Source organism: Ammodytes marinus (assembly GCF_949987685.1).
Source record: "Ammodytes marinus genome assembly, chromosome: 10".
NCBI lineage: Eukaryota > Metazoa > Chordata > Actinopteri > Uranoscopiformes > Ammodytidae > Ammodytes > Ammodytes marinus.
In genome coordinates, this window is record NC_137214.1 from 22,663,174 (window position 1) to 22,807,352 (window position 144,179).

General features: G+C 39.6%; 4 protein-coding genes across 4 annotated transcripts in view; 1 reads left to right on the forward strand and 3 right to left on the reverse strand.

Annotated features, from left to right (window-relative positions):
- Nucleotides 1-1,815: 1,815 nt before the first annotated feature.
- ppid (peptidylprolyl isomerase D) lies at nt 1,816-9,691 on the forward strand. The gene is made up of 10 exons (XM_080036171.1): nt 1,816-1,956; nt 2,634-2,774; nt 3,083-3,189; nt 3,440-3,628; nt 3,807-3,929; nt 6,891-6,997; nt 7,556-7,697; nt 8,395-8,481; nt 8,615-8,657; nt 9,132-9,691. Exons 1-10 carry the CDS (start codon nt 1,872-1,874, stop codon nt 9,218-9,220), a joined length of 1,113 nt encoding a protein of 370 aa, XP_079892297.1. The 5' UTR covers nt 1,816-1,871; the 3' UTR covers nt 9,221-9,691.
- Nucleotides 9,689-25,766, reverse strand: etfdh (electron transfer flavoprotein dehydrogenase). Its single transcript, XM_080036170.1, has 13 exons — nt 25,608-25,766; nt 24,757-24,915; nt 22,579-22,808; nt 21,847-21,928; nt 19,122-19,240; nt 18,784-18,861; nt 17,185-17,331; nt 16,844-16,984; nt 16,412-16,555; nt 15,223-15,391; nt 13,885-14,067; nt 13,313-13,534; nt 9,689-10,274 (listed from the first exon to the last, which is right to left on the reverse strand). The coding sequence occupies exons 1-13, from the start codon at nt 25,636-25,638 to the stop codon at nt 10,111-10,113; spliced, it is 1,869 nt and encodes a 622-aa protein (XP_079892296.1). The 5' UTR covers nt 25,639-25,766; the 3' UTR covers nt 9,689-10,110.
- A 3,018-nt stretch (nt 25,767-28,784) lies between these two features.
- rxfp1 (relaxin family peptide receptor 1) lies at nt 28,785-72,124 on the reverse strand (the record flags this gene model as incomplete). The annotated part of the gene is made up of 18 exons (XM_080036086.1): nt 28,785-29,080; nt 29,814-30,032; nt 30,583-30,993; nt 32,548-32,777; nt 34,052-34,123; nt 34,220-34,291; nt 34,683-34,754; nt 38,426-38,497; nt 38,685-38,756; nt 38,957-39,025; nt 39,205-39,276; nt 40,090-40,161; nt 41,198-41,269; nt 42,390-42,461; nt 44,727-44,832; nt 46,576-46,659; nt 60,542-60,679; nt 72,082-72,124. The coding sequence occupies 18 exons, from the start codon at nt 72,122-72,124 to the stop codon at nt 28,785-28,787; spliced, it is 2,244 nt and encodes a 747-aa protein (XP_079892212.1).
- Nucleotides 72,125-139,781: 67,657 nt separating this feature from the next.
- Nucleotides 139,782-144,179, reverse strand: part of tmem144b (transmembrane protein 144b) — a gene marked incomplete at both ends in the record, with an annotated part of 6,357 nt that continues 1,959 nt past the window's right edge. The window contains 7 exons of the mRNA XM_080036087.1: nt 139,782-139,865; nt 140,164-140,217; nt 140,804-140,901; nt 141,897-142,016; nt 143,095-143,213; nt 143,818-143,897; nt 144,116-144,179. The exon at nt 144,116-144,179 is cut by the window's right edge and continues 15 nt beyond it. Of these exons, the coding sequence (XP_079892213.1) occupies nt 139,782-139,865; nt 140,164-140,217; nt 140,804-140,901; nt 141,897-142,016; nt 143,095-143,213; nt 143,818-143,897; nt 144,116-144,179 (619 nt within the window). The remainder of the gene's footprint in view (nt 139,866-140,163; nt 140,218-140,803; nt 140,902-141,896; nt 142,017-143,094; nt 143,214-143,817; nt 143,898-144,115) is intronic.

Below are 144,179 nucleotides of genomic sequence, written 5' to 3' on the forward strand. Positions count from 1 at the left end.
ATGTTTTTTTCACCAAAATAGGTATTTTGCATGTAAAAGTACATTTTCTTGCTGTCAACATAATCAACTGTTGTGCCAAAGCAAATGTATTCATGTAGAAAAACTTCTATCATACATGTTGATGAACTACCAAAATATAAAAACCATGTGATGATATTAGCTAAAGATTAGCCTGAAATGCTAAGAGAGGTAGTTTTTTCTCAAATTGTGGTGGTGGGGGAAAGTGAGCCAAATGCTGTGGGGGAAAGTGAGCCACTGTCTCACTTTCCCCCACCATGAGGCACAAGTTAAGTTTAGTCTTAAACATATTTTAATGTAATATTACATGACATATGTTTTATTTTAATGTCATACACATTGTAGAAAAGCCATCATGCCAAGGAAATACACCATGAAGACGACCTGGGACAACCACACGGAAAGAGCACCTTCTCATCTTTCCCTGTAACCTTCAGGGCTGGAATGTAGAGTAGGCCTAGTTGTAGAGTATGACAGGCTGATGTTATAATCCAGTTGGGTCTTCTCCTGTGTTCTGAGTCCCAGGCTGTTCTCGCTGGTTCTGATTTTCCTATGCTTTGACCCCCAGACACAAGCTGGCTCTAAGGGTCCTGTGTTCTGACCCCCAGACTGTGTTCTAATCTAACTGGTTCTATCTTTCATTTGAATCTTATTAAAACCTTTTGAATTATAATATGTTGTATTTGATTTTGTTCAGAGTTACTTTCAAGTGTTTAGAAAATTTGCTTTGTTTAATTGACCAAACCCCATCATTCTTTTACTAGTCCGACATTAGTTCTGGAATGTGTGGCTAGCTTTCAGGATTCTTACTGTTACAATATGTGTTGTTATGGTAGTTTCAGAGTGGAAAAAGTAAGTGGATCAGTTTACCCCACAGCTGGGGTAAAGTGAGCCACATGACAACTTTTTTTAAAACAATCATATTTTCACTGCCCTTTGTCTTGAAAAAATTATGCTAATGCCCATTTCTAGGAAACATCCTGAATTAATGGGAAATGTGTAAATTTGAGTGATAAATAATTTTAGCTCGCTTAGAGGGGAGCAAATGTAAAAAGTGGCTCAGATTACCCCGTTCTCCCCTATGTTCTATACGCCCAGTCTGAGCTTGGTAAACCATTTTTAGCTTCAGTGCTCCTGACTCCTGGAACAATTTACAACTTAAAATTTAAATAAAATCATTAATATATTTTAACAAATTTAGACATATTATTTTGAATCTGCCCCACATAAACTGTAACTGTTTTGGCTAAGCAATGTTCTTCTCCACCCATTTTTTTCCGGAATGTTTTAATTGTTTAGTCTCTTTGTAAACTGCTGTGTATTTGTATTGTATATTATGTATTTGTAATAACTCTACGTCATTGTAAAAGAGGGTCACCCCTCAATTGATCAAGGTTAAATAAAGGATATATATTTTTTTGTGTGTGTAGCCAAGTTCCTTTTGGCCAAAACATTTTGCCACCTGGTCAGATATCCTTTTACATTTGAATCTCAAACAAGTGTATTTCCTATTCTTATAGCCCTAGTGGAGTGGCTAAGTGCTGCACTCTTTCAATTTGTGATACACGCTTGAAAATTGTCTTTAAAAGAATATGCTATTGTCAAGTGACCAATGGAGCCAATTTTCACGCTTGTATCATCAACTGAAAGATTCTGACGAAAATAAGCATTTAGCCGCTATAGTAGCATACACAAAATGCTATAAATTCTCAAAAGAATATTTTTATTTTGAAACGTATGACCGGAAGCGATTGAGTTGATTCTTCTTCGTTCAACCTACTCCAGTGCAACATCCGCCGGCCGGGTTTAGCTAGGTTAGCAGACGCTTGTGTCTTACACGCCTTGTCCTCAATATGTCTCACCCAACACCGTCTGCCAAGCCTTCAAATCCCGAGAACCCCCGTGTCTTCTTCGATGTAGATATTGGAGGAGAAAGAGGTTAGGATATTTTGTTATTACTGTCAGCAAACGGCTTTTTAGGAGCCAATTGAACCGCTAGTCTTTTTAGCTTAGCACAACCCTAGCTAGTTTGAGTGACTTGCAGAAGCGGACTCATTTAGTAGCTGCCAGAAAACGTGCACCCAACAAATCCGCCGGCTAGTACGTATTGGTGATTGGCATTTGGCTTTTGTTTTTAGTGAGTCATATTTTTGTAAATTTAACATAGAGAGACTATGTCTCTTGTCTGAGCCACGTGTGGCTGTGTTGTCTAATGACACTTGTAAATGTGCCGGTGTAACGTAGCGTTCATAGTAATAATATAGCAGGTGGTAATGGTTAATCATAGGTCACTTAATATTTGCTCAACAGTTTATTTAATATTCAAGAGGCAGCTAAGCTAAACTAACACATTAGAAAAAAAACAACAGAATACACGAAATATATTACTGCAGCATCGACCGACCCAGCCTGTCCACTTGATTGATTTGTACCTGGTTATTTATAATGCTTCCTGAATACCTCAATGTCCAGCTCCACTTTATCCTTTCTTTAATTTTGTTCTATAATTGCATATGCTTAGTATGTGAAAACATCCTCCCTGCTATTTTCATGAACACTGAATTTATATTGTATCTGTGACCAAACATAAACCAGAAAGTGTTTTCTGCCCATAGCTGGAAGAATAGTCTTGGAGCTGTTTGCTGACATCACCCCAAAGACTGCTGAAAACTTCCGGGCGCTGTGCACTGGAGAGAAAGGCACTGGAAAATCCACTGGGAAGCCGCTGCACTTCAAAGGATGCCCTTTCCACAGAGGTAAACAGCCTTCACATATACATTATAATGTGATTGACGTTTTGGGAGGATCAGAAAAAGATGATCAGTATTATGTTTCAGTTGAACAAACACAAGTTTCCTTGAAACAATCAATTGGATGCTTGTGGAAATGTGTGAACATTCATAATATACCTTGCATTTCATTAGGGCAGAAATGCAAGGTAACTAAACGTACTAAAGCTCGGCTAATATGGCCTTTGCATATTTACCTTTTACATTGGGGAGCTGTCATTCAGTCAGGTTGCTCTGCAGAAGTCATTTGGCTGTAAAAATGTTTTTTTTGGCAGTTATCAAGAACTTCATGATCCAAGGCGGTGACTTCTCCAACCAAAATGGCACTGGGGGTGAGAGCATCTACGGGGAGAAGTTTGAGGATGAGAACTTCCACTACAAGGTATAACTGCTCAACACCGGGATCTCCATTGTCTGGGGTCCACCACAATAATAGTTTAAAGGGGTATCTTCATCAATCACGTTTCCAACACTGTTTTTTTTCTCCAACTTTCCTCTCAAAGTCTCAATTGTGTTTTTATTGTAAAAGCCATAATTCCTCAAACTTCTGTTTTGGAATAACACAATAATTCACATGCGAGAAGTGCCATCGTTTGTCTGCTGTAATCGTTTTATTTCCTTCTCCGTTTTAGCATGACAAGGTAGGTCTGCTGAGCATGGCCAACGCCGGGCCCAACACCAACGGCTCACAATTCTTCCTCACTACTGTTGAAACGCCACACTTGGATGGCAAGCACGTGGTTTTTGGACAGTTGATAAAGGGGCTGGGAATCATGAAAACGCTTGAGGCCATTGAGACCAAGGAGGACACCCCTGTAAAGGTAAATGTCAATATAATGTACCGTTGTCCTCTTCAATTTAAAATTAATTTCACGTTTTAAAAACTGAAGCTTTTCTGTGATGGTTTTTACCAAGAATGCAACATGTATGACACATACCTCAACTTGCTACAAATGAAATCTTTCCATCTAAAACGTCTGCTAATGTCTACCTTTGCAGCCATGTGTCATAGCAGACTGTGGTGAACATAAGGAAGGGGACGACATGGGTGTCGGACCAAACGATGGAACAGGTGATGCACACCCAGATTTCCCCGAGGACGCCGACCTGGACTTCAAAGATGTAAGTTATCACTGAGGTCTTTGATCTTTAAGGACAGGAGATAGCATCACACTGCTCTGCGGGCCCCAGTTAAAGGACCGCTGCTGGTGTTTTTTGAAATGGGAGGGTGCCTGTTTGGCGTCTTATCCAAAGTCAGATATCAAGATTCAGGACGTGTGTAGCATAGCAAACACTTAGGCTGTGTCTTGATTCAGAGACCACGCACTTGGTAGGACGCAGTCTCGCGGTCTATGAAGGCTATAGCCTATGAAGGCCGATTTTAAGGCCGGTTTTAAGGCCAACGAGCCTTGTTAAACGAGACGGTCTCCGCAGGTCTCCGTTTACGAGCATTTCCGGTTTACGTAACAAGCCGTTACCTTGCGTGACGACTCGCCGCTCCTGTGCTGCCTAGCAACCCTGATTGCTGCCAACGGAGACAGCCCTGTCAGCGGAGGAAAAAAGAAAAATAAGTTGTCTACCAGACGAAAAGAAAAAAAAGTACAAGAAAAAAAGAAAGGAAGATAAAAGTTAAGAAGATGGAGCAACACGTTGCTGTTTTGTTATTTTTTATTTTATTTTATGCAATCTCTGAAAAAAACGCAATGAATCTTGGGATATGTTGGGCCACGAAGGATACATCTGATGCAGCCTTCAAAACTGCTTCAAAACCGTGAAACGAAGGCTGCATTTCACGACCGCATATGAGGAGCCTTGCAAGGAGCCTTGCAAATGGGACAGCCTTTGCGCGCCGCTATGACGCAATCGGTCTTCAAATGCAGCCTACGAGGCCGGTTCCAAGACCGCAACCCCTGAATCAAGACACAGCCTTACTGTAATGGCTTTTCCTGTAGCATTACCAAGGGGTAAGGGTTAGACGGAAGTCTGACGCGTGTGTGAATTAATGCAATGTCCAGAAGATGCCGTATTGTCGGATATGTCAATCCTTTTATTGACTACAAAAAAACAAACTGTTCCAAGGGTTATTGTTCTTTCAGATAAACACAAAATAGGCTTTTTCACTATACAAACATTTGCACGAGCACAAGCACGGTCAAAAACTGTGTGGCCTTCCCCATTACACACCTGAATCTAATCCCAGGTTGCCAGGTATTTATGCTATCCACCCTATGCAGACACCAAGGCCCCACCTCTTTATAATTAATTAAATAAACAAAACAAAACAAACGTAAACAGCAATTTGGCTCCAACACACCGGCCCCTAATTGAGAGTGACAGGAGGGCATGAACAATTCAAAGTAAAACTCAAAAAATGGAGCCAATAATTTCACAAATGTAAACCAAATTCTATACAAAAAACAGAGATTCTCTGAATAATATATTATTTTAATTTGCGGCTTCTTGAAGCAAGCAAAGTTGTTACTGGTCTATCCAGTGGGCTGGTTTTAGTTTTTACTCGTGCGGAACGCACCAGTCCTTTCCTGTCAGGATAGGTCACCAGGGGCCTCATTTATAAAGCTTTGCGTGGGATTCACGTGGAAGCTAGCGTACGGAAGAAATGTAGGATGTACGTGCGAACAATAATATTCTGATTTATAAAACAGTGCGCACTCACGTCCTACGCCTGTTTCCCTTTATAAATCACAATCGACTCTAAATGTGGCGCAGCCTTTGCGGGCTTCACGTAACGCCCATATTTACCCATACATAGTCATTGACACGCCCAAATTAATATAATTTACTGAGTGCATGAAGGCGGTAGTGGCAATCGCCGACTGAAAGGAAAATGGAAAAATAGACTCCACACAGTGTGGATCACTGCGGTCACGCCGAAGTACCCGTTGGAGAAATGGCGACCAGGGAAAATTTAGTTTGGTGGCACAGTGTGAGGGTAAAGGCGTCAGAGTGCAGCCTGTAGCGATCTCTGTGAACGCTGTGGTCGAAATAAAAAGAAGCGATCCGACATAAAAGTGGACGCAAAAAAGTGCATATCCTCACACAGCAGTGTTTGTACCACGAGCGGGGGACACTGAGACCCCCCATGAGATATAGATTCGGAGAATTCATCCCGGTGCAGTGACGGGCGGCGGAAGGTTAATAATAAACTTCACAGTCCCTTTCAAAACACAGTTACGACGTGCTTAAACACAAAGAAAAACACATAGATAAAACGGACTAAAAACCGCGAAAAATTAGCACAGTATGTGATGTACAGTAGGCTTATGATTAGTGTATGAAACTGTGCACTCCTGTCTGCCTGAGGCATCGAGAACAGCGTCAGTGTAAAAGTAATAGGTTGTATTCCACCTCAATATTATCAGAATGAATCCAATAACATGCAGAGCTTATTCAAACGTTTTTTTTTTTTAATTTGCACTCATATCTCCGTTTGTAGGCTATTTAAGATCCTAATTAGTTTTGTTTTTTGTTGGTATCATTCCATGGAAAAATCCGTGGAGGCATTTTTTTATTAGTTGTAAGAATGGCTTCATCCGTTTTGCAAAGGAACTCCCTATATGATAGACCTACATGGCTTATAATAGGCCTATATCTGGATTCATTTTACACAAACACATTCGTTCTCGCACTTCATACATGTGCCGACGGAGTCGCCGTTTCTCCTTTCTCCACTTTCTGTGCGTACACATGGGTCAGAGTTTGCGTGGAGGACCGCACATCTTCCCGTCAAATTTGCTTTTTATAAATCCCAATGTTTGCGTAGAAATTGGCGTGCGCCCTCTTCTGGGCGTACGCCACGTTTATAAATGAGGCCCCAGGACTCTTCCAAGCAACCAGGAACCAAGTGGATCTGCTGTGTCTGTCTTACCTTACATTTTATGTTGAAATAAAGTAGTTTAGAAGATAGCAGTAGTTTGTCTTAACTATAAGGTTTCTTGCTTCTGGCAATGTCTCCTGTGTACTCTGAGCACAGTGTTATTATAAGTAATTGAAATTATGGTCAAATTGATGGAATAATATCAAAAAGAGGTATCGAGTGTAATTTTCTGCTGTACTTGCTTTCAGGTCGACAAAATTCTGTCTGTTGCTGAAGATGTAAAGAATATTGGAAACAGTCTTTTTAAGAATCAAGAATGGAAAGCTGCAGCCAACAAATATAGCAAAGCCCTCAGGTAATGTACAGCATCCCTATGTAAGTTAGTCTGTTCATTACTGTTAGTCACAATCTGCCTTTAGTTAAGAAAAAGTGATAGATATGAGAAGAACACTTAAAAAAAAACATCCAAATGAAACTTAATCCAATGGCAATGGCCATGTGATGCCTGCTGTGGTGTATACTTAGAGGAATACGACCTTTTAGGAAGAATAATTTATTGTTGCTTTTTTCTGGAATTTGTTCTAAAAATTAAAAATATAGTATATATTCTCTACACAGAAATAGGTGTACCACACACTTGTTTTCTTTGGCAGTGCCTCTCATTAGGGACATACATGTACAGTATGGTCACACTTATACATTTATATAGGAAGAAGAAACTGGAGGAGAAGTGAGCAAAAACACTTAATGACTGATTATAAGCAACAATGTCTTTTAGCAGGCAGATGCTTATTGGATAACCAATATACCATGTAACCAATGTTGCAGGTTACCTTCATTATGCACCACAGAGACATGATTCTGTTAACCACCCTTTAGGAATACTTGTAAAGCCTGATGTTTCTTTGTGCAGGTATTTGGAGGTGAGTGGGGATCATCTGGAGGAGGCAGCACAGCAGAAGCTTGAGCCCACAGCTCTCAGCTGCTTCCTCAACACAGCAGCATGTAAGCTGAAGATGCAGGAGTGGCAGGAGGCTGTGGACAGCTGTAACGAGGTACGTTTGGCAACACCTCCCTCTGTAGAGCTCATCTGTCAAAGTGTACAGCTTGTTTGCCACACAGGCTACCAATGCTAGGAATTCACTTAACAATTATACAACTAATTGAAAATTTTGAGATATATACCTATCGTCTTATTGCTGAGAGTTACATAAGATAAATAGGCCTCTATGTATGCCAGTTTCCCCAAATTGGATTATACTATATATCTTTTACTTACATCCACATTTGCATGTGCCCAATTTTTCCGGTGAACTCGAGACAAAACGATTTATGGCAGGCAGAGCCGAACATCCTGTGTTTCTGAGCGGTACTAAATCAAAGTTAAATCTGCTTCACCACCGTCATATTGCCATTATAAATCTTACATAGTCACATTTAAATATATTACCTTTACGAAATGCATCTGCGGTCTCTCTTCATGGATGCAGTCACTCACTTCCTAGACAGATGCAAGCGCCGCCGGCACGTGCTTGGTCGCTGGTGTTGTTAAACACCTACGCTTTTATACAAAGGTGGAGATGCATTTGAATACATTCTTGTTTGGACCCACCCTACCTGATCAGTGGTAGAGGGAATATATTGGGTACATACAAAATAAACCTTTTCACAATATAATATCTAAAACTTTAATAAATCATTCGAAGAGGATAGAATGTCCTCACATACGTGTATTTGTGTTGTGTCTTTCAGGCTCTAGAGCTGAACGAGGCGAACACTAAGGCCCTTTTCCGCAGGGCCCAGGCCTGGCAGGGGTTAAAGGAATACAGCAAAGCCATGGTAAGGTCGACACTAGCCTCTCTAAAATATGAAGGATTGACAGCCTTGTGTATGATATTCTGTACACATTAATTATTTGTTTTCACTCTTATCTGTCCATTTATCAAGTTGTTTTCTGCTCATCTTTACTCAGGTTGATCTGAAGAAAGCTCAGGAAAAAGCTCCGGAGGACAAAGGTGGGTAATTTGTCTTGAATATAGTATCTGTTTGTTCTGCCTTCTCCCATGCTAGGATAGGCAGCTGATATTAACCTCTTTATCCCACATTAGCATATTTAGTTTGACTGTGACATTGCATGCTTATACATGTGCATGAAGAAAAATAGCCAATGACCGAAAAAAGTCCTCCCGTATCAATTGCTAATGAAACAAAGGTTGGTATTAACAGATTGTTGGAATTTGCGCAATCATGAATATAACAGCTGCTCATTTGCAGTATAGTTGAAATAATTGTTAATTCAGTCTGTAGTCATTTTATTCACTCAAAATGAGTTCTGTTTGAGCTGTGTGCATCTTAAGTGTTCCTTTGTGAGCAGGGAGAAATCCAGTGGACAAACATGGGCTTAAAACAATGTCGGAAAGCTCTGCTTTCAAGGTAGCAGTTGCATTTATTTACTGGTGGAGCTAATTCAAAGTGTTTTCTTTTGCCAGCTGTCAGCAATGAGATGAAGAGAGTGCAGCTAAAAATCCACGAGGAGAAGGAGAAAGAAAAGAAAATCTATGCCAAAATGTTTGTGTGAAAATCTCACTTTATGATGCAATTCATTGTTGTGAATAACATGATCAATATTTAAGGTCATCTCTACTGTTCACCTGCTCAGATAATGTTCCTGTAACCTGGTGAAAATGTTCGGTAATTTCATTTGGCAGGTTTTTTCAGCGGGCACATTTTCTCAATGTATGTATTCTTACAAGGGAATAACTGTTGTAAGCTTTGATCTGTCATTATTCTGACAAGTGTCTTCATCTTCACTGTAACAAATAGTTTGAGCGTAAGTCTAAAGCATGGCTGACTCCACTGCTCTGAAGAACTGGGTTTTCTTAACACTGCTCTTTGTTCTGGGGTTTTTGAAGTAATTCAGCAATGCATTGTTGTGTATGTTGTATCGTTTCACAGTAGGTATTTTGATACAGTGCCCTTGGCCACAAACAGTACCATCAATTTGTTTTTATTTGTTTTTTTAGAGATCAATAAAAGCAAAATGAGATCAGTCAAGTGTTCTTTATTAATTACTTTACTACCAATATCTAATGATGATACACATTACTGTGCAGATCAAATATAAGTAAATCTGCAATAAACCTTAATGAGAAACTTGTTCAATTACAGAAGATTTTGAGGAAATATATTAACTATTACAGTCGTTGAAGTAATTTTAAATGCCCATAATGTCGATTGTAAAGCAGTGATGCAAAAACAAATGCAAATTGTGACTTGTTTTAATATGGTCCCGCATTATGCACGGGTTGCCCAGGTTATACTCCACTGTATTGTCATTACCGTTTCCCTTAAGAACAGCTCTAGTTCTTTTCCGACCCATACTGAGGCACAGGTACTGTAACCCTGAATGTATGATTCTCCATGGCTATCTTTAGAGACAGTGAAAAACCTAAAAAAAAAAACATACATTCACATGCCATTATAGGCTGGTCCACCGCCACCTTCAGGCACAACCCAGTTGATGTTTTGGCTCGGGTCCTTGATATCACAGGTCTTACAGTGGACACAGTTCTGAGCGTTAATCTGCAATCTCATCCCATCTCCAGTTTCCAAGGGAACATACTCGTACACACCTGGGAGAGAAAAAAAGTTTCAAGTTAGAATCTCTAGATTTAAGATTTTATTTTTCTTACCCCGAAAAACGAGCATAATGTAATGTATGGCACAAATAAGTCTGCAGCGTATAATCAAAGGCTCCTCTATCATACCTTATTGATAAACTCGTTTGGCACCAATAGCTCAGGGAAATCAGTAAGTTCTAGCTTCAATCACAACATGCTGCTTTGAAGATTCCAGCTGGATCCCAATCCAGAGACCACGTCCTTGGTAGGACGCGGTCTACGCGGTCTATGAAGGCTATAGCCTGTGAAGGCCGAACGAGCGTTGTTAAACGAGACGGTCTCCGCAGGTCTCCGTTTACGGGCATTTCCGGTTTGCGTGACGACTCGCCGCTCCTGTGCTGCCTAGCAACCCTGATTGCTGCCAACGGAGACAGCCTTGTCAACGGAGGAAAAAAGAAAAAGTAGTTGCCTACTAGATGAAAAGAAAAAAAAGTACAAGAAAAAAAGAAAGGAAGATAAAAGTTAAGAAGATGGAGCAACACGTTGCTGTTGTTATTTTTTATTTTATTTTATGCCATCTCTGAAAAAAACGCAATGAATCTTGGGATATGTTGGGCCGCGAAGGATCCATCTGTTGCAGCCTTCAAAACCGTGAAACGAAGGCTGCATTTCTCGGCCGCATATGAAGGAGCCTTGCAAATCGTTGCAAATGGAACAAGCCTTTGCGCGCCGCTATGACGCAATCGGTCTTCAAATGCAGCCTGCGTAGGCTGCAACCCCTGAATCGAGATCCAGCTATTGAGGGTTTGAACTTTGATACACATGATTTCCTCTCAAAGTATACATTTCAGTGAATCCTTCATAAAGCCATGAATAGGTAGTAAGTACTTTGTTTACCGCTTGAAAAACCACTCAACCAGTGAAGGGTTATGTTTTCTGCTTAGGATGCCCACATTACAGGTAAATATGTGTTTGCTTAAGGATAATAAACCATGCATTCTGTGAGCTTTGACAGATTTTATTTTGGAGTAGTTGCATACATATATACATATTACTGAGAAGAAATCAATGCTTTTGTAAATTATTTTCAGCAGCAACGCAAGTGGAAAAGTAGAGCTGAGTTCTGTGGAATACTCAGTTATCTTTTCAACAGAAATCTATAGACGTCCAGTGAAAGCAAAGCTTTAGTAGCTTTTCTACAACAGGTAACAGGTTCTGCAGGATCGTGTTTATGGCATAAGTTGTAAAGTGACGATAAATAAAAGCCTTTATACAGTGTCAAGGATTTTCAATTAAAATGCCACAGAAATCTGTAGGTGACATACTATGGGTTACTGTCATTAACAGTTTGAAAAACATTTAATCTATCCTTTAGACGCTAAAGGTTGCATCTTTTAGTGCTAGAAGTATACAGCACTCAGCATTTTGTTTTTGCAAATTACATTATCTGTTTCGTACCAGCCAACAATGCTGCGCCCAGGTAACTACTTGTGAAATTGATTAAGCTTGATAATCCAAAGATGCAGTGTGCACAGAGTTTCTTTAGTAATGCAGTCTTGCTTTATCCAATCTCCCCCATTCTTTGTTGCAGCTTATCTCTGTGGGCCACAAAGCACTCGGCTATTTTGGGCACCTTCATGGTCCCTGAGCGCAGCTAATGACGTAAACAAGTTCCAAGATGATTCATAGGGAGCTGGTTTCTGAGTTATGGAATATGGTATGTAGTTTTTCAATCACAACTGCTGCACAAGATATGAAATATACAAGATCGATAACCCGTGACTGCACAGTCTGCCTGGCTCAATACAGACACTTCACGCTCGTAATAGCCTCACAGTTTTGTATATTGTATTAAATATTTCCAACACTTTTTTTTTGGTTTATCTGAAGGCCGTTTGTAAACCAAAAAGCACTCATACAAGGTTTAACAGTTTTGCAACGCTTTTCTACAGCAAAACCTTTTTTCATTTGCACAGACTATTTTATTTAGTTACAAAGAATTCCCTGTTAGAGTTCAGTTATTTGAGAATACTACTGAAATTTTTTCTTTTCCAAATAATTAAAGTCATAAATTGGATGCTATACATTCCCTTCAAGCGACATGACTCTAGACAACAATTTAATTAAGTCTCTGATCAAGCGGTAATACCAAACAGTTGCTGGTTCCAGCTTCTCAAATGTGTGGATTTGCTGCTGTTGTCCGTATAAGAGTAAATAAAATATTGGTTGGTTTTGGAATGTTAGATAGACAAAAGAAACAATGTGAAGAATTGACTGGCACGTTGCGATAAACATTTTGTTTTTACAAATTGTAAAATCAATTGTGAATAGAAAGTCTTTGACGTTAATTGCTACCCTTCGTAGCTGGTATGGACACCATTATCTGAATTAACAACTAGCATAAACAACCATTTTAAGTGCACAGGGATTAGATTAGATACAGGTCTGCAAATTGTTATATCGCCTTGTGGTTCCTAAAAAAAAAAGATAGGCAATCAATTTTAAGATGCTGGAAACAAAGAATGATTAGCATTTTAGCTTAAAATATGACTTTTGAGAGGAAGTAAATTTAATATTTAGTTACTAATTAGATCTGATGAAACCCTTCCAAAATCTTAACTAGTACACAATATTAAGTTAAAAGGTGGAGTCAAATATTCTGGAGAATGCTTGTCAAAATAACTATTTGTTAGAATAATTTCATATCTCCTCATGATCCGCCACCTGTCAGTACTGTGTGTGTGCTGAAATTCTACAGATCTTATGCTGTGTATTAACACCAGATTTGTTTTAAGTGCACACACAGTATGGAAAGGTAGCCGATTGTGAGGAGATATTCACTGATTTTGACTAAAAGTGATTTTGACAACAAGAGTGCTCCAGAATAACCAACTCCACCATGCGATGTATGTTAACAAGTCTGGAATTCACATGCAACTTGCAGAGAACTGACTGTCTGAATCTAGTATGTGGAAAAGGTTAATTGCTGTCTGCACCCTGATGGATTGTAATGGAATGTGTGCTCTTTCGAGGCCATGCCGGTATGTTACCTGCGGGGCAGAAGCGTTGCTCAGGCCCATCATATATGCCCAGGTTCCTTTCCACAGGGATACTGTCATTCTTTAGGGTCAGATGGGCAGGCTGGTCCCCCTCGTGGTTGGTGCCGCTCAGGGCCACAGACGAGAGCAGGTCAAAGCTCAACTTCCCGTCCGGCTTGGGATAATCAATGGGTGTACAATCTTTAGCCGGTTTCAGCTGGTCGGCATCAAGGCCTAAAGCAGATAAGGGCACGGCAGGTCAGGAAATGTTGATTTTCTCTGCTGAGAAAAACCTCCCCTAGAAAGTAATGACTGGCATTGTGTGCGGCTGACCACTGCACATGTAATATTCTTTATACATTCAACTGGGGTCATGGACACTACAACATATCTCTCTAACTAACATTAACTTCACAGTAGCTTGTTGGTGCCACATGATTATTATTTTTTAAATCTAAAATTCATCCACTTACAGTTGGACTCAGCACTTTTGTTGCTTTAAAAATATCAGCTCAAAGTCAACAAACAAACAACTGTTCAAGGTATCAGCAAACTGTACAGTGAATATTCTCCCCGATACTTACCACAGTGTTTGAGGGTCCACGGCTCTTTTCCTCTGAAGATCCAGTAGAAGACCCCAGTGTAGGCCATGCCGCCGTACAGGCCAAAGTAATTGTGGAAGGACGGCCTGATGTTTCTCACTTTATACAGCTCTTCCCAAATCCACGAATTCTTCAAGCTCTCAGCGTACTCAGGTACGTGCAGTCCTGGAAGAGATTTAAAAAAACAAATCAAGATTTCTTCTTTAAAGATTGTTATTTCAGTTCTGCCCAGCTGTTGCCACATTTTTTTACATGAATATAAAATGTATCATTCTCCCATGGAAGAAATAGTTCCTTTAAAAACATTTCATAGGTTATGTCAGGGGACATTTCTTATAAACTACAAACTGGTTTCAGGTCAAACTCTGCTGATATGTAGTTTGAGTGGTACAAATTAACATGTGGCAGACATGACCGGAGTGGGTACTTTATTATTCGTTTAAAACGCGCATTCTTCCTGTCAGTTACTGCAGTTAGCAGTCCCCTCGCTCGTCCCTACGTCACCACATTAACGCACTGCGGTCTTCAAGCAGCGAGTTATCTAGCATCATCTCAGATCCATAAGTGTGATAAAACATGATAAAAACCATCAACACAGACATTGGGAAGGATTTTTACCTGCTCCGCCATTGTAGGCGCATGAACATTCATCCATGTGTCGCTAAGGTAGTGAGACCATGAGTGAGACGGGTTTCGGTTTGTAGCGTTCTCTCTTGTGATTGGATATTAATTTCGGGATCCCCCGAAAAGTTTATTTGCTTATTACATGCAGAGCAGCTGACTGAGAGATCGGCTTTATGAAATGCGCACATTATGTAAGTGATCACTGTATGAATAAAGAGCGATTTAACACTTATATTAACATAAATAAACCGCCTACTTCACCTTTTATGAAAAAAAATTGCAGGTTTGTCGTGGTTCTTGAGATGGTTCCCAGTGACATTTTCATTGAGATTGCAGTTTTTTGATGGATACACCTGCAAGAATGGGTCTCCTTTGGGCCTTCTTTTAATATGATTTTCAAAGCCAGCTGAGAAAACTTTATTGTCTGAACTTCTATATCTGACAAATGTTGCTGCCTGACATTTATCCTGATTCAGCCTAGCCTTGCTGCAGTGCTTTGAGATTGTTTGACTTACTAATAGCTTTTGCAATGAGTTACACTTTCACTTTATTTGGTGAACACCCTGTATAGCACGTGTTCTGATTTTAGCTTGGCAAACTTTATTGACACATGCCCTGTCATGGATTAACCCGAATGAAATGCAAACAGCTCCTGGTGCTTCTATCGTGATTATAAATGGGTCTTAAATTCTGTACCTGCGGTGGCGGACTCCAGGCTCTCTGCAGTGACTTTGGGGAAAATGGCCTCCGCAGCCAGCATGCCACTCTTCATGGCTGTGTGTGTGCCTTTGATCTTTGGGACGTTCATGAAGCCAGGACTGCAGCCTATCAGCATCCCTCCAGGGAAAGTCAGCTCTGGCAGAGACTGGTAGAGGCGAGATGTCAAGCCAATTTTAAAAACTGTTCCGTTGTTCTACTTTCTGAGACCTAAACTTCAAACTTGCAATCACTTGGTTGCTGTCCAATGGGATGTAGTATCCTGAGCAAATATGCCTTCATCACTATATCCATATTTCTACGGGATATTATAGGCCACAAAGAAAATAAGTCTGTCATGATATCACATATTACAACTATCTCAACTGACCTTTCAATAATAAAAATTAACAGTGGTTGTTTTTACTTGTAAATATAAAAAAACATGTTTCCACAACCAACTCTGACACTGGTGGATGCAATTGTTAGTAAAAAAACATAAAAACAATGCACTACACTGAAGCAAATTATTGCACTAAGATGTAATCATAACATACGACACCTTGCTTTTATTTAAAGTTTCACATGTGGCTACATTCAATTTCTCGTCAAATAATAAAATGCAATAATAACCTTTAAAACAACGGAACTTCCTTATTTTAATGTAAAATCTCTTCTATGTTTGAAAGACATTGTGATGCCTGGCTATTAATACAATCTTTCTAATCTATGATATTTGCCCACGAAGAGTGAAATTGCATATCAGACTGATTCAATTATGTTATCTATCCTTTTATCAGAAGTGTCAGTATTATTTGATAAGTAACATTGATAATGTTATAACATTGCTAATAAAATTACACTGAAAGCTGGTGTAATTACATTAACTTGTTTGATGAGCATATTTAGACATCTGTGGATGGCTTTGATTAAACATGAAATAAAAGGAATACATTTAAACAATCCCTGTAGGGAAACTGGCTAGTTAAGGGAATCCTAATCCCTGTATTAAACAGTTCAAACTCTAAGTACATCTTTGAGATTTCTCCAGGGACAATCAATCTTTTGACATTTAGAATAGAGTCAGGGTTCCACTTGTTGCCTGTCTTATTTCAAGATCTATAAAAAAGTGCTTCGCCAAGCAAGAATCACTTATTGATTATAGAAAATAAGTAATGTAGACGTATACCTGTATTCCTCCCTCATTCAGCGCCCTGGCTCCATATCCGATCCTTTGGCCTCCCTCCAGTGTGGGAGCTACAAAGGGATGATGCTTCCAGCGCTGGAACTCCCTGAAGGGGCTCAGGTAAGGGTTGCTGTAGTCTAGACCAACCTGAAGAGGCGGGGGAAAAATAGCTGTTTTCAACTGAGTCTTTTCAACAAAAAACAAAAAAATATATATATCTACTCAAACCTGGTACTAATACAAAGTGGAAGAGGGTAAGGTGTTGTTTTAGTTTATGCAAATCCATATATTCTTGTGTAGGTGTTGCATTTGCACTTCAGTCTAGTGAGCTTACAACACATGCAACAATACAGAAATACTTCATTCAAATATGTATTCAGAGTGTAATGCTGCTGCCTGCATGACATCCATCCTAATGTAAACAGAGCCACTCACCACAAAGCCCAAGGCCACAAGTGGCTCTCCTTCATTCAGGTGATAAAGGAAGGAACCTCCATATGTATTCCTGTTTAGGGGCCAGCCCACAGAATGCTCCACTCTGCCTGGCCTCCATTTCTTCTCATCAATTGCCCACACCTAAAAAAATAATAATAACAGTGATTTGTATACTACAGTTGCTGAGTGGTGGAAATGTTGAACATCATGTCCTTTATATTGCACAGCTTTCATATTTTTCAACTTTACTCATTACAGACGATCAATCAAACCAGATTAAACCAAACTATTTTATGACACAAAAAGCATTGGTTTGATGTGGACTGCATGTGTTCATTTACCTCCTTCAGGCCAATGGCGTAGGTCTGGGGCTGGCAGTTCTCACGCAGGTTGAATTGCTTGTAGAGCTGCTTGGCCAAATGTCCGTGACAACCTTCTCCAAACAACGTGACTTTAGCATGGAGCTCCATTCCTCTTTCAAAAACATCCTGAAGCAAAAGAAGAACAGGTCCCATAAATAATATTCATGAATGAGAAGCAACTGAATACAATATTAAGAATAGTGACGTTGGCTATGTAACAAATCATTACATTGCTTTGACAAATGTGCAGGATAGCAACCATAATACGGCCTAGATATTGTCCTGATATACAATAAATGTATGTAAGATACTCTATGTTGTTTGATGGTTCTGTCTTAGTCAACAGTTTTCTTTTTGAAACAGACACTTTTATCCATTAATCTTTCAATTATGGAAAAAAGGAGACTTGTTAATGGTAGTTTTCGTGATTAATGCCAAAAGACAAGTGTTCAAAACTTAAAAACACAAGGGGCTATATGTTCATGCACTTTTATCTGTTTCTGTATGCTTCATATTTTTCGCGCATCACCAACCTCTTATGTGCTGGAAAAGTGATTGTGTCATTGTACTTGTCTCTGCTTGTGTCATTTAGTTTTTGTGCTTATGTGTTGTATTTTTGTATCTTTCGGTTTTTTTTTTACGTTTATTTTTTTCTTTTCTACCTGCCAGGGACTACAGGTGAAAATTAGCCTGCATGGCTAAATCTGGCACATTTACATGTTGAACTTTGGTGCTCATGTTTATTAATGTGCGCTGTCCCTTTTAAATAAAGAAAACAAAACTCTCTTCCACTGGGAGCCAGATCAGCAATCTCTTTAGGGTGTTATAAAACACAAGTCAAGATCTATCTTTTTACCAAATTGTGGGGGGTTACTTCTACAGTATTGCCTGTAATGTATTTTTTGTTTCCTTTTTTATTGTACTCATGTGTCCTTGTTAGGCACATTGTAACCTAGGCTTTGAAAGGTGCTATATAAATAAAACTGACTTACTCGTGCACCTGTTTTGTGTTGCTTTTATGTCTGTGGTAATCGATCAACAAAAAAGCCAGATTAAGGAAAACAATTTAAAACGTGTGGTGGAGAATGCGTTCATCATTTTATTTAGAATCTACAAGAAAAGACAGGTGCAATGTATCACTGAGATTTAAAGATGAGCTTGTTAACGAGAAACAAAAGAAAAACTGTTGACTAAGACAGAACCATCAAACAGATGCTCCACACACGCACGATTGAAGAACTGTGTGCCTTCCCCTGGTCTAAAAACCCTGCTGTTCACCTGCCCGTGAGTCATGACCCCTATATGCAGGCTAAGTCACCAGCGTGATTGCCTACGTAAGCCCACACTCCCACAGGCACTCAAATGATTACCAAAACACATCACACACATGCAGCACACATAGAAATTGGTTTAAACAACTATATCCAAGCTATTCATGTGTTAAGTGTTACTACATACAGTATACCAAGAGCCTGTATTTTTATTGTATTGTTTTGCATTCATTAAACCATGAAATGGGCTGCAGAGCTCAAAAGGGACTGCAATATGATACTACATTTTTCTTTCAATGCACAATACCTTCGGTGAGCCATCCTTGGCGATGCCTACATCATTGGTTGCAATTCCTTTTACACTTCCATCTTCATGAAACAAAACCTTGACAAGAGTAGTAGAGAAATTACGTTAACACTTTGAGCTGAGATTGTCATTTTAAATGACTGAACAAAGATAGAAAAATAATACACCCGCCCCCCAAATCCACAGACAGACATCAGAACTCAATAAAAAAAACTGAATACAACAGGAGTTAATAAAGCATGGACCCATAGAACAGTATAACAGGAAGTGAGGAAACACTATCCCAGACACTTTGAGGACATATAAAGCACATCAAAGAAATGAAAAGGTGAGCTCACCTCTGCAGCAGCATAACCAGGATACAGCTCCACTCCAAGCTCCTCTGCCTGCTCCCCCAGCCAGCGTACAAAGTTACCCAGCCTCACAATATAGTTTCCATGGTTCCCCATGGGCAGACCTACAGGCATTCAGAAAATGAAATGCTATATTAAATGCCAGTAATTATACCATAATCTCTGAAAGAATTGCTGTATACAGCAGTTCCCCTTTATAAAGAAAACATGATACATCATACAGAAGTAAATTGCTAGTGTAACCTAGGGTTGGGAATCTCTTGGCACCTCACGATTCGATTCCGATTCAGTGGTCAACGATTCGATTCTAAACCGATTATCGATGCAACAATTTTTTTATGTACATTTCCATGCGTGATTTTCAAAAATATATATATACATCTGAGTTTGCTGCACAGAGTTTGCTAATGAATTCCTACTTTGGTGATGATCATTAAAGACAATCAACAGATGAATAACCTTCTCTAATATTTTATTAGAGAAAAAGCCTATGTCACGTGTTGACATGCGAGTCACGTGACACGCGGCCGTGAAAAGATGAAGAGGCATACGCGACCGTAACTGCACCTTAAAACAACACAACTCATATTTTAAACATCACTTCAAGTCCACTCACAGCGGTCTGTGACAGAGGAATAAAAAACTCAGGAAGTTAAAGCTCCTGGACTCCTGTATCCACAGCGGTCAATGCAACTTGCCTATCCAACCAACTCCATGAGATATAAAGAAATAACAGATGCCCTCATATCCCTGTTAACAAAAGAAGTGTCCTACCAACACCATTAACAACGTTTTATTTTTTATTTGGACATATTTATTTTATAATAATAATAATATTTTTTTAATTCACTCGGGCCTATTTCTTTGTATTTGCCTTGTTTTCAGTTTAATTAGGCCTATATGTAAAGTCCAAAGTCATGGTGTTAAAAGAAACAACCTTGTTAAAGTTAAATAAATTCATGATGTTCTTAAATCAATAAATAATTGTCCTTAATAATCGTTATTACAATATCAATCAATATAATCTAGACGATGATGATTTTTGCCATAATCGAACAGCCCTACCTTGCAAATTTGTTTGGATCAATTATAACCAATCATATTATTAAACAGGTAATCAGTATTAATTTTGACTTTATATACCGTACTTTCCGTACTATATGCCGCACTGGACAATAAGCCTCAGGTGTTATAATGTTTAATTACCATATGTAAGAGTTCGTGCACAGAGGGGATTGTCGGGAAAGAGATGGCAGCTTGAGGAAGCTCCCACATTTCAACAAACAAGTTGCATATTTGCATAACGTACGTAAGTGTTACCATTTTGTGCAATAGTAGCTATTAGGGATGGGCACGAGTGTTTTCGCTACTCGTGTGATCGCTTGCATTCCTCGAGGATCAATCGATTCCTCGTTAAACTTTTTTCTATTTTTAGGACGCAACGCATCTGTCTACAGAACAACGGTTGACCGCAATAAAGCGCTCAATGCTTATGTCAAACAGTCACAGTTGCCATATAATATTAAGGATTTATTTTCCACAAGTTTAAAACACATTTTCCTAACTGGAAGTAATTAAATAAGCGGGCCACAATTTAAACCGATCGAGTAGGTTTGCGGTGGAGAGAGAAAAAAGAGAGAGAGAAAAAGCATGGGCTGTAGTTGGCTAACATTCAAAATAGACATTTAAAATAAGAAGGGCAGCAAATACAATAAAATTATTGTCCTACAATTTAAACACATAGATAGGCTAAATAACTCACCAAAGCAGTAGAAGTAGTAGGCTACCGCGTAATGCTCACTCCTGTCCGTGACTAATTACCGCGACTAATTCCTCGTTAACGGAACGTTACACCGTCGGCTTTTGAATCTCAATCCTATATTCCATAATAAAGGCTTCTTAAATGTCGTTTGCTCGAATGTGCCCGAAGTCAGCCTGGCTTCTTTAGGCCGACGTGACTTTCCAAGTTTTCCAGCACCGCATTCAGCTCCGCGGTGCTGTGGAGACCACACACTGGCTGCGCTGCACGGAGGTGGCAGTTATTTGCGGTTTCTGTTTGACACAACGCTTAGTTTATTTAACTTGGATCAAAATATTTAATTTTGTTAAACTGTATATCCGTTTTGTACACGTATATAACATTTTAAAATAGGGGCGGCCCGCCGGCCGGCCTAAAGGCTACAAACACTAAAAAAAACAAAAAACGATTTTCCTCATCCACCAATCGAGATCATTTGAAACGAGGAGTACTCGATTACTAACGCCCATCCCCAGTAGCTACAGAATATATACTGTGCTGTGTAATAACAGGGTCGAAAAACGGGGAAAAAGTCGCGGCTTGTAGGCCGAAAAGTACGGTATATACAGGGTTCTTTATTGTGATTTTGTCTGAGTCAGTGAGCTGCTAATAAATTAATAATTTCAGCTAGAATCACCATTCAAACATATTCATATGTTGTATTTTTCAACTAATCAATCCTATTCATGTAGTTTAGCGTCAGCTTTTCAGTATCAGCATTCATACCGCCAATTTCTTCAGAAACTGATTTTCTAGTTTCAAATGTATTTCTGATCTGTGACTGAAACCATCGGAACCTCAATAAAACAACCTCTCTGAAGGGCTGAACCGGTAATTGCCAGACCAATAGTGTGTCAGCTTGTGAGAGAGCAGTACAATAGTTTGTTCAAATAGCAGTAAAAAGGCATTTACCTGGCAAAATGGGAACAGGGATTCTGCGTTTCTCTGTTAAAATGCTGAAAATATCTTCAGTCACTGGGGTGTTCAGGGGTGCCTGGAGGTCAGAACAAAATGTTGTTGGTGAGAGTTTGACCTCAGAGGGATTTGCGTGTATAGATACATTCATTTTCAAGCACATTTCCAAATTTGAAAACACAAAGATTTTAAATCAAGCTTTTCTAAACTTTCCAGACTCTGTACAAATCCGGTAGATAATATTCAATCAAAAACATTTATTTCACATTGAATGGGCCAAAAGCTAAGGATTTCAACATACCTTATAAACTAAATATTTAAATTGTCGAAATTACACCATTGGCAGTTTTCTGACTGCATCCCTCTCTCGCCTTACTTGCAGCTGCAATTATTATTATCCCTCATAGCTTTAAATTATGAAAACCCGTTCCTCTTTACTAAAGTAGGTGGCACAAGATCGGCCCATTTTGTGCAGGAGCAGGCTCAAATGACGTGCCAAATGGGGATGTGCACAGAGCCAGATGAAAAAAAACCTAGGTTAGTACGTCAGTCGATAACCACTTTTGTGATACCCATTATCTCTGGGCGTTAAGGTTTTTCTCAAGCAAGCTCACGCAATGAAAGCTGTGGTTTTGGCTTTATAATACACCACTCTAATGTAACCACTCTTATAAAGGAAGGGCATCTTTGTAGGTACAGAAAAAAATAAATGTTGACTAAGACACTCACCCCTCGTTCCTTCCAGTCAGGGAAGAGCTCGTTGAGGGCAGTGGGTTCCAGACAGGCTCCTGACAGCGTGTGCGCTCCAATCTGAGAAGCCTTCTCCACAAGGCACACCCGCAGCTCCTTCTCTTGTTCGTTGGCTAACTGCTTCAAACGAATAGCTGCTGAGAGACCAGCAGGGCCCCCACCTACTATCACCACATCTGCTTCATCGGCAAACCTCTCCATTTCCATCCCTGGAAAAAGGACAATGAAAAATAACTATTGAGGGGGAACAGAAGCACTGCATTGTGGTTAGGCTAATCGCAGCAATTCAAAGTTGGCTAAGCTTTGCACCAACACTGATATGGTAAGCAGGGTTCTATTAGCCAAACCTAAACAAACTACCGTACTTTTCGGCCTACAAGCCGCGACTTTTTCCCCGTTTTTCGACCCTGTTATTACACAGCACAGTATATATTCTGTAGCTACTGGGGATGGGCGTTAGTAATCGAGTACTCCTCGTTTCAAATGATCTCGATTGGTGGATGAGGAAAATCGTTTTTTGTTTTTTTTAGTGTTTGTAGCCTTTAGGCCGGCCGGCGGGCCGCCCCTATTTTAAAATGTTATATACGTGTACAAAACGGATATACAGTTTAACAAAATTAAATATTTTGATCCAAGTTAAATAAACTAAGCGTTGTGTCAAACAGAAACCGCAAATAACTGCCACCTCCGTGCAGCGCAGCCAGTGTGTGGTCTCCACAGCACCGCGGAGCTGAATGCGGTGCTGGAAAACTTGGAAAGTCACGTCGGCCTAAAGAAGCCAGGCTGACTTCGGGCACATTCGAGCAAACGACATTTAAGAAGCCTTTATTATGGAATATAGGATTGAGATTCAAAAGCCGACGGTGTAACGTTCCGTTAACGAGGAATTAGTCGCGGTAATTAGTCACGGACAGGAGTGAGCATTACGCGGTAGCCTACTACTTCTACTGCTTTGGTGAGTTATTTAGCCTATCTATGTGTTTAAATTGTAGGACAATAATTTTATTGTATTTGCTGCCCTTCTTATTTTAAATGTCTATTTTGAATGTTAGCCAACTACAGCCCATGCTTTTTTTCTCTCTCTTTTTTCTCTCTCCACCGCAAACCTACTCGATCGGTTTAAATTGTGGCCCGCTTATTTAATTACTTCCAGTTAGGAAAATGTGTTTTAAACTTGTGGAAAATAAATCCTTAATATTATATGGCAACTGTGACTGTTTGACATAAGCATTGAGCGCTTTATTGCGGTCAACCGTTGTTCTGTAGACAGATGCGTTGCGTCCTAAAAATAGAAAAAAGTTTAACGAGGAATCGATTGATCCTCGAGGAATGCAAGCGATCACACGAGTAGCGAAAACACTCGTGCCCATCCCTAATAGCTACTATTGCACAAAATGGTAACACTTACGTACGTTATGCAAATATGCAACTTGTTTGTTGAAATGTGGGAGCTTCCTCAAGCTGCCATCTCTTTCCCGACAATCCCCTCTGTGCACGAACTCTTACATATGGTAATTAAACATTATAACACCTGAGGCTTATTGTCCAGTGCGGCATATAGTACGGAAAGTACGGTATGTGATTTGTATTTGTGTCTTCTCAAACTTGAATTCAAGATGCAAAGATACTTAGTAGCTGAAACTAAGTTGTCCCCCAAAAATAGGCAAATAAAAAAATAGCTAAATTGCCAACATGAACCTCTGAACTAAATTAGGTAAATGCCAGATCAGCTTTCCTCATGTGTTGGGGAGGCGAGCTTGGATCAATCCTCTTCAATCTTCCTGACGCAGAACACAAAAATGTATTCTTCTATGGTTATTACAAAACACCATTGGTCTTATTACTAAATATAATAGGAAATGTGTAATGGAGTTTGTACTCTCTTGGTTTCAGTTGTCAGACGTGTTAACATAGCTTTGGTAATGTATTGCAGGCATAACACAAGTCGGCACTGCGAGCTTTATCATGTGGGAAAAATTACAAGATACAAAAGAATACCCTGGATAATAAATCATACAGTTGTATGAAAATTAAAACTGGGGTTCTCTTCTTCAAATGTTCAAACATTATATCCCAAATGTGGCCAAAACCAGGATAACACTACTTATAAAACATATTTTTAAAAATGTAAAGTTACTCTAAATAACATTGTCTTACCTTCCCATCTTGAATCTTTCTCTCGAGGATGGATGGTGTAGTGTGTTGTGATGCGCGGGGTTGACACAGAAGAGCATGACCGTCTATGTATTGTTGTGTACAGTTGAGGTGCAGCGCACTCTGTCTGTACCGTCTTCAGCGCCCTGATACACCTGTGGGCTGAAAGAGAAACAGTCGCTCCCAGTCAGTGGGCACTGTTGCTGTGTACACAAATGTGTGCTCACTGGTGTAGTTGAGACGGATCTGGTTCCTAAATGAAAATGCATTGGACTACCGACAAATACATAAAGCATAATGCAGGTTGCAGAATAAACACAAGACAAACACAGAGCAAAACAACTATTGTTGTTGCCAGTGTCGACGCCAAGCAGCTGTCATGCTAAGTTGCAGCAGTAGCCTCATAATAGCTAGCAAAGTTAGCTTTGTGTAGCTACGCTAAATGTAAAGCCCAAGGCTGCGAGTAAACATTCATGTTAGACAGTATAGATGTTTGATAACTTTCAAAACAATAATAATGTCCTAACAACACCAGCACATTTCCGAAAAGGCAAAATTAGGTATATAACCCAGGACAAGGACATTGTTCAAGTGACCGATATATTGGTTCAACTTTCACCTACATTTTTAGCTTGACGCTAACATTGATTAGCATGAACTGTTTTGACTCGCTTGTATTTGTGAATTCAAAGTCAGGCGCAAGGAAAATGTTTCACCAGCCTATGTGGCTGTAGTTACGCATGTAGACAGCCGACACAGCTGTCGAGAAAGTAAGTTAGTACCTCATACAGTCAGTGTTTAGTACCTGAGACAAATTCACAACGGGTTAGTTAACCAGTCATTAACCGACATACCTTTACTTGAGTACCTGCTAGCTGGAAACATTATGAGTCAGCTAATGTATTATTGCTCACTAGCAAGACTGCGGTTTTTTCTGTCTTTAATCTGCCACGAAGAGTCGGTAGTGGCTCCACTGCCAGTGCAGAGCTCGTGTAGATACCTTACAAAACCACGTCTCATAACACACACATTGGAGAGCCTCAAAGCTGCGCTGCTGCTGCGGCGTTTGTGGACCTGAACAGCTAGTTAACTGCGTAAACGCAGATCTCTACACTTCACTCTCTGGCCGCTTAATGGTAAATCTGAGGGTGAAGTGAAGAGACCATGCATTGTAGTGTTGTTCCAGGCCTCCACATCGCTGTGTAGTCCTAAAACATCCTATTTTTGTTTTCCTAAAAATTAAACCCTTTTAGCTAGGCTAATTGAAAACCAAATTGAGTGTTTTATGGTTTGTGAACGTAGCCTAATGGGAAATGTAGCCTATGCCACCAGCTGTTTACAGCTATTGAGTAAATATCGTTTAGTAGGATAATGTGAAAGTAACCTAATGCATTTAATACAATTATGATTTTGAATGTAAAATGCATTTTTGTGTCCATTTAAACATCCAAATAATGTCATTAATAATATAAATAACATCACATTTTCATAAGCAGATGAGGCATGGTACTAGGCTACATATTTATTGACCACATTTCACCCAAGACAAACAAGAATACAAAAAACACATTTGTAAGTAAATTATTGTGGGAAACAAGCCAATACAACAAATTATATGACAACACTTGTTAAACGACTTTTTCAATCAATATTGAATGTAAGCCTGCGGAATTTGCCTTATTTTATCTCAGACAAACTGCTGGTTTCTCTGTCCTCTTATGTAATGGAAAAACAAACAATATACAACGTATTTACAAGTCATTGACTTAATAAATAATAAATTCTCCTCTTTTTTTAAGCATGTTTACTATACATTCATTGTTACGTTACACGTTTTCAGTTTGTATTAGGTATTTTATCCATCTCTTTTGTCATCTCACGTCATCCATCCGTGTAAGCCTTGGAGAAGCTTTGTTTGTGAGTAACTTAATTCATACATGTCTTACATAATTATTTATGTTAATATTTAATTGTATTTCATAACTTTTTAAGTACATTTTATAACCAATTTGCATATTGGTTCAGTTTCACACTTCTAAACCTGCTACAAACAACTTGTTCAACAACCTTCAATAAATGGGCATACAAGTGCATGTCGACAACATCCTTAACGGTCCTTCATTATTGATCCTGTCTTCAAGTTTTGTGGGAAAGGTGTTTAGCTGTCTGGTGATGTGTGCATCGCTACGCGCTCAGGTGCCAGAACATTCATATTTTGTACATTTACAATATCTGAAAAAGTCAATTTCCGCAGGAATTAGTAGTATAATGAACATGTATGCACAGGAGGTACCAATGTCTTCACTGTACAGAACACAGTGTAAAGAATTGTCAGCGAGGTGTATCGTTGGTGAGATGAAGCTGAGTCCATGCTCAATTCCTCAGACCAGCTGGGGAATTTCTAGACAGGATGTGTATAGCATGATCTATAATACAGCTGTCTATGTAGCTGCAACCCACTCGCCAAATGGTCTGTTTATACCTGCCGAAATTAGGTACATAATTAATTAGTTGAACATAATGGACTTATCTCTCATACATAACATCCAATATTTCCCCCAGTTAATAGAGAAAAATATACATATTTGACAAAATTCTGACAAAAAAGTGAATACAATCCCTACATAGTTGACTTAAAAATATTATTTGTTGCCCTGGTATAAATATATTCTTTGTTGCGAGAAGGTTGCAATTTACCAGTGTTTGTTTTCAATTAGATACAATTAGTAAAGTACAGCATGAAATTATATCTGATGTGCCCATTTACTCTTAAAAAGAGCAAAATGGTATTGAGTCATCCTCCCAAGTGCTTCAGAAGCATTGCCCAGTGACTGACCTTACAAAACAAAAAACCTGAATCTATGCATTATTTTGTTTGTTTATTCTTCAAAAAGGCACATGATTACATGTATCAAAGCCACTAGATGCAATATTTACATTTGTCCCAATAAGACAGCATTACTCAGAGTCTGGATAAAAACTTGAAAAAATAAATGCAGTTATTGTTAATTTTCGGTGCAGTGTAGAAATGTTTGTCTACTGTGTTTGAGGTAATCAAGCCTGGTAATGGTTCCATTTTTTAACCACTACAGGGAAAATGTCCCTCCAATGCAATCCCTTTGCAATACCGGTATCAGTGCACAAGTACCGCAGTGACTCTGGGTTCCTGGGTTTACAAAATCTGCAACACCAAATGCAAATGTAAATGCAAACATTATGATACCATGATATTTTTTTTTGCCCATACCTTATATACATAATTCTGCTACTATATGGTTAGTAGTATTTGAGCAACTCATATTTTTTTTTACAAAAATAACACACATTTTGTTGTACCTTAAGGGTCTGTGAAAAGATGGTAAATGGATCTTGAGGTAAAAAAAAATCGGTAACACCACTCCAAATACTAAGAATAGTACTCCTGCACTCAACAACAACATACTTGAGCCTTTGTCACAGTAGCCCAGAGGGATTGGTAATAAAGGTACTGTACTTACTCAATAGGAGTTATTAGTTATAACAATTACCTACTCTGTTGCTGTGATGGCTGCACTTTGGGAAATAGTTGAATTTCCAGCACTTATACATTTTAATGTTATTTAACCACAAAAGAGAAATCTGGACACAAATCAAGGACTGTCCCCTTAAAACCTGGATTTTTTCTTTCAGGTTTAGATTTCACTGTGCAGGTTAAAACATTTTATATTTCAGGTTAAAATTAATCATATTGATCAAAATGTATTATAGCCCAAATTCACAAAAACACATTCTTCAAAAGGCTGTACAACAACAACAACAACAACAACAACAGTTCTGAGATGAATGAACCTGAACCATTCAATCAGTTGAGGTGACTCTTTGATGGTATTACAAACCTATCCATGTAGATCTTCTGTTTGACACACTAGATGAGTTCATTTGTGTGTATGTAAGTGTTGTGGTGTGTGTGTGTGTGTGTGTTTGTGTGGCGCTTTGTTTGTCTCTGTGAGCATTCTGACAGCACTCTTTGCTGCTTTTCTTGTTGCTGTTTTTCACGTGCTGAGCATGACATCGTATGCTTCATTAGTATTGTCCACAGGGGTGACCTTTGCAGTGGGTCCCCCGTGGCACTGTCCTTGCCTGTTCTCCTGCAGGGGCCACATTTCCTGCCAGGTGAGCGACGGATGATGGGCTGAGTTACCGTTGAGCAGAGACCTCCTCTGCCTGTAGTTAGCCCACACCTGCAGTATGGTCTCTTTGAAAGGCCGCGTGGTCAGCGTGTATAGGATTGGGTTCAGGGCGCTGTTGATGGGAAGAATAAATATGACCACCCAGGAGGTGATGGAGCCTGCATAGAAAAGAAGACATTGAGACATAAGTAAAATAATAATAATGGTATCCTATATAGCCTGTGTTTAAAGATGATTAAATTCAAGATGGTTCGGGAGTTGGGAGAATACTTTTATCCAAGCAATTGCTGGATTTAATTAAAAAATCCTTTTCACAAGGAACCAAATTAGTGGAGCTACAGCTCACCAGATTATGCATCTAATGGATTCTTCACACCACTTAATGGTCATTAGGGTATACAGTGAAAACTAAAAACACTAAGAAGACTGAAGCACTTTACACACTCTTACTACTTGGTACACCTGCCATACTACTTGGTAATCGAATAACATAGAGGAATTGTAATAATTAAACTAGTCTCTAATGAGCCCTTATCTCCCTGTAGCTTTGGAAAGGCTTTGAATCTGCTTATTTCACAGGGTTTGAATCTGCTTATTTCACAGGAGCTGGGCAGCTGTAGTCACAGCAGTTACAATTGATACCAAAAAGAAGAAAAATAAAATATCAGGACTTATCAAAACATCCACAAAAACTGCCCGTATAGTCCACTCCTCTTTTATATTAGCATTTTTCTTCAGCTATACAGTAGTTTCCCATATGATACATTTCTATGGCCATTATGTTCCGACCTTGGTTGCCATTGAATGGCTGTGACTTGAACTACTGCTGCAGATCCTGCACAAAAGAGAGGGCTGTAAACTGTTCAGATGGTTATTGCACTTCTACTGTACCGGGAATCTCCACCTGCAGCAGTGACAGGATCTTGAGGATGAAAATGGGGATCCAGCAAAGGGAGTCGGTGATGACGATAGAGAAGAACCTTTTGGCGATGGTGACCTCTTTCCTGATGTGGTTGCTGTATTTGGTGGTCTGAGTCCCTGTTCTCTGGATGTTATAAAACATGCTTGCATAGGATAGGACAATGATGAGGAATGCCACCAAGTTCAGACCTGCAGAGAGAGAGATGTGATTAGTTTGTGGATTTCCATATGACTACAAAAGCTCATATTTGCACCGTTTATATTTTTAACAGAGAGTAAGGGCGCCCTCACACAAGGCCATCCATACTGTGCCCAAGTACCTCTGCCTCCTTAAGTCTAGTTCGTTTGACCAGTGTGAGTGATCCGTTCCATACTCAAGCACGGTACACTTCCTTTGCCCTGGCACGGTTGGAAGAGGTGTGCTTTGGTATGGTACGGCACGGATGCTAATGTACAAGCCCAAGCCGGCATATGAGACTGTTACTATCGACCAGGTACGTCCATGCACTCATTTGACATTTTAAAAACATGTTGGCAAGAAGCAATCTGGCCCGGATCTTTTGAAGCAGTGTGAGTGCAGGCCGGGTCTGGCCTGTACTCACACTGCACTCTGGCTTAAGCACAGCACGGATCAACTGGGCCAAGTGTGAGTGCGCCCTAAGTGAATAGAGAAAGAAACAAGTGAACACAACAACAACAACAAAAAACTCAAAGGACTATCATAATAACAAATCTTCACCCAGGAAAATGACGATGGAGTAAACGTGAGCCCAAAGTGTCTCCGGCTGCTCGGAGTGCAGTGGGAAGCAAACTCCATTGGTCCCGTAGAAGTTGCGAAAAAGCCCCTTACAGGCCAGGGGCAGGAAGGCAACGGTAAATCCAAACACCCAAATTCCGAGGAGGATGGTGACAGTTCGTCGCCAGCCCGGCGTCAGGTACTGGAAGGGGTAGACGATGCAGATGTATTTCTCCAGAGTGAGGTAAGTGAGGAGGAGGACGGACACCTCGGTGGACAGCATGGCCAAAGAGCCTATGACCTGACACTGGCTGCTGTCCATCCAGGCCTGAGCGTGCCGGTTGTACTCGCCGCGGAACTTTAGATCATACGCGCCGATCATGAAAAGGTACACGCCCATCAGCCCATCTGCACCTGCAATGAAGGAGAGCTGTGAGTCACAACACATTTGAAAAAAATGTAAGGTGTTAAAGGAGAAGTAAGTGATATGGTCCTTTTAGCTAACTCCCTGTCAGTGACTGAAGTTAGCAGTCCCCTTCCTTGTCCCTACGTCACCACCACATGAACGTGCAGCCGTCTTCGTCGGATAGTGCTGCGATGAAGAGCAGCGAGGCATCGTTCACGGGCACAGAGACCCTCCCCTTTATAGCGCTACGTCACCTGACTGGATAAAAACGAGCGGGATACTCCAAATTGTACCTAGCAATTACTGCAAAGCTTAATGACTGGGGGACCTGAGTGATTTAACACTTAGATTAACAAAAACATATCACTTACTTTTCCTTTAAACTACTTTATAAGTCAATAGCTAGATTGAAATGTGTCTTTTTTCGAATATCCCCTCTCAAGACACCACACTTCAGAGGGGGTCCTCCGAACCAGCGACATGGTTACTGGTAAGTGCACATGATTACTGCCTGGTCCTAAATTATCCGTTCATTCTCTACTATCCTTTGATGGCCTGACCTTTAATGTACGGCCAATTATGTGTCTTTGAAAGAGTACTGGACCAGGCAGTAATCATGTGCACTTACATATGCAAAATGTGGATTTACGTACATACTGTATGCACAAGCACAAGGAACAGTACAGTATAGTGGTTTATATTGTACATGATGAACATGAAGTAGCCCTAACCCAAACTGTACAGTAACGTTTCTGCTTCCATGCAGACTGTGGGCTTTTTATCTACAGTTCTGGCCCAAAGCTCTTTGAGTAAAAGTTTTCCCCGCAAAAGGCTTAAAAAACTAAACAAAAAGATAAATACTTCTAAAAAAAGTATTTGTTACTATGGAAGAGGAAGCCCTTGGCCTTCAACAAACTCTCCCTATCTAAATGCGATCACATACCAAAGCAGGAGATACGGTTGCTTATTAAAACACAGAATAAGGCGTTTCCTCTATGATTATCTTTATATGTGTTACATTACATTCATGTTAGCTAGTTTCCCTGTATATAAGCAAAATCTTAATATGGATACTGTACATTTACAAGTTATTATAAGATATTTTATTATCTTGGTAGATGAGTCAGTGAAAGTGCTGTTATACAACCAGCCACTTTGCTACGAGTCATTCCAGTGATGTTATTTATGTGGATGCTGTTACTCAGGTGACAGATATCCCATAGGTTTTATTATTTTTATATTAAGTCTTATTCACAAGGTTTATGAAATCAGTGTTTGGAGCTCAGTGGGAACTAATTTCCTGTTAAGTCCAGAGGCCTGATAGCTTCAAAAGCAGGAAGCTTAAGTATTCTGCAGGATTTGTCATTTCCACTTTTTTAAGTTGTATCTGGTATAATTCCAAAGACTATTACCACGTCCTTAAACATAATGAAACATTATAAATGTATAACTGTAGGCAAACTGTAAACTTGTATAAATTGTAAGTAGTGTACAACAGTGAAAATTATAGTCCAGACATACTAATAAGGTATCATCCATAATTGAAATGCAGTGTGACTTACAGCAAAGGGAGATAATGCACATGGCATGGAGCTTGTTCTCTGATCGGATGTAAGAGCGCATGCAGATGACAAAGATGTTGCCGATGCAGGTGGTGGCAGACACCACCCAGACAAAAACCCTCAGCACGATGTTGGCCAGCAGGTCCTCCAAAGACGAGATGCCGTCAGTGTTGGGTTTGCAGCTGCGCACGTGAGGAGCGTAACCGCAGTACTGGAATTTCTTGAAGTAGCTGTGAGAACAAAACAGGAATTGACTCTATTTATCTTTACTACTGGAAAGTAAAAGCAGTAAAATGATTTGAAAAGAAGTTGACAGAGTTTGATTTTTTCATTTGGGTAGCATCATTTGCGGGCCTTTGGAAGTAGATAACTAAATGTTGCATTGAAGGAGTTGATGCTTTTCTCTTTCAATACTCTTTTACGTATATTATTTTCAGGTGTCTTAAGAACTAGTCTAACAAACCGTTTTAACAGTGATCCTTCACCCAAAGACAAAAAACCCAACTCATTCCCACTTACCTGTAGCGGAAGCCAACCCCCCTTGAACTAGCTGAAGTTTAGAATAGAAGGTTTACACCATTGTAATATAGCATGTTAGCATGCTAACATTAGCTAATTATGAAAAAATAAAATAAACAGCTAAGTCTGAAGGTAATGTCATTTGTTTTACATGTTATCTATTTGGTCATAAACCAGAGTAGTGGAGAAGTTAGAACGTTAACCTGATGATGGTGCTGGATGAAAAGTCGTGATCACTCAATTCCATGCAATTTATCTTGAGGGGATCATATACTGTATGTCTGAGGCTCATGTTATGGCATATTTGCAAGGATGTTTAAACAAAACTACAAATGCCAATCTCATAATGGCGCATGATGAGAAGTCAGGAGATCACCAAGGTCAGTTCTTCTCATTCTCCAGGAACAATGAATGATTATAAAAAAACTCATGTCGATCCAGCCAAAAGCTGAATAGATATTTCTATCTGGCCCAAAGTGGTGGACCAACTCTTCATCAGACTGAAATTTCCATCCCTACAGCTAGCAACGTATTTCCAGAAACATTTCCCCGGTTACTCTGGTAAATCCATGCACCTAACAGTGATCGGTGAAGGACATACGTAGGCTTACAACTAGCAACTATCAAAGAAATTGTACCCATGACCTGTATTTACCCACAGCAACAAACTATTTATGTCTTACAGTTCCGTACATTTTGTACCTTACTGTAATTTGAAAGAAATTCCCCTGAAGAAAAGTGCCTTGAACAGCTTTTGTGATTGAGTGCAAGGCTGAAAGGTTATTCATTTTCTCTCACATTGAATCTTTTCATACCTACATGAGTGCATCTCGAACTGCTGTTCCCACAGAGAAGACGGATTAGACTAATCCCTGACTTCCTCATCTTCCTCACACAGACAGAAGTCTCCCAATTGGAAGAGAAGCCTAAAGGTCTATATGGTCTACATGACAGTCCACATAGAGCATGACAATGGAGTACTTACATGTGAGTCAAGTATTTGAGAGGTTCAAACATCCTCCGTTGTATGTTTTCAATTTCTATCCCTTCTATGCTCCTGGGGGATACAAAGACACATTGACATGTGTGAGTCAGAAGGCATAGGGAAAGTAAACACTACATTGGTTCAGAAGGTCTAGCAGCATATACTTACAGGGACTTCAGTTTATGCAACTTGTCAAAGTGGTCAACTTGAAGCTCCACAATGGGATTGTATGATATATTGCTAGAAGATAAAAATGAGAAACCCAGGAGAGAAGATGAATACTTGGTACTGAATTCCATTTACTAAATAGTTCAATGCTTTAGGATAAACCATTGTTAAGCAACTTCCAATGCTACGGTTCCTTAAAAAATAGATGTGACACTTCTCAGCCATGCTATGTGGATGATACTGTTAAAGGATATTAACGTACACATAAATGACAAATGTTACATATCAAGCTTGATGCATAACTCAATTGATTGTATTTTGTGTTTACTAATTGCATTGAAATTATATCTGCAATACTCTTACTGTTGACTCTATTGTGTAAGATCAACCCTATTATATATTCATGGTATATGTTTGGATACTGAACTGTAAAGCCCAGTGTATTTGAGTAAACATTACTCACAGTTGGAGCAAATCCCCCAGTAAGACAAAGAGATTCGGAGGTATGGCCACAAGTCTGTTGTTGGATAGATCCCTGCGGGTTGAGACAAATCCACATCAGTCCCCAACAATAACACAACAACAAACCAATAATGATGTACGGCTCTTTGCAGCTGACAAAATCATATATACAAAAATCCACCATCTGTAAATCATGCAATGCACAGGGAGCTATATCATCTGTATCTTATGTAGACTTAAAGGTCACATACAGGTCCTTCTCATATAATTAGCATATTTTGATAAAGTTCAATATTTTCTGTAATGAACTGATAAACATTAGACTTTCATATATTTTAGATGCATTACACACAACTGAAGTAGTTCAAGCCTTTTATTGTTTTAATATTGATGATTTTGGCAAAAAAGTAAAGAAAAAACAAAAATCCCTATCTCAAAAAATTTGCATATTTCATCCGACCAATAAAAGAAAAGTGTTTTTAATACAAAAAAGTCAACCTTCAAATAATTATGTTCAGTTATGCACTCAATACTTGGTCGGGAATCCTTTCGCAGAAATGACTGCTTCAATGCGGCGTGGCTTGGAGGCAATCAGCCTGTGGCACTGCTGAGGTGTTATGGAGGCCCAGGATGTTTCGATAGCGGCCTTAAGCTCATCCACAGTGTTGGGTCTGGTGTCTCTCAACTTCCTCTTCACAATATCCCACAGATTCTCTATGGGGTTCAGGTCAGGAGAGTTGGCAGGCCAATTGAGCACAGTAATACCATGGTCAGTAAACCATTTACCAGTGGTTTTGGCACTGTGAGCAGGTGCCAGGGGCCTCATTTATAACGGTGTGCGTAGAAACCTTCCCAAAACATTGTGTTCGCACAAAGCCAAGAATGTGCTGCGCAAAAAAAAAGTTGAGATTTATAAAACTGTGCTGCGCACAGTTGCACGCAATCTTCCCTTTATAATTAATTGTGCGCGGACGATCTCCGCCCGGTGTCATCCCACTACACCTCCCAGTTTCATCCCACAATCTACCATACATGGCGAATGCTAAATAGCTCCTGAATATGATGACGCACTTAATAAGCACAGCATTTTGACTGACATGAGGAAAAAAGGGAGGTAACCGGCCACAAAGAAAGCGACTGGGAAGGAAGAAAGCCCGTGCCATGCGTCGCTGTAACTGCCTCAAAAACACAAACACGCGCGCGCTGATCACATATCATGATTGGCACAGTCGTTATAGTCTTTGTTAAGATGTTTTGCCCAACTTTGTACTGTATGAAATATCACGTATTAGCGAAACTGTAGGACTAGCCTATAAGTAGGACTATATAAAATGTGTTGTGAGAAGTGAAATAATGCATTAGCCTATAGTATATTCCAAAGCATTGTTTCCCTTCCATAGATCAACACATTTCCAACAACGTCAGATTATAGGCTAGTTTAAACTTCGAGGGTTAGTTGTTATGGGAAAGAGATGCATAAAATAATTTGCTAAATTCATAACATGATTTTATCTAACGAAATATATAGTTTTAATTAATATGGTTGGCCTTAACTTTGTACAAAACTACTTTTTACACACAGCCTAAAATATAGACTATTTGCTCTCCCGCTGGCCACTCAGGGACACACCTCCCGACGTATATGATATTATTATAGAGTAGAACTATAAGATTCAATTTCAAAATATAATCAAAATATGTATAGACCTACTTGATAAGTAAATCAACCTACATCATTACTGCATGCCATAGACAACACTAGCCTATATTCGCAACAATAGGTACGCACATAATTGATGAAATATATTGGGTGCCAAGGATATGTGTTTTTCCGATGACAGAGCTTTATTTCGTGGTGTTGCCATTGAGTGTCGCTGATTCCCCGAGTCAGCAAAACCTTGCGTGAGCTCTACGCATGGTCAAAAGTTTGCGTGGGAATACGCACACTTCTACGCAAAGAATTCTTTTATAAATACCACCGTTTTGCCACCGCACATTTGACCGCACATTTCTGCCGTCTACGCAAGGTTTTTGTGCGTAGAAAGCTTTATAAATGAGGCCCCAGGTCTTGTTGAAAAATGAAATCTTCATCTCCATAAAGCTTTTCAGCAGATGGAAGCATGAAGTGCTCCTAAATCTCCTGATAGCTAGCTGCATTGACCCTGCCTTTGATAAAACACAGTGGACCAACACCAGCAGCTGACATGGCACCCCAGACCATCACTGACTGTGGGTACTTGACACTGGACTTCAGGCATTTTGGCATTTCCATCTCCCCAGTCTTCCTCCAGACTCTGGCACCTTGATTTCCGAAAGACATGCAAAATTTGCTTTCATCCGAAAAAAGTACTTTGGACCACTGAGCAACAGTCCAGTGCTGCTTCTCTGTAGCCCAGGTCAGGCGCTTCTGCCGCTGTTTCTGGTTCAAAAGTGGCTTGACCTGGGGAATGCGGCACCTGTAGCCCATTTCCTGCACACGCCTGTGCACGGTGGCTCTGGATGTTTCTACTCCAGACTCAGTCCACTGCTTCCGCAGGTCCCCCAAGGTCTGGAATCGGCCCTTCTCCACAATCCTCCTCAGGGTCCGGTCACCTCTTCTGGTTGTGCAGCGTTTTCTGCCACACTTTTTCCTTCCCACAGACTTCCCACTGAGGTGCCTTGATACAGCACTCTGGGAACAGCCTATTCGCTCAGAAATTTCTTTCTGTGTCTTACCCTCTTGCTTGAGGGTGTCAATGATGGCCTTCTGGACAGCAGTCAGGTCGGCAGTCTTACCCATGATTGCGGTTTTGAGTAATGAACCAGGCTGGGAGTTTTAAAAAGCCTCAGGAATCTTTTGCAGGTGTTTAGAGTTAATTAGTTGATTCAGATGATTAGGTTAAGAGCTTGTTTAGAGTGGTGTCATGTCCAAACTACCCTTAATATTTATCACAGTGTGATTGCTGAATCACCTCTTTTCAGCCTCTGTCTGAAACGCTCAGTTTTAGAGCATGTATCTTTAAGCCCCGCCTTATAAAAAGCACAGTCTGCCCTCATTGGCCCTGAATCTAACTGCGGGTATCTGGGAGTGTGCTTATCACAGGTTGATGAACTGCTAAATTAGGATTGTATAATTTATTTATTTATTGGTTTAGTTCAGGGACATTGCACACTAATCAACATTCAAAATGTAAGTGAGCCAGAGTTAGCCTAAGAGGCTAGTTTTAATGAGGGCCAGTGGCTTCTTCCTTTAAGACATCATAAGGGGAGAAACATCTGAATGGGGTTTTTAAAGACAGGTTTTCAGAAAGGTGGATTATGCAACAGAATCATTCATGACAGTATAATAAAGGTTGCATGACAGTCAATGTCAAAATGTTCTGCATATGACATCAATAAGATGTTTTGTCTTAGCTTATGTCAGGTTGTCATTACAAAGACATGGACAAGTTATTTTGTCTTAGCTTATGTCAGGTTGTCATAACAAAGATATCTCAGACAATGTCAATGTTGCATTAAACGTGACATAATTGACCGAATGACACTTTATGACAACAGTCATAACCATTCATAGTGTTCATGACAGGGGTCATGACAGTGTAATGACAGTCTTATGACAGTCTTATGAATACACCTTCAAATAAAGTGTTACCAAAGTTTTTAACGGCTACAAAAGTATTAGTAGACCCTCTAGACAATCCATTAAAGCAGTGCACAAAAAACAAGAAACACACTGAATAGGGTGGTGTAACAAAATACACTTACAGTTCTCCAAGCTTTTGAAGGACTGAGAATGCCTGTTCATGTATGTGGTGGATCCTGTTGCTCTGTAACACCCTGGTGAAAGGTAATGAATATGAAAGCAGAATCATATCATCACTAGAATGTTGACCTTTGATCATTAAATGAATCACTGCTCAGCCATACTGATGCTGATTTGAAAGTCAAAGGATATTAAGGAAAAAGTCCAATTTAAAAATGCAAACCCTTTGCTCTGGATTAGATTATGTAAATGCATACTTACAGAACTGTCAACATACTGCATGAGTTTAATGATACGTTTCCAATGGTTTCAATAACATTTCCTTCCAAGTCCCTGCAAGAACATGTTTTAAAAATGTACACACACACACACACACACACACACACACACACACACACACACACACACACACACACACACACACACACACACACACACACACACACACACACACACACACAGAATACATTCATTAAAGGACATGTCACTTTTTTTGACAAGGCCAGCTGTTCATTTCCTAACATCCTACTTACAGCCAGTTCAATTTTGGCATTTCCCGACAGATGTCATCCAGCTTTGTCAAAGAGTTGTTCATCAAGACCCTGTCAATCAGTGAGACACAATGGGACAAATTGCAGTGCATTTCTTCCATCAATATTATGTCAAAGGAGGACAAATTCAATTAGAACAACAAAGGCTCCTTATACCACACATTGTGATGATTTGAGAGGACATACAGTATAGCAAATATATATAGCATTAAATACAATCCAAAACTCACAGTAAAACAATGGAGTTCAATCCGGAAAAGGTCATGGAGGATATCTGATGGATGATGTTATTTTCTAAGATCCTACAAAAAAACAATACAGGATATAGCTTCAGCCTCAGTTGCAGAATATTGTTTCAAAGAGAACGTCATCAATAACTATGTGGGATGTATTGTTAAACAAGATAACAAGGCAAGAGAGAAAATCTGCTTAATGATTACAAATGATATAGAAGAAATGGATTTTGTTTGCCAATGGCAAATACATTTTTATAGTTAAATATACACTCACCGGCCACTTTATACACCTGTTCAATTGCTTATAAAAACAAATGGTTAATCTTCCAATCACATGGCCGCAACTCAATGCATTGAGGCATGTAGTGGTCAAAACAACATGCTGAAGTTAAAACTGAGCATCAGAATGGGGAAGAAAGAGGATTAAAGCGACTTTTAACGTGGCAATGTTCAGGGTGCACGGCAGGATGAATCCATGCTTTCACGTTGTTTACGCCAAATTCTGACCCTACCATCTGAACTTCGCAACTAAAATCAATACTCATCAGACCAGGCAAGACTTTTCCAGTCTTTTATTGTCCATTTTTGGTGAGCCTGTGGCCCTGTGCGAATTGGAGCCATCAACATTGCCATGTTCAAAGTCACTTAAACCCCCTTTCTTCCCCATTCAGATGCTTGGTTTTAACTTCAATAAGTTGTCCTGTCCAGGTCTACATATCTAAATGCATTGAGTTGCTGCCATGTGATTGGCTGATAAGTTGTGTTAACAAGAAAATTAACCACTGCACCTAAGAAAGTGGCCAGTGAGTGTGTATCCCAATGTCCTATGCTTGCAGCACTTTATATTTGTTTGCTTCGATCAGAGGAGAACAGACATACAACCACTCCAGCCTGTGCAGATCCTGGAAGACCCCTGGCATCAATATGGATATCTTGTTATAGCTCAGATACCTGGCAGGGAAAAAACAGTTTGAAAGGTTACATTAGGGAGAATGAACCGTGAAACTAATGGGAAAACTCGCTTCCTGTTGCTTTTATTGCATAACAAATAACTATACAGTAGTATTCAAAATATAATTTTTCCAAATATGTACAGCCATATGTTATTTGAAAACAAAGGGCTTGAACCTGCTGCTATAACAGCCGACACTCTTCTGGTTTAAGGCTTCCAAATCAGCCACAGAAGCATTAATAGTCATGCACAGATGTAAGGCATTACAACAAGGCTCTCAGAGAAACAGAATAGCAATAAGGATTGTATTATTTCCATCCATCCATCCATCCTACCACTGCGTAACGTTAGGAAGAGGTTGGTGTTCAGCAGCAAGTTGCATGCCATGTGGCATTTGGAGTCATATAAGTCCATGTGGGCTGAGCACTTGTACGTGCATAACGATACACACACACAATAACGGACAAATTAACTCAATGACAATTAGGGCTGCAACTAACGATTATTTTGATAATCGATTAATCTGTCGATTATTTTCTCGATGAATCGATTATTAATCGATTAGTGTTTTGGTCCGTAAAATGTCAGAAAATGATGAAAAATGTTGATACATTTTCCAAAGCCCATGTTGTCGTCCTCAAATGTATTGTTATGTCAAAAACACACAGATATTTCAGTTTACTGTCATAATAGGATTAAAGAAACCAGAAAATATTCACATTTGAGAAGTTGAAATCAGAGAATTTGGACAATTTTTATTACAAACTTACTCTAAACGATTAATCGATTATCAAAATAGTTGCCGATTATTTTAGTAATCGATTAATAATCGATTCTTCGATTAATCGTTGCAGTTCTAATGACAATAGTGAGAGGGGTCTGTCTAACCCGGTCATGTAGCATGAATACGATTGGATGTAACAATTCAGTTGAGTAATGCTGCTGTGAACAAACCAGTGATAAGGACAACAGAAGTCCAGTCTAGCAGTTTGCTTTATTACTGAATGATATGTTTCACAAAATCAACAAACTTACAGCCTTGTTAGATTGTACAGCCCTCTGAATGCGTCAGGACTCACATCTCGTATGCTGTTGTGCTGGAGATATCTATCCAAAAAAAAATAAAAAAAGCAAACAAGTTTGTGAATTGTTTGAATTCCAATTCCCTTGTGTTTTGTATATAACATTGTTAGAGGGAACAGGAAGGACAGGGCAGGGAGAGGGAAATAAATGCAGCCAAAGTAAACAAAACCCAGGCCGCTGTGGCAACGACTTGGCGTAATCATGCACACTCTGAATGTGCCCATGCAGGTGAGATTCTGGGGTACATTGAAATTAGTATTTGATATCAAACAATCATGGTGAGCCATACCAGGCATCCGTCTCTTACAGCACATATGGTGAGCTTATCGAAACACCCCGCTGGCAGCTGGGTCTTTTTCTCTCTGTGTATTTTTACACGCCTGGCGATTCATTGCGATGGTATGACATTGTTGTTTGTTTATGCATATTTCCTAGGGAGAATTTTTTTGTTAATCCGGTCAAACTTTCAGAGCGACGACTCAAGGCTGTGACGGTCTGACACAGCTGAGTGGCTGCTGGAGGAGGATAAGACCTATCCGTCGGTTTCTCTGTTTGAGGTTGATAAACAACACAAGTTGGCGATGAATGAATCAGAAACAGTCCAATCGCTTCTGTCGGGCACTCCCAGTCATCTCCTGGCAGCCCCAACAAGTACCAACCTTTGTACTTGTGAAACTTGTTTGTTGTATTTGTCATTCAAAAGGCATGGTCTCTCTATCTTGTCTCTGTGGCAACATGAAGGCTCTGATTGATCCTCATTGATTACACACACAAAAGCTAAGATCCCATGGGACTCTTGCAGACTGATAAAATGGTGATGGAAAAACCAACCAGACATGGTGGTGTGGTTGACAAACAGCAGTACAAGGCAGTTGTGACAGAAGAAGGAATCCCAAGCGACAGCAACATCAAAAAGAAGGAAAAACGGGAAGCTTGGAAAATACCTAGGGCTTTTAGATAGGAGCTAAGGAAGATGTGGAAAATTGCAGGCAGCAGTGGTTCAAATGGTAATACCGTAGTTGAAATTGGGGCTGTAAAGGAACAAGGCTGAATAATAGACAGAGCGATAACGTGGTGACATATCTACAAAATCTCATATTTTACATTTACATTTAAATATCATGCCATCCCTAATATAACTCACAGTTTCTGGAGGCTCTGGTACTTTAAGAACGAGTTGGCCTTCAGTGTCTGAAGCCAGTTCCTTTGTAGGGACCTAAGGGAGACAAAGATAGGATTAAACTCAGAATATACATAATGAGGCTCAGCCTTCATAAGTATTGCTGCATTTGTGCAGTTGACCAGCTCACCCCTCTGAATTGGCAGTGTTATACAGTATTTTCAACATGCAGGTTTGAATTATACAAACACAAAAAAATAATAAAAATTAAACTAACCTATATTCCTCAATCTCAATTTCAAAGAGCATTATATTTGGCACAGGGGTTCTCTTTCACTGAAGTGTATCTGTTTAAATAACAAACAATATATAATTTTCTAGATAAAAAAATCAATAAACATGGCAGACTCTAACCGGCTTATCTTTCCATTCTTTTCCATTTGATCATTTTCAAAGAGTTGTATCCGCGGTTGAGTGCAGAGCTTCAACAGATTAAAGAATGATTAAAGGTTTATCTGTTGACACGCCATTATGTCGAGCACTTGGAAGTGGTCAGTTTGGCACAACGAACAATTTTCTTACAGTTAGCATTGTCTCTCTGTAGCTCAATACAGCCTGTGACGCGGATGACTCTGGTCTGTTTCTGTGGTAACACTGCAGGTACACTGAGGAGTATTCCTCTAAACAAAGGTGCTTTTTCCTGTGAGATTGCACTTCATTTGTGGGCAACTTTCATCCACAAAAATGATACCAAAGAGTAGAAGAACTTATGTTCACCCCTCTTTCTGTAAATTGGCTGACAATAACAACAAGTTTAGCAGAGACGGTAAGTGCATTAGAGGACCAGAAACAATTAGAAGACATGTATTGCACTGCAGCCAACAATGTGTCACCAGCAGTGCTGTGAATGACTGCAGTCAAACAGAATATCGTCTGTCGCTTTATACAGCCCCCACATTTTTAAACATAATTTTCAGCAATAGTCACTGTCTCATTTCTGGGCCAATACAATTATTACAGAGGTGACATTTCCTACCAAATGGCAATGGCAAATGGAGAAATACAAGGGGGTGGAGTGTTTTCTTTTGAAATAATACTGTCCAATTTGCATAGAAATGATACCTGAAGTCCTCTGATAGCAAACCGGGTCTGCGGGTCTTTTACTGTTGTGCGTAATTACAAACAGAGCATTATGGAGGAGTAGGATAGCAGTCCATGTGCCATAACTGAATTGAATGGAACAACATTTTTTGTATTGTTTCATTCGTATTTCCATTTAATTTCCTTTTTTCATTTGACTTTTCTTTCCCTTTTTTTTTAAAAAAGCAGGCACTCTCTCCAAATCTATCCAAAAGAAAATAGGCTACTGAAGAAGTTATGTGTTTGCAATTCCATTAGTACCACCATTTTCCTTTGTGCAAAGAAGATAAAAGCACAGCAGTGACAGAACCATGATCAATAGCCATGGCTAAACCGAATAGAGAGAGTCCCACAGAAAAATCCAAGAAAAACTACAGCTTGTTTAGATTCCATCACAAATCCCTTTTTCCACGATAATCAATTTAGGAAACAACACAGACTTCTGTTGCCTTTGACAGTAAAAAAGAACTTGCCCTTGATGGACGTCTGTCCTCTATTGATTGCTCTTCTGCTCTAAATTATAACAAAGATAAACTCAAAAAAGAGAGACAGGCTCGCTGAGAATTTCTAGTCAGTACCTTGATTGTGTCAGATAAACCAGTCTTTGCACAAGACTGGATACACAGTAAATTTTGAAGTGTTAAAATAACACTAAAAGAGTTCAATTTAACACCATTTCCGAGTGTATTTGGTCCCACTCAGAATTTGAGTTAAATTAACTCTCTTCAAAGTGTTACAATCTTAGAGTTAAATTAACTCAAAATAGAGTTAAAAATACACTGTATAGTGTTATTTAAAGCCTTATAGAGTACTTTCTACACCCCGTCTTTTAACTACCGAAATTGACACCAACACTAGGAGGCATTCTACTCCAGCTGTTGTTATATTAACTCAGATAGAGTTAATGGAGTTTGACACTGCATATTTAACACTGGGGAATTTACTGTGTAGATGCACAAAGGCAGATGTGACAAAATGTGTAACGCTGACTTGTTCAAGGACAAACACCTCTTTTGAGCTTAAAGGGTTCTACATAGGTCACTTCCACTCCCAGCGAAAGAGAGATATTCTGGCTGTGAGTTACTAGCACATCTCATTGGATGGCAGGTCATCACAGAGGCAGGGGTCTGCTAAACTACTTATCACATGCTTTGCAGCCACGGCCAGGCCTGAAAGCTTACTGGGGATTGCTTGACTTTTTAAGAGTTATCTTTTACTCACATCATGGTAACATTTATTGCCACCGCAGGGATTTCTTGAAGCAGAGTGCCGTCACAGTCCAGCTCCAGGTCTAGGCACTGGCAGAGCTCAGGAACTACACCCAGCACTGGGAAGATTGAAGGGGAGATGTGTCAATCAAAGTTGTCATTCTGTATATTTATTCACAGAGATTATTAAACATTTGAGACAGAATATATATTTATTTTTGGAAATACAAAGCAGATGGTATGGATTCTCAGTGAACGCAGTGTGGGTGTTAGGGAGAGTGAAGAAGCAGGAGCTGAGAGAGGCAATTACTCACAGGAAAAATATGAATATTTATACCTGACCAGTGAATTCACTTAAAACCTATTGACCAGACCAGAATAAACAAAATAAAACAAAGAACAAAACACGTCATGGCTGAAAATGAAACTTGACAATTAGATTTTTCTCTGACTTGCTTGTGTTTTTATGTTTGGGACTTTTTAAAATGTGAAACAGATGGCAAATTAAACATGTAATTATGTCAACATTTAGGACGTGCATGCATTATCCATCTTTACATAATCTCACAAAGTATATTGGCAATTAAATATACAGCTGTGAATATAACATTTAAATGAAACTGCTTGACAAAAAGCTAAATTAAATTGATAGTACATGTTTTGTTATTACTTATATTTCACTTAGCTTTCAGGATACTAAGAGAAGACCTGACTCAGTTAACGGGAATGCTACCTAAATACGTTTAAAAAAAAATAATGTTTCTGTTTTTTTAACGTTTAAAATCTATAGTTTACTTTACTTACTAATTATAGTAATAAATGGCATAGCTGCAATAGAGGGCTGTTCAATTAATATATTGTTATCCTTCTTCCTCAATGTATTCATTTTTAGCCTGGGTCAAGCCTGCTGAGTTTGTATTTGCTGCCCTATTGAACAACAAAAAAAGGAGGAGAAAATGTAGGAAAATGACATGTCGAATGACCATGAATTATTTCCAAGAGTAGTACAAGTTCAAAAGCTTTGAATTACCTCCCCACAAATGATTGTTTCAGTAGTCAGATGTCTGAGAGGACTATTTGTTTTGTATAGTCGTTCAGGCTTTTAGGCTGTAGGTTTGTACGTTTGTAAAGTCCTATTTACAAATAGAGGATGGTATGTCCAAAGGGTTTTGGAAAAAAAGTCATGTTTTGCACATGGAGAAGAAAATGCTGTACAATGGCTGTGTGATAGGGCAGAAAGAGACAACCCCTGGCAACAAAAAGAATATAAGAAATCACCTGGCATTAGTAAGAGAAAGTGTGAGCTCTGCAACAAACTCAGTGCAGATTTAAACAGCAACAGTTTCCCTTGCACAATAATGTCTGTAACGAGCTGGGATAAACAGGCATGTTGCTTCAGCAGAACTCAATTCAAAACTCCAAAATAGAAATAGACTGTCAGTCTTGGGTCAAGCTATCGGATTAAGATCCCAGAACATATGGACTGACAAATCACAATCAATCTAACCACTGAGTAGGCTGCAGAGGGGCCCAAAGAAAAACAGGTTCCAAAATATATATAGAGCCCATGCACCGTTGTAGTTCAATAATGATTGAGGGTCATTGACGTCTTTCTTGACTAGAAAACAAATTTAAAATAGTTGAGTACTTGCGAGGGAAATGGTTACAACTATATCTGGCTCTTTCATGTTGTGGGAACATCAACAAAATGGAAGTTTTAATTGTTAATACATGTTTGGCTAAAACCTTTAACAAATGTAAATACAATAATTGTTGTCTGAATGACTCTGTTTTTATCAAAATAGCTATTGTTGAAAGAAAGAAGAGAAATATCAATTATTGAAACAGAATGCAGTACTTACAGCATATATTGGACTTGGTCCCAGCGTTATGGCTGGGCATTCCAAAATACTTGTCGAAAAGATGGGGCCATCCATTATTATCTCCTGGAAAAGACAAAGATAGAGATTACAACCCCAACATTTGTCCCACAAAACATTAGATTAGTAGAGAAACAGATTTCTCTACTAATCTAATGTAGTATGGACCCTGCTTAAACACTATTTGAATGGAATGTGTCTTTGATTAAAAACAATTATCAAAGTGGCATAGGGAAGGACTTCTCTCCCCACACCAAAGAGCACATTTAAAACAAGTAAGAGCTTCAACTCCCTTGGAGAAAGAAATTAACCTTGGAGGCACAAAATGACGAAACAGGTGCCAAGGAATTAACTTGCATCTGAATTCACCCCTCTCCCTTTCCCCCCAGTATTTTAGTCAATAACTGGAAACATCACAGTCAAGCAGAGTGTGTGTGCCCTAATTAAAATTAAAAGTTGGCGTGTAACTTAAACAACTTTAGGAAAAAACATTGGCCCATCATTTGTTACAAGTGCTATTTCAACTGGTTCAAACATCAAACCCACAAAAGGTAGCCAAACAATTCCATTGTTGATCAGATCTTAGTGAGAATAGACAGCTGCAAAGTGGATGTTGGATGTTAGGAACAAAGCAAAATGACCTGAATCTTCTACAAAGTAAACAAGCACACAGAGAAACCAGACTTCAGGCAAAACAAAGAGCAATATATAAGCTGTATACACAACCATCTCTGTTGGGCCACGTTCAACTGCAAATTACAAATTCCTCACTGCAGCCGTTCTGCATTTTTATCTGTGACTTCAGCATGAAGCCAGGAAAAATATTAGCACAATTTCCCATTTAAGGTGTGCATTCCCAGGACATTAAAGAAGCGACTCAGCTTCCAGTTCAGTCCTTGCCTCGTTTGAGGTTGTCAGTCCAAAGGAGAAATGTTAAGTCTAGTACGCATCAAAATCCAGCCAAGCCAACATCGTGGTGGCAATAAAGGTCAAAGGATTTCTAAAGGCATTTCATTCATGACTGTCTGGGCAAAATGTCTTAACAGAGCAAAATAGCTGTTGAGATATTTTTTTGGGAAGTTGTGGACCTACTGGCCAGTATTGCGATTCCTAAAAAAATACTTTATTTAATGCTGTTTTTAAATTTGATTATTCTATTAGGAAAATGCAAAACACGTAGCAGAGATACAGAAAGACACAAAGGAAAAATATAAATTGAAGGGGAGGGATTTATTTTCACGATCATGATCCTGTGGGTAGCAGTTGTTCTTACATGCACCAGGAGGTCTTTCACACATTTGCCGCAGTGTGAATGTTAAGATGAAAATCTAACATAGTGCAGTAGTGGCTGTGCTCTGCACTTAAAAAACGGCTTTGAAAACAAGTAAGTGTACCTGTCACTAACAGATAAACTTAACCCTGAAAGTGACAGTGTTTGGATACACATGTTTTCAACACTGAATCAAAAGTCAGGCTAATTAACTGTAGTGTTGGACACATTTCTTGTCAGTTGAGACTGTTGAAGCCAGAAAGTAATATGCTAATTTCAAAAGATCCAATTAAAATGTGGATGAAGTAGCACTCTCATAGGGATATGTATACGTACCTGTTCTAGGTGAGAAGGAGTTTATAAAACTTTCTCTGATTTTCTGTCTCTCCACTCAATAGTCATTATTCTTGAGTATCTTCAAATACATACCCCCCCCCCCCCCACACAGTTTAGCTTACGTTAATTTGTTTTTATGAAAAGCAAAAGATTAAATATGTTGAAAGTTTTCATTTGTTTATGTATTTCTTCTGTCTGTTTATGAATCTTCATTTTGGTGTAAGTCATTCATGATAGCCTTGCATGGTTAAAGACCCCAAACTTCATATAACTCACATCCAGAAGGAAATAGCTTTTTTCAATTAGTCTATGACATCCCATTGCAATATTATTTAGTTGTTCATTTTCAGTCAACAGTCTAATCAGAGGGAAAGAAAATCATGGATGTGATTCCACGGTTCGATAAACCTTGGCAATGAAATGATCCGAATTTCAATTTGGGTCACTTTGAACTTTGGCTTCAAAGGCAGATTCATTTGTGACTCAATACAAACAGACTGATGCTCAAACAGACGAATAACTTAAAAACTTGTGGTGTCATTACGTTTCAGAGTTTAAATACCACAGTCGTATTATATATAGTAAGAGAAGGGAGAGGGACAACTTTTGGGGTCATTTTGATGAAGCCTGCACTCCATTCGTTCAAAGAAATACACGTGACATACATAATCTGCACATACACACACTGGAATAAGAAAAAGTTCATTTATTTCCTGCTGATAATGGCTCCCCCATGATGTCAGGGTCTAGGTCCCTTCCTAGTCATGTGATCAGGTATTGTCTAGGATGCCAAGTAAATGTAATTAAGAAGTAGAGCAGCAGTAGTAAGTCTTCTTGTAGGCTTGAGAATTGCTACAACAGAGTTTGAAGTGTGTATAACCATTTCTTATCATAATTACACTTGTCTTTTCTAGGATCCAAAGAGTTCTGTTTTCTTCACAAGGGGACCAGCTAAAACACAAACAGAATCTTTAAAAGGCAAAATGGAAAGTTAAATTGGGCAGAAGGCTTTTCTATTTACTCAATGTTCTGTAGCAGACATGGGCCATAGAGAATGAATTTTACGGAGCAGGGGATTTGAATAACTCTTGTACGGCTAGAGGTAGAGGTTGACATGCCAATTGCTATTTCATCAGGAGAAAGCCTTTGTGAATGCTACACTGGAACCAAGTGACCTAAAACAATTGAATTGGCTTAATTCTTAGAAATATGTATTTTAGGCTCTTGATTTCCATTCAAAGATGATCACCGTTGCACAATAGGCTTGAAATGATGCAACTGTGCTCAACCATAGATGCTGATATGGTGCATAATGCACTGTGTGGCTTTTCCTCATACTTCAGTAGAGCTTATCTCCTTTAGAAGGATTAACCTGTTGAGACCTGTGTCACACCAGCAAATTGAGCCAACAGCATTACGGTTTGGCAGAAAAAAGGAATTATATTTAGGTTTGGAACAAAAGACCAGTGGCTGTCTGCAAAGACTGATTTAAAGAGCCCAGGTTTGGTATTTAAGCCCTTTTCACACTGAGTTTGGCAAAGTTCGGGAAATTATCCATGTCAGGTTTAGGTTTACACTAGAGCTGATATGCGGTAAAATGCTCCAACAAGACTTGCTTCCTGGGAAAGAGCCCAGAGACTCTTAAGAGCACTGTTAGGGCATGTTCACACCAGCTTTGTTTAGTGCGGTTGAAACAAACCCTGGAGTGTTTAAGCCCTTGGTGCATTTCATTTGGGTTGGTTTAAACAAAGCCGAGACTCTGGTGTACACTAAACAACCGGAATCTGCTCGTCTCGAACCATCTAAAAAACAAAACAATGTATCCGCTCTCAACTGATGCACACCAAAGAAGCGGACTATTGGGTGTGAACACGACCGTAGTGGAGTGAAAAGTTTCATTCTGCATTCTGTTTTCCAAAATGTCTGTTAAGTGGATGGCCTTTAAGACAAGAGAAAAGCTGGCCATCCAAGCGGAGGATGAGATTTTTAGGAGAGCATAAGTGCAAAAGCTGGCCTAAGGCTCAGCTGTCATGTGTGAGCAGATTCAACACAGAAATTTCACTACTCAGTAAACAACACATCAAACTTTGGTCGAATTTGTACATATTCCTCCTGGTATAAATATGCGTGCCCACATGAATTCGCAGCAGGCCAGTCTTGGAAAAAAAGCATTGCCCTCCTCAAATCTGTATCATGACTCCGATACTAATTGATTTTTGATTTTGGAATATATTTTTGTATTATTTATTAATCACAGCACTAGTTGGCACTACAAAAACATCTTAGTTTAAAACAACAATAGACTCATTGAGCCATAGTCATTATTTATTGACTGATTGTAAAAGGGACAAGTGCAATTACAGACTGCACGCACTTGTTGAAATGGAGTAATCAGTGGTTCATGCAAAGCAAGGACCAAATTCAAAGTCTGTTTCTGATTGAGTCATTGGCTTTGCATTGGTTTACCGTGTTAGAACAAAATCACTTGTAAGCAGGATGGACTTCAGTTTAAATATTTTTCTAGCGTCGCCCCTATTCATGAGGAATGCTCTAACATGAAGCAAATACATGTTATTGGGAATAAGCAGGGTCAAATACTTCACAACGGTTTGTTATGTAATTGTCAAGTAACATATTGTTTCAGACAGGAGGTTTAATATCTTTCCAAAGGACACACAACCAGGGAATATGTGTTTTCTGGGATAAAACCTGTTTACTTCGACTATTACATCATCCTCACAGCTCTTTTTCCAACAACGGCCCCCTTTCTCGGAAAATGTATTAAAAAAGACAGCAATTGAAACTTATTGTACCCTCCTTCCTTTGAGCCGAAGTGACGTACTCTTTACTTAGCATATTCTGAGGTAAAGCATTGCATCTTTCAGATACCTCAATCATTGGGCTTTGCTGTCCAGCAAACTCTGACAAACAGCCAGTGTTGTTACTGTGTTGAAAACCCTTGAAGTATTTTTGAACTCTTCTCATGAAATGATTGTGATAATGTCATTTATTCTTGACAGATAAAGTGTATATCATCTCAAAAGTTACACAAGAGTGACATTAAAAAATAATAATATTGGTACTGGACGTTCCTAGCATTAAATACCCTCGGATGTGTGTTTCGTGTTCATTTGAAAAAAGTTCAAAACATTTCAACAAAACCCTTCCAATTGCTCAATACCCCCAATTTTGTTTAAGCCTGAAAACACAGCAAAGGATGCAAAGGTTATTTGTGGTTTTATTTCACTGTGATATGTTTGGGCTGGACATGGCAGCCTCATACGTTTGCTATAATTTAATGCTTGTCTGAGCTTGTATGAATAGTTCATGTTTTAAAAAGCTATTAGTTTAGGGTCAACATGATTATCTACTATGTTTTCATTACATGGTGATTTCAAGTTCGGTTGACGTTTCAGCAGGTGAAAAGGAGTCTTTTTGGAATCGTCAATACCATCTTAAATTTTGGATGTCGAAATCGTGACATCATTTTGATCATTTTCCGACTGACAATTGAGATTGTGACACCCCCTATCATCAGAGAAACACTTTCAGGTAGGAGCAGCGAAAAAGACAGAAGATTGAAAACTCCTGTCATCTTTTGAGTCAGGAACTGTTCGGGACCAAGACACTTACTTTCATTGTGGCTCTCACTTGTGTGATCTAGCCACACTGACAGGAAATAACTATCCTGTTAGAAGTGTCACTGAGTGATAGATGGATGACTATATATATATATATATATATATATATTCAAGAGTGCATAGGGCTGATGAAAATATCAAATAGTTTTTGCAGGTATTTTTTTCATAAACCATTATTGTGTATTGCTTTCTCCAGGGCAGTTCCCAGGCTCTGGAACCGCCCCCCCCAACATATCCGTCGTATCCCCAACATATCCGAGTCCCTCACCATCTTCCAGTCCAAACTCAAGACCCATCTCTTCTCCTCTGCCTACCCCTAGTTCACCCACCAACCCAACTCTACATGTTATTTTTGTTTGTTTATTGTTTTGTTTTTGTAAAGCGCTCTGAGTGAGAGAAGAGCGCTATATAAATAAAATGTATTATTATTATTATTATTATTATTATTATTATTATTATTATTATTATTATTATTATTATTATTATTATTATTATTATTATTATTATTATTATTGGACCATGGAACAGTTGCATGGATAATCCAATGGTTTAATATTTTTCACTAATCTGTTTGCTTGGGTTGGCAATCTTTGCACATAGATGTGCACATGCATTCTTTTCTACTATATAACCAAGGAGGGATTTCAGGATTAGCTCCAAGTCAGCTTTACATGTATTAAAGTCCTCTGTTGCATCCTCATGCATATCATGCACTGTAAACAATTGCTATAAATTTACAGCAGGATTTCAACAGCATTTACCTGTTATTTATAAAAACAGCATTTAACTGTTAAAATAAAAGGCAGTCTGTTAAATTACAGTCCTTTGCTGTTATTTTACGGAACGGTAATGTTTTTCAAAAATACTGAACTTTCCTGTTAATTTACCATCAAACTTGGAAGGGACAACTTGACATGAGCTGCCTGCACATGTGAAGCTTATACAGTTTTCTTCATTAATCCTCATCCATCCACATCTTAACTAATAAGTGTTGTTTACTGTATATCCTCTGGTTAAGTTTACTTAAAGTTGAGTTATATCTACTTGGAAATGGAAATTGCAGTTAACGTAATTAAACCAAGTTAGTCTTACTTAACTGAAGAGTTGTGTTTACTCAGTAGAATTAAGGAAACGGATTGCCTTAGATAAATCAAGTAAGCACAACAAAGTGTATTGTAGAGACGCCCCCTTTCCCACAATGACTTGCACTGGACTAAACGTTTGTTATGTTGCTATTTGCACCCTCAGTAAAGGGGATGTTTCATTCCATTACCTCACTATGCATTTTGTTTAAATAAAACATTTCTGTGTGAACTAACCGTTATTTTTGGTTATAACAAACGGTTTGTGGAAATCTTAAACAAGATCCCTAGTTCAACTCAGGAGACAATTTACAATAGAAATGAATCATTCCATTGAACTTAATATATTGTAAAAAGTGTCTTGAAGTAACAAACAGAAGCTGCTCTCTGTGATTAGCATTTGAACAAATAGGGGACATAGTAAATTTACATATGGAATGAAACAGATCTGCCCAATGAAATATAACATCCCCTTCGCTCACGGTGCAAACAACATAACAAACATTTAGTCCAGGTTCATCCCTTTTTTCATTAACAGTATAATCCTGTCAATTTTAGTGACAGTCAAATAATGTTAATTTAACAGTAAGAAAATGGCAACCCTGCTGCCAGTTGATTAATGTTTTTTTACAGGGAAATTTCTTACAGTGTGGCCATTGAAAGACCATACATACAGATTGGGAATTAGAATTTGCTTCAGTTATCTTTCTCTGATTTTACTTGTGTCTTAACATCCCCGTTCATGGTACTAAAACCTACAAATAATAGAGTTCCACATCACTAAGCTTACTTTTATTTATCAGCAGGAGGTTGGCCAAATAACAGTGGTAAAACAGAAGTCTTTTTTTTTGGGCAAAAAACAGGACATAAATATGGCTTTTCCTTAAATGGCCGACACACCAATATCATCTAATCTATTTAGAAAAAATCAGCCGCTGCTGATCTAGTTTACCTTCTTAATGCAATTGTAACTTGTACAAGCTTAACAAAGATTTTTCCGGGTTACTCCATTGAATTGTATTATTATTGTAAAGTAATTATATTACTGTAACTGCAACTTGTATATGTACATTATGGTTACTCGGGGCGGGGGTAAGTCAATGACTCACTTATTTTCCTTGTTGTGGATAGATATTTCAGTCACAAAAACACCTATTATTTGAGTTAAAGGTTACAATGAAGGTGTTCTGAAAAGAGATGCTATGGAAACAGCATTCACCAAGACCTAATTAGTCAACATTTCTCTCCTGGTGCTTGACACAATGAGGACATTTTTCTGAATATTGATAACCCGGTTCCTGACCTTTGAATCACCACACACATCTCAAAATAAACAGTTGAAGGGAAAAAAAATATTTCCGGGTTCCAGCTTCTGTGTCGCTTTTGTCTTACATTATAATAAAATAATTAAAGTTGGGTTTTGGACAATTACCGTATTTTCTGCACTATAAACCGCAGTGGACTATAAGCCGCAGGTGTTATAATGTTTAATTACCATATGTAAGAATTCGTGCACAGAGGGGATTGTCGGGAAAGAGATGGCTGCTTGAGGAATCTCCCATTTATCAACATTTCAACAAACAAGTTGCATATTTGCATAACGTATTCAAGTGTTACCATTTAGTGCAATAGCTACTAGGGATGGGCATGAGTGTTTCACTACTCGTGTGATCGCTTGCATTCCTCGAGGATCAATCGATTCCTTGTTAAACTTTTTTCTATTTTTAGAACGCAACGCATCTGTCTGCAGAACAACGGTTCACCGCAATAAAGCGCTCAATGCTTATTGTCAAACAGTCACAGTTGCCATATGATATTAAGGATTTAGTACCACAAGTTTAAAACACATTTTTCTCACTGAAAGTAATTAAATAGACGGGCCACAATTTAATCCGATCGAGTAGGTCTGCGTTGGGGAGAAAAAAAGAGAAAAAAGCATGGGCTGTAGTTGTAACAAAAAAATAGCCTAAGTCACCATTTAAAATAAGAAGGGCAGCAAATAATATTAAATGATTGTCCTACAATTTAAATACATATAAATAACTCACCAAAGCAGATAGTTTTATATCCAACCGCGTAATGCTCACTCCATGAATAATTACCGCGACTAATTCCTCATTAACGGAACGTTACACCGGTCGGTTTTTGAATCTTATCCCCATATTCCCTATTGAAAGCTTCTTAACTGTTGTTGGCTCGGAGCAAATGTGCCTGAAGTAAGCCTTGGTTCTGAAGTAAGCCTTGGTTCTTCTTTACTTTTCTTTCCAAGCGGAGAGCACCTTGCATGCTCACCTGGAGTCTAGGCTACTCATTACTAACTGAGAGTAACAGGTGTCATCTCCCCTTTTTATAAACTTATTTTTATCATCTGCTTTGAAATAATTGGACAGTTATATTCCTGACAATGTTCTGGAGAAAGGAGAGACCGTGTTCAGCTCCGCGGTGCTGTGGAGAACACAGGCTGCGCTGCGGTGGCACAGAGGTGGCAGTTATTTGCAGTTGCTTTTTGACACAATGCTCAGTTTATTGCACTTGCATCAAAATATTTAATTTTGTTAAACTTTATTTTATCCGTGTTTTGCCGTTTTGTACACGTATATAACATTTTAAAATAGGGGCGGCCCGCCGGCCGGCCTAAAGGCTACAAACACAAAAAAAAAAAAAAAAAAACTATTTTCCTCATCCACCAATCGAGTTCATTTGAAACGAGGAGTATTTGATTACTAACGCCCATCCCTAGTAGCTACAGAACATATACTGTGCTGTGTAATAACAGGGTCGAAAAATTGGGAAAAAGTCGCGGTTTATAGTCCGAAAAGTACGGTAGACAAAAATGCAGTTTGATCAAGTTATTTTTTTTGGCTTAAGAATATTGTGTCAGGCATTTGTCCCCTAGCTCAGACATTTTGTAGATTTATGGTCATAAGTTGTAGGCCTGAAATAACCTATCAATAATAATTTGCATTATACAATGAGTTACACAAGCCAGTGGAACAGCCGCAGGTCTGGAAGCACTATCGGGACTTCAGCTCTCTCTTGCTGTTTGACTGTTGCATTGCCACAAATCCTCAGTGTGTACTGAACGCTGCGTATTTATATAGCCTACTTAATGTGAGAGTCATGTGAGAGTGAATACTGAAGGGTTACCAAACTGCCAATTAAGTCTGAGGGTTAGGATATTCAATCGCAAATCAATTTCACTCGTTCTTTCAAAACTCTCACCCACATGCAAGTCTCTAAACAACTGAAGAGTCTTTCAGTGGGATGATTGTTTTGTGTTTATATTGCCCTGAAGCAGGCTGCTATTTTCAGCAGGAGTTAAGCAGAGAGAGTGGCAGTTTGAGAAATGTCCACTGTTTAAATCTATGAAATTCCCTAAATTACAGAACAAAAGGAACCACTTACAGTAACTGTTAAAAACTCATCATGACAGAAATAAGAGATAATATTGAGATGATTAGTTTCTGTGAAAATATATCGTCCAACAAAATGTGTGATCGTGACAGTCCCACGAAAGGACATAAAATTAAAGATTTGTGTAGGTTTTATATATGGAAGACGGAGAGAATATTTCCTTCAAAGACACTTGCGTCTAGTTTTTCTACTACTACTACTGCAGCAGCACAGAGGCTGGCCTTGAGAGCATGAAGGGACAAAGGAGTTTCTGTTAACAGTTTTGAGTGGCCAGCTCAGAAATGTTATGATTCTGGTTTGGTTATGGTTTTGAATTAGATAATCATGAATTGTCTACTTTGAAGCCAATGTGAAGCTGATAGATTGGTTGGTTTGGTGAGGTTTCCCAGAAGGTAAATTGTAGCATTGCAGTAGTAGTAATACAAGATAACACATGTGTGCCATGTGTGAGTGTGAATTGTCAATAGCCACTCAGTTGAAAGAGTCTTTGTATGTAGACGGCTATTGCGGTTGTCGATCAATAGCTTGTTGCCAGCTCTGCCTGACATTTGGTGCTGGATAGTTGGTGTACAGTGTGTTTATTATGTGGGGTGATTTTCCTGAAAGCTGCTTGCTAAAAGCCATGCAATTATGAAATTGCAACACCTGAACTCAAAAACAACGAGCTAAAAGATAATGCCGATAATCATCTCTGTGTTCAACACGTAGTACAAACCCTTTCTCTTATTCATTGTCCCCCCCTCCCTTTCTTTTCTACAAGGCAGTTGCTGCAATATGGTGTAATTATGTCACTGGCAGCTTTTTAACAAGACAGTAATGAGTGTTGCATGGAATTTGATGCCTGTGAGAGGATTTATTTTCACGAATTGATGCTGAAAGAACTACTTGAAGTGCTAACTTTCCTTTCTCTGCGTGGGGGCATCACTCCAGTTTAAAAAGTGTGTTTGAGTCAGACTATCATCATGCAGCTGTACACTGAGTTCCCACGAATATGCATTTTTTTGTGTCAATACAAAAGGCAGTGAAAAGGTTCCATACTTTTGTAAGACTTCAAACCACCAGCACTGACTGAACCTAAAGCTGTAACAATCCTTCAGGCATTACAACTAAATTGAGCCTGCAGGGGGAATGGATGGAAGAGGGATACCTGGGATTTATTATTATGTCGTTTGCTAGATTTTTATGAACTGCGCCTGTTTCAGCACCGGAGGCACGATGGTCTCCCTTACAGTTTTTTTCGATTGCTAAACCACAGTGGGCACAACTGGAGCGACATGTGCAAAACTCTAACAACAGTATGCAGAGCAGCGGTTCATTCGGACCAAACTGTAGCTCGTTTTTCATTGCTTAAACACAATTTTCATGGCTTAACCACAGCCTGCACAACACTGTGGATTTCCAGCACTTTTTTCAAATGCTAACACACTGCTGCCACAACTGTAAACCACACTTTCAAAACAGAATGAATGCCTAGTGCATTTCAAACACTGCGTATTGCAATTTCAACTGAAACACTAAGATGTCTTGTTTTAGACTTGTTAGTGAACATATACAGGTCCTTCTCATATAATTAGCATATTGTGATAAAGTTGATTATTTTCCATAATGTAATGATAATAATTGAACTTTCATATATTTTAGATTCATTGCACACCAACTGAAATATTTCAGGTATTTTGTTGTTTTATTACTGATGATTTTGGCATACAGCTCATGAAAACCCCAAATTCCTATCTCAAAAAATTAGCACATCATGAAAAGGTACTCTAAACGAGCTCTTAACCTAATCATCCGAATCAACTATTTAACTCTAAACACCTGCAAAAGATTCCTGAGGCTTTTAAAAACTCCCAGTCTGGTTCATTACTCAAAACCGCAATCATGGGTAAGACTGCCGACCTGACTGCTGTCCAGAAGGCCATCATTGACACCCTCAAGCAAGAGGGTAAGACACAGAAAGAAATTTCTGAGCGAATAGGCTGTTCCCAGAGTGCTGTATCAAGGCACCTCAGTGGGAAGTCTGTGGGAAGGAAAAAGTGTGGCAGAAAACGCTGCACAACCAGAAGAGGTGACCGGACCCTGAGGAGGATTGTGGAGAAGGGCCGATTCCAGACCTTGGGGGACCTGCGGAAGCAGTGGACTGAGTCTGGAGTAGAAACATCCAGAGCCACCGTGCACAGGCGTGTGCAGGAAATGGGCTACAGGTGCCGCATTCCCCAGGTCAAGCCACTTTTGAACCAGAAACAGCGGCAGAAGCGCCTGACCTGGGCTACAGAGAAGCAGCACTGGACTGTTGCTCAGTGGTCCAAAGTACTTTTTTTCGGATGAAAGCAAATTTTGCATGTCATTCGGAAATCAAGGTGCCAGAGTCTGGAGGAAGACTGGGGAGAAGGAAATGCCAAAATGCCTGAAGTCCAGTGTCAAGTACCCACAGTCAGTGATGGTCTGGGGTGCCATGTCAGCTGCTGGTGTTGGTCCACTGTGTTTTATCAAAGGCAGGGTCAATGCAGCTAGCTATCAGGAGAGTTTGGAGCACTTCATGCTTCCATCTGCTGAAAAGCTTTATGGAGATCAAGATTTCATTTTTCAACAAGACCTGGCACCTGCTCACAGTGCCAAAACCACTGGTAAATGGTTTACTGACCATGGTATTACTGTGCTCAATTGGCCTGCCAACTCTCCTGACTTGAACCCCATAGAGAATCTGTGGGATATTGTGAAGAGGAAGTTGAGAGACACCAGACCCAACACTGTGGATGAGCTTAAGGCCGCTATCGAAGCATCCTGGGCATCCATAACACCTCAGCAGTGCCACAGGCTGATTGCCTCCATGCCACGCCGCATTGAAGCAGTCATTTCTGCGAAAAGGATTCCCGACCAAGTATTGAGTGCATAACTGAACATAATTATTTGAAGGTTGACTTTTTTGTATTAAAAACACTTTTCTTTTATTGGTCGGATGATATATGCTAATTTTTTGAGATAGGGATTTTTGGTTTTTCTTTACTTTTTTGCCAAAATCATCAATATTAAAACAATAAAAGGCTTGAACTACTTCAGTTGTGTGTAATGAATCTAAAATATATGAAAGTCTAATGTTTATCAGTACATTACAGAAAATATTGAACTTTATCACAATATGCTAATTATATGAGAAGGACCTGTATACAGTATAAAGGGAAAGCTCAAAAATATATATTTTTTGGAAATGGACCAATGAAGACAGGTTGTTGGAGGGAGAAGAGTGGCAGTGAGAGTGTGGATGTGTGGAGGAAGACCTAAGACATAGAGCTGTAATGTCTGATGAAATACAGTAAGGGCTACACTGATAGACCCTGTTGTGAATCATGGTCTCTCATTGAGAGAGGCAGGGTTGAGAGTGCAACCCAATCTGCAAAAATCTAAAGTTGCATCTGTAATACGAATGTTCCAGCAAACAAACAGTTTAGAGTTGCATCCTTACAGTAAATGATAACATTACAGGATATATTTCTGTATTACAATTATAGAATATTTACACAGATAAATACTACATTTGGAAATGTTTACAATAAAATATACAAAATGTGTATCTATTGAAGCAAACTTCTGATTTTCATTTCTTTTTGTTTTCCTAAAAAAAAACTGGTATGTTATAAAATAAACAATTTCATGTGAAAGAATTTCACACTTTCATCAAAGAAAATATTATGTAATTTGTGAGAAATAACTAAAATTATTCAAACTGTAAAGATTAAAAGTTTGTAATTTGTGTATTGGGGTTTGATGCTAGTGTTTGTACTCTGAGCAGGTTCTGAGTGACAGTGTGTGTTATCTCAAAGAGGCTGGTTCATAGTGTTTGCTGCACTGAACCTGTTTTGCAGGTGAAGTGAACTGTTCAGCTCCAATGACTGTTGGTAGTGCAGACTGTAGTTAGAGTTTTGCACATTGAGCTACAGTTGTGCCCACTGTGGTTTAGCGATCGAAAAAAACTGTAATACTAGCTGTACGCTTCTATCTTGTACTTTAGAGCAAGTTAATAAGCAATCACCACCACTACACAAAGGGACCAGAATCAATAGATAGAACAGTCAAACATTATACAGAGAGCAATTTGCTTGGATTTTGCACAAGGTTACCCTTTTAAATGAGAAAAGGCCATTTGTCGTTATACAGTACATTACATGGTCAGAAAAGACTTGTTAAAGTAGAAAACAATTACTCACCACAGTTTTCCTCATCTGCCTGATTTCCACAGTCATCGATGCCGTTGCAGTGCAGCAGCTGAGGAAGGCACACAGTCAGGTTTCCACAGGGGAAATATCCAAGGGGGCATGGTGCCTTCTCCTCTGTGATATTGAATGCTATAAACAAACAGGATAAAAATTCCAAGAAGATGACTGTAAATGTATTCATGGGATATATTGTCAGATATTTCAGTTAACTTTTAGTACCTATGCGTCTTATTATGGCCAGTATGTATGCTTTGGTCTCTCTCAGCGCTTCAGGGACCAATATCTGCATATTATCCAGCTGTGTTTCCTTAATCTAATATATTGTATTGCCACTTTTGTTCTTTACTTCAGAGTCTAAATTATGCAAATACATACAACAAACAGTACATATTGAGAAATGGTGGAAAATGTAAAAGAATACGCTTTTGGGAAGGTAACTGAGGCGGAGCCACAGGCAAAGACAAAGAGGGAATGACAATGTAATGCTATAGACATGCAGCTTAGTTGACAATTTTACCGGTGTTATGTTGGATGGATAAGTAATGTTGTAATGAATACATTATCTTTTTAATAAGCTTGACCCTAACATATCGTCAAATCTTATCAATTATGGATAAGTCATTACAGTTTTTTACGATTGCTAAACCACAGTGGGCACAACTGGAACGACAAGTGAAAAACTCTAACAGTATGCAGAGCAGCGGTTCATTCGGACCAAACTGTAGCTCGTTTTTCATTGCTTAAACACAATTTTCAAAACTCTACACACCTATCTCATGGCTTAACCACAGCCTGCACAACAATGTGGATTTCCAGAACTTTTTTCAAATGCTAACACACTGCTGCCACAACTGTAAACCACACATTCAAAACGGAATGAATGCCTTTCAAATACTGCGGATTGCAATTTCAACTGAAACACTAAGATGTCTTGTTTTAGACTTGTTAGTGAACATATATACAGTATAAAGGGAAAGCTCAAAAATATATATTTTTTTGGAAATGGACCAATGAAGACAGGTTGTTGGAGGGAGAAGAGTGGCAGTGAGAGTGTGGATGTGTGGAGGAAGACCTAGAAGACATAGAGCTGTAATGTCTGATGAAATACAGTAAGGGCTACACTGATAGACCCTGTTGTGAATCATGGTCTCTCATTGAGAGAGGCAGGGTTGAGAGTGCAACCCAATCTGCAAAAATCTAAAGTTGCATCTGTAATACGAATTTTCCAGCAAACAAACAGCTTAGAGTTGCATCCTTACAGTAAATGATAACATTACAGGATATATTTCTGTATTACAATTATAGAATATTTACACAGATAAATACTACATTTGGAAATGTTTACAATAAAATATACAAAATGTGTATCTATTGAAGCAAACTTCTGATTTTCATTTCTTTTTGTTTTCCTAAAAAAAACTGGTATGTTCTAAAATAAACAATTTCATGCGAAAGAATTTCACACTTTCATCAAAGAAAATATTATGTAATTTGTGAGAAATAACTAAAATTATTCAAACTGTAAAGATTAAAAGTTTGTAATTTGTGTATTGGGGTTTGATGCTAGTGTTTGTACTCTGAGCAGGTTCTGAGTGACAGTGTTTGTTATCTCAATGAGGCTGGTTCATAGTGTTTGTTGCACTGAACCTGTTTTGCAGGTGAAGTGAACTGTTCAGCTCCAATGACTGTTGGTAGTGCAGACTGTAGTTAGAGTTTTGCCCACTGTGGTTTAGCGATCGAAAAAAACTGTAGGACTTCATTATCATCATCATCATCAATTCGTGACCTCTGTGTTCGAAAAACTCTGGATTCAGTTTTGCTAATGGTGTCTTATTCCATCATCTCTATTTTTGTAGTCTGCCCATCTGGAAAGTACTTTGTAACACTAGTTTTGATATGATCAATATGAAAGGAATATTATATTACAGTTTTTTTCGATCGCTAAACCACAGTGGGCACAACTGGAACGACAAGTGCAAACTCTAACTACACTATGCACAGCAGCGGTTCATGTGGACCAAACTCTAGATCGTTTTTCATTGCTTAAACACAATTTTCAAAACTTTACACACTTATCTCATGGCTTAACCACAGCCTGCACAACACTGTGGATTTCTAGCACTTTGTTCAAATGCTAACACACTGCTGTCACAACTGTAGACCACACGTTCAAAACAGAATGGATTTCAGCCTAGTGCATTTCAAACACTGCTGATTGCAATTTCAACTGAAACACTAAGAAGGTGTCTTGTTTCAGACTTGTTAGTGAACAGACTGTATATACAGTATAGGGAAAGCTCAAAAATAGGAAGACATGCTGTTGGAGGGAGAAGAGAAGCATTGAGACTGGATCCTAGAAGACATTGAGCTGTAATTTCTGACGAAATACAGTAAGGGCAACACTGATAGACCCTGTTGTGAATCATGGTCTCTCATTGAGAGAGGCAGGGTTGAGGGTGCAACGCAATCTGCAAAGATCTAAAGTTGCATCTGTATTACGAATTTTCAAGCAATCAAAAATGTAAGAGTTGCACCCCTACAGTAAATGACAATATAACAGGAATTGATTTCTGTATTACAATTATAGAATATTTACACAGTTACATACTACATTTGAAAATGTTATCAATAAAATAAAATAAATAAAAAGATGTATCTATTGAAGCAAACTTCTGATCTTCCTTTATTTTTGTTTACCTAAACATAACTGGTATGTTTTAAAATAAACAATTTCATGTCAACTAATTTCACTCTTTCCTCAAATAAATGTTTACTTTATGAAGTAACTCAAATTATTCAAACTGTAAAGATTAAAAGTTTATCATTTGTGTATTGGGGTTTGATGCTAGTGTTTATACTGCTACCGAGTGTGTTCTGAGACCCCGTTTCCACCTGGCATTAACATGTGGTTTTTGTGATCCGATCACATGAATACAGCTCTAACTACAGATGAGAACACTCTCAAGACGCATTGAGATCGGATCACAAAAACCACATTCGGAGGTGGTTTACGTCGCTTGTGTCGCTTGTGTTCGCATTCATTTGGTAGTGGAAACACGAATGTGGTTTGTATCCACATTAGGGACCTCCTACTCAACTGCTGCCCCCTGCCTGGGAGGAAATACGTTGAAAATGCATCACTGGCGTTCATGCAGCTTTTATAGAAGCCTCATGAACGAGTTGCAAATGACAAGCTTACTCCTCTGTTTTCATTTCACTGCGTAAATCTGAAAACACGGAAATCGCTGCTATTGACTGGAGAGCTGCAAGGCAACTACTTCCTGTTCTTATCTGCTTAAGAATAAAAGTCAACTCTCGTTTGGCTAGTAACATGCTTTTAATGTGAAGGTGCACAGGAAATATTCTGTTCGCATATACAGTAGCCTATCTTAACTGCATACAGAAAGCCGCCCATGTAGCCTACTGGTGGTGGTGACAAGAGCGTATCAAACGTTAGAAAAGCCGCCCGGTAAACACACATCTTTCACCAGCCAAAGAGGCGTAATAACTTACTCGCCTAAGAGTTTTTACTTTTATATAGGCTACTATCTATGATATTTCCCACATTTGGTGAGAGCCCTCTAAGCAGTGTTGTGCATCGCGCCTCCTTGTCCAAATGAGACAGTAGTATATCTCGTCAACCTAGACTGGTCATTATCTTCGCATATAATGCATTTTAATAGCAAATGCGATTTGGGCGACTGTGGCTCAGGTGGTTAAGCGGGTTGGCCAACGATCCAAGGGTTGGCGGTTCAATCCCCGCCCGGCCACCTGTGTCATGGTTGTTGTGTCCTTGGGCAAGACACTTCACCCACCTTGCCCTGTGTGAATGTGTATGATTGCTGTATGTTTGAGGTGGTGGTCGGAGGGGCCGTTGGCGCTGAATGGCAGCCACGCTTCCATCAGTCTGCCCCAGGGCAGCTGTGGCTACTCTCGTAGTTTACCACCACCGGTATGACTGAGTGTGAACGAATTGAACCAGGAAATGTAAAGCGTCTTTGAGTGCCTAGGCAATAAAGCGCTATATAAAACCTATCAATTATTATTATAATTATTATTAAAACTGTGGCACTGTATGTTTACTTGTTTGAACCCCACCGGTTAAAAACACCAATGCAAACGGAAATGATGAACGTGTTGATTTAAATACAGCGCGGGTAAATGGAATCCGATCACAAGTAGACACAGAAGTCACATTTGAAAATACAAGTGGGAACACACGGACTGAGAGCTGTCCACTTGTAACCAGATTCAAAAAGATGTTAATGCCAGGTGGAAACAGGGTCTGAGTGACAGTATGTTTTATCTCAATGAGGCTGGTTCATAATGTTTGCTGCACTGAGCCTATTTTGCAGGTGAAGTGAACTGTTCAGCTCCAGTGACTGTTGGTAGTGCAGACTGTAGTTAGAATTTTGCACATTGAGCTACAGTTGTGCCCACTGTGGGTTAGCAATCGAAAAAAAACTGTATCATGAACGACAAAGTCAACACAGCGTGGTCTTCATCACCTGTTCTGCCTGTTACAGTCTGTTTCTATGGCCAGACTGTCTGCTCTCAGTCTGTCAACCAGATTATAATGAGGCCAATCAGAGCAGACTGGGTTTTTTGGAAGGTGGGGCTTAGAGCGTTTCAGACAAAGGGTAAAAGAAGAGATTGAGCAATGGCACTGTGTGGAATCTAAAGTTTTTTTCTAGAAAACAACACAACTGTTTGCGTTTAGTTTCTGGAAGAAACCCAAATTACAATTTTAAACCTGAAACTGAGCATTAGACACAACCTTTAAAGAATGATGTGATTGTTCAGCCTGGGTGCTTTTTAGTTAGTCTTTATAATAAAAGGCCAGACATCAGTGGAATAAAGCCTGGTTGACATATTACAAGCTTCAACAATAATGCAAGTAATTTAGGGGGTATTTCATAATCATAACACAATGACAGCAGAGGGGAGATGACAGGACATGGGGGAAGAGTTGTGAAATGACATTCAACAAAGGTCACTAACTACACTACACTCATGCTTGGTTGGCAAATTTAAGCACTAGGCCACATGGGGAGCAAGATAAAAACTGGAATAAGCAGTACAATTATATTTTAAATAATATACACCTTCAAAAACACAAGGCAGTTTCTAAGTTCTAGGAACCAATGGGTAGTGAGAGTACTGAGTATTTGCTTGACCCACTTTTTACAGAAACAGAGATGTAAGGACAAATCCATCATAGAAGAAGAAAATACACCTCGAGCAGCAGTCATAATCCCTAATGTGTTTCAATCGCATGGCAAAGTGCCACACAATAACTTACAATGATTCATTTTAGCAGAAAAGAGCACAAGGTCATTTCCTCAGGTAATGTTAATAAATAGGTTAAAGTCCTGTTTGGTTTACACATTGGGTTAGAGTCCCATGGAAATAGGTTAAAGTCATATTTTACATTCGCTTTTTTAATGTCTATTCTGTACTTGATGTATTTTAATCTTGATGAATTTCATGCCCCTGTAAAGCACTTTGAATTGCCTTGTGTCTGAATTGTGCTATACAAATAAACTTGCCTTGCTTTTCCTTGCCTTAACCCATGTCCCAGGAGACAGTCAATAAAAACAAAGTGTTTTTCAGGTATAACATAATCAACACTCTGCATAATCAGCCTTTCGCAGAAGCACGATAGTTCACAAGTGGAAATGTATTTATGATGTTACCTTCTCGTTTTTGTTTTGTTTACTTGTTGTAAAAAGAAAATAGAAAAAATATGAAACAATTTTAGCCTAGAAATCCAGACCCACATCTAGAACGACGTATGGTCTGGCGATGAGCAATATGACTTCCCAACTCAATAGACGACACCAACGCATGCATTTCAAAATACAACTGCACGCAATTGGATAGCACTACGACTGAATACGACCAATCAGAGCAATGAACATGGTGACGTATTCAGCAAGCCAACCTCAGCGATTTTTTACCAGCATCCAATAAGGACGTGACCAACATTGTAGTAGACCGGAAGGGCCACTGGGGGTGGTACCAAGACTGAGCAATTTTTCTTCGACTCACTTGTTACACAGGCCGTTTTCACAGCCTGGTCCACAAAACCATTTTAGTCTGTATGTTTAGGTCATATCTCCATCACAACACTGAGGGGGGTGAATTTTTTTGGACCACGCTAGTTTTTATTCTTTTGGAGGTTAAAATGTATTGGCGCGATCTCTTGAGTGACAGCTCTCCGCCCGTTGTCCCTCACTTTGCCTCGGAGGTATACGTCAGCTCGATGGGCTCTCTCCCTCCCCCTGACGTGAGGCGGAGTAAAAATCTCACAAGATGGCGACGCGCATAAACCAGGATTATTGGATGCCGTGTGAATAACTGAGGTCAGCACGGATACTACATCCATATTACGTATATACTATATGGTATGCAGCCCCTGTTCATTTTTGAAAAAAATCTAAGTCCAAATAGTTTCGAGGCCAAAGCCGTTTCAAAAAATACATGCGATTCCGCAGCCGTTTTTGATGTTTATTAACACAACTTTGATTACCATGCTGTCGTCATCCGGTTACGCCCAAACATATCAGATAGTACAATTGGTAGATTGGTAGATAGTAGGATTGGTAGCTCCGAATTTTCCAACATAGTTAAAGGTTCAGTAAGCGGAATGGTGAATTTAGCTAACTTCCTGTCAGTGACTGCAATTAGCAGTCCCCTCTCTCGTCCCTACGTCACCACATGAATGCACTGCGGTCTTCAAGCATCGAGTTATCTAACATCATCTCAGATAAGTAAGTGTGATAAAACATGATAAAAAAACCATCAAAACAGACATTGGGAAGGATTTTTACCTGCTCCGACATTGTAGGCGCATAAACATTCACCCGTCTGTCGCTCTGCGCGTGCACCGGCAGTGAGATGGGTGCCGGTTTGTAGCGTTTTCTCTTCTGATTGGATATAAGTTTCGGGATCCCCGAAAAGTTTATTTGACGATAACATGCAGAGCAGTTGACTGAGAGATCGGCTCTATGAAACGCGCACAGGGATCACTGTATGAATACAGAGTGATTTAACACTTATATTAACATAAATAAATCGCTTACTTCACTTTTAATAAGCTCCAATGGTTCGTCCCTAGAGTAAGCTGCGTAGCGAATTTAAATTTGCTACTGGCAAGTCTAGATTTCCAGGGTAAAACTATTTTAGAACATCATCTAATGTGTGGTCTGAATGATGCCTGTCAGGCTGCCACTCCATTACCAAGCAAAATTATTTCAGTCCAAGGTATTCCATCACAGCAGATGATGATGGTGCAATTACATGATAATACACACACACAGATGGAGCCCCAACAAATCTCATGGAATCCCAAGCTCACGCACCAATGAATAAATAAATTGTAGTGGTGATGATTACCATGACAGTAAGACAAAAAAAAATGTCAACATGTTACAATACTAATAAATAGTAAGGAATGAAGACTCTGAGCGTGCTCTGTGCCTGACTTTATATAGCTGCAGATGTGTGTGTATGTTTGTATATAAGGGGAAATACACTGGGAAATATTTCTTCCACCCAAGGTCGCAAAAGTGTATTCATATTCCGAATGGACCACCACACTTGCAAGTGTATTTGCACTGACGAACCAAGCTGACATTTGGCTACCAGCATCATGTTTTAGGTCCCACGCTGTACAGGGTCAATGCTGAATTGCTCGAGTGCAGGCAAATACACCTGAACACATGCTTTGCAGCTTTAATTTAAAGATGTACTCATTCTGCAAAAACACACCAGGAAATACAATGAAAACACTTCCTTGTCCTTGTAAGTAACCTTTCATTGCCTTCATCGCACTGAAGATGAGCCATACATCTTTAACGATTACAGCAATTATTATCTTTACATTATATTGTGCTGCCATGTTTATCCAAAGTGACTGATAAGTGCATTCAACCATGTGGGTTTAATCTATCACTGACTGAATCCTGCACCATCAAATACAAATAATTGGTCCAAGTGCCACGTATGGAAGCAAGCAATACAGATAGAAAGATCACACCCCACCTCATCATGAGCCATGGTGCAGTCTTAACAGATCACTTGACTGTGACTACAGTGGAGTAAAGTCTTTTCAGCTGTCCTGACATCAATGGGGAGCTTGGTCAACCATTGTGGAGCCAAGTCAGTAAACATTGGTGTACAACATAAAGAATAAAAAGCTCAAACTGGCACTATAATGTTTATTTTGGATGGACAGCCACAGTCAGATATCATTCAGTGACTCCTACTGATGATTCAATACTGAGTCAGCCAAAGGAAGCTGGCAAAGAGATACAGAGCGACAAGGACCAGCGGTGCCAGACTCATCAAAAAATCCCTGGGTGAATGTTAGCCATAGAAGGTCAACAGATGTCTCACGTGCTGCAGCAGTGCCTGATAGCAGACTGAATCAGGGGCTCCAGGGGCCGGTGGCCCCAGCTGGACGTACACCTAGGCAAAAGACTAGGCTGGAAGTTATGGACCTCAACATGTAAAACCTGTTGCTCCATCTGCAGTTAGTACCTTGCTAAGAATAAATGTTACGCCCAGTCAAAGGTAGGTGTAAAGTTATAGGTCCTGACTATTTTCAAGGTGACAATAAAAAGGTTGATAAAGGCCTGGAGATTCCGGGGGCGGGGGGATTACAAACGGTCTAATATCAGTAGGCTTTCAGGTGCGAAATAATTATAGACCACCCCACCAATCCTCTGGAGATATTTGGAAATGGAGAAAATACTGAGAGTTTTCGTTCCAGCAGGGCTGAGTTGCTCCAATTAATTCATGAGTTATCAGTTGTAACATGTAACAGATAAAACATTTTAAAATTGCTTTTCAGTTGCAAAATCACTTTTTCTCAAAATCAGTGAATATCTCCTCACCTTCTGCTTCCTGTCCGTACTCTGTGTGTGTTGAAAATAAATCCATTGTTTATACATAGCCTAGACTTTTTAAACTGGCCTGTTGCTAGCTACGGTGAGACCATTTACTTACATACCCTTTTGTTTACATACCAGTTTACAGAGCCTAGGCTGTGTAGTAAGTAACGTTGGATTTTTTTTCAGCACACACAAACACACACACACACACAGTACGGACTTGTACCGTATTGTGAAGAGATGTTCATGGTTTTTGACTAGGTGTTCTCCAAAATTACTGACGTAGGTCTTATAGACAACTTTCTTACGTCCAGCTGGTGAAACCGGCTCCAGGGTATAACTCTGTGAGCTTCTCTAGCTGAAGCCTGTCAACAACATAAAAGATTGAATCCCAGAGTTTGAGGGAGATGCATTTTTCACAAAGCAGCACACAGTTCAGCCAGCTCATGATTTTATTCTTTATTTTTTCCTCCTCAGATCTTGGAAGCATGGATCTAATCTTGATAGTATGCAAGCAAAGCAAATAACTGAACCATGTCTGAATGTCTTGACCTACTCTACATACAACATTTAAGAGTTCAATAAATCTCTTAAGATGTATACAAATCAGATTCCAGTGTTCCAAACATTTCCTGTAATATTATGACAGCTATGCTGTAAGTGGTTTGGCACATTTTTAGTGTTACAGGTCAAATGCAAAAGGTCATTAGGATAAAAATAGACACAGGTTTAAAGCTATTGTGACATAAAAGTATAAAAGCAATATTTTGACCAGACAGGGTCTTGCTAAGCTTTTCTGACACATCAAAAACGTTGCTGTGTTTTTTGGCAATGGGATTTCAGTGTGTAGATACCATTAGTGCCTCACAAGAAAAGGTAACCCATCACTTGCCCTTAATAAATTATCCACACAGAAATACTTGACAGGGAATGATAACATCTCACACATGCTGAATGATACAGCAGTGATGGGTCCAGCATTGCACTACACTACTCATACAATGTAATGGCTCCCTATCAAAAGCTTCAAGAAGGCAATATAATGTATTGCCAAATAGTTCAACAGTATTAGTGAGCAACCTCCCAACATGCTATACAAATGGGATATTAAATATAGTCTAGATTGTAATTAAAGTACATTAGTGTGAATGCTGCCTGTGTTTGATTCAGATTTTTCACAGTCTAGAAAACCCATGGCCAGACATCCTGTGAGGTGACTTACAATCTCCTCCACTTACACAGTGCGTGGCATTTTGTCTTGAAAGCCTTATATTAATACAGCTACATGGTGCTTTTAAATCAATAGGCCAGGGCCAGCGGTAGCCAGGGGCCAGGATGGGCCGTGCCCACCCAAATGTGGGCTGTGCCCACCCAATCAAAAAAAGGTGGAAGTCCAGACCCACTATCGGACGGACCTTTTCATTTGCTGTCCAAGAAAATGTCAAGTAAAATTGAGACAATTAATTAATACAAAAGAATATACCATTACCATGCATTGCTTCTAATTGTATTATTGGGTGGGCAGGACAGTCTGCCTCAAAGTTACCCACCCGCTTATAGTGGTCACTGGTCAGCAGAGCCGGCCCGAGGCATAAGCGAAATGAGCGGTTGCTTAGGGTCCCGACTGCCAGGGGGGCGCCCCCATTTTTTTATTTTATTTCGTTTTTTTTTTTAGTTTGTGTGTTTGATATCAACATCATATTATGTAAATGTAAATTATCACACAATAAAAGGAATACAATTTTGTTAGATAGTTAATAGCTTAATAATTGAATCAGTTCATCTGGGAGGTAATCAGAGGTTAACTGATCACGTCACGTTCAAGTCCATGGCATGCACCGTGTGTATTGAGTTTATTTAAAAATATTTGAAAATGGGGCTGCCCTCAGTTGCCCATGCACTGTGTATAGTCTATAGCCTGTTTCAGCCTCGTCTGTGGAAAAAAAGTGGAAAGACTATATATCTATATAGTGTGTATAGTATATAGCTCTGGACTACCACTATAAACTCAGGCTGCCTACAGTTAATACTACGATTTAAAAAAAAGATTGTTGTATATAATGTATATTATATGTTATTCATAAACATTTTGGAAAAAAAACATGCAAGAATCAAATCTCACACACAGCAACACTCAACGTTTATTTTCATTTTGTGTTGTACACAATTCACAGTAAATGTGCCAAAAATCAGACGCAGAGATCTTACAAGGGCAAAAAAATTCTGCTCGCATCTTCAGTCTCGTTGCCCAGTGTGCCCACCTTAAATTTCTACCGGACCACCCTAATCTAACTGTCTAGAACCGGGCCTGCAATAGGCTATTATTTAAATGGAATTACAAGGCATCCTTCTTAAACAGTTGCATCCCCTTAAACACAAAAAAAGAAACAGAAGCAAATATCCTATGATATATGTCTGTGAATCATCACAGACATATGATGACACACCTGTTCAGATTTCAGGCTTCAGTGTGCTCGGAAAGCCTTAAGATTTCCCGTGTTTATGGATATTGTGCGATAAAAGCAGTTGCAATTTCTATATTAATTAATTAAAAGCGTTTATTGAGCTTCAACGATTTAGCAAATTATTTTGAAAAAAAAAAAAAAAAGAGGAAGAAAAGTTTGGTGAATTTACCTGACACTCCATAGACGAATATCACTGCCACATAAACTTGCATGGTATCCATTCTGTAGTTTATTTATTCAAATTGGTAATCCGTGCGTAAAATTTAACACCAGCTGGTCGTTCACTTGCAGATACTGGGATGATAAACGCGTGGAGCGTGCAGAAGAGACGCGCGGGCGGACTGGCTGCATGGGGAAGGAAAACTATCCTTCTCTACGGCAGGTCGACTCGGTCTGCAGCAGGTTCGATAAAGAGGAAGGTTTATGGACTGAGTTGGCATCATCTGAGGGATAGAGAGAGAGATGAGAGGGAGAGAGAGAGATGGGAGGGAGGGAGGGAAGGAAGGAGGGAGAGAGCTGGGGGGCGTATCTATCAGGGTCTTTTCAGAATAGCAAGCTTCCAATTTTCAGTTATCACCAACAAAGTAAGTCCCAAGGGTAGTGACAGGTAGGCTTTATCCTTTTGCTTGTAGGCAGTAGACCAAAAGGCAGGGTGTAATCCGTGGCTGAAATGTTATTCCCTGTGTGTAATGTATACAGTAGCCTAGTTAAAATATAGTTTGAATACATACTTCCAGCCTGGAAGATCAACTTTTCATATTTGCATAGCGATTCAAGTTGTTTAAATTTTTTCTTTTGCCATCTGCTGTGTAGTAAACTACTGCAACTAAACTACAAACATTATTGGAACATAAAAAGACAGGATTTTTTTTTTAAACCATTGCTTCCAGAGCCGGCCCGAGGCATAAGCAAACTAAGCAGTCGCTAGGGCCCCCGAACGCCAGGGGGGGCCCCTAAAAAAAAAAAAAAAAAAGACAATTATGCAAATGTGAGTTATAAAAAAAGGAATAACATGTTTTGGTCTAGATAATTAATAGCCTAAAAAATTAATCAGTTTATATGGGAGGTAATCCGACATTATCTGATCATGTCACGTTCACATCCATGCACAGTGTGTATTGAGTTTATTTAAAAACAATTGGAAATGGGGCTGCCCTCAGTTGCCCATGCACTGTGTATAGTCTATAGCCTATTTCAGCCTCGTCTGTGGAAAAAAAATACAGTAGCTGGACAACAGAGTTCTTCTGCTTCGTTCCTCTCACTGCATTTAAATGCATTCATTATATTACAGAGAAATATGTCCCGAAAAAGAAAAAGAGCTCCAAGCCCAGCCCAGAGGACCCTCCAAAATATTTTATTTTATAGTAATATTTTTATGGAAAATCCATGTGTCCTTCTTCTATAGCTCCTAATTCATCCAAATTATTTGTTCACACAACATTTCTCAGATTTAGCCTCTTAATTTTCCTCTCAAAGTGCACCAGATTCATGCATTTCACTTTAAAAAGTTTTAAAAAATCTCACGGGGGGGGGGGGCATACCCCCGGACCTCCCTAGGACAAACAAAGATCTATAGTTTCAGCAGCGCTAACATTGGAGAGGGGCCCCCTAATCATATTCCGCTTAGGGCCCCCTGAAGGCTTGGGCCGGCTCTGATTGCTTCTGTAGTTGAACCCCCATTGACAACTCCGTCCAATTTTTTCCTTAATCCTAACCACTCTGAAGGCATGCCCAGGCTATACATTTTTCAGGCAGCCACCAGTAGTAATATTAGGTTATTGTTTTAAATGTTTTTATTTTACATTTTTGATTTATTAACACATTTTATTTAAATTTAACATATTGGTCTATGTACAGTATGACGTGAAAAACTAATTTTCTGCAAAGTCTACATTGGTGTAGCTCTCATCAACAGTTTTCCAGTGCAAGAAAAATGTATATGGACGGACAATTTATAGCTGCATCAATATTATAACCAAATGCTCGATGGAGAATTTTAGCATCTTTCACCTCAGTGTTTTGGCTGCAACTTTGCTGTTTTGTTACACTCTCTCACCACTCTTTTCAGACGCAACAGGTATCTGTTTATAATAAAACAAGCAGTAAGCTACCTGCCCAGCACCAAACCACAGACAGACAAAGTTAGAGACCAGGTGGTGAACATATATCAAAGAATCATTCTCAGCTGTACGGCCAGCTATTGCCACCTGCTCTTACAGAAAATGACTTCAGTGTCTTTCTTCCTTTCTTTCTTTTTTTCCCTTTCTTCGGCCGCAGCTTCAGCTTAACCTTCCTCTTGTGTTAGGGTCGCCACCGACACGTTTTGGATTTCAAATGCATAAAAGAACCACACACATTAATTTACAAAAAAGTATAACCTTTGCGGTGTTAGGGTCGGTTTCGACCCGATATAAAATAAGATTTAAAAAACAATAATTAGTGCCAAAACTGAAATCACAATTGCGCTGTCAGCCAACACAATGACAGCCAGATCCTCTCCTAATCATGTGAGCTCTGGGGGTTCTCATTTTGCCTTGTTTTCCCGTATACCTGCATAAAAGTGAAACAAACAGACGGGCATATACAGACATGTGAGGTCAATTCAGTTTAGATTTGTTCATTTGCAGAGTACACATCTCCTATTTGCAGCATTAAAAAATTAGGAGATTTACAGTGAGCCAGATTCTAGATCATGTTTTTGTGAAAATGGCCACCTGATTCTAAAAGCAAGAGGTGTCAGGTCTGCCGAAGCACTAAGGACAGAAAGACAAACGTAATATGCTTCACCTGCAAGAAATATCTATGCAAAGAACACTAAAAGTGTTGCTTTTTGCCACACATCTGAACACACACAAATACATATGCACACAGAGACTTTTACTCATTTTGTTTTTACTAGTTTAGTAATTGATTTCGATTGGTTTGATTTGTTGATTCGTTGTTGTGTGTTTGACCTAACCTTACAGATCTATATTTTGTGTCATGACTTGTGTTGTTTTTCATTGGGTGTGTATATTGCTGAAATAAGGCTTTTTGCTCTTTTCTGAAATCAATGGGTTGAAATTGACCAGTAACACCATAGATGTTACTTTAGTCAATAATATTAATATGAAAAAATAAATAAAACAAATTTTGTTAAGAAATGTGTTCTCATAACCCTCAGTGATAGTCAGGTAACACAACAACCAAACATGTATTTTTTATTTATTTATTTTTTAAAACTTTTTATTTAAGTCTTTTCACATTTTTAAAAGACATACACACAATACAAGTACAATAACATAAACAATAGAGAGGGGGCGCACCAGTATAAGTGTTTTATAAATATTGTCTTTGATTGTCCAAAGCTTATCCTGATAATGTAGCGTCATCCAACTCTTCAATAAAGGTAGTTCATTTCTTCCATTTACTTGGGAAAATCGCTCCTCTGGATCTTAGACAAAAAGTAATTTTTTCCATTGCCTTAATCTGTTTTACTATGTCCATCCATTGTTTGAGGTTTGGAGTGTCTGGTTGATACCAGTTCTTAGTGATTGTTTTCTTACAGGCCATAAGAAATATTTTACACAGATACAAATCTTTTCCTGAGATGACATCCTTTAAAATACAGAAGTAAAGTAGCTTTACATTGTTTGTGACTTGATATCCCAGAATCTTACTTAAAGACAGACATATTTTCCCCCAAAATATCTGAATTTTTGGGCATAGCCAAAAAATATGAGAGTGATGGGTGTTCATGTTTCCGCACAGCCTCTAGCACTGCTCCTTTAACTGAATTAGCTTACTTTTAATATGTGGTGTTATATAACAAATTAAGTTCCTCCAACCAAATTCTCTCCACTTCTTTGAGCTTGTGGATGAATGTTGTGCTTTCCACATAGAACACCAATCCTCCTGTGATATTTCTATGTTTAATTCCTTCTCCCATTTTGCTTTAACATATCCTGTGTTTTCTCCATTTTGTTTATAGGCCCTGATATATTTTGGAAATAATTGTATTACTCTTTTTTTTATAAGCTTCAACTAGGATTTCGACCACTGCATTACCCTCTACAGATAGTTCTGCTTTAATTTTTTAATCTAAATAATCCCTGATTTGCAAATATCTGAAAAAGTCTTTATTATCTAGATCAAATTCCTTTTGTAATTGTTCAAAACTTTTGAAGTGCCCACCCTGTGTGAGTGTACATATAGCTGTTATACCCTTGTCCCACCACTGTCTGAAACCAATATAATTTGTTCCTGGTTTAAATTTGTGATCCAGGGCGGGCCAAGTCAAAATCTTTGCGTCTCCCTCCATATTGTAGTATTTTACCATCTTGTTCCAAATACCCAGGGTCTATTTCATTTTCATTGTTTCATTGATATCATTGTTGCTTTCTTGGCGCATTTTATTTGCTGTGTCCCCTAACACCGCTTGGATTCGAGAGGTGTCTATGTTGACTTCTATGTCTTTCCATCTGGCTTCATATTGCAGGCAGCTTCCGCACACTACAAATCTTATTTGGGCTGCATAGAAATATTGCCTCAAGTTAGGCAGTGACACACCACCCTCCTCTTTATTTATTTGAAGTGTTTTATACATGACCCTTGGTCTCTTGCCGGCCCAAATAAGCCTAGAAATCAATTTGTCCCACAACCTGAATTGTGCTTCTGGGATCATCTGTGGAATAGATTGAAACAGATATAGTAGTCTTGGTAGTATGTTCATGTTTACTATATCTATACATGTCCCCATATCTAGGTTAAAGGCTGACCACCTCCTGACATCTGATTCAATATTTCCGTTGACCTGTTTATAGTTGATTTCAGACGTGTTGCCAAGAGTTTTTGTTAATGTCACTCCAAGATATTTTAATACTTTAGCCTTCCATTTAATTTAGTATTTTTCTCTGGTTTCTTTATTAGGAGAGTAATTGAAAGTGAGGATTTGTGTTTTTGCCATATTTAATTTATAGCCAGAGTATTTACCAAAGTCATCTAGTATTGCCATCAGGTTAGGAAATGTTTTATCTGGGTGCAGCAGAGTCACAATAACATAATCGGCGAAAAGTCCTATGATGTGTTCCTGTTTTCCTATTTGGATTCCCTTCAGACTGCTATCCTGTCCGATCAGCTGTGCTAAAGGTTCTATAAATATTGCAGTGCAATATTGAGTGGGGCTAAGGCAGCATCCCTGGCGAGTGCCTCTTTGTAGATTAAAACTATTGGTTAAGTGACTGTTGATTTGTATCCTTGCTGTGGGTTCTTTGTAAAGACTTTGAATACATTGTATTGACTGTTTCCAAATATGTATTTATATGATTCTCTTGAGGTTCATTTTACAATTTTTTTAATTGAAATTGAGGGGTGTACTGACAAAAAGGCCGAGCGGCCTACACCAAAAATATTAAAAACAGAGATGAGAAACAAATTGGATGATAGATAATTGTTTTCTAGTGTTTTTTACAGCTGATTTCAGACACAGGTCAAAACCGACCCGTTAACACAAGAGATGGTAACACAGGAGGAACGTTTAATTGAAAACAAACTCCGAATTGGTTGAAGCCAGCAATCAGGTTAGGTTTGCTGAGTATGTTACTGAAGTAACTGGCAGAACTGCAATGTTAGGAAAGTAAGCTATTTCATTGATGTGTTTAAAATATTTGACATTTTGATACCACAATGTGAAATACTTGGGCAACATGCAAATCAAACCAACCCTAAAAGCTGAACTTGTCTAAAATCCTTTTTACAGTTATTATTTTATTAAACGGTCAAACTAGCTTTTTTTTGCTTTTTTTTTGCTTTATTAGACAGATTTTGAGAGACAGTGTTGAAATGGGACAAAGGAGCATGCAGAAAACGACAACGGGTTGGATTCGATCTGGGTCTGCTGCAAAGAGGGCTGAGGTGGGATGCTCGTAACACTTCGACCTGGAGGCCCCCCCTGCATTTCTAGAAAAAATAAAATGCCAATCAATGTGTTCGTTTTTAGCAGTTCTACTCAGATTTTGAGATCAATGGACACACAAGTCTCAGATAGTATTGTAAGTGTTTTTCAGTTGGTACATTCCTCGAATTAAACCACTCAAGACATTCATTTACACATCTCCAAAGCTTTTATCTGTTCTTTGAAAAGCAAATTCTGTATTTACTTTTAGGCTTTGGTGCTTTAGTATGCAAACTATTTTTGTTGGATGATGCGTCTTCCACCAGGACAGACAAGGGCCGCGTTTCCCAGATTCGATCGTTCTTTGGGACTAAAGAAGGGTCGAAAGAAGGGTTCGCCTAAGAAGGAGCGCTAAGATACGGGTGTTTCCCAGATGCCAACCTAAGTGCCTTCTTTGGAGAATGCGTAAAGGCCAGGATACACCGGCCCGATAATCGCCGTCGTAGAGTCGGAAGGGGGCGGGGACAGGAATCTGTTTGGTGTGTGCCGTGAAATCGGTCGTCGTAGATGTCGTCGGGCTTCTTTTGAGCCGATTGGGCGGCGGGCAGTCTTTCAGTTGGAGCAATTTGATTTGTGGAGGGCTAGCGAATCAGTGAAGCCCGGAAGTGAGGCGGGTAGCACAAACAGCTAACAACAGTTAGCCATCGTTTTAATGTGTTTGTTTGTTTGTTTCGTTCAGTGAGTACTCACATGCATCAACCCTTGTTGACTGCTCGACACTCTCTGCTAAAAATGGTGCTCTTTATGGTCCATAAATATAAATACGTATTTCTATCTATGTTTATGGTCTAGAGAGCCGACCCATCATTTCCGGCTTCCGTTTTTTTTCGGGCCACAATACAGATTAGCGCCGCCTGCTGTTATGGAGACATTACGTCCCGCGCACGCGCAGAGCGTACGGAAATTCAGCAGTCGGTTTGGTGTGTTCTTTGCACTTTTTCGGCCGCGACGGGAAGACTGGAGCTCCCTGAATCGGCAGTCTCCATTTTCGGGTAGTCGGACTGGTGTGTCCTGGCCTTTAGATGAAGCGAAACAAGGTTCTTAGTGGGAGCTGTCCACCACGTTGGTGCTGAAACTGAATAAATCGATGCCAGGCGAATCGATCACCCACCTCTTTATCAGCGCATAAGTCACACACAGCGCCCCGTGGTCTCCCCCACACAGGTGGAATTAGGCTACGCATGTATCGTGTGTGTGTGCGGGTGTGTGTGTGTGGCAACAAGTGTATCCAAGTAGTAATCAAGCCCATTAGCGCATACATACCCCGTGGATATAGGCACACACGTGAGAGTGGAAGAAAGCTGCAGCAAAAGAAACAAGCGGGCACCGTCGTTAACTGCGGAGGAGATGGGCGTCTTAGTGGACGAGGTCTGGCAGCACCGGGGAGTTTTCACTAATCAATCTCCCTTCGTTGCAGGTGATGCAGACGCCCAGTAAAGACAGCGTGGAGTAACCCCTCCCCCATAAGGTTTCAATAAACTTTTTTGGTTTCTTTTCAACCATGTATTGTGTGGATCATTTTGCATTGAAATGAGGGTGTCGAACCTAGCAACAAAAAGTCCCAGGCAATTTGTAATTTATCTAAGCCTAGGTTAATGACGTGTGCGTATTGTGCGCCCTTACAACAGCATTCCAGTGCCAGACTTTCAGGTAAAGCACCCGGGCACTGCAGCAATAATCATAGTGTGCAGGACGTTACATGTAGCCTACATCTGCTGGTTCTGTTTATTTATTTCAGCCTTCAGGCCTGAGAGTTGATATGGGTGATGTGGTGGTTGTGGGTTTATGGTTTAGTGATCAGTGCTTGCTTGGTGACTGGTGGTAAAGGGGTAGGGGCTGGGGGTTGTAGGACCTCAGAAGAGGTTGATATGTTCCTAAAAACGCAGCGCAGCCAGGAGCTGCATCTCCGGGCTTAAAGGGGACATATTATGAAAAACCAAACATTGCCGGTGTTTGGGCACACTGTTTAGGTTGTTGGCGTCCCTACCAGCACACACAAGCTTCAAAAAGACAAATATGTCAGTTTCTTCTGGGACACTTATTTCGAAAAAGGGGGGACTTGAAGGTTTGTTACAAAATACACCGACTGATGACGAAATCGGTCGGTTTTCATTATCATAAATACTCCCACGAGAAAGCTCACCAGAAACTCGGCAGTTGATTGGCAAATCAAGACGCCCTGTTGGTAACCACACACACCTGGCTGAGCCTCCACTCGCTCATGCAACAACAAGCTGCAGTGTGAGCTCAACCTCAAGCTACCATCACACCCCAGCCTCGAAGCACACTAGGGCTGAATGGATTTACTTAATTTTTTGTTAGGCTATCTCCAGCAAAGGTTTGCAATCTGTTAGTGTGATCAAAGCCTTTTTACTGGAGCATGGAGGAGACTGTGCCAGGAAGACTGAGAGACACCATCCGTCCGAAATGTAAGTAGTCCTATTTTAAAAATAATTCTGTCCGTTTGTTAGTTCAATGTCTGTAATGTGCTTTATTTTATCCCTCCTATAATAACCAACACCGACTGAAATGAGAGAATGCGGGGTTTAGTCGTTAGCATTAGCGCCCGCTAGCTTTACCGTTAGCTTTATGCTAACGGTTAGAGCTGTGAGTATTTTGCAGTGACTGTTATTTGGCTCTTTTGTGAGCTCACGTTAGTCCTGCCGTGACAGCCCCTGTGTGAAAAACAGACGGTGAAACTGTAGGGTGTGTTGGAAACTGAAGAGTATTTTTTTTAATAGCTTCATCCTGCTAGCTGTCTGATTGTATAGCTCAAGTACACACCGCAATAAGTCTGCGGACAGTGTGTAGTACAAGCAGCAGTGGGCCTATTACATGATCTCCAGGGTAATGTACACATAGACAGGAATACTGTAAGTTGTCTCTGCTGGTGTTTGTTTCCTGTCCATTATATTTCAAAAAGCACACAGTATCACTCAGAACTTGTTGCTTATTGAGCCAGGGCTATACTGAATTTGTTGTAGCTTTGCCATAACAGATGTATGATGTAGGCCTATACATGTCAGCTAGGCTACATGATGTAACATTGAATGTGCCATGTTTTACAGGTATCTGAGTGACCTGATGGAGCCGGACGGAGCCACCAAGACCGTCACACTATCCGTTCCTTCAGAGGAGGATGTGTTCACTGGGTGGGACAGGTGGTCTTCTTCAGGGCCCAACAACAACTGGACAGTTACATAAAAGTTATGGCTTTGCTTCTGTTTGATATGTACACTTCATATTTTCATTCCACTGGCTATGAATAAACTGCTTTATTTTTAAGGATGTTTTTGGTCTTTTTAAAATGTAATGATACTGTTTTATCAGAGAAAATCTTCAGCGAGATGAAAATGTGAGTTTCAAGTAATCCTTTACTACAGGTAGCAAACAGTGACAGTAAGCAACACAAAACATTTTTTAACGGTAACTTTATTATGAACGAGTGATCACAATACAAATGATACATTATCTACTAGATATTGAAATGTTGTCAGATAATTTGCAGCTCTGACAAACCTAAAGCATAATTATTTCAACCATACATTTTACAAAAGATAATGCCTTTCCAGTGAATCTTGACATGATTCAGGATACATTCTTTTCCATTATGGTTACTGTACATTTTTACATGTCAACTCAGTATCGGTTCACAACCAAAGCTTTTTCACTCCACTGGGCTGTAGATCATTCCACAGACCTGTAAAGACAAACGTGAAACAGGGTGTATGTTACCAGTTTAGAGAGTTTATGCATACATACTTAGCTCAAATTATGTTATTGACTGTGACATAATTAAACAGTATTTACCTGAGGACAGGGGCGTAGGAAGGAGTTTAACATTGGGGGGGACACATATCGGAAACCTGACAGATCCATTAATGGTTTGAACAGAAATATGTCATAAAAGAACTACACTGCAAAACATTCACAAATGTATTTTATTTTTCTAAAAAGATAGCCTACATTTGTAAAGGAAAACACATTTTGAATGGCAGTAAATATGATCAATATCAAATAAATTCTTTAATTGCAGGCCTAATCATACAGTTTTGTAGAATAATAAATAACATGGGAATAATATTGATAAACATTTGAATTCATATTTTCTTAATACATTACATTTTCTTTTCCTAGTTATATCTTATGCCTCAATGAACGGACACAGGCAAAGGTTAAGGTTAAACGCAAAAACAATATCAAGAATTTTAACATATACACCAACTTGTTTTTTTTTTAACTCTAGAGTGTGATATTCTTCCACATTTCCACTAACTAATTGGTGTGTGAAGGTAAAGGTAAACAACATTAGAATGGATGTAATGAACTGATACATATGAATTCCTGTGTAGTTTTCAGTCACAAATAAAAGTTGGATAGCATTGCATTTGCATCTAATAATTTGCGTGCCGTGTGATTTTTTTTTCAGTGTCAAACATGCCGTGGCACACAAACGTTTGAAAAACACTGGCCTAGGCAAAAGAGCCAAAATGTTGTTTCCTCCTGTCATTTGCAGCCACAAATTGCTTGCAAATTGACTTCTTGTCCAGTAAGTCAAGTTTATCCTGATGGACGTGACAGACAGCAACATGGTTGAGTCTGTTTTGAGACATTGTGGACCGGAGCCAAGTTTTGAGCCTGCGGAGGACACTAAAACTTCTCTCTGCCTCACAGGATGAAACAGGGACTACTAAAAGCAACCTGACCAGGTTTTCCACTTGCCCAAATAGATTACGTACCTCTACAGGCAATCCACGAATGATCCCTGCAGCCTCTGCACTGTTGCTAAATGAGTAGTTCAGGCGAAACATAGAAAGCTGCACTGAAAGTGACTCTCTGTTCAACTCTGGGTATTTCTCAATGACTGCAGCATCAATCACTCCACTCAGAAGTGTCTCTTCCAACTTTTGCAAAGTCAACAAGTCGTTCTGGTTAAATAGCTCACTGAGCTTTGCATCTACAATATCCAGGACTTTAAAGAACTCCCCTCTGTAGTGGTCCTTGGCACTTTTAGGTTGATGTGCCTCAGCTCCTTCAATTAAGCGTTTTGGGGGCGGTCTGGTCTGTGCAATGGTAATAGGCTTAACACCTAAAGACTGAACCACAGCCGTCGCCTCTTCAAACAGAGTTTTGAAACTTTCCTCATTTTTTTTGGCCTTGATTGAGGTCCTAACAACTTCAACAGCAGCCCTCATGCCAGCAATGGTTTCAGTTCTCTTCTGAAAAGAGATGTTCAGGCACTCAAGCTCAAAAATCACTGGTGAGGCAAGGATGAGACCCAGAACTGTTTTGCCTTTCCTAAACTGCCCTAGCAGCCCATTAGCAGTAGATGCAGTATTTGAGGCACCACAAGCCATCTCCTGCAAGCTAGCCAGCACTGACCCATACTGTGACAAAACAGCTTTTATGGCTTTGCCCCGTACTGTCCATCTTGTGGGACACAGGGGTTTTATTGCAGTGCATGATGGGTTCTCTGCATGTGCTATTGCTGCATGGATCGCCTTAAACTTCCCTGAATGAGACAAAAGGACTCCAAGCTGGTTGACCCAATCCAATGAGTCTCTGATCAGAACAGAGGACAAGCAAGCTTTCTGTGTGATTAAATTAGTGCAGTGGGCTCCACAATGAACGTAAAGTGCTAGTGGCTGCTCTTGTTTTATCAGTGCCTGTGCACCAGCATGCTTCCCAGCCATATTAGCTGCCCCGTCATAAGTTTGACCTCGTAACCCATGCATTGGTAAATTTACTCTCAGCAGCACATCTTTAACTACTCCAGCAAGGCTTTTTCCTGTTGTTTCAGTAACAAAATACATGCCGATGAACTCTTCACGGGGCTTCAGGTCATTGTCAACATAACGCAGGCAAATACTTTCTTGTTCTTGCCCGGAAATGTCTTGTGTTCCATCCATAATCACTGCATATTGAAGAACCGGTAGATATCTGATTGTATCAGCTATTCCACTCACAATACTGTTGCTCATTGTAGACAGAATTTCATTCTGGATTTGTGGACTGATGTAATCTTTCTGGGACCTCTGCAACCATTTGGCTAAAAGGACATCATCCTCTGCCTTGTCTTTCAAAAGTTGATAAAAATTACTGTTTTCATCCTCATGTCCTCTCAAGGCCTGTCCCTGTCGTGCCAAATATTTGATGGAACTCACAATTTTCCCCAGACAGTGCCTGTTGTCTGATTGTGTATTTGCTAAAGCACTGGACAACTGTGCATTTACAGGGTGATTTTCTTGTGCAGTCACAGAGACAGCGTGACGGTGTGTACGACTACTTTCATGTGCTTTAAATTTTTCAATAGCTTTCTTCCAATTTTTGAATCCAGAAGTGATAAAGGCGGGCTCTGATTTTACAGCAAATGGTGTGGGTTTGTCCTGGTAAATTCTCGTGCAAAAAAAACACAAAAAACCCTTCTGCACTGCATCATAATGTAGCCAGGGAAAGTCCTTGTACCACCGCTCTTGGAAGGAGAGAGTTCTGTCAGACAGAACTTGAGTGTCAATTAATTTTGGATGTGGCTGATATGACTCTGTCCTCTGTCCCCTGACTTCAGTGTCTCTCAGCTGTCTGTCCCTGCTCTGAACACCCTAAAAGGAAAACAGTCACAATGTCACCCAATGCTACAAGACTGCAGTTACTACAACCCTTTAAGGTTAGGTGAATAAGGTATAGAAAAACACTGATGGGAAAGCTAGTGGAATATTAAAATCATGTTTGTACTTTTCACTGTTCCCTTCTTATCATGTAAAAACCTTCCTCTCATGATCAACAACCTAACATCACCTCACTTTATACTGTAGCACCTACCTGCAACTCTGCAGTGCTGGCTTTCCCTGCATCTCCCTTACTGTGAGTGGCCAGCTGAACTTCATCTGATCTCTAATATGAAAGCAGTGGAGATGAATAAGGCATAGATACATACTGATGTAAAAGCTAGTGCAATATTAAAATCATGTTTGTAATTTTATTGTTTAAATTCAACCCTGTTCACTTCTTATCATGTTAAAACCTTCCTCTCATGATCAACAATCTAACATCACCTCACTTTATACTGTAGCACCTACCTGCAACTCTGCAGTGCTGGCTTTCCCTGCATCTCCCTTACTGTGAGTGGCCAGCTGAACTTCATCTGATCTCTAATATGAAAGCAGTGGAGATGAATAAGGCATAGATAAATACTGATGTAAAAGCTAGTGCATTATTAAAATCATGTTTGTAATTTTATTGTTTAAATTCAACCCTGTTCACTTCTTATCATGTTAAAACCTTCCTCTCATGATCAACAACCTAACATCACCTCACTTTATACTGTAGCACCTACCTGCAACTCTGCAGTGCTGGCTTTCCCTGCATCTCCCTTACTGTGAGTGGCCAGCTGAACTTCATCTGATCTCTAATATGAAAGCAGTGGAGATGAATAAGGCATAGATAAATACTGATGTAAAAGCTAGTGCATTATTAAAATCATGTTTGTAATTTTATTGTTTAAATTCAACCCTGTTCACTTCTTATCATGTTAAAACCTTCCTCTCATGATCAACAACCTAACATCACCTCACTTTATACTGTAGCACCTACCTGCAACTCTGCAGTGCTGGCTTTCCCTGCATCTCCCTTACTGTGAGTGGCCAGCTGAACTTCATCTGATCTCTAATATGAAAGCAGTGGAGATGAATAAGGCATAGATAAATACTGATGTAAAAGCTAGTGCATTATTAAAATCATGTTTGTAATTTTATTGTTTAAATTCAACCCTGTTCACTTCTTATCATGTTAAAACCTTCCTCTCATGATCAACAACCTAACATCACCTCACTTTATACTGTAGCACCTACCTGCAACTCTGCAGTGCTGGCTTTCCCTGCATCTCCCTTACTGTGAGTGGCCAGCTGAACTTCATCTGATCTCTAATATGAAAGCAGTGGAGATGAATAAGGCATAGATAAATACTGATGTAAAAGCTAGTGCAATATTAAAATCATGTTTGTAATTTATTTTATTGTTTAAATTCATACTTCAGTCAATTATTTAGAACAAACATAATAAAACACCCTTTTGGTAGAGCTGTGCACAAATGGGAACAATATAATAGGACATATTGTAACTGAACATATAGGTAAATCAATCTGGCAAATGACTAAATGTTGCGGAGGTTGAACTAATAGTTCTGAGAATGTTCATTCTGATCTGATAAAAGCACCAAAGCAACTGAGAAAAACTGTAATAGGAAAATAATGTTCTTTTTACAGTTATCTTAAATAAAATCTCTTTTTGTCTTTTACGTTACTGGAAAGTCCACCAAATTTTCGCCAGCAACCGTTGGCTAGTAACGGTCATAGTAACAACGTTTACCTAGCAAGAAGAGTGTACTAGTTAGATGTTGTCATCTTAACATCAATAAGTCTAACGTTAGACAGAAAATATAATTACCCTCCTGGGCAAAAGTATTACCAACTCACATTTCCTTTCTTTTTTTTCGTGCCCTGGAGAAAGAAATCATTTAAACTGAGCTGCTGCTGTCTTTTCATCTTCACGGCTCTCTGACCTGTCGCTAGTAGGCAGACACCCGCATCTCAAACACTCTGAGCCGTTGAGGGGACGGAGGCGGGCCGGTGTCCGAAATTATTTTATGCCCTTAATTTAGCCTTCTAGGTAGCGATTCGAAGGCACTTCCAACGTGAAGGCCTTAACCTCCAACCCTGCACGCTGCCTTAAAGGCTCCGCGGGGGGCACACAAAACCATTCATGGGGCCGGTGACAAGACGCTGTGTTGCGCTTTCAAAATAAAAGCTAACAAGTAAAACATTTCGAAATCAAATATTTTGCAGTATAATTTTTGGGGGGGACAAATGCGCCTGTCTCCAACATTGGAGGGGACACGTCCCCCCCGGTTCCTACGCCCTTGCCTGAGGATAATGTCAGGGAAATCAGAAATCTTGATGCCATTTTCACAGTTTTCAGCTCAGACTCCTGTCTGAACAGGTTCAGTTGTACATCTTTTAGTTTAGAACTGGTTAGTGTGCCGATATTTGAGGTAGAAATGAAGCTAAACATGTTTACATTGGTCTCCATGCTGCATTGGCCAAAAGTAAACAAAACTGACAGCTGGGCGTGTGCCATGCCCATGTAGGTAGGTATAGAGTAAATGAGCAGGGCGGTGCATGCACGCCCATGTAGATCTGACCAGTCAGAGCAGACTAGTATTTTTGCGAAGGGGGGGTTGGTTTTTAGATGTCAAAACCAACCTTTTGAGATAGAGGCAAAAGAAGGCTGGAAAAGGCGATGAAGAAATGGGCAATGGTAGAAAACTAATGGGTTTTTTGAACAATAAACCATGAAAACCTTTTCTAGTAGACCTTGGAAATACACCTTTAAAACCGAGATTTAGCATAATATGTCCCCTTTAAGGCAAAATTGCAGCGGGTTGCTCTGGATGTGTGGAGACACCAGAGTGATCAGCCGTTGGATCTCCGCACGGGGCAGCCGGTACTTTGCCTGGACGGACCGGTCTGATAGCACGTCCAGTGGGGAGAAGTGCCGATGCACGTATGCATTTATGTAAACCGTCTGGCTTCGCGCAGGGCGAGGCTGTTGGTTTGCAGCGAGAAGGTGTTGTATTGCAGCCATGGTTTCTCACACGCGCGGACTTTGGCAACGCTTTTTTAGCAGGTGGAGCCGTTCTGGATGAGGTTCAGCTGAGTTTAATTAAATCTGTTTCTTTGATATCTGTGAAATGCCACAGGGTTGTTGATGTTTTTTTTTGTATGTGTAGTAGTTCTATAAACTCATGTGTGTGGAAAACGTAAACGTCTAATTCATTAAAAAAAAAAATTTCTCTGCAATTAGTCTATGTTTATTGCACCAGTGGTCCGCATTGAGCATTTTTTTATTATTTCGAAAAGTGGAGGAAATAAATTTCCCTGACGCGGCATGATCACTGACGATTTGGTCGCTAAGAAGGTTGTAAGAGTGGGTCAGCTCCATCTTACACTTCCGTCTTAGTGAAATAACTTATTTCGCTAAGAACGAATCTGGGAAACGTATTCTTCTTTCACAGCGTTCTTAAGAGCGCTCCAAAGAAGTGCTTTGCTCCAAAGAGGCTCTTAACGAATCTGGGAAAGGCGGCCAAGGACAAAATATGAGCAAGGCCAGGTATGTGTGGCGACGGCTGATTACTAAACATTCAGAAGCCTAATGAGGCTCAATCTACTGTAATGGCACTAATTCAGTAATGTGCTGAAAGATGTGTGGTGGGCACTAACACAGACAAATGGAATAATTTTCCATTATTTAACCTCGAAAGATCAATTGAGGGGTGACCCTCTTTTACAATGACGTTGAGTTTGTACAGATACACAATATACAATGAGAATACATAACAAGTTAACACGCACACACACACACACACACACACACACACACACACACACACACACACACACACACACACACACAGACAACAACAATTTAAAACATTCAGATCAATTGAATGAAAGAGACAATAGCCTAATTAAAACAGTTACAAGACCATGTCACCTTGGTAGACAGGCTACTCAAAATTGGTTTATCTAGGCAGGCTGTAGACTGGTTTTCTAATTATTTGTCAGTAAGAACGCAATGTGTCCAGTTTGCTGGGTCCTCGTCCTCCTCTCTCCCTGTATCAAAGGGCGTGCCCCAAGGCTCCATATTAGGGCCATTGTTGTTTTCTATTTATGTAAACAATCTTTGTGACTCAATAACCAATGCTGCCTGTCATTTTTATGCAGATGACACTATTATTTATTGTTCATCCCCATCAGTGGCAGACACTTTTCATTTCCTGCAGTCTGCTTTGGACGTTCTGCAGTCACAGCTGACAAAATTGAAATTGGTTTTAAATACAGATAAAACTAAATTAATGCTTTTTTCAAATGGAAAAGCTTTACCAAAAGTTTTGCCAAAGCTTTTAACTAGTCATGGGACCGAAATTGAAAGGGTCAATTCGTACAAATACCTGGGTTTCATTATTGATGAAAAATTGTCTTTTAAACTTCATATTGACAAACTAGTCTCCAAATTAAAAATTAAATTAGGTTTCTTTTTTAGAAATAAATCATGCTTCTCATGGCAGGCCAGGAAACGTCTGTTCACTGCGACCTTTTTACCGTTGTTAGATTACGGTGACCTGCTGTTCATAAACGCCCCTGACCAGTACCTCAAGAAATTGGATACCGTCTACCACTGTGCTCTGCGATTTTTAACTGGCTGTGGAAATCGTGTCCACCATTGTACCCTGTATGCCACTGCAAAATGTCCATCGCTATCTGTACGCAGACTCTCACATTGGTTGTTTTTTGTTTACAAGTGTCTTATTGGGCTGGTCCCTTCATATCTATGTGTTTACATGTCCACAAACAAATGTAGCTATGGTTTGCGTTCTAGGGATGTGTTACAGATGTTGGTACCCAGAGCTAGAACTGAGTTAGGGAAAAAGGCCTTTAAATATGCTGCGCCTTCTGCCTGGAACACTGTGCAAAAGCAGCTGAAGCTGCCGGAGCTGGTCACCTTGGGAGAATTCAAAGGAATCCTGAAGGACAGAGAAGATAGTTCTCTTGGTCAATGCAATTGTTTGTAAAGCTATTTTCTGATAACGGCCAGGTTTATTCATTCATCTGTCACCAGTTTATTTATTTAATTTTTAACTGTATTCATTTCAATCTTCATATAGTCTTGTCCCTGATCTTGTATTGTACTTTGCCTGACGTTGAATGTGGTGTATGAGAATTGTGGTTGATTGTCTTATTTTATAATGGTGCTGCCTTCTTGGCCAGGTCATTCTTGAAAAAGAGATTTTAATCTCAATGAATTTTACCTGGTTAAATAAAGGATATTGATTGATTGATTGAAGTGTAGAGGGGCTGATTCAAAATAATAATTTTAAATTGGTTAACAGTTATGTGTGTATTTATTTTAATTGTATGTTGTAGGCTGTTCCAGGAGTCAGGGGCACTATGGCTAAAAGCGGTTTTACCAAGCTCAGACCGGGCATAGGGGACATATAACATGAGCATGTCAGTTGAGCGGGTTTGATAAAGCCCATCTGAAATAAGCAGCATTTCTGTCAAATAGAGTGGTAGCTTTCCAGTCAGAGCTTTATACGTATATAAAAATATGCCAATGTGCATCACGTCTCTCGTTAAGGGAGTACCACCCAACCTTTTCATATAAAACACAATGGTGTGTATCATAAGCATCTCCTGTAATGAATCTCAAAGCAGAGTGAAATACAGAGTCTAGGAGTTTAAGGCATGAACGAGATGCATGCCGATAAACCACATCACCGTAATCAAGGACAGACATAAAAACTGCCTCAATAATCCTTTTCCTACTGAACAACGGGAAGGTGGCTTTATTCCTATAAAAATATCCAATCTTTTGTCGCAGAGGACAGACAAGATTTTTTATGTGAAATGTAAAAGAGAGTTTTTCATCTATCCAGATGCCAAGATATTTATATTCAGTGACTCTTTCAATATGAGATCCATTATTTGTGTGAATAATAAGATCATTAAAATGTGTAATTCTTGCTCTGGAAAAACACATATATTTAGTTTTTTCTGTATTAAGGACAAGCCTGAGATCCACTAGACAATTCTGCAGGGTGTTAAAAGAGCTCTGTAGGTTCTGAACAGATTGTTGCACTGAATCAGAAATGCAATACAGTACAGTGTCGTCCGCATACAAATGGGCCTGGCAGTTTTGTAGTGATGAAACAATGTTATTGATGTAAATTGTGAATAGGACTGGACCTAAAATTGAGCCCTGCGGAACACCATTTGTAACTGTTAAAAACTCAGTTTGGTAGCTTCCCAGTTTTACTGACTGCTGTCTATCAGAGAGATAGTCCCTAAACCAGCTACATGTAGAATAATCAAAACCAATTTCATGCAGCCTCTCTAAAAGCAAATGGTGATCTAAAGTATCAAAAGCTTTTGACAGATCAACAAAAAGTGCTGCACAGTGCATTTTTTTATCTATAGCTGTAACAATGTTGTCTAAGACCAAAGTGACAGCAGATACGGTACTGTGGCCTGCCCTAAAACCAGATTGAAATGGACTCAAAATGGAAGCACTGGATAAAAAGGTTTTCAACTGAGTATTAATGACTGATTCTAGAATTTTTGCCAGGCATGGGAGTTTGGAAATTGGCCTGTAATTATTGAGATCGCTTTTGTCACCCCCTTTATGTAATGGAATGACGTGAGCTTTTTTCCAGACTTTAGGAACAATATCAGAGGAGATGGAAAGATTAAAAATATGGGTTATTTGTTTTGATATGATAAGTGCAGAGAGATCTATTGAAAATGGGTCCAAATTGTCCTCTCCAATGTACTTCCTGGGGTTTATGGCAAGAAGCGCATCTACAACAATACTCGTTGGAACTTGAACAAGGCTGAAAAGAGGAGTTTTAGAGACAGGTGGTATGCTATTTTTATTTCTGGTGGTGGAAGGCGTAGATACTCCATTGTGAAAGAGTTTACCAGCAGCTATAAAGTGTTTATTGAAAGCTAAACCAATTTCTTTCTGATCATTTAAAGTCTGATCATTTATTTTTAACTGACTGGGAACAGTGCTAGTTGTTATAATTCACAGCCTTCCAAAATAGTGCAGGGTTGGAGTAGCAGTTGGAAATTAGCTCGAGGTAGTAATCTGATTTAGCTTTCCTAACCATGGATATACAGGTCCTTCTCATATAATTAGCATATTGTGATAAAGTTGATTATTTTCCATAATGTAATGATAATAATTGAACTTTCATATATTTTAGATTCATTGCACACCAACTGAAATATTTCAGGTCTTTTGTTGTTTTAATACTAATGATTTTGGCATACAGCTCATGAAAACCCCAAATTCCTATCTCAAAAAATTAGCATATCATGAAAAGGTACTCTAAACGAGCTCTTAACCTAATCATCTGAATCAACTAATTAACTCTAAACACCTGCAAAAGATTCCTGAGGCTTTTAAAAACTCCCAGTCTGGTTCATTACTCAAAACTGCAATCATGGGTAAGACTGCCGACCTGACTGCTGTCCAGAAGGCCATCATTGACACCCTCAAGCAAGAGGGTAAGACACAGAAATAAATTTCTGAGCGAATAGGCTGTTCCCAGAGTGCTGTATCAAGGCACCTAAGTGGGAAGTCTGTGGGAAGGAAAAAGTGTGGCAGAAAACGCTGCACAACCAGAAGAGGTGACCGGACCCTGAGGAGGATTGTGGAGAAGGGCCGATTCCAGACCTTGGGGGACCTGCGGAAGCAGTGGACTGAGTCTGGAGTAGAAGCATCCAGAGCCACCGTGCACAGGCGTGTGCAGGAAATGGGCTACAGGTGCCGCATTCCCCAGGTCAAGCCACTTTTGAACCAGAAACAGCGGCAGAAGCGCCTGACCTGGGCTACAGAGAAGCAGCACTGGACTGTTGCTCAGTGGTCCAAAGTACTTTTTTCGGATGAAAGCAAATTTTGCATGTCATTCGGAAATCAAGGTGCCAGAGTCTGGAGGAAGACTGGGGAGAAGGAAATGCCAAAATGCCTGAAGTCCAGTGTCAAGTACCCACAGTCAGTGATGGTCTGGGGTGCCATGTCAGCTGCTGGTGTTGGTCCACTGTGTTTTATCAAAGGCAGGGTCAATGCAGCTAGCTATCAGGAGATTTTGGAGCACTTCATGCTTCCATCTGCTGAAAAGCTTTATGGAGATGAAGATTTCATTTTTCAACAAGACCTGGCACCTGCTCACAGTGCCAAAACCACTGGTAAATGGTTTACTGACCATGGTATTACTGTGCTCAATTGGCCTGCCAACTCTCCTGACCTGAACCCCATAGAGAATCTGTGGGATATTGGGAAGAGGAAGTTGAGAGACACCAGACCCAACACTGTGGATGAGCTTAAGGCCGCTATCGAAGCATCCTGGGCCTCCATAACACCTCAGCAGTGCCACAGGCTGATTGCCTCCATGCCACGCCGCATTGAAGCAGTCATTTCTGCAAAAGGATTCCCGACCAAGTATTGAGTGCATAACTGAACATAATTATTTGAAGGTTGACTTTTTTGTTTTAAAAACACTTTTCTTTTATTGGTCGGGTGAAATATGCAAATTTTTTGAGATAGGGATTTTTGTTTTTTCTTTACTTTTTTGCCAAAATCATCAATATTAAAACAATAAAAGGCTTGAACTACTTCAGTTGTGTGTAATGAATCTAAAATATATGAAATTCTAATGTTTACCAGTACATTACAGAAAATATTGAACTTTATCACAATATGCTAATTATATGAGAAGGACCTGTACACCTATTTCTGATTTGTCTGAAAGCAGTCCACTTAGAGTTTTCACCAGAGCGTCTAGCTAGGGACCATGCTTTATTTCTCTCTGCAAATACATCGGACAATTCATTTGTGAACCAGGGGTTTGATCTATTTTTTACTCTGTGCTTGTTAAGGGGTGCATGCTTGTTCAAAATGGAGGAGAAAGTATTGGTGAAAAATTCTAAGGCCAATTCCACATCAGATATTTCACTTGTGAGATGAATGTCACTATAGCCCCTTTTACACAGCCAGTGAAAGCCGGGAATATGCCGGCCTTTCGGCCCTCCCCCCAGCTGTGTAAATGCGACAGTTGCGGAACGAGGGAAGAAAGGTGCGAGTGATCGTTCCGGGAATTTTACTACCTCGGGGGGTAGTAAGATTCCCGACACGATCAGTTCCGCCTCTCTGTTTAAATGCTCCAGCTTGTTGTTGCGGAACAGGGGGGCGTTTGACGTTCCATAGTCTACGTTCTAAACATGCGACCATGTTAGCAGTTGAAGGACGTGTGTTTAACATTAACCACGGCGGCCTGATGTCCCGTAAAAATCACCAAATAAAAGGAACGGTGTATAATCTAGCTGATCATAAGGTCCGTTGCTCAATCCAAACCCCCGCGCTTCATTTTGCAGAGTGTATGAGTCTATTTCTGCCCAGGAGAAGTTGTACAATGGAAAGCTAGGCTAGGCTAAGTAAGGGATAAAGTATAGCGAACGGGTCACTTGCTAGAAATAAAGACCGACAAGCTGAAGCAGGAGCCCGACGCGCAGCGGAGGGCTCTTGTTCAGCTTGAAGGTCGACCTAGTAACGGGGAATAGTCTGCTCGCCCCGCTAGACTGTCTGCTTCAGCTGACTGAAGGCTCCGGCTCAGCTGTTAGCCACAGAGCTACTGTTTTGCTAACACATTCCGCCGCCGCTATTATTATCCTAAGTCTAAGCGTATATCCACACTTTATTTCTGTCTACAGTAACGTGACTTCACACACTGTGTGTATGTGTATGTCTGATTGGCAGATCGCTGCCCTCACAAAGAGACTCGCTCACAACCAACCTGTCACACACACACACACACACACACACACAGAGGTGAAGCGGTCGGATTGATTTAGTCAGTTTGGTTAACTGTCACAGTGATGTTGGACTCAGCGCGTAGCGAGATCAACTGGCACATCGTGGGGACAGTAAAATACGGCCCTCTTACTGCAAGCTCCAGCACTTCTGCTCTCAATTCACCGGCCATTGTTGTTGTTGTAAAGCAGCTGACCGGCGCGGCGCTAAATGTTTACGTCACACCTGACGCTGTTTACAAGCACCTCTTTCATTCCGGAGCGCTGTGTAAAAGGGACTACTGATGCGCCAGCAGGCCGGCGTTGCTTGGTTCTGTGTAAATAACACAGAAGCAAGCAAAGCCGGCATATTGGAGTGATGTTGTTCCGTCAATATGCCGCAATCTCTGTGTAAAAGGGGCTTATGATAGAGTTCATTTAAAAATGCTTGCTCGTTAAAACCTTTAAAATTACGCTAAATAATGATTTTGGGTTGAGATTTTTTAAGATGAATACTTATGATACAGGCCACCGGGCAGTCAAGGCCGGATTATCCATATAAAGAATCGGGCGAGTGCCCTGGGGCACCAGCCAAATATAGCCATTAGGGGGGCACCAAATGATCAGGACAATGATTAGACCCTAAACATTTTTTTCTAATTGTATATCGGCCATATACTGGAAGATACACAAACATGTACAAAATGAACCATTGTAAAGATTATTAATGAGAAAAATTATTATTATTTTGACTTGGGTGTAAGCAAAGTGCCCCCCTCCCCCATCATGGACCAGTCCACAATGACACGGCGGCAGCGGCGCCAAACCGCGCCAAATTTATGTAAACAAAAGCCTCGGATCAAAATGTTCCTTCAGTCGGAAGTTTTTTTTTGCCAGCAAGAAATGGAGGAATAAGTTATAAAAGGTAAGGCTTATCGGCCATTATTTCTATCTGCTAATGTGTAGCTGTGGTGAGTTTATAAGCCGATGTGACGCCACAAGGTATGGACAGGTGCAAAGAGAGAGACACTAGGCTCATTAGAGCCCAGTTGCGGCTCGACAGTAGCCGAGTGCAGACAGGGGAGTGAGCAAAAAGCCTGACTGAAACCCGACAGCTCCGAGTTGGCTCGACTTGCATGTGCCGTCGGAAGTAGCGTCTTTATTGCGGATGCAGTTAGTTTTCTAGTATTATTTTGAAGGCCTATTAGAAACATATTCGTAGAAGAGCAACACATAGCCTACTACAATCGATTAGAAGCAGAATATGAAACCAGGAGTAACAATTCAAAAGCGAGGGACATTTTCTAAACAAGAAACGAGATATATCCCCATTCCCCACACATCTTTCTTGTTATTTCACGAGATAAGTCTACTTTTAAGTGATAAAACAATACTTTTCGATCCAAATAAAGGAGGTTTAGTATTTCTCCCTTTGCATAACAAATATGATAGGCCTAAAGAAAGTTAAAGTAGGTTAAATTTCAATACAGAGTAATTTCAGTAATAAGAATGTAACGTTGATGAAGTGTAGGCTATACAAGGCCTAATAAAAGATCCCTTTTTTTAGAGATGAACATGATGAACTTTATTATGCTGATGTCTAACATTTAACATAGCCTACTACAATTCCCAGAGACCATTTAGATCAACGTCAATTAGGCTATGATGGTATGGTATAAAGATATCACTTCACTACAAAGTAATGTGACTCTAGGTTGTCTTCACTTTTAAATAAATCTATGCAGGAGAGTTAAACCTGCATGCTAATTATTTTCTTTGTATGCCCTAAGGTCATTTATTATGGAAATATTTATATTCATCATGACGTGTTGCATGGTGATGGGTGTTGCATTCTGATTTGAGCATCAGTTCAAGGCTAGTATGAGACTCCTGTCAGTGTCAAGATTTTTGGTTGGATCTAAATGTTTCTGTAGTAGTCTATGTGTGGTGAGTCTGTACTTGTCTTTAGCTACACTTTCCTGTAAATCTGTGGCCTTAATGCCATAGTACATTTTAAAATGTTGTGTAAAGTTGAAGGATAGGGGCATTTCATGTGAAGTCACCCTGGGGCACCCAAAGGGGTTAATCCGGGCCTGCGGGCAGTGATCACTGATTCCAAGCTCAAAGACACCAGCAGAAACTATTTTATTGCTTTGATTTGATAATATTAAATCGATCAAAGTTGATTTTGCTGGGTTTTTTAGATTAGGTCTTGTGGGCTCAGTTATTATTTGTGTAAGATTTAGGTTGCTACAGATTTCTTTAAAAGGTTCAGAGGCACCAGAAAGCCAGTCAATGTTAAAATCACCCATCATAATGACCTCTCTATTTACATATGGAGAGATTAAATGTGCTAGCTCACTCAAGGAGCTAGTTACCGCTGAAGGGGGCCTGTACACACCAATTACAATAACACAATCATTTGACGATAAAGACAATTCCAAAGCAATAAATTCAAAGCAGCTTCGAACAGAGACAGCATGTAGTAATGATACAGAATAATGTGATTTAACATAGACAGCCACTCCCCCACCCTGTGTGGTCTTATCTATTCTGAATAAACTATAATCATTTATTGCCACCATAGAGTCATGTGTACTGCTCTTCAACCATGATTCAGTCAGAACCAAGACAATCAAGTGCAAAAAGGGAGGCAGCAGTGCACACAGAACAGGTGAGTGAACATGCTAAATGAGGAGAGAGAGCCAGGAGAGTGCAAAGGAGGCATCAAAGCCCATTCTAACAAATAAACAGACACACAAAAAGACAGGGGGAAGCAGGGGACACAAGGGGAATAACTGGAACGTAAGCCAAGGCAACATAACTGTGTTTTTCCCTCTCTGTTTTGTATGGAAAACGTTGGCTCAAGCTAGAATAACTTTCCCAAAATGCATGTTTCTTTGCTTTATCGGATGTCATGTGCACTGTTTGTTTATTCTGCAGGCTTTTGTTCCCGGAATGTGCTGATTGGGAGGAACACCTGACAAGAAACACATAAGGCATGACACTGAAGCCCAAACCGGCACACACACAGTACAGAGAGGTGGCGGATTGTTAGGAGATATTCACTGAATTTGATCAAAAAAGTGATTTTAAAAACAAGCCATCTCCACCTTTAAGGTGAGCAAAATAACATTCAGTCTACGGCCAAAATGAGACCTGACAGGGCTCCAGCTGGCTGCTACATCAGTTTAATTCTAATAATGTTATCCTTGTGAAGGACAAAGGAATCATGAAAGCTGCTGTTCAGTCACACTCCTGTTTGTGAGATGATCTTGCATGGATCAATACTGATACCACCACCCACAGTTTTGAGGTTTCCCTTCCATGGAGCATGGATATATTCTGTAAGTGTTGTGCACTAATGTATAAAGCTCCAAATTTCAATCTAATTTGTGCTCTGCAAAAGTGATTCTGTACTATATGTGTAAATTATTCTTGGCAGGACACCTTTAGCTTCGTCTGCCTACAAAAATATAAACTGAGCAACATATTGCTCAGCGTGCAAAAAGGAGAGATGCAGATATTTGAAGTAAATATATCTCGGTCTCGACCTAATTGTGCCTTTCTCATCTGAAACTACTGCTCTCACAGTTAAGGCTCTAATACCACTGCAAAGTACAAGTATAGAATCCATGACTTTCTAGCCTGGTCCAACCAGACCATCGTACTTCATTTAATTTGTACAGAAGGTCTGGAAGTGCTGTAATTGGCAAACGTCCACTCATTTGGAGGCGGGTGTCTGTTGAAGTTTAAAACTATTGGATCTGCCCAGTGCCACTCTGGATTAGCCAACCAATCGCATAACGTTTGGAACTACCAAGTCAGAAATCTCCGAGTTCCGAGTATAAAGGAACGCAGCATTCAACTGAAACTGGAGCGCGACTTCGACGTCATCGTTCTCAGCCACTCGCTCTGACCGTTATGACTGTGTGTGAACGAATTGAACCAGGAACCCTGTAAAGCGTCTTTGAGTGCCTAGGCAATAAAGCGCTATATAAAACCTATCAATTATTATTATTATGTTCGCTGATTGGACGTTACGAAATTTTCCTGAGCTAAAGTTGAGAAATTCACTGCACCCCCAGACTGACTACTGAAGGGAAAATGACATTTGAGCGGAAGTAGGTAGGCGGGCGGAGCCAGGCTAATGACTTTCATTTCTGAATTCATATCTATATGGGTGAGTGTTATTAACCTTTTGCATTATATTAAGTATCTCATAAATAATCATCTATTTTACATAATCTAAGCACTTACTGAGGTAATTTTTATACAGGGATAATTACCGCCTGGAAACCTGACTGACAGTCCGGTGTACATAAAATATTAATGTATTCGCAGCATGTACACGCAGCAGCTGGTTGTTAATAAGTGTTATTGTAACTCATTTTTCCAGAGATACCTACTGCAATCAACAATTTTTAAAACCATACAAATGGTTACAGTTACTATCATTGAACCCCAAAAAGTCTTGAGTTTTCATACCTGTAGTGTAGTGCATTTTGTCTGCAAAGAGGGAAAAATAAACTATACAGTAAATTGTTTGACTTTCATCATGCAATGTATCCACACTAACTAATATATCTACAACAACATTGAAGTAACAAGGACTGACAACCATTTTTGAATAGTTCTGGTGTTCATCAACAGCGTGACATGGAGCCATGAGAGCAAATACAAGTGAATGACAGTGAGTCTTGCTGCACCTTGCACCATAGTTGTTTATTAATAACCGCGTGAAAGGCCGCGATTTGCAGTAAATAAACGTCCACATTGTAACGGCTGGATCAGGAGGACACAGGCGCAGAGACAGTATCAGTTTTAAGAAGATTTATTTTGGAAGTAACCAGCAGGGGGTTAGGACCGTGATCCGGGGGGGAAGCTGGCTGTCATGGGGCTCCAGGGAGAGAGCAACGGGGCAAGTCCAGGGAGCTGAGTGTGAGCAGGCTAGAGCAGGCAGGCAGAGGGGTCCGGGAGGAAGTGCTGGCGGGCGAGGGCTGGAGCTGGTGGCTGGAGTCAGGCCGGGAGAGCTGTGGCAGAAAAAACAGGAGTTAGCCAGGAAAAATGCAAAAAGCGGAGCTGCAAACAGGTTAGCTTAGAGAGAGGACTGACTGTGTGGAAACAGAATCTACAATCTGGCAGTGTCTGGAAGGTAGGGCCGGGTATATGAAGAGCAGTTGATTGATGATTGATGGCAGCTGTGAATACTGGTGATTGACTCCAACCCTGCAATTAGACCAGCACATAGACAGGGGTAAAAGGGAAAAACAACACAAGGGCTTGAGGCCCAAGCAGGATCCTAACACACATGTGTCTCCAAGTGTCTCTGTAGGCTATTTAAAAAGAAATCAAGCAAGTAGACTAATAATAACATTAATGAATTATAGGTTATCGCATCACAGAAGGCATATTGGCCTATAATAATAACAAAACACCACCTTAACTATGTTTACAGTTTAAAAATGCTTTGAATTAAATCATTTGCTCTTGTTTCTCTGTCCTGAGATTCACACAGACTGAGTAGTCTTGTTTAAATGTTACAAATTGAGCTAATGAACTGAACTTCAATTTTTTTTAAGTTGCTGCAGCTTTTAGTTATTATGTACGGTGGCGCTGAGCATTCACCAAATAAAAAAAAGTTTCACAGCAGGATCTCGTAATTACGAGATAAGGATCTCGTAATTACGAGATAAGGATCACCCTCTCATTCATCAATAACGATGTCTGTGTGTGTTTGTTTGTGTGCAGACGAGGTGAACCTAGCCACAGGAAAACGTAGGCAATAGCCTTGGTTTCCGGACTACAATGGGCCCCATAATCAATACACTTATTTTAAATATTTGTTTACACACACTTTCGGCTTTACGCCCGTGATCAGCTGCTGAGGTCCGACTGGGCTTTTCTCCTGAATAGTCCCAGTGACTGCATATCTGCACAAAGTTAAGTTAAGTTAAGTTACTTTATTAGTCAATGGTTGGTTACATTGAAATTTGTCTTTTCGCATATCCCCTCTCAAGTTACCACACTTCGGAGGGGGTCAGAGCGCAGGGTCAGCCGCAGTACAGCGCCCCTGGAGCAGTTTGGGGTTAAGTGTCTTGCTCAAGGACACAATGGTAGATGGTGGGCACCGTAGACGTAATACCAGCCTCTGCTAGTTTTACAACTATCACCCTCCTGTCCGGTACCGGGGATCGAACCAGCGACCTCACGGTTACTGGTCGGCCACCTTTCCTCTAGGCCAGTTGACGTGGCTATACTCATTGTCATGCCCTCCTTGTAGAAAGTTCTTATGTGTTTGTATGAGTCAAGGATTACACCGAGTTTAACGACTGCATTTAATCAAAGCATTCCATAAAACTGTGCTTCGATACAGTAACAAACAGGAGGTAAAAGTGAACTGGCCCACCGGGCATTCTGATTGGATGAGGCAACACAGTACGGTGGCTCCGGTGGCTCATAATGAACAAACTGCATATAAAAAGTGAAAGTGTGTCCCTCATTTCCCGATGCGATCGCTGATTAATGAATGAACAGTAAACAAATATTTAAAATAATTGTATTGATTATGGGGCCCATTGTAGTCCGGAAACCAGGCTATTGCCTACGTTTTCCTATGGCTAGGTTCACCTCGTCTGCACACAACACACACACACACACACACACACACACACACACACACACACACACACACACACACACACACACACACACACACACACAAACATCATTATTGATGAATGAGAGGGTGATCCTTATCTCGTAATTACGAGATCCTTATCTCGTAATTACGAGATCCTTATCTCGTAATTACGAGATATTATCTCGTAATTATGAGATCCTGCTGTGAAACTTTTTTTTATTTGGTGAATGCTCAGCGCCACCGTAATTATGCACCAAAAATCTGGAACAAACTCCCAGCAAACTTGAGGTCTGCTGCAACTCTCAGTTCTTTTAAACCGAGTCTGAGACTTTTTTTTTAATTTTAACCTGCAATTTTTATTTTATTTGCTTCTTTTATTTGCTTTTAAATGTTTTATGATGTGTTTTATGTATTCTAATCTTGCCCCTGTAAACTACTTTGAGTGGCCTTGTGTCTGAATTGTGCTATATAAATAAACTTGTCTTGCCTTGCCTGGCAGAAGTTATCTCAGCTAATTTTATAATCTAACATCTAATTTGATAATAAGGTGATTGTATGCAGAATGCTCGTGCCAGAAACTCATACAGTGGTTTTGTACAGATAAATAAATAAATTATAGCAGGTTCTCAACAGTAGGCCTATTTCAATTTAGGGGGGGCACGAAACAAGTTATGTCCCCTAGGGGGGGCATGACAGAAAATTATTGAGAACCACTGCGGTAGAGTAACATAATGGTGATCCCATCCTGGGCACATTTTGCAGAACCTGATCTTCCTCTCATCTCCTCACCTTCTTGTCTCATACTTTCCCTTCACAAACCTGAGCTTTGATTGATGGAGACTTTCATTTTTGTCTGTCTCAGATGACAACTTCAACCCAGGGTCAGACTATATGCTTTATGTAAATGTTACTGGCCTCCTCATGAGAAACTGAATTAAAAGATAAGCATATCAATGTCGATAGGTTATTAGTTCACCATTAGATGGAATTAATTAATTCCCTTGGTTAATCGTACTTAGCATTATGATGGATGGCCACTGTTGACCGTAGGGTGGCCACACAGCAGCTGTTTAATAGTTCAATAACATATGGGGTCTGGGGATGAATGGAATGTACATCTACAAGCAGTCCTTTAGTACAGCTCCCTATTGCATCACACTTGCAAATATGAAAAAGAACACTGTTAGTGAGGAAAACATCAAAAAGACCGAAACTGCAGGGTGCTATGAATAATCAAAGGCTGTCCATCAACTGAGTGACAGAGGCTGAAGATCCTGTGACGAAGTCAGTATAACCCTGAAATATTGAATTAGAAACTGCCAAACCCAGGATGTGATGCTTGACACAAGACTTCACAACAAAAAGAAAATCTTACTTATTACTCTTACTATTTTTTTTCCGGTGTTTTAACCATAGATAGTATATAAAATGGATGTAGCATCCGGGCTGACCTCAGTTATTCCATCTGCATCCAGTAGCATTGAAGTAGATAGTGACAGAGAGGAAATGGGGAAAGGGAGGGGGATGACATGCATAAAAGGTCCACGGGTGGGACTCAAACCCACGACCACTGCAAGAAGGATTGAGCCTATTTGGCACGTGCTCTCCATGTAAAGGTAAAGCACAACACCAAGATCAATCCCGGCTCCTGTACGATCTATGTATGCATTGTGTTGCGCATATAGTCATGTCTGGAAGCTGAGTTTCTGCCACTGATGGGACAAGCTGAAAAATGGGGCATTCTATTAACACTGGTTCCAGTATAAATGTGCTGAAAAGCTACGGTTTTCTGTATATAAAGGAACTTCTATCAGGGGCAGTAATAATCTGTTATGTGTTTGAAACTGAAACCTCATTCTTAATCCATTTTTGTCACAAATGTTTTAATTATTATTATTATTTGTATTATTATATTTTTTAAATACATATTATTTTACTTTTGTGGCTCCTTGATTACCACCACACAGCATGAGAATTAAACATTTAGCAATTTATATAAAAGAAAGACAGGGGGAGTGAATGTTGTACTTTCAATTACTTGCGTGTACAGCCAATTATTGTCTTGGATGAAAACTCGAATACACAAGTCATCACGTCTTTTAAAATGTGTTTACAGAACAGTCACAATATTATTTATTTTTTGGTTCAGAATCACATCTCTCATCACTGTCTCAAAGTCGACACAGCAAATTATTAACGGCTAAAGAACCAGATGAAAACATTGCTTTAAGGAGAATGAATGTTGGGCTTGCATTCATCATGTGGGCACAAACGAGACAAATGAATGCCCACGCTGCTATGCATATCTGCTGAATGAGTCATTGTAAAAAACATTTTTTGTCTGAGGTGATGAAATGTCAGTTTAGTATTTACAGCTTGTTGCGTTGTAACAGGACAACACATAGCAGGGCGTACCCCAGTATGTGTAGTGTAATGGGAATTATTGCATATGGTCTATCTCCTGACTAAAATGTTAGCATGGTTATTAGTGCAATAAGAAACATTGGGTAACACTTTACAATAAGGTACACAAAATTGTAGTACCTACTACATAGATATGTGTTATCTACTACATAGTTTTTTTTGTGTTACCCTACTACAGGGGTTTTCAAAGTGTGAGAGAGTGAGCCCCCCCTCAGAGAACAAATTTCAGAGGAGCCCCCCCCCCCAATTTTCTTTCTAAATCCCTGTGTTTTGACAGATCTTTTAATTTTTTTACAAATTTAAACATATTTTTGAAACATTCTAAACATTTTTGTGCATTTTTAAGCACATGTTTTAATACATTTTAACATCTAAATCCAGTGTTTTAATCCTGCTTCCTTTAAGCATGGATAGTAGTGACTGAGTGTGCAGCGGAGTGAGAAAGATAGACAGACAGACTTGCCCAAATTATTGACTAGTTAAATGTCATTCACACATCCAGTGTTTTTTCGCTAGTGCCTCCAATGTCCTGCTGGAGGAAAATAGTAGCCAGTGGAGAACCAGACCCTCCTAGCGAGGTCCGGGGGTATGCCGCCCCGGGAGATTTTTTTTCACCTTTTTAAAGTGAAATGCATGAATCTGGTAGCCTGGAAATCCAGACCCTGATATCTTGAACGATAGAGGGTCTGGCGACGATCAATAGTAATTTCCAACTCAAGGGGCGGCTCCTACTCGTGCATTTCAAATGCCACTGCACGCAGTTGGATAGCACTACAACCAATCAGAGCGATGCACAAGGCGACGTAAGCCCCTTTCGTTTAGCGAACAGCTGTTAAACTGTTAAATTAAACGTTTGCCGTTGTCGGTCGGCAAAATAGAACATTCCACTTACTTGCTAATGAAAGATTTGAGTGCCGTCTTCCAAATCGTTAAGGGTCGAGGCCAAAGCAGTCTCAAACTCACACAACATATCCGCAGCCATCTCTGATGTTTACTATCACGGCTTCGACGTCGCATGCACGTCACTGTCGTCATCCGGTTACGTCCTCCCCAGAGTACCATATAAGGGGCTCTGGCGCGCCCGCCAGATTTCTGGCTTTCTTGATAAGCTTCAACGGAGCGTGTCCAGACCAACACGCGCAGCAAATTTAATTTGCCAGCGCCTAGTGGCAGGTCTGGGAATGCCAGGCTATGAATCTGGTGCATTTTGAGAGGAAAGTTAAGAGGCTAAATATGAGGAATTTTGTGTGAAAAAATTATTTGGAGACACTGGGTCTGATGAATTAGAAGCTATTGAAGAAGGACACATGGATTTTCCATAAAAATATTAATTTAAAATTAAAACAATTGTGCAGGGTCCTCTGGGTTGGGCTTGGCGGTCTTTTTCTTTAACAAGACCTATTTCTCTGTAATATAATGAATGCATTTAAATGCAGTAAGAGGAACGAAGCAGAAGAACTCTTGTCCAGCTATGCCGTGATCTTAATATAAAAACACAAACTAAAAAAAAAAAATAAAAAAAAAATTTTAGATTTTTTTTTTTTTCACATATTCATCCGCGCCCCCTCTGCCATAACCCCGTGCCCCCCAAGGGGGCGCACCCCACAGTTTGAAAACCACTGCCCTACTACATGGATTTTTGTTGTGCCTATGTGTAGGTAACACAAAAAAAACCCTATGTGTTAGGTAGCACAAAAAAAACCCATGTAGTAGATAACACAAAAAAAAACTTATGTGTTAGGTAGCACAAAAAAAAACTATGTAGTAGGTAACAAAAAAAGCTATGTGTTAGGTAGCACACAAAAAAACCCTAGCAGTGTCACCCATCACTACCTCCCCCCCCCCCCCGAGCAGTAAAGTTGAGTTGATCGTTTACATGCCTTATGATCTAATTTCTCTCTACAGTACCATAAGGCGCAGTCCTTGCATCCTAAAACAAGACAAATCAAAAGGACATTTACCTCCTCTTCAGACCTGCAGATTCTCAATTCTCTATAGACAGTACTGTATAGGGGCCTGCCATTCCTGTATTATATATGCTTCATCCAATCCTTTGTTCTATGCCCCCCACCTAGTGAGCTGAATTACATCACCATACATGTCATGTAGAAAAGGAGAAAAGGGATGAACGGCTTCCGGAGAAGCTCAGAGCGAGGAAACACACACCAATTTTGAAAGTCTTTCAACTGCTGGCAATATCCCTTCATGTGAATCTGATTGAGAAATTACTATCATGCTGCTTTAAACAACATCACTGCAATATTAAAGATGTTATCACTTCTGCATTATGCACGTTGGGAGAACTACTCATGGGAAGAAGAATCACCAAAAGCTGTACCATTATTGCTGTTCTGGTATAAAGTAATTGAAAAATCAATGAACCACAGTTTCTTCATGCTTTGCTTCTTTACTTTTCATCAATTCCACTCCTCTCGTTTTTCTTCCCAAGTTCATCTTGACTTGGAGGGTTACGGAGGCCAAACATGTCCCCCCCTAAATATGCAATGTCACGGCTTACTATTCCTATAATTTCTTCACTTTTCAGTCAAATTTACATGTACTGCTACTCACACATTATCAAATAGGTTTCAAGATGTCCTGATGTCATCACTGCATCAAAGCTTTTGTCACTACATCATTAAATGAATCATTTATACAGATCATGGTAACATTCTGACATTTCTTTAGGTATAAACACAGCTATGCTAATTTAATTCAGTCTGAAAAACATCATGAAAATAAAATTCAAAAATGATAACTGGCCCCAAACAATTTAACTCAACTGAATCAATAGGATTGTTCTCAGTCGTACACATTTCAGCAGCCTCTATCCTCTGACACCACTTTCATCTATTTAGTTTGTTCTTCTCAGCTCTCTTTATTCAGTATAGCGGCAGTGGGTTTGTTTGTCACATTCAGTGGTGGATCACCTGGAAAAGCAACAGTTTTCACATTGTGCGTGGTGCCACAATCCTGCAGCTTTCCTGCAATGTTTGCCTGCTTTGAACCTAGTCCACTATCTTCCAAAAAAAACCCCAACAACATCAGTTGTTTAAGCAAATGCCCACTACAGTATAATCATATGTTTATGAAAAGCCATTCAGTCACTATGAATCAAAGCTTGTCAATTTGAAGTGAGCAAGAGGAAATCGTGCAACATTGTTATAGAGCAACTGCTGTAAGAGGACAGTGAAAGTCTAGATAGATGGGTCGGCAAAATATCTGAATTTAAAACCGGGGACTTAACTGTTTCCCTCCTATTTCTTCAAAACAATAAACTCTGGTTTCTTTTAACAAAGACAACAGTTGTTATCCAACCCAATTCTCTTCCATCATTCCATCAGACAAGAAACAAACAATAAGTGACCGTCTTGGAGGGTTTTACAGAACAATGTTGTTTCATTACAAAACAATGTTGTTTCATTTTGAAGGGCATCTGATTAATTGATCCTACTTTTCTCCAATCCGATATCAATGCTTTCTATAATCCACATTTAACCCACTGTAACCAACATTTAAAATGTATTTACCTACCTCTGTTGTAATGGTTTGGCACTTAAAACTTAGTAGGCGATAGCACATTTTTTAATTAACTGTGGATCAGACATATTGTGGCTCATCTCTAATAAGCTTAAAAACTGCGTTGACACTACTATCAATCAGGCGGATTTGATCACTGCATCTTTAATTAGAACTCAAGATACTTCCTTCTCAATATTGATAGAAAGTGGCAAAGCAATCAGAAGGCTTCACTGTGTGTGTGTGTGTGTGTGTGTGTGTGTGTGTGTGTGTGTGTGTGTGTGTGTGTGTGTGTGTGTGTGTGTGTGTGTGTGTGTGTGTTTGAAAATGCTTTATACTCTCACATTCAGGATTAGATAATCACATTGCCCTTTCATTGACATGGCATACACAATTTGTGCTCACAACACACTGTTGAAATTTTATTGAAATCCCTAAAGAAGATCCCGAGTATTTATTATAAAATGAAAACTGAAGGAATACATTAAAAAAGGACAGGTGCTGGAAGGGTAAGGACAGCTTGTACATTTAAATTTGTGACTATGGCTTGTTTTTGACACTGGAAATGAGCAAAGTTTGAATATAACAGTTTCTTTGAAGAGATAATGCAGAGACAATGGCAACATTGAAATTGAACCCAGGAGATTGTAGTTTGGCACCGGTTCTGTAATCAGTGAAACAATCTAGACCTTTCCAGTTGTACATTTGTCCTTGTGCAGTGGACTGTAGCCTTGCAGCACTGCCAGATTACATTAACATAATGAAGCTCTCCTCCGAAAATGAATGTTCATAAAAAGGCTGAGACCAAACGTTTTCCATAATCAGGACTGCTGAAGTTTTAGTTACAATTTAATGGGTCTGCAAAGAAAAAAAGTTACGAAGTGCTGCACACGCGCAACAGTGTATGACTTTTTTTGCTTGCCAATATCAATAAATTAATTATGCATCATGGCAATTTGACTTTAACTTTTTAATTTCACTTTTAAAATACATTTATCAAATCACATTTATTTTACATCTAAATCAAACCGTTATATAAAAAAAGGGTATTTATAAAAATCAAAAGAGACATACAAATCCCTACAATGCAATGCACATTCATATTAAACGTGATACATTCACACTTGCCGGAAGGCAAATAATGATGATGAAGTGTGGAGCACATTTGTTTCAACAGCTGTCAAAATTCTCTTTACAATCTGCTAAAATAAATCTAATTGCAATTAAGATTCATCACAATTGACATAGCTAATTACATACAAGAGATATAGCTTCATACTTGAAGTTTATTTAAAATAATTAGACTGTAGTCTTTTTCTGTGGCCCTCTTCCAACATGCATGCTCCCACAGGACCAATGCTCGATCACGAGCGTCAGGGTGAGAGACTAATTGCCATAGCTTAAGGTGTTATAGGAAATATGTTTTAATGTATGCTCATGTATGGCTACCATAGCTGTCTTCTGTTAAGCTACAGAGGAAAAAATTGCCCTTTCCTTGGGGGAGTTTTTCTATGTTAGGTAATAGGTAACCTGAGGTTGTAGATGCCAAATGATAAAGCTTCGGAGACCAATGACTTTAGATCAATTTAAACAACTTTCTGATAACAAAAAATGTGAAGAGCAACTTCACAGCCTAAGCAATGTGTTGCTATGTGGCTCTCCTGTTGCGTTTCTGTTTCAGACCAAAACAACAGTGAGAGCCCACGCTGGTGATATTAGTATGCTTGGCTGGAGCACAGTAACACGTTCCATGAGGCTTCCTTTAAAGAACAACTACCTCATCGTCTGGAAATAGCACATCCCTGTCGCTCAACACTCTTCACTGCACTAAACATCAAGTTAAAGCGGCAACGAGTAACTTTTAAATATCTTTTAAACAGCCTCATGTTTCCTCTAATAATCATAAATTACCTTTAACAGCAAACGAGACCATCAGTGCAAAGAAAGACGTTTTTATATAGTTTTTATTACTGCATTTGATCTGGTCGTACACCCAGTCCGATTTTCGGTTCACGCGTCGCGTGCATGCTCTATGTTCACATATCCGTATTGGTCACAGATTTCAGTGTGGCGCAGGGACGCGATTTGAGAAGCCTATCACTCCAGGGGCCTCATTTATAAAGCTTGCGGCGCACAAAAACCTTGCGGAGATGGCCAGAAATGTGCGGGAAAATGTGCGGTGGCAAACGTTGGTATTTATAAAAACATTATTTGCGGAGAAGTGTGCGTATTCCTACGCCAACTTTCGACCATGCGTAGAGCTACCGCAAGGTTTTCCTGACTCGGGGAATCAGCGACACTCAATGGCAACACCACGAAATAAAGCTCAGTCATCAGAAACACACAGACAAATGATGCTTGGCACCCAATATATTTAGTCAATAAAATGTATAAGCTTACCTATAGTTGTGAATATATGGCTACTGTAGTCTATGGCATGCAGTTGTGATGTAGGTTGAATTACTTATCAAGTAGCCTAAGTCTACATGTTTTGGATATATTTTACAAGTTGAATCTTATAGCGCTACTCTATAATAATATCCCAAATGTCGGGAGGTGTTACCGTGAGTGGCTAGCGGGAGAGCAAATTTTAAGAGGTGTGCAAAAAGTAGTTTTGTACAAAGTTAAGCCCAACAGATATTAATTAGAACTATATATTTCGTTAGATAAAATCATGTTATGAATTTAGCAAATCATTACATGCATCTCTTTCCCATAACAATTCACCCTGGAAGATATAACTATAATCTGACGTTGTTGGAAATGTGTGGATCTCACGGGAGATAAACAATGCTTTGGAATAGACTAGGCTAATGCATTATTTCACTTCTCACAACACATTTTATATAGGCCTACATATAGTCGTACAGGTTCGCTAATACGTGATATTGCATACAGTACAAAGTTGGGCGAAACTGCTTTACAAAGACTATAACTACTGTGCCAATCATGATATGTGATCAGCGCGCGTGTGTGTGTGTGTCTGTGTTTGTGTGCCAGTTATTGCAGCACATGCACGTCACTGGCTTTCTTCCTTCCCAGTCGCTTTCTTTGCGGCCGGTTGCCTCCCTTTTTTCCTCATGTCAGTCAAAATTCCGTGCTTATTAAGAGCGTCACCATATTCAGGAGCTATTTAGCATTCGCCATTTATGGTAGATTGTGGGATGAAACTGGGAGGTGAAGTGGGAGGACACGGGGTGGAGATTGTCTGCGCACAATTCACCGCAGGTGGGTATTTATAAAGGGAAGATTGCGTGCAGGTGTGCGCCGCACAGTTTTATAAATCTGATTTTTTTTTTGCGCAGCACATTTTTGGCTTTGTGCGGACGCATTGTTTTAGGATGGTTTCTACGCACACCGTTATAAATGAGGCCCCAGGTGAGGGAAGGGGAGCGGGAGCCTTGTTTGAGACAGTTGTTTGTCGTCATAATGACTGATAACGGGGCTGAACCATCAAAGAAAAAAAAGAGAATGCAATGAAGAAAAGCTAAAAGGGAGAGTGATAGTCGGGCGGGAGGGCGTTGCCAAGCAACGTATACACAATTTCACGCAGCGAACCTAGACTGCAGTGTTTACTCCTAAATGAATGAGCGGTAGCCTACTAAAACAAAGTTTACTTTGCCTCACCAGCATCATCAGATGACCGTTATTCATCTGAAATAGTAATTATTTACAACATAAACACATTACCTCGTCATCGTGATCCATACTAACTAACTGCCATCTCTCGTTCATTCGCTTTGTGTGAGGACACAGGGACTCGTTCAGCTCCGTGAGAGGTGACAATGCATCAACTCATTGCAATCAGGTGTGTTTAGCACTTACTGGCATTAGTTGATGCTGTGTCACCCATAGACTCACGGAGCCGAAAAGAGTCCGGTGCCCTCACACTTTCAACACACGGACACGCACCATATTGCTTCCTGATTATTTGAATCTGCACTCCCTGCACGAGCTAGAAAACAGCTTCACGACAGCTGGCGTCGTAATAATACTACCGCTTTTGTTCAAAGGTGTCGCCAACGTGCCGACTTACTCGTAGTAGCTTTAATCAAGTGTCTTTGATAGTGTGTCATAGTGTGTCCACTGTAAAAGTGACAAAATTAAGTATACTCAAACCAGGTATTGAATTGTGCTGTATATTGATAAGTATTCAAACATTTAAGTACTCTTATGGAAATCCAGACCTGCCGCTGGCAAATTAAATTAGCTGCGCCTGTTGGTCTGGACACTCTCCATTGAAGCTCATTAAATATGTCAGAAAATTCTGAGCTACTTTTCAATTGGTTCTATCTGATATGGGCGGGCGAGAGCTCTATGTATAGTGCTCTGGGGCGGACGTAACCGGATGACGACAGTGCTGTGCATGCACCATCGAAGCCATGATAGTAAACAATGGCAAAGAGATGGCTTCGGATATGTTGTTTAAGTTTGAAACGGCTTTGGCCTCGACACTAAACGATTTGGAAGACGGCACTCAAATCTTTCATTAACAAAAAAGAGGATTGTTCTGTTTTGCCGACCGACCACGGCTAACGTTTAATTAACCAGCTAACCTCGCTGTTCGCTAAACGAACAGGGCTTAACACCACCTTGTTCATTGCTCTGATTCGTTGTAGTGCTATCCAATTGCGTGCAGTGGTATTCGAAATGCACGCGTAGGTGCCGCTCCTTGAGTTGAGAAGGTTTATTGATCGTGGCCAGACCAAGCCCCAACCACAGCAAGTTATACCAGCATCGAATGCGGAAGTGACAGAAATTGCAGTAGCACCGGGTAGCATACGGGCAGGTTGTGGAACATAGCAATTTTTCGTTGACTTCCATGTTGAATATGCCGTTTTCACAGCATTATTAAACCTATTTAAGGGCTGGTTTAAAAAACATTCTAGTCTGTATGTTTAGTTCATATCTCCATGACAACACTGAGTGGGGTGAATTTTTCTATAGCTGGCTAGTTTTTATTCTATTGGAGGTTAAAATATATGAATAATTAGGGCCGCCCGTTAGCCCTCACTTCGCCTCGGAAGTATACGTCTGCTAGATGGGCGTATCTCCCGCCCTCTGACGTCACATCAATGCCATTTTTCAGCAAGAGGAAATGAGGTGGAGTCAAACTCTGACAAGATGGCAATGCGCATAGGCCAGGACGATTGGATGCAGTTGGAATAACTTAGTCAGCCCGGATGCTAAATCCATTTTATATACTATCTATGGGCCAGACCCTATATCGCTCTAGATATGGGTCTGGATTTCCAGGCTATACTCTTTTTTTGGTTTGAAGCCGGAAAATGATAACACTAAAGTTCTTCCCCACATTTTTTTTTTGTGACCAACTTTACTGGGATCGACATTTTATAGTTGAATAATCAACTAAACTATTTATTTTTGTGGAAAAACTATAATGATGACACTTTTAAAACATAAACTCTGCATTACTGATCTTCTAATTCTTGTAATTTACTTGCTGACACATATGCCTGGCTCCACTCCAAATCACCAGTTATTTGCTTCTTCACCACAACTTATTCTTTGAAATTGATGAGAATATATTAGATTCTTCTGTAGATCAATTAGCCTATTTATTTAACAAAACCTTTAAATACATTAAACCTTAAAATAATGATTCTTCACTTTGGTAGAATTGGGTAATGGTGATTGGTTTATTGAGTTTTACTTTTAAGCTCAGTTCAGTTCAGTATATGTCTGTGAAATGTGTGTGGTCAGTAAACTGTTAAAATCACAACCAGCCAGTTACCCAATTTTTAAAGAATATTTTACCACTTATCACTTCTTTGTGATACTGCTATACGCTGCATCCTCTGTTTGTCTACTATGGCTTTCATACAACAACAATAAGAATTGTTTGAGCGCCTGGGGGAATACAATGTCTCATATGGAGCAAAAGGGGAGATACAGTCTATGGTCATAGTTGAGTAAATACCAGGGTTCTGTAAAAGTGAGTCAAACACAGCCATAAAGAAGATGCACCAAACATGTGTGAGGTGCATGGATAACTGATGGGCGGTCTGCTCATTGTTTTTCCCCAATCTCTGATTGATTGTATGATTAAGTATAAGGAATGAATGATCCTCTGACTGAAAATGCAAAATGAACTCCTTTGAGCTTTCAAGGGGCTGACAGAAGTTGCTGGTTATCTCATGTCCACATAGGACTGAATTTAATTAAACATGAAGGGAGGGGGGATCTTCCTCCAAGTTGTACCAAAGCGCACCCTTTCAAGGTTTTCCAGCCGTCTCCACGATCATATTGATTTGGACAGGCCGTCCATCTCTGTCTCACCAAGTTGTACATGTGTGTATCAGGACAGAGCAGACATTGCTTCCACAAACTTTATGGCACATTTAACTGATCAACAGAATATAACACAGGCAGCAGGGATTATGCAATTTGGCCAACAAGTGGAAAGCAATTGGTCATATCTTAGACAAATGACCTTAACTCCAGGTCCACTTTCTACCATCTTTAAGAGCTTTCTTACACACCTTAGTATCTTCATCAACCGATTTATGAAAATGGCAACAAGTTCAATCATTTATTTGAACATGTTGTGCTCCTATCATTCACAGCTGACAATATTCAAACTTCTTGCATTTGGCATACAATATTTATATAAAGGGTATGTGGTAAATAACGTACAATAACTGACTAAAGGCTCTTTCTGATATTATGCATTCAAATCAGGGATGTTCTCTTAGTTGTGGTCGTGCAACCATCAATGGACTTTGTCTGGAGGACTCACTAAGGCAGATATATGTTCATGTTTATTTGATACAAGGGTCATTAAGTTCTTCTGTTTACGTCTGCTTCACCCCCTGAGGAAATACTGCTGTTAGTTTGCACCTGAATAAAGACAATGTCATAATGTATGCATATATTTCACAGCAACCTTGTTAAAGTATGAATGAGATGCTTAAGGGCAAAACTTATAAATGGATGTCTAGCAAATTAAAGTTAAAGGTAAAGTTTTTTTATTGATCACAAAAAAATAACATTTTACATACAGTGAAATTAAAAAGGGGTTATCACTCTGTCAATGTGAAAATTACTGGAACCTGAATAAATAATAGATAATAGTAATTTAAAAACAGACATCCCCTAATGAGGTGGTGCTATAGAAAACGGTAATTAAAACAACAGTTAAAGCTGGGGTATATGATTTGGGAGAAAATAGCAGTTGGGATAGAGATTCGAATCCAAACACCTCAACCGCTCCACTTGTGTTCTCTCTGGTCCCTCCCTGATACGCTCTACACCAACAAAGTCGGTGCCAAAGTGAATGGATAGTCCCAACAGCCAATAAGAATGGAGAATAGGAGCCTCACTCTGATTGGTCAAAGTGTACATGAGCTGTGGCAATTTTTGGGGCCAGCACACAGAGGCAGGGAAGAGCAAAGTGATGAGTAGATATTCTCAGACCACTTCACCTACACATACGTAGCTGAATGGCTAATATGACATTTTTGCCCAATATTACAGTTACCCATCCCATCTTTAAGCATTCTAACTGCCTGCGGAAATAATATCCTCCTCAGTCTCTCAGTCCGCGCTTAAGGGCAGCGTAGGCGTCTGCCCGACTGCAGTGTTAGAAATAAAAATATACGTGTTCTTTAGCCTTATTTATGAAGGAAAAAATGCCATGGAGAAAGGTGTACAATTCGGAATCTCGGCCTCAGTATTTATTTAAGTAAATTGAGAAGGCAGGTTGACAGGACAAAAAGAAAGAAGAAGTGAGTTCTCTCTCTACATCAGAGTCTATTAACATATGTTGAAAATGTCTCCTGATTGGTTAAATCTCGTTGTCAGGCAGTTTACGAAGTCCATCCTTCATCTTCTTCCTGGCCGTCCTCTTGTTAAAAGTAACCCTATGCTCCTAACCTTGGATATTACTTCTTATCTATGAAAGTTGAGATGAGTCAGACCTGTACCATTCACCACATTCTCTTTTAAGCACGAGCCTTCTCTCCCTTCTCCACTCCCTGTTCTGTACTGAGATGAGAATATTATTAAAGTCACATTTTAATTTTATGATTATTATTTGATTATATAAAAAGTAAATGCACATATGATGGGGGCTATAACATCATTACAATTTGAAATTAAAATCCTTACAGCAGCAGGGTGAAGAGGCCAGCATCTGGGTGAGAGGCGTCTTGCCTGGTTTTCCTGGCTCTTGCCCTCACCTTCTTGCTGTATGTTCCAGGGAGGGGAGGGATGCCCTAATGGTTCGCTCTGCTGAACATGAGTAAGAACACTGCTCAGGGTCATGGACATTATTAAACGAGGCATGTAAACAGCATTTATTTATAATCAAGACATCATTTCTAAAAAATCTACCAACTGAAAATGATATATATGTGTATGAATGATATAGTGGGTAATAGTTTTCTACAATTGCAAATTATTCTCAACCGTGTTATTACCGAGATATTTTAGGTATATTTTATTATTGGCTGTGTTACTCTACTTATTGAATACAAATACTTACAATACTGCAAGGGCCAAAAAACATTTCACTAATCGCGCAGTCCAGAAACAACGGCAGCTAAGACTTTTTCAAACTGTGAATCATGCCAAAATCCTATGGAATTCTGAATGTAAACCTAAAGGAATACTGGGAGGACATATAAATATCAGAAGCATACTACCTAAAATTGACCAGATCCGGAATGTACTTAATGACTCTAATTTGGACTTTTAGTGTATTTCTGAGAGCTGGTTAAATCCTAATGTTCCTACTGACCTAATTGACATCAGGATACACATGCTATAGGAGAGATAGGGCCAAGGGAAGGGGAGGGGGTGTTACTGTCTCAATATAGGCCCCTGATCTAAGAAGGCCCCGCACATTGTCATTTAAATAAATTATTGACTGGCCCCTGATCTTAGGGGGGCGTAGAGAGATCAGGGGCCCATCATGAACCAGTAAAGAAAAAGGAAAAAAAATCACATTATTTTTGGCCTACGAAGATAAGGGGCCTGTCATTCACCAGTACATTTTTGTTATTTTTGTTTAAATAACATTGTTCGGGGCAACGCAGATCAAGGGCCTATATTGAGATGAGCCATTAAAAACAAAACGAAGAATTCAAAGAGAGAAGTAGCTTTGGGATAAGGGATTATTAAAAAAAAATTGGAATGCTGACTGACTGGATTTTTTAAACCTGTATATTTTTGTTTCTGCTTTTTGGTATTTCTGTGTCTCCAAATGATTTCAGAAAATAGCTCACATAGGACACAGTTGATTTAGCCTTAGTTTTCTTCTCAAAGTGCACCAGATTGATGCATTTTACTTTAAAAGGTTCAAATTTTTCTTCCGGGGGGGCATGCCCCCGGACCCCCCTAGAAGGTCCTGGGTCCCCATCGCTGTCTCTTCAATAACTTGGAAAAACACAGTAACCAACCATGTGTGTTTGGTTATTAAAAGTCACTAGACCAGGAGGGGGTTTAAGTACATGTTACCTTAAGTGATTTTGTATTTCATCAATAGAGATATTGTGGTGTAGACTAACATGGCTTTAACGCATCTGTATTGTAAGACCGCCGCCCGGGGGGGCCTACAAAACCTCTGCCAGCCCTGGTTGTGCTTTATAATCCCCCATCTCATGATGCAAATGTCTACAATGCACTGAAGAATCTTCTCTCTGTTGTCGATAACTGTCATGAATGTATGTTGTTTGGGGATTTTAACATCAACTGGTTGGATAAAAGTGGTAAATCAAAATTAAAATCAACAATGGAGAAATTTAAATACAAACAGCTGATCAGTAGACCTACTCGAATCACTAGGAAAAGTGAAACCCTCATAGATATGATTTTTACAAACAGGCCAGAGCGGGTAACAAAAACATATAATCTAATAACTGGCCTTTCAGATCATAATATGATACTGATGGTACGAAAGCTAACAAAAAAACGCCTAGTACACCACAACAAAACAGAAAATCTAATTCTAACAACTGCAATTCCCAAGTCAAAAGTTGGTGACTTCGAGCATGACTTGAGTGAAATTAATTGGGAAAAGGTAACTAAAGAGCCAGATCTAAACCACAGTGCCAACAACTTTGTCTCAACCCTTTGTGATCTAATTGATAAATACACACAAACCTGGAAAAGCAGACCCAAGAAATTATCTCTTCCATGGGTCAACAGTGATATCCTTCAGGGGCCGTATTCACAAAACATTTTAAGGCTAAGAGTAGGTCCTAACGTGCTGATTTAGGAGTAACTCTCAAAAATAAGGGGCGTTTCACTCCTAATTTTAGGACTCCTAACTTTTTAAGATAAGTGTAATTCACAAAGCATTTTAGCGCTAAAACTAGCTCCTAAATCTATGAAAAGCTAGGAGTCCTAAGTCACTAAGAGTAAATCACAGACACTCATTTGATGGCATTTTGGAGAGATTTAATGCTAGTGAGCTTTACAAAAGGTACCTTAATAGCTGTAAGGGTTTAATGATCTTAGTAAAGCTATGTTTAGAAAGTATAGACAGACACATTTATATTTATTATATTTATATAAACAATTATTTGTTAAGTTCCTTTTCCTGCAGTTGCTTTGGGTTTACGATGCACTGAAAGTTACTGTTGGTGTCACGTTTGGGTTTAATTTGTTACTAGAGTAGGCCCATATGTGGCGCTTCCATCTCCTCCATTCCACAGGTCCGCTACTGTATAGTTGCGTGTCTCGCCTTTTTCCTTCCGCATGCACTTTGCGATTTCGCCAGTTGTTGTTTCTAAATTGCGAATTTCCTGGTTTGTCGCTGTCTGACTATTGCGGCATAGCCCGCCGTTGAGGGAAATACAGTGAGAGTGCATGGCGTGCAGCTGTTCAATGAGGATATTTTTTCCGATTCAAATCATTGTAACATTTTAAATGAATAGACCTATGTGGCGCTATTGTAGGTTAAAATGTGAACGAATGTGTGGGAAACCCTGCAGTATCTTGGTTTCATGTTAAATCAGTGTCACTTGTCATTAAGTGTATATAAAAACTGTTCACTTTAATACAGCGACACGATATGGATATCTCCCACAGTGTTTCTATCATAAACTCACTCTTAGCTCTCATTCCCTCTCAGCCAATCACTGTGGGCATAGAAGGTATGAACATGACATCATCCATAGCAACAGGGTCAACACCGCCCTCTATTCTTAGCTTAGGAGTCCCTCCCATTCCTTAGTAAAAGTTGATCTTATCAGCTTTGTGAATAGGTTTTAAGAAATTACTCCTTACTAAGAACTTTTAGTGCTCCTTAGGAGTACTCTTAGCGCTAAGATAACATGTTTTGTGAATACGGCCCCAGATCATTAAAAAGCGAGATCTTGCTCTTAAAAGGTCTTTAATAACAAAAAACAATACTGACCACCTTATCTTCACAGGCCTGAGGAACAAAGTAGTGTCTGAATTACGAAAGGCCAAGACCAATTACTTCTCTAAACTCATTGAAGAGGCCAATGGTAATAGTTCAAAACTGTGGCACATATAAACAAACTAACCAACTCCAGCAAGCATACGCACCCCAAAATAACCGGTCTGAAAGTAGGTGATACTTTTATCCATAGCAATGAGTCCATTGCAAATGTTTTTAATAGCTTTTTTATTGAATCTGTACAAGAGCTGGCAAGTAATTTTAAAGGTCCCATATTATGCTAAATTCACTTTTTAAATGTGTTCTAACATATCCATGGGTCCACGGTGTGCCTAGAGACTGCCAACATATTTTAAAAAATAACAATCTCTCCTTTTCTCACTCTCCCCCTTTCTGAAACCCCCACCCCTCCCCCCCCAATATACTCCAGTCAGAATTCTCCTCGTTTCTGACCTCACAAACTGGAAAGCCAGAAGCTTCCACTGTGCAGCCCACACCCCTATTTCTTATTGGTCCACGGCCCCGACAGACAGAGGGCGAGGCGTATCTGGCTTCGCTTCCGGACAGGGGGCGGGGGGAGCTCAAAGATTGTATATTTACGAGGGGAGCTGCAGCTCTTTTAAAAAAATAGGCCATTGTGAGATTAGCTGAACATCAGCATAGTACAATAAATTATCTGAAAGTTTTTTTCAGCAAACAATTAAAGAAAAACGTATTAGGGACCACTAAGACCATATAATATGGTGTATAATAGTACCGAAAAGTGTATAATATGGGAGCTTTAAAGCTACAGAGTCATCTACTGAAGAACTTGACAATGCTCAGTCTGACTCCTTTTATATTAAATTGGTTTCTCATGATAAAGTTAAAAAGGTGATCACAAACATGAGTAACTCCAAGTCAAAAGATATTCATAATCTTCATGCTGCATTAATCAAGAAATATCAGAGCTACCTGTTAGAGCCAATCACTTACTTAGTTAACCTGTCTATACAAACCAAAATATTCCCAGAAAGCTGGAAAACTGCAATAATTACCCCTGTCTATAAATCAGGAGACAAGGACATAGCGAGTAATTATAGGCCTATTGCTATCCTCCCTGTTGTCTCAAAGGTTCTGGAGAAAATTATAGCTGAGCAACTAATGGAACATTTAGAGTCTAACCAGCTGCTTCATCCACAGCAGTTTGGGTTTAGATAGAAATACTCAACTGAAACAGCTAATTGTTATTTGCTTGAAAACATAAAAGCTTCAATTGATGAAGGAAATGTTGTTGGGGCAGTGCCCCTAGACCTAAAAAAGGCCTTTGACACGGTAAACCACAGTACTCTAATGAACAAGTTAAAACAGTTCAAAATGTCATCAGAAGCTCTGCAGTGGTTTACATCTTACCTGGAGGGGAGAGAGCAATGTGTCAGGGTTAATGGGGTCAGGTCCCATCTGCGTGCCAGCAGCATGGGAGTACCGCAAGGGTCTGTACTTGGTCCACTGTTGTTTTCTATGTATATCAATGACCTACCAAACTGCTGTCCGGGGTCCAACTGTCAAATGTATGCTGATGACACTGTTATCCATGTGTCCAGCAAAACACCCAGCTTAGCAGGTGAGCACCTGACACAAGCATTACTCAGCATTTCAAAATGGCTTGAGCTGTCTCAGTTGAACATTAATGTGAAGAAAACCGTCTCTATGTGCTTCTCCATCCGTAATAGACCTGTCACCGATGTTTTTGAGTTACGGATCAAAAATGAATTAATTGAATCAGTAAATGAAGTAAAATATCTGGGCATCATCCTGGATAAGAATTAAAAATGTGTTACGCAGGTTAAGTATGTTGCAAAGAAGGTCAAACTAAATCTGAACTGTTTCCGTTTTATAAGAGGGGACTTGTCATGTCAAACGGCCAAATTATTTATGCACGCTATGATTTTTTCTCATTTGTCATACTGTATCACATCATGGTCACAAACTTCTTCTACCACATTACAACCTATCTTTTCAATATACAAACAGACAATAAAAGTCATGGATCGGAAACCCATGAGATGGCATCACTGTGGCATTCTAAAAAAACACAACCTTTTCACCTTTGATAACTTTATTAATTTGAGTAATCTTAAATTGTTTTTCAAGTGTGTAAATAACCATGTGTCACCACTGTTGTCTGAATTGGCCATCAGACGTCAGAGCTCTCGTCGGGCAAATACACGAGCCTCCATCAATGGTGATTGTCTTGTTCCAATGCACAAGACATCTTTCGGTCAGTCTGTTTTCTCTGCAAAGGGGGCAAAACTGTGGAACCTCTTGCCCACTAGTCTAAAACTAGAGACTAATAGCAGCACTTTTAACAGAGAACTTAAACAACGGCTCAAATCAAATCAACAGTGCTCACACAAATAATTTACAACTGGTGTATTGTTTGATCATGCTGCCTTTGTTTTACTCTACGTATCCTATATATATATATATATATATATATGACTTATTATATTGCTGCTCTGTACTCCATTGTATACTGCATTTTTACTCTTTTAATTGTCAGTTTTTATCAGTATTTGATCTTGTTTTTGTTTTGACTTGTTTATTTTGTTGTTTTTAAAAGTCTCCTGTGGACAGGTGTTGTAAACTAGCATTTATGCTAATACACTGAAAACATTGCATCTGGTTCGTCCAATGTCATTGTCATGTCCATACACAAATAAAATAAAATCAATCAATCAAAAGAAAGTCATATTCTTTACTAGAGCTAATAGAAAATTATAGTCAAATCAATCATAGAAATGTCAGACTTTAATAAAGTTTAATGGATGCCTCCCCCCCAAAAGTAATAATATTTTATGTCACTTTCATTGAGGAGAAAATTGCCTTCAAGTATCTGTAGAAATAAATCATGGGTCAGGTATTAAATGGCCCTGTGTCAAAATGAAGAGCTGCCTGCAGCATTGCAGCAGTGTCCTGATGGACAGTAGCAGCATATAGCTGCCAAACATACCTCACAAAGCGTGTCACAGAGGCCACTGTTCACACTGTCAAGTCAATCAAATCGGTAAAATCCAACAAAAACAGAGTAGCCACAGATTGGTACTACAGATACAATTCCAGTCAGCTGACCTACTTTATATTTGTCATCTATGAGAGCATACACTTCCTGAAATCACTTCATAATTTTTCTAAAAGAACGTTTCTGTTTAAAATCTGCAAACCTCTATAAGGCAATATATTGATGAAGTTTAGACCTGAACCAAAATGCCTTTCCAATCACACAGTGGATCTACATTGTGCACGCTATATCTCAATTGATTGACCTGCTCAATGTTCGGTGTACCATATTCCCATTTTTATGTTGTTTTTGGCTGTTAGATGTGGTCACTGATGGGGAACCCGCGATTTCCACAAAAGGTAATGAAGTGCAAATTGTAAACAGGAAATTCACAGCTTCAATGCTTTGCTTTGCATGACATTGGTAAAGCAATCCTCGAAACTCAAATATTCCATACCTTCTGCATTTTAAAGCCATCAACGTGTTAAATGACCTAGATAAGCAACACTACAATGTTTTTCGTCTTTAACATTTAAATGAGAGGGTAAAAATGCAGTCAGATTTTTGGAGACTATAATGGTTGTAATATGTTGGCGATAAAAGAGCATGCAGCAGTCGATGTGAAAATACAAACACGGCTTAATAACAGCATTATTGGCAGACCCCCTACATTCACCAGCTGCTATTTTAGCTCCTGCACAGGCTATGTCGTGTTTGAGGGCAGGCAGCTCATTTACAAATGTTAGGACCCAAGATGGACCAGCTAAGGAGAGCAGAAGCCTTTTCAAGCACGTTGAGAACATTTGGGATTCTAAGAATGACAAATCAGTCAGGGCTCAAGAGGTGCCATACAAGTTAATTTAATTTAAATTTAATTTCCAGGAATCAGACTTGGGTCCACTCCAGTTCAAAGATAACTGAGTTTGCACACTTTTGTCAAGCAGCCCGAGAGGTTGAAGATAGATCGAAATCAATCCACCATGGCAAACAAAAGTGATACATTAAGTTGTTCACAACCACCCAGCAGTGCATACTATTGGTGACATATAAATAATTCAAACACAATTACAATAATAACCAAAAAATAGAGAATGAATGACTGTGGCCTTGAGGGTCAAACACAACATTTCACATAACATCAAGACATTTTACATTGTGGAAAGGCTAGGAAAATACTTTTGGTTTGTGATTGGACAGGTGCCAATTCAGAGGCTGTAGGGACGTTTTAAGCATTGCTATGATGTTTTTTTTGTTGTCAGATTAACTGATATTGTTCTGGGCATGTATGGGGCCTTACTATGAAGTCCTGTTGGCCTCATTAGTTAACTATAACATTGGCTTCAGCCACACAATAGAAAAACACTATCTAGGTGTGTTACAGTTTTTTAGAAGTACTAGTGGAGATTTTTGACACACACTTGAAATCACTTTTAGCCAATGCATTTACCAAGCATGGAAAACTGAACAGATGCTCTCAGATTTAGAATAGTATATATTATATTTATTTCCATTGCACAGAGAACATCAGAATTGATCAGCAGTCATCAAGTTCAGTTATCTTATAGCTGTGGGATAGAGGTTGTTTTTTTCAGGTTTTGATTGACCTGGGCCCGGTTTCCCGAAGCCTTCTTAACGCTACGTCATTCGTAACCCCTACTTAGAGTTCCTACTTAATGTAACATTTCGCGTGTTTCCTGAAATGTTCTTTGCTACGTATCTCTTTTGTACGTCATACGTTGGTAAGATTTGTCTGGAGCCTTTAGAGCCTTCTTAGCTCTACCGTAGTGATGTTTCAGCTCCTGACGCTAGTCGTCGCCACTGTACAGTAACCCAGAAATCCCCGTTGCGCATAGAACTGCCACATTGCCAGTGTTGTGTTTCACCAATGGTTTTAAGTTATTCATTAAGGAAATAATTGCTGGAAACACACAAGCACAAAATAAAATGTGCATGCATTTCATCTCAAGGCAAAGCAATTCAACACTATATAAAAACATAGCCTACAGTAGGCTACAACATTTTCCCTAAAAGCCAATAGTGTTTTAACAGTGAATGGAAGGAAGTGATGGGTTGCGTATCAGTGTAGACATGCACAATTGAAACGGCTTGTTTGAATTAAGCATGTGATTAACGATGTAATTGGCTCAATCTCCTCCGCTGTTTCTAAATCATCTATATATTTTTTTAAATCAGTATATGCTATGGTAGTATGTTCAACCATGGTTAAATAAATGTTTAGGTCTAGTAGGATTTCTAGCAATGTTTTATTCGTAAAGACTGCAATACATTTCATAATATGGTGCTGTCATGCACCTGCGCATGAAATGGAAAATTGGAGTGTTTCTTAAGAAGACTCCTAAAGTTGTTAGAGGTCTTTCAGGATGCGAGACCTGAATAAGTCCTTCAGAGTGAGAGCAGGAAGCAGCTGAGGATCTTCAATGTAGGGTTTAATAACCTCTGAAGAGCTTTCCTTTCCACTGCTGAGCATCCTGCCTAGCACACAGAGATACGTCAGCACGCTCTCAAATACAAAAGCTCAGCTTTAAAAATTCTCTTTTTGAAAGAAACTCAGATCACTTTCACTTATTATAAATTTTCTTTAATGTGGTGACATACATTGGTGTTCACCTCCATGTATTTTCTGATGAATAAAAAGAACAAATCTAAATCATACACATGAAGGAGTTTTAGAAAAAAAATATATACAATTTTGTCCAAAAAGAAGATGTATTCTTGGATCAGAAGATCGGTGGCAAAGTGATTGCACTCACATATCTGTCAGTGCACAATAACGGCACACGCGATAAAGCATGGCAATATGACGACTTTCTCCTGCATTTTATAACAGAAGAATACATGGTGGAGCATAGATTCATCATTATGTCATTAAAATATTCAAATTAGAATTAGTGTGAAAGAAGGTCCTATCAAATGAAAACATGGAGGACCCTTTACTTGTTACACTGACCACAGCGAGACTCTGTCCTCAATTAACCCGTTATGTTCAAATACACTCCAAGTGATGATCACTGTAGCCTTTCATGACACGCTTTATTCTTTAAAACAATTATTTCCTTTCAAATTAAAGCCTTGAACTCCTGAAGCTTTGAATATATTTTTAGAAGACACATGTTTGACACTGAATGATAACTACTCTGAGTTCAGTTTCTCAAGGCATTACGTCTGCCTGTCACCGCACTGGATTTTGGTTATGATTGACTAATTATAGCGAACAGTAAACTTGATACACTTGACAGGATGACACAAGTGAAATAATTACTCTTAACATGTTAACAAATATGATTTATGGATTAGATATAAGATGACTGACCATGAATAGATATTTTTGTATAATATTCCTGCACATGCTGTAGATGAGGTGAGTGCATACTTATTCCATACATAATAGATTTTATCATGAAACTGACCCGTGAATAACAGCTGCATCCCTTATTTACACAGGGTGACCATTTCTGCATCCACCTCCGTCTTCCCTCCTCCTTACTTGATGAATCTGTCATTCACACACGAGCGTCTCCTGGTATTTCAGCACACACCTGTCTGACAGCAGTCACTACCGACCTGACCCTGTCCTCCTGTCCATTCATCAACACTTACCAGTTCTGCACCTTGCCTGATCCTTCTGAAAAGTGTCTCTCGATTCAGAGAGTGATTTCCAACTCCCTTTTCCACTATCCGAAAGGCTATTTCCACTGCACTGCACCTATTTTGCTTTGATCCAGTGTTACAGTTTAATCAATTATGTGTGGCGTAGTGGAATCCATTGATCATGATGTTTCGTTTGTTCCTCCAGTCTTCACATAACCGAGAAAATTAATATATTCTTGTATAAAATCCCTGATAGATGCAGTCCATTCCAACACTAGTCATGGTGTTTATATTAGTACTGATATAAATGTATCTTGAAACGGAATAGCATGCAGGGCACGGGACATAACATTACTAGGCTTTGATCTCAGGTATTTTCTTCATAAGGCTGGAACATACATCATATTGCTGCATCCAATTCTGAAGACATCCTTTTTATCCCTCAAACTCCTTGTACTTGATTTTTGCTGGTAGACATTAAAGATTCACAACAGCAAGATGAGCCTATGCTGCTTGTGATTTTGTACTTTATAAAATATTGATGACTATACTGGCTCCCACTGGAGCAAAGCTTTAGAACAATTTGTTTACTAATGTAATGTCAAATAATAAGCCTACGGGAGCCAATTATTTAGTAATACCATATCAAGGTATGAATAAAGTTTGTTTTATGTCCCTGGGATTTATTTGGATGCAGATAAAAATCAAATAACATTTTTGTCTTCACTACATTTGATTATTGTCAGTATTCGGGGAATACAGGGAACATGGTTACGGTCCAAATGCAGATGGGGATGACGGAGCAGATGCGGTTTAATGAAGTTTCATCAAGGTTATTGATGATATTGATACAACAGTACAATATGAGCACTTTAAGCAATTTTGTAAACATGATTTTGCATATTATTTCTAAAATATCAAAGCCATTATATTTTTGTTTGACCCAGTTAGAAAAACGACACTGTGCAGTGCCTTATTTAGAAATGCTTGGTAAGTATACTCTAAGTATATGTATATGTGGAAATTAAGGTTCCCGAACAAGCTGACAAAGCCTTTTCCCTGACTCTGTAATCAAGATATGCATCACTAATTGGTTGGGATTCTGTTTTCTAACAAACCTTAAGCTCTTCACTAAAATAACACATCAATTGTGCTGAGAGGACACACAGTTGGAAATGCCGGTACATTTGTCTCCTTAAAAATGTTGTTGAGGTGAATTCCAATCCTCCACTTCATGTTTTGTCATTTGATTTAACTTGCACATTTCAACTATGCACTGTGACATTTCAGGATAGTCAAGACAGCCGGAAATTTTGGACATAAGCTGTGATTTGCAATGAATAAAACAAGCTGCTTAGAGCCTCTTCCTGGGTTCATCTGGTTCCTGACAAAAACTATCCTCCTCATCTGATGATGACTTCTCATGTCTCTTTCTCTTCTGTTTCTTTTTTCCCAGCTGGGGTGGAGAGCACTAGGGTACAGTAGCCTTGGAAGCTAGTCTAGATTGGGATATAACAAATGTCAAAACAACCTGTGTGACAACTAATACCATTCTCCCCTACTGCATGCAGGGCCACCTTTATGCACGGGCTTACCTGGGCTGAAGCCCCAGGGCCTACGAAGATCAGGGGCCTCTTTTTTTTTTTTTTTACCACCGTCTCAATATAGGCCCCTGATCTAAGAGGGCCCCGAACATTGTCATTTAAAACAATAAATTATTGACTGGTGATTATTTTTCTTTACTGGTTCATGATAGGCCCCTGATCTCCGTACGCCCCGCCCCCCTCCCCCTACGAAGTTTAGGGGCCTATCATGAACCAGTAAAGAAAAAGGAAAAAAAAAATCACATTATTTTTGGCCTATGAAGATCAAGGGGCCTATCATTCACCAGTAAATTTTTGTCATTTTTGTTTAATTAACATTGTTCGGGGGAACGCAGATCAAGGGCCTATATTGAGTTGAGCCATTAAAAACAAAACGAAGAGTTCAAAGAGAGAAGTAGCTTTGGGATAAGGGATTATTTAAAAAAAAAATGTAATGCTGAATGACTGGATTTTTTAAACCTGTATATTGCCTAGTGGCAGGTAAAGGCAGCCCTGACTGCATGTAGTATATTTTCACTTTCAGATGTCCAAAGTCAAAAGGCGGTGGACTTCAAGGTAATGAGCTGCATGCTGATTTCAATCTCTAATACCATGGAAATCAAAGGGTTTAGGCGGCTCACACCTGTGAAGGTGATGCAGGGGTGTTGAAAGATAAGTAGGTATCATTAAACAGTACACTACACCATAAAACCAACTAACACAACTGGCATAGGCACTAGCATGGATGGGCTACTTGATGAGACTTGCCAGAGAGAGGCAAGCTAAAAAGCAAAAGGAAATGAAGCCGAAAGAGCACTCATGAAGATTTATGCTGGGTTTACACTAGAGGACTTTTAAAAGACTTTGAAAAGACTGAAGACTGAAACCCTCTTACATCTAAAGATAAATCAACTCACACCTGAAGACAACTAGTCATTAGTTTTCAGTCACAGAGTGAGATTTTGAAAAGACAGGGGGTCTCATATTGCAAGACTATAACTAGATTACTTTTGAGATTAATATTATTTCCGCAAACGCGATAGTGATTATTTAATTAAAAAAAGGTTAATAGTTAATGTTTAATAGTTCAATAACATATGGGGTCTGGGGATGAATGGAATGTACATCTACAGGCAGTCCTTTAGTACAGCTCCCTATTGCATCACACTTGCAAATATGAAAAAGAACACTGTTAGTGAGGAAAACATAAAAAAGACCGAAACAGCAGGGTGCTATGAATAATCAAAGGCTGTCCATCAACTGAGTGACAGAGGCTGAAGATCCTGTGACAAAGTCAGTATAACCCTGAAATATTGAATAAGAAACTGCCAAACCCAGGATGTGATGCTTGACACAAGACTTCACAACAAAAAGAAAAAAGTAGGATTGAGCCTATTTGGCACGTGCTCTCCATGCAAAGGTAAAGCACATCACCAAGATCAATCCCGGCTCCTGTACGATCTATGTATGCATTGTGTTGTGCATATAGTCATGTCTGGAAGCTGAGTTTCTGCCACTGATGGGACAAGCTGAAAAATGGGGCATTCTATTAACACTGGTTCCAGTATAAATGTGCTGAAAAGCTACGGTTTTCTGTATATAAAGGAACTTCTATCAGGGGCAGTAATAATCTGTTATGTGTTTGAAACTGAAACCTCATTCTTAATCCATTTTTGTCACAAATGTTTTAATTATTATTATTATTTGTATTATTATATTTTTTAAATACATATTATTTTACTTTTGTGGCTCCTTGATTACCACCACACAGCATGATAATTAAACATTTAGCAATTTATATAAAAGAAAGACAGGGGGAGTGAATGTTGTACTTTCAATTACTTGCGTGTACAGCCAATTATTGTCTTGGATGAAAACTCGAATACACAAGAGTCATCACGTCTTTTAAAATGTGTTTACAGAACAGTCACAATATTATTGATTTTTTGGTTCAGAATCACAGCTCTCATCACTGTCTCAAAGTCGACACAGCAAATTATTAACGGCTAAAGAACCAGATGAAAACATTGCTTTAAGGAGAATGAATGTTGGGCTTGCATTCATCATGTGGGCACAAACGAGACAAATGAATGCCCACGCTGCTATGCATATCTGCTGAATGAGTCACTGTAAAAAACATTTTTTGTCTGAGGTGATGAAATGTCAGTTTAGTATTTACAGCTTGTTGCGTTGTAACAGGACAACACATAGCAGGGCGTACCCCAGTATGTGTAGTGTAATGGGAATTATTGCATATGGTCTATCTCCTGACTAAAATGTTAGCATGCTTATTAGTGCAATAAGAAACATTGGGTAACACTTTACAATAAGGTACACAAAATTGTAGTACCTACTACATAGATATGTGTTACCTACTACATAGTTTTTTTTGTGTTACCCTACTACATGCTTGGTAAGTATACTCTAAGTATATGTATATGTGGAAATTAAGGTTCCCGAACAAGCTGACAAAGCCTTTTCCCTGACTCTGTAATCAAGATATGCATCACTAATTGGTTGGGATTCTGTTTTCTAACAAACCTTAAGCTCTTCACTAAAATAACACATCAATTGTGCTGAGAGGACACACAGTTGGAAATGCCGGTACATTTGTCTCCTTAAAAATGTTTTTGAGGAGAATTCCAATCCTCCACTTCATGTTTTGTCATTTGATTTAACTTGCACATTTCAACTATGCACTGTGACATTTCAGGATAGTCAAGACAGCCGGACAATTTTGGAGATAAACTGTGGTTTGCAATGAATAAAACGAGCTGCTTAGAACCTCTTCCTGGGTTCATTTGGTTCCTGACAAAAACTATCCTCCTCATCTGATGATGACTTCTCATGTCTCTGTCTCTTCCGTTTCTTTTTTCCCAGCTGGGGTGGAGTGCACTAGGGTACAGTAGCCTTGGAAGCTAGTCTAGATTAGGATATAACAAATGTCAAAACAACCTGTGTGACAACTAACACCATTCTCCCCTACTATGAAGATCAAGGGGCCTATCATTCACCAGTACATTTATGTTATTTTTGTTTAATTAACATTGTTCGGGGGAACGCAGATCAAGGGCCTATATTGAGTTGAGCCATTAAAAACAAAACGAAGAGTTCAAAGAGAGAAGTAGCTTTGGGATGAGGGATTATTTAAAAAAACTATTTAATGCTGAATGACTGGATTTTTTAAACCTGTATATTGCCTAGTGGCAGGTAAAGGCAGCCCTGACTGCATGTAGTATATTTTCACTTTCAGATGTCCAAAGTCAAAAGGCGGTGGACTTCAAGGTAATGAGCTGCATGCTGATTTCAATCTCTAATACCATGGAAATCAAAGGGTTTAGGCGGCTCACACCTGTGAAGGTGATGCAGGGGTGTTGAAAGATAAGTAGGTATCATTAAACAGTACACTACACCATAAAACCAACTAACACAACTGGCATAGGCACTAGCATGGATGGGCTACTTGATGAGACTTGCCAGAGAGAGGCAAGCTAAAAAGCAAAAGGAAATGAAGCCGAAAGAGCACTCATGAAGATTTATGCTGGGTTTACACTAGAGGACTTTTAAAAGACTTTGAAAAGACTGAAGACTGAAACCCTCTTACATCTAAAGATAAATCAACTCACACCTGAAGACAACTAGTCATTAGCAGAGTGAGATTTTGAAAAGACAGGGTGTCTCATATTGCAAGACTACAACTAGATTACTTTTGAGATTAATATTATTTCCGCAAACGCGATAGTGATTATTTAATTAAAAAAAGGTTAATTCAATATTCCGAGCGGGGGAAGTTATTTGACCATCTTTATTTGCTGATCTCGTCCCCCAATAACTTTAACTCCTAACCCTGTATTTGACGGTAAAGTGTTAAGGTTGCACGGCTGTCAGCCTGGTTCTCCACCGAGGCTTCAAGGAAAAAGTGTCCGAAATAAGTTCCTGCACAGGCGGACACAGGTCGCGACTAATGCCGCTCCTCCTGCGTCGTGCTTGGTGCATGTCAGAGTGTGACAGTGTTTACGTCATTTCGCTTGAGCCAACCCCTTAAGACTAACAATAATATCAAAACATGTTTGATAATGTCGGAACGTCAAGACGGGAAGAAGACTGGCTGAAATCGGGTCGGACGACCACCTTAAGGCCAGGACACACCGGCCAGATAATAACCGTTGTAGTGTCGGTAGGGGGTCGGGACACGAATCTGTTTGGTGTGTGCCGTGACGTCGGCCGACGTAGAGGTCATCGGGCTTGTTTCGGCGGCCGACTGTCTTCCATTTGGAGCAATTTGATTGGTGGAGGGCTAGCGAATCAGTGAAGCCTGGAAGTGAGGCGGGTAGCACAAACAGCTAACAACAGCTAGCCATCGTTTTAATGTGTTTGTTCGTTTCGTTTTGAGAGTAGGCCTACTCAAATGCATCAACCCTTGTTGACTTCTCGACACCATGCTCGACACTCTCTGCTAAAAATTGTGCTCTTATGGTCCATAAATATAAATACGTATTTCTATCTATGTTTATGCTCTAGAGAGCTGTCCCATCATTTCCGGCTTTCGTATTTTTTCGGGCCACAATACAGAATCGCGCCGCCTGCTGATGAGGAGACATTACGTCCCGCGCAAGCGCAGAGCGTACGGAAAATAAGCAGTCGTCTCGGTGTGTTTTTTGGCCGCGATGGGAAGACTGGAGCTTCCTGAAATGGCGACTCCATTTTTTGGGTAGTCGGAACGAGTCGGACTGGTGTGTCCTGGCCTTTACACCAAATGACTGAGATTACGGGCGCACGCCACAACTCCAGCACGACTTCTGTGATTTCAGTCCGACATTGGAAGATTGTCTGTGACTGTCAAATCGCGTGAAAAGTCGTGGAGTGTTAGCTCAGCATAAGGGTGTATTTACACCTGCTGTGTTTAGTTCAGTTGAAACAAATTGAGGTGCACTTCCGCCTTCGGTGCGCATCTTTCAGGCAAGGTCTGAATACAGCAATCGCACTCGGGGGGGCAAGCAGTTTGACCGGGAGCGAATATATTACATTTGTTAGAGATGACGCGTAAACAGATTCAGCGATCAGATGAGGGAGGAGAACGTCTCCCACACAGTGCCAACAGGTTCATGCTGCGCTTTGCATGAAGAGTGTGTTTTTATTTTGCCTCCCATATTAACGGGTTAGACCGTTTATACTATCCCTGTGTCAGTTTGGAGCAGCCTGGTCCAACCAGAACATCGTACTTCATTTAATTTGTACAGAAGGTCTGGAACTGCCCTATTGGCAAACGTTCACTCACTATTGGATCTGCCCAGTGCCACTCTGGATCAGCCAACCAATCGCATAACGTTTGGTTGTGACGTATGTCATGAGCCGGCTTCTGACATGCGTTCCAGTTGTACGGGGAACTCGGAAATTTCCGACTTCACTACATATTGTAGTCTATGGATCTATCGCTACCTGGCAACGGTTACTTAGTTATTTGGACGAGAAAGGTTGTAGGCGTCCATACTTTCCCGAGCAGATGCACTGGAACAGAGACAGGTCGGAACTCGGAACTACCAAGTCGGAAATTTCCGAGTTCCGAGTATAACGGAACGCAGCATTCAATTGACACTGGAGCGCGACTTCGATGTCATCGCTCACTCTGTTCGCTGATTGCACATCCAAAAATCTGGACGAGCAGGAGCTCATGAATACACTGCAGCCCCAGACTGACTACTGAAGTTAAATTAAAATTGAGCGGAAGTAGGTAGGCGGGGGGAGCCAAGCTAAGTTTGGAGCTGAGCCGAATTGACACCCAGCTAAATCAGTGTCAGCTTGACCCTTTCCTTCTCGCGAGCTGCGCGTCCAGCAGCAAAAATACCGTAAAAATTATGATTCACATCGTTGGCTACAAGCCACATAACGTGGCATTGACATAGGCCTACATATTATAACCATATGAAACAACATGTTTTGATGTTTTTCTTCTTAATGTATAGGCCTTTTCATTTATTTTAATTTTTATCAAACTGTAGATCGCAGTCTAGCCTACAGATTTTAATGACTCAGTTATTTGCTAATGGCACAACATAAACACGATGGCAATATATATCTCCATAAGTGTTAACAATTATGCAGTTTTTACTTTGTGCTTCCTGCTTCTCTCCACCCCAGAATGTCTGTCCAACGAATGAATGACCTCAGATCACGTGTGGTTTTACTTCGTAATGCTGGTTCACTTGCAAAAGGGGCAATATGAAAGTGGACCACACCAAACAAAACAAATCTAAATTACATATGGTCTGGACCAAAGCAAGTGAACTAGCTGACTTCCCCAGTGTGAATACACCTTAAAAAACAAACATCCTGTCATTAAAATACAAAAATCCTTTAAAAAAAAGACCTGGATTATCTGGTGTAGTGCTTCTACAGAACACCACAAGAGGTACATGTATCTCTCAAGGTTTCACTTTTTTCTTTTGCTAGGATGTGACTCATTTATTTCTTCATAACAAATTTGGGCGTACCACTCCATGACCCTCATATAATTTCTGAAGAAAACACATTTTGGATATAAAGTCATTATCCATGCCTCCATGCTTGCTGCTCAGCATCATACCAGAATGAAATCAGGAGACAGCAAACTATAATAATTTATCTAATTTTTAAGCACCATGCAAATTGTTCCTGACACAAATAATGTATGAACTATATTCATGTTTGTGTCATTGAACAGGCTGTTTTTCAAGATGGGAAAATGTGTTTGTGAACCCTAGTTCCATGTCCACAAGACATTCAGAGCAAGAACAGTGGCTGTTGTCAATGATTATGGCAACATATTTGCTATTTTATATGGCAGCATTATGTTCTATCAGATTCAAACGGGGTCATGGACGTGAGAGTGAAGTGAATATTTAATATGACTCCACAAGAGAGACCATCAAGACCGCAAATCATCTTTCAAACAGAGAAGTTTTACTGTTTGAAATAGTTACAAAAACATAACAGACCAAGATTGTTCAAATTCAATTTAATTTAAATATCTACATATTCAAATCCTATATATACACACACACACACACACACACACACACAACACTATATATATATATATATATATATATATATATATATATATATATATTTCTTATTTTGTTAATTGCACAATGGAATAAATGACTGACGCTTCTTCTACCCAGTCTGCCATGAAGCCATTAGTGACGATAAGAGGCAAATTTGTAAGGACAAATGATACGTCGTTTGCCTTAACCTTTAGAAATAATGAAGCCTTCACACAAAGGGCACAGCTGGAACTACACAACTGTCGCTCCTTCATTGATTTGAATTACAAACATGCAGCCTGAAGAAGGAACATTTTATTCTGAACTAAATTGAGTACTTCACACGAACATATATTTATTTTCATCTGAGGACCTCTGGAAAGCAGATAGTCATCTTGCCTAGTGACCTGGTTGTGATATGGCAGGCAAGGCAAACTCCCTTAGAATTAGTGTTATTTTTAACAACGCCTTTTACTGTTATCCTCGCTAATGTTGAACTCAGGTTCAAATTAAAAGGGCTGAACAGAAGATGTCTCTCTGAACAGAAGATGTCTCTCTTCAAGAGAATAAGATGAAGCCCATTGCAACCATTTGGCATCACTGCAGGCTGCATTGAGGCAAATAAGTACAATGATGTTCAATATCTACCGGCCACCCAACCCGATCTCACGCCGAGGCGCGAGATACACACGCATGGACCGGCGTGTAACTCACGCGCCCTGCCTGACCAGGGCGTGTGAGTTACACGCGCACCTCCGTGGTCAAAATGGCGGCCGCGACAGCGGCCGCCCGTAGTCAAAATGGCGGCCGCGGTTGTTTTTGTCTATATTATAACCTCTCCCTGTCCCCTTGCCCTAACCCTAACCACCGAGGGGGCTGCAGCTAGATAGTATTGAAATGCTGGGGGAACATGTGGTGCTATTCCTGGGACAACATGTCGGCCCCTGTTGGTGCTATTCCTCCGTTCATTTAGACTATTCCTCCATTCATTTTGACGGCGGGACAACTTTGGACTAAATCAGCATGTTGACAAACCAACTCATAACAAAGGGCACACGCTGGACCTTATCATTTCCAGAGGAATGAACATTTCAGACATAACAGTGGCAGATATGGGTCCCCTCACGGACCATTCCTGTTTATTTTTTGAGAGTACAATGTCTGTTCACACAAATCAGTCAAAAGTAATCAAAAAGCGGTATATTACAGAAAATACCAGTAAAACATTCATTCAAGCATTTTCTTCGATACCCCTCCCCTGTAACTCAGTTAAGGAGCACTTAGACAACTTTAACGGCAAACTTACAAGTGTTATAGATGCTATTGCGCCCACTAAGATGAAGGTTGTCTCTGGTAAGAAAAGATCTCCTTGGAGAAATGCCCCGCAGGTCAGAATAGAAAGAAGAGAGTGCTGTAAAGCAGAACGCAGGTGGCGAAAAACAAATCTCCAGGTTCATTATGACATCTTCAAAGAGAAACTGTGCACGTTTAACTCAGAACTGAGAAATGCAAGGCATTCTTTCTTTTCTGACATCATCACCAAAAACAACAACAATGCACGTGCCCTGTTTGCTACTGTCGACAGATTAACAAACCCTCCTGTGCCAGTAGCGTCTGAGCATCTTTCCACGAGGGCCTGCAATGAATTTGCCTCCTTCTTTACTGAGAAAATTCACAAAATTAGGCAAGCTGTCACTGCATCAATACCAAGTTCAACATATGTGTTCCCTCTTAAAATCAATTCAAATGCAATGACAGAATTTTATCTTATAAACCACAAAAACCTGGAGGACATTATACAACACCTGAACTCCTCATCCTGTTGCCTTGACATTCTGCCCACAGGCTTCTTTAAAACTGTTTTTAGCTGTATGGCCTCAGATGTTCTACAAATTGTCAATATGTCCCTTCAGACAGGTGTATTCCCACAGGCCCTGAAAACAGCAGTCATCAAGCCACTCTTAAAAAAGAACAATCTAGATACATCACTCATGAAAAATTATAGGCCCATATCTAACCTACCATTTTTAAGTAAAATCATTGAAACAGCTGTTTATCAACAGCTAAATAACTACTTAGCAATGAATAACTGCTTTGATGTCTTCCAGTCAGGATTTCGACAACACCACAGTACTGAGACTGCTCTGGTTAAGGTCCTCAATGACATTCATTTAAACACAGACAGTGGCAAAAGTTCTGTCTTAGTTTTACTGGATCTCAGTGCCGCTTTTGACACAGTTGACCACAGCATATTACTAGATCGACTAGTAAACTGGGTTGGACTTTCGGGAACTGTACTAAGCTGGTTTGAATCCTACTTAAAGGATAGAGACTACTATGTGTCAATAGGCAATTTCACATCTGAGCGGACAAATATTACATGCGGGGTCCCCCAAGGTTCCATTCTTGGCCCTCTTCTATTTAACATCTACATGCTCCCACTAGCTCAGATTATGAATAAGAACAAATTATGCTACCATAATTATGCAGACGACACACACATTTACATAACCATATCACCAGGAGACTACAGTCCAATACAGGCACTGAGTAAGTGCATTGAACAAATCAATGATTGGATGTGCCAAAATTTCCTTCAATTAAACAACTATAAAACTGAAGTAATTGTCTTTGGTGCCAAAGAACAATGAACAATTAAAAGTCAGCGCACAGCTTACATCCATTATGTTAGAAACTACACCCCAAGCCAGAAATCTTGGTGTTGTTGTAGACTCTGACTTGAATTTCAAGAAACACATAAAATCAATCAATAAATCAGCCTACTACCACCTAAAAAACATATCAAGAATTAAAGGGCTTATGTCTCAGCAAGATTTAGAAAAACTTGTCCATGCATTTATCTTTAGTAGACTTGACTACTGTAACAGTGTCCTTGCTGGCCTTCCAAAAAAATCAATCAGACAGCTTCAGCTAATTCAGAACGCTGCTGCTCGAGTCCTCACTAGGACCAAAAAGGTGGATCACATTACCCCAGTTCTGAGGTCTTTACATTGGCTTCCAGTCACTCAAAGAATTGATTTCAAAATTCTGATGTTGGTTTATAAAGCACTAAATGGTTTAGGACCAAAATACATTACTGATATGCTGATAAGTTATGAACCGTCCAGAGCCCTTAGGTCGTCTGGGACAGGTCTACTTACAGTCCCTAGAGTTAGGACTAAACGAGGAGAAGCAGCTTTTAGTTTTTATGCACCAACAATCTGGAACAAACTCCCAGAGAACTTGAGGTCTGCTGCAACTCTCAGTTCTTTTAAATCGAGTCTGAAGACTTTTTTGTTTCCTTTTTAACTTGCAATTTTCATTTTATTTGCTTCTTTTATTATGTTTTTAAATCGAGTTTTAATTTTTATTTGCTTCTTTTATTCGCTTTTAAATGTTTTATAATGTGTTTTATGTATTCTAATCTTGCCCCTGTAAAGCACTTTGAGTGGCCTTGTGTCTGAATTGTGCTATATAAATAAACTTGCCTTGCCTTGCCTTGCCTTTCAAATAGCTGGTGGCAATGTGACAGTGATATAATATGGCCTCCAAGGCTTCATAGTATAGCTTCAAACATGCCCCGAGCATGTTGCCCGGCAATGAAATAACCATTCACAGCAGCCTGTAGAGCATCCCCTAGGCTGAAGTGTTGTCCTACCCGTTCCGTATTCTTATTTACCCTTGGTATCATTTGATCAAAATCTAAATGTTATTCTATTTTCATTGTGCTCAATAACTGTAAAATACACAGGCAATTGCAACAATATCTGATTAAATAAATCTGGATGAAAGTCCTTGCCGGTAATTCTTTTTTTTTAACCTTTTGTCAATAACCCATTAAGTCCAATATTTCACCCTGGGCTGAAATATCAGATGTTCCTTTTTCTTGTGATCTATTTTTTATTTTTTCCACCAACTTTAATATCAACCCATTTATTTTCCAGAGCCACAGTATGCAGGCAATCTGAGGGGACACAACATTCATAACCTTAGTTATTGCAGCCCAGGCCTAATTTCTCTTTAGCATCGTTACTCCCAAGGAAAAACTTAAGTGTGTTGAAAACACTATATTATCAATTTTTCATCTATCGCGAAATTCCTATTTTACACCTAAAAGGGCTATCCTAAAACTCACAATTTTTCTCCATGATACAACTCTGGGCAAATGGTGACATGACAATGCTGATTGCAAATAGCAGGAACGCGCCTATCAATTCAGAATTATTTTGAAGTTCTGCACATTGGTAAGAACACAATTTAGTGGTGCCTATGTGTCATGAAGTCGACAGTGATTTTTGTGCAAACACTTATTTTATGTGCAAAGAACGAACATTTCTGGGCAAATGCAAGTGAGCTTCATTGAGAGCATACTGCTTTAATGTGAAACGCTGCACACAAAGCCACGCTTTATGGGGAAAAGCTAGGCCTTATGTGTTCGTTCAAAGGTTTTTTTATTCATCAAAGAATTTGCAAAGCAAATACAATACAATGATTAATTCCCCCCCCCCCCGAACACACCCCGCCCACATCCAATCCTGCAGCACACAAAGAAAAAGAAGAAAAGAAAAAAAACAATAGGCCTTATGTGTTGACAGAAAAAGAAAATTGTATTTGACTGAAATCACTCTAATCCCTGGTAGCAGGTTTGGAAATAATATTAATCTCAAAAGGAATCTAGTTGTAGTCTTGCAATATGAGACCCCGTCTTTTCAAAATTTCATTCTGTGACTGAAAACTCAGATAACTAATGACTAATTCTAATCCGGGTGTGAGTTACTTGTCTTTAGATGTGAAAGGGTGTCAGTCTATAGTCTTTTCAAAGTCCTTTAGTGTAAACCCAGCATAAGACGCATACTAAACGATAAAGGTCTCCATGCCCCAAGACCAAGACATACACCAGTACTGACAAAAAAGCACAAGTAAAGTCGGCTTCAATATGCTCAAAATCACATCAATAAGCCACAGAGGTTTCGGGATTCTGTGGTGGAATTTGAAGAAGGCTAGCCTGGTCCAACCAGACCATCGTACTTCATTTCATTTGTACAGAAGGTCTGGAAGTGCTGCAATTGGCAAACGTTCACTCACTTGGAGGCGGGTGTCTGTCGAAGTTTAAAACTATTGGATCTGCCCAGTGCCACTCTGGATTAGCCAACCAATCGCATCACGTTTGGTCGTCACGTGTGTCATGAGCCGGCTTTTGACGGTGCCTTCCAGTTGGACAGGGAACTCGGAAATTTCCGACTACACTACATATTGTAGTCTATGAATCTACCGGTACCTGGCAACAGTAACTTGTTAGAGTCTAACGTTTAGTTATTTGGACGAGAAAGGTTTTAGGCGTCCATACTTTCGCGAGCAGATGCACTGGAACACAGACAGGTCGGAACTCGGAACTACCAAGTCGGAAATCTCCTTCTTCCGAGTATAAAGGAACGCAGCATTCAACTGAAACTGGAGCGCGACTTCAACGTCATCGTTCTCAGCCACTCGCTCTGTTCGCTGATTGGACGACTGTAGATTCTCCGGCGAAAGCTGGGAAATGCACTGTACACCCAGACTGACTACTGAAGGGAAAATTAAATTTGGCCGGAAGTAGGCGGGCGGGCGGAGCCAGGCTAGAAGAAGGCTGTTGTAGCACGGAACTTGGATTTGGAGAAACCACTTGTGTAGTTATTTTTAGCTATTTAAATTGTTCTAGTTTTATATTTTATCGCAAACAGCTCAAAGTTATGCAAATAAACCTATTTTGCAATGGGGTTAAATATTTTTTATTGCAACTGTAAATACTGTACACAAATTATGCATAGAAAATGTCTGTATTAAAACAAAACACAGTTGGTTCAGTATCATTGATGTTTTAATAGCCCCTGTTATTATAATATTACATAGGAAAGTGCAGTATCTTATAACAGTCCCTAAAAAAACAAGTGTTAGCTGTAAGTGATGTATTAAACGTGGTAATTTTGTGAACTGAACAAAGCAATACAATAAACAAAATATAATTTAGCACCAAACAAATTAAAACAATACATGATTCAACAGCATCCATCCACTTAGATCGAACCAGGACGTCACTGTAAGACACTACCACCCAATGTTTGCTCAGACCATCAACCCTGCTGCTTTATAATGACTTTTACAAACTTAAAGAAAACTTTGTATTCATATGTGTTTCTTCCTTTTAATAGGATTCAAAGTGTTTTAATAAAATCAAGGACATTAAAAAAAAATATAACAGAACTGGATTGATTGTGTCAAATCTTGTAATGAAAATATGAGTCACTGATTTTCCTTTTGTACTATTAGAGCGTTGAGATGGCAGTCAGCAAGGAGCCAGTCAGAACGACACAGGAGGCCAAGAAGAAGATGAAGCAGTTAGCATAACCCTGAGGGAAAAACAAATACGCAATCTGAGCTCAGAATTTTTGCTTTCTGCTTTGCCGCCCGCTTAGTTGAATTTGAATCATCAAGCCCTCTCCATTTCAAATGTGCAATAATTGCTGTCTGCTTGCCAGGGGTTTCACCAGAAAACCGTCATTGAGATGTTAAGTTATATTGTCCTTGGTGAATTGTGACCATGCAATTGATAGCTACACTGAGTGTGTGAAACATTAATAACAACTAATTAACATCCAAAAAGGGATGAACTAGATAATGAATTAAGATCAGTGTTTTGACACTTACCTTAATCTCTTTAAACACCAAGGATCCCCACATTGCTGCAACAAGACTGTATCCCTACAGATTGAAAAACAATTAAAATCATTAACCTCAAGCAATACTGTGTACCCTTTGTCACCCCCATGAGGAATTCTGAGTAATTACGTGATTATCCCATGAAATAAGGGTGGGTATGAACTATTACAAAAACATGGACTCTTCAGATGAGGTAAGAAATAGTTTTGTGGAGCTGATCGGCTTAATCAACTTTGAGTTACTCAACTCACCTAATCAACTCATCTGGCAACAGCTTGAATGTAACAGGCAATTATTTTTATGAAAAAGTTACACACAGCAGCCTTAATTCTTTCCACTTTGGGAAAGTTGGTAGGTCTTGCAAAGGTACTTTTGCAACATCACCATCAGACAACATATTCTTGGAAATTGATTTATTTAAAATAAATTCTCTACACTAGAGTTTTCTGTAGCACCACCACCATGGAAATAGCAATCAGAGAGACATGTTAATATTGTAATAGATAAATCATGCATGGCTTGATCTGAACATCAAAGTGTCTCTATAGAGTTTCAGACTCCCCCTCCCCAAGTCAGTCCAAGTATTTGTAAACCAGCCCACTTAGCTGTGAGGACATGATGCACTTACTGCACTGAGAATGGGAAAGGTAACGACTGCACTCAGGTAGTTATTGGCCAGGAACCAGCAGTATGTGCCCAATGCCCACATTACTCCAGAAAATAGACCTGTAGAGCAAAAGGCAGAAGAGAACATCTGACAAACAAGTTATAGCAGTTTAGTTTACAGTAACAAATATATGCACACAATTGGGAAAATGTCCACAGAATAGTCAATTTTTAATTTCCACTAACTATAAAATGTTCAAAGACAGAAGCCTAGCCCTGTACTTTACTTTGAAATAAAAGGTATACACTGCATGCCAGGTTTTGGGTCTGATGTTTGCCCCCAGTAGTTTTGTCTGAATCAAAACACATCCAACCCTCTAGTGAGTGGATGCATTTGTTCATGCAGGTTGGCAAAAGAAGCTTCTGCATTATTTCCTCTGCTTCTTACTGTGTTGGTGGGAGTCAAACTGGAGCTACTTTTAGACACCATGTTTGCCAATAGTGCAGGAAAGCATAGGGGTTCACACAAATAAATCCACAGGGCTGAAAATGGTGTCATGCTGTAGCCAGGCACCCCCAACGTTTAGACTCCCTATCTGAGTTGAAAAGGGTGAAACACAAGATGCCAATTCAGAGGCAGAAGATTTTTTATTTTTTTTTAAATGAAGAGATCTCTTGCTTCCCCCTCATCATAAGTTATGGTCTGAATTGAGACATGACTTATGAGCATATTTCCCATTTAAGACAGTTTCAGAAATTATCTTGAATTTTGATGTTCAATTCACTTTATTAAATCACTGCTGGCAAAATCTTAAGAGGTAATTTTTCATTAAATGAATCCCCAAACTAAATTGTACAGTGACAATTTTCTATATTTTGTCTAATCGAAAACATATTTCTGTAGAGGACTGATTAAAATTGAAAATATTTTTAAAAAGTCACACAAGTTACTGGCACAATATATTTTTGGTAAGAGGGAATTTTTTGCAGTGATCCCGTGTTATATGGGGAGTAATCTGCAACTAATAAAGTGATTAATAATGGTATAAGTGTTTCAATTAGTTAATATGACTCAAAAGAGCGTATGCCAAACAAAATGATAAACATGGCTCTACCTGGTAGGATGGCTCTGGAGTAGACCCTGGGCCGGTTTTTCATGGCAGCACAGTAGATTGCAAAGTACACTGTGCTTGTAATAAAGATGCCTGAGCAGTGTGCATGCATATAGTCAAGTTCTGCAAAGATGAAAAACAAGAATTGGCCTTTCATTTGAGTTTATCAAAAGTATTTTCACAGTAACAGCCTAAAATCCTTTGGATTACTTTGGTTTCTAAGAGTTCAGTCAACATCAAAGATGTAGCAACAATAATATAAAGTGCAGAAAGATGTATGATCAAACACATCCTTGAGGCATACCTCCAGAAACGGATATTAAACCTGGTTCTCTGGAGGCTCCAATGTTCATTATACACTCAACAAAAATATAAACGCAACACTTTTGTTTTTGCTCCCATTTTTCAAGATGCTGATCTGACATCATGATTAGTGCACAGGTGTGCCTTAGACTGTCCACAATAGAAGGCCACCCTGAAATTTGCAGTTTTGTCTCACAGCAAAATGCTACAGATGCCACAAGCATTGAGGGAGCATGCAATTGGCATGCTGACAGCAGGAATGTCAACCAGATCTGTTGCTCGTGCATTGAATGTTCATTTCTCCACCATAAGCCGTCTCCAGCAACTTCGCACAGCCATTGAAGAGGAGTGGACCAACATTCCACAGGCCACAATTGCCAATCTGATAAACTCTATGCGAAGAAGATGTGTTGCACTGCATGAGGCAAATGGTGGTCACACCAGATACTGACTGGTTCTGAGTCCCTAGACCCCCAATAAAGCAAAAAAATGCACATTTCAGAGTGGCCTTTTATTGTGGACAGTCTAAGGCACACCTGTGCACTAATCATGATGTCAGATCAGCATCTTGATGTGGCACACCTGTGAGGTGGGATGGATTATCTCAGCAAAGCAGAAGTGCTCACTATCACACATTTAGACAGATTTGTGAACAATGTTTGAGAGAAATGGTACAATTGTGTATCTGGAATGAATTTTAGATCTTTAAGTCCATCTCATGAAAAATGGGAGCAAAAACAAAAGTGTTGCGTTTATATTTTTGTTGAGTGTAGATCAATAGTGTAATGTCTTAAACCTGATTGGATAATTTAATGTTGTTTTGAGTAAACTGACCATTAAAAAAAGATTAAAAAGTTCTGAGGTAAAAAAGGCACTTTATCAGACACTGAAGCCATACCAAAGAGGCTGGCTCCATGGAACACGCTGTCTTGGCTGGATGAATGACTCTTGATGTAGAGGATGGGTGTGAAGGTGGACCCGTACAGAATGCCTGATATAACAGCAAGCAGGCAACCACTGAGAAAGATGAGGAGACAAACTGCATGATGGATGGATTGTATATCTGCACTGACATTGTTGAATTGGAAAAAACAAGGCTGAGGAAAAAATGATTCTCAGGATTGAATGTGGATTGGTAAGGGTTTTATTTTTAGAAAACAATATAAAATTGTTATAAAAGCAAACTGCATTACTTGCACTACTGATGCAAAACTGGGTTGCATGTTTAAGTCTATCACAGTTTGCAGTAGCATAAATTATCTTATTTATTTTATGATTATATTTCATGGAGTGCTAATATTTCCCCTGCTGACTGTTCATTGCTTACTATTTTTCCAAAAGGAAAACATTTCACTCGATTGTATATTGTTCCAAGAGTCATAATTAAAAAGGAATCATGTTACTTTTATAAACCAGGCTGGCCAACAGCTGTAAGTGGAATAATTAAGGCGTCAGGCTTCATTTAAAAATCCATTTGTTCTCACGTTATACTTGAGGGACATTTAGGTTTAAAATGTAATTAAAATAATTGTCATACACCTTCCCTTGGTTCCATGCGTTTAAGTTGTGAAGACAATATTGTTTGTACACTAAAAACTGAGTGCTGATGAGTTGAGCTCACATGAAGCGCCTTGCCTTCGGTCCGACCACGTCTATCCAGAGATCTGACGATCTTGGCCCATAGCTGGCTGAAACTGTTCCCTGCAGAAAGGAAGAGCATCAATATATGGAGTTACAGTCTTTCAATGACATGGTCAGAAGAACACACAAAACAAGACAACGTTATCTCAACTCACTATAGAAAATTATGTGTCAGGATTAGATTTTTCTTTTAGACTCTCCTTGAGGGAATATTGGTCATCTTAAAAATTAGCTTGGAGTGAAATGATAAACATTAGTTTTCCAACCAAAGTACTCACCGGATCCAAAAGCAATGCAATCGATTCCGTGTCGGGATGCAGTTCCACGTCCGTTTTTACAAAG

Bases quoted from the DNA above. Each gene is read 5' to 3' on its own strand.
- ppid (XM_080036171.1), top strand. From the start codon at position 1,872: ATGTCTCACCCAACACCGTCTGCCAAGCCTTCAAATCCCGAGAACCCC. The intron at 3,190-3,439 runs GTATAACTGCTC...TCTCCGTTTTAG, and splicing joins ATGAGAACTTCCACTACAAG to CATGACAAGGTAGGTCTGCT. The intron at 3,629-3,806 runs GTAAATGTCAAT...CTACCTTTGCAG, and splicing joins AGGAGGACACCCCTGTAAAG to CCATGTGTCATAGCAGACTG.
- etfdh (XM_080036170.1), bottom strand. From the start codon at position 25,638: ATGTTTCCAGCTAGCAGGTACTCAAGTAAAG. The intron at 19,241-21,846 runs GTAAATGCCTTT...GAATGCCTGTAG, and splicing joins CCCTGTTCCCATTTTGCCAG to GTCTGCCCATGGGGAACCAT. The intron at 16,556-16,843 runs GTGAGTGGCTCT...CCGCCTCTTCAG, and splicing joins TTGTGGCCTTGGGCTTTGTG to GTTGGTCTAGACTACAGCAA.